The 144,179-nt window shown below is 38.8% G+C and overlaps 2 protein-coding genes across 3 annotated transcripts in view; both read left to right on the plus strand.

Moving 5' to 3' along the window:
• Window positions 1-24,109: 24,109 nt before the first annotated feature.
• RXFP2 (relaxin family peptide receptor 2) lies at window positions 24,110-87,265 on the plus strand. Of its 2 annotated transcripts, XM_036457001.1 has the most exons (18): window positions 24,110-24,256; window positions 39,135-39,281; window positions 42,283-42,360; window positions 45,251-45,356; window positions 46,266-46,337; window positions 62,492-62,563; window positions 63,152-63,223; window positions 64,769-64,840; window positions 65,942-66,013; window positions 67,659-67,730; window positions 69,117-69,188; window positions 73,875-73,946; window positions 74,054-74,125; window positions 75,823-75,894; window positions 79,176-79,405; window positions 80,227-80,637; window positions 84,055-84,273; window positions 86,538-87,265. In XM_036457001.1, exons 1-18 carry the CDS (start codon window positions 24,214-24,216, stop codon window positions 86,795-86,797), a joined length of 2,214 nt encoding a protein of 737 aa, XP_036312894.1. In that variant the 5' UTR covers window positions 24,110-24,213; the 3' UTR covers window positions 86,798-87,265. The 2 variants fall into 2 exon arrangements, with proteins under 2 accessions (XP_036312894.1, XP_036312895.1); XM_036457002.2 differs by lacking the exon at window positions 69,117-69,188 and having other exon boundaries at window positions 24,193-24,256; window positions 86,538-86,888.
• Window positions 87,266-130,275: 43,010 nt separating this feature from the next.
• FRY (FRY microtubule binding protein) overlaps window positions 130,276-144,179 on the plus strand; it is a 459,465-nt gene continuing 445,561 nt past the window's right edge. The window contains exon 1 of the mRNA XM_036454766.2: window positions 130,276-130,419. The gene's annotated coding sequence lies outside the window, so the exon portion shown is untranslated. The remainder of the gene's footprint in view (window positions 130,420-144,179) is intronic.

A 144,179-nucleotide genomic window follows, 5' to 3' on the forward strand; every position in this document is an offset into this window, starting at 1 on the left:
CCATTTTTATTCTATACCCGTGTTCCTTCTTCACTTCTTATTTCTTTATTTTTACAGTAGACCCCTTAGCATTTCTTGCATTTCTGGTTTGATGGAGATAAATTCCTTCAGTCTTTTTTTGTCTGTGAAGCTCCTGATTTCCCCTTCAGTTTTGATTGATAGCCTTGCTGGGTACAGTATTCTTGGATTCAGACCGTTCCTTTGCATGACTTTGTATATTTCATCCCATTCCCTTCTGGCCTGATAAGCTTCTGTTGAGAAATCAGTTGCTAGTCTGATGGGGGTTCCTTTGTATGTAACTTTCTGTCTCTCTCTGGCTGCTTTTAAGTTTCTTACTTTGTCGATGTTGTTTGCCAATTTAATTATAATGTGCCATGGAGTCTGTCTTCTGGGATTCATTTTGCTTGGGACTCTGCGAGCATCTTGGATTTGTGTGTTTTTTTTCTTCTGTATTTCAGGAAAGTTTTCTGTCATTATTTCTTGAAATACTTTTTCCATGTCTACCTCAGTTTCCTTTCCTTCTGGAACCCCTATTATTCGAATATTATTTTGTTTTGTATTGTCCCAAAGCTCCCGTAGGCTCTCCTCCTGCTTTTTAATCTTTTTTTCTAGAAGTTGCTCTATTTGGGTATTTTTTTCCATCTTATCTTCTAGCTCAATGATGCGGTCCTCTGCTTCATCTAGTCTACTCTTGATGCTTTCTATTGAGTTCTTCATGGTAGCGATGTCATTTATCATTTCTTCTTGGTTCTTCTTCAGTTCCTCATGGCTTTTCTTCAGTTCCTCATGGTTCTTCCTCATTTCTTCTTGGCTATTATCAAATTTCTCTTCCATTCTTTATAGCCATCCTATGATCATTACTCTGAATTCTTGCTCTGGTAGGCTGCTTGCCTCTGACTCGTTTACTTCCTTTTCTGGTGATGCCTGCTTTTCTTTCACGTGCGGACTATGTTTTTGTCTCCCCATGGCCTCTGTTTTCAGGATGTCTGGTTTTGTGGTGTTCCTTCTCTTTCCGTGGGTGACTGAAGAACTCCCTTGAATCCACGTGTTTGCGCCGATTCGGGCTTCTCAGCTGCTTGATGGACCTCTCCGCTGGGGTTTTCCAGGCCTCAGAGAAGCTACTTCTTTCCTGGTAAGGTGGTGCCACCTTCTCTCCGAGCCGCAGCCCGCAGCTCGCCCTTTTTCCTGAGATGTGATCAGATCCAGACATGGAAGACAGGAAGCCTACAGAGCAGGTTATTGACATATTCCATCCCTTATCATGATACTTGCAGCCCCACGTGGAGGGACAGCCACCAGGATGCCACTTCCATTTCTGCTGACCTGCAGGTCTCTTCAGTTGTCTTAACTCTTCCCTAATACATTATGCAAATAGAACTGGTTTTATTGCTTTATCCATGGAGGCATTTGAAGGCAGCAGTTGTGACCCTAAGTCATCTTCTTTCTAGGTGGCACATTCCCAAATTTGTTAAGCTCTCTTTGTGTGGAGAGCCTTGCCCTTCTGTATCACCCTGAATACTTTTCTGTGAACATAGCCCAGTGTATGTGTGTGTCTTCAGTGTGAAATCTGGACCTGAGTACAGGGCACAGGCGTGGACGTAGGCAGGATATCATTTCTCTCACTCCTGGTGGCATGCTTCTTTAACTGCATTACCTTTTCCAGCTGAGATGTCACATTTTCTACCCAGGTGAAACTACATTTTAGCTAGACTATGCATGTGTTTTTTGTTTTTTTTCACTCAAGTTTCTGTTAAAGCTACAGCATCCTCAATCTTCACCTGTGCAGTTTTGATACATTTTTTGCTGTTCCACTCATCCATTCACTCATTGGTTGATTCTTGCTTGTGTCTTGACTGGGGTGTATGGAGACAACTCTAACCAACTGAGTAACCCAGTCAGGGCAGTTTTGATATTTTTAAAATGCAAGTTCACATCTTACATAGCTACTAAATTTTATCTTGTAACATTTGACTCACTGCTTCAGCCTTTGGAGTTCTCTGTAAATGTCACCCATTGTATTTAAGTTTTATGTTATTGCAGTTTTGAAAAACTAGTCCTCTGGTTCTTCATCTAAACTTCTGATCAAAAGGTTGAGCATGTTACCTTGTTCTTAGACAAGGATCTTCCTCCAAGCTGCCATTCATCAATCTATCTCTTCGTCAGAGTTGGGAATATAATTTGCAACAAATTGTTTTCATGATTGTATTCAGCATTTCTTAATTCAAAGGAAAGCTTAATAAGATTCCTAAAATAAGTCATTTAGTCACTCAAGGCTACATGGAGTTAGTGGATATCTTGGACTCAATATTTGTATCTTCTCCCAAATCCTATGTTTAAGTCCTAACCTACAATGTGGTATTATTAAGAGATGGTGCCTTTGGAGGTATTAGGTTTAGATGAGGCCAAAAGGCTTCCAGATGGGATTACCTACCCGAGGACAAAGCGAAAAGGCAACATCTGAAAGCCAGGAAGAGAGCCCTTGCCAAGGATCAAATCTATTGGAACCTTGAAGTTAGAATTCCCAGCCACCAGAACTGTGAAAAAAAAATGTGTGTTGTTTAAGCCACACCGTCTCTGGTATTTTTTATAGCAGCTGAGCTGACTGCAACAGTGGATTTCCAGCCCATGTCATTCTTATGGTACCTATAGTTCACTATTGTGAAATTTGTGCTGTGTCAAGCCCAAGTTGGGTCACTTTTCCTTATGGCAATGATGTGAGTGATAGCTCTTAAGAAACAAGGAGATCCTTTTGGCTAAATCTTGCAGAGGCCACTGGAGCACGTGCCGTGTTGAGGAGGCAGTCACAAATGGAAATTACATTCCCAGTGATCACATGAATATGCGCTGAATTTCTGCTCTTATATGACACATGGATTTGGATTCTTGTTCATACTTTGTGTTTCTGCCAAGCCAGAGAAGAAAATTTAGCCATATTTTTAAAAGTGTAGAATTTCAGTTTCATCAGGTTTTGTGAGAGAAAAGTATTTGAAATTTACACAAATCACCACAAACTTTTAAGAGAGCTTTCCCCCCACCTCTGGTTAGGGACACCAGATATCAAGTTTTATTTCCCAAATAACATATTCATAAATAAAAAGTTACCTTTTTAAAGGTACTTATTCAACTCAATCAACTTTGTCTTTTAAAATGATAAAACTGTTAGACTTCCATACTTTCTACATTGATACGGTAGAGAACACATTTATGTTCATACATTGAGGGCTTGAAACCTAAGGAGTTTCCAAGTGGAAGTAAGTTATATTAGTGGTAAGTGATGATCTACCTTTTTTATTGGCTTTTAGGAACAATCAGGTAAAAGAAGGAAAAGTGGGCTAAAACCTAAGAGTCTGATAAGAACACATACTGGTGCTAAGTCTTTATGAAACAGTTGAGGTCTTCAGATATCCAGAAATTCATCTCCTGATTGTATCCCAATTCTGGGGCCTCAGGATGGGTGAAAAAAGTGGGTCAGGGACCTAAGAAGTGGAAACAAAATTCTTCAGTCTAGGATTCCCTCCTGACCAACTACGAATCCCAGCCTAAAGTTCACTCATATCCTTCTATGGTCTCCCAATAATAACTGGGTATGGCTGTACTTCACAAACAAGTTAAAAGAATATTTATATTTTTAATTCTTGTTAAACTTTCATTATGTGTCAGGCACACAGACTTACAAATGTGATCACATTTAACACAAACCCTATATTGGTTTTATAACCTTTTTAAAATATATATTTTTATTGATTTCAGAGAAGAAGGGAGGAGAGAGAGATAGAAACATCAATGATGAGAGAGAATCATTGTTTGGCTGCTTCCTACATGCCCCACACTGGGGCGTTGAGCCAGCAACCCAGGCATATGCCTTGACCAGGAATTGAACTGTGACCTCTTGTTTCATAGGTCGATGCTCAGTCACTGAGCTGTGCTGGCTGGGTGGTTAATCAACCTTCTTAAGGTCATACAACTAGAAAAAGATGAGCAAAAATTTTGACCAAAGTCTGCCTGACCCTAAACCCTAGTTCATTTCTCTGAACATGCTGCTTCTACCAGCTCCACGCAGCAGGATTCTTCCATTTCACTTTTGCTATGGAATGTGGAGGTCAGAGCAACCTTAAGAAGCAGACAGACAGATCTGTTTGGTCCTGCTTAGCACTTCTTTCTGACTCATTTAGGCTTGCTTTTAAATCTGCTCACATAATTCAACTAGTTTCAGGTCCGTAAGGTCTGTGCTTTGACCTTGAGCTCACCTGGGGAGTGATCCTGCAAATGGGAAGACTATTTGATCTTACTTCAAGGGAAATAATATCAAATTCTTCCTAGTTAAAATACCATTTGTAGGTATGTATGCCCACCAGCAGGGTCACCAATGTGCTGGTCACAGTTAAGTGGTTCCACTTCCTTAGATAGTGCCAAGACCAAGGGAAACTGGGATCAATGTTTAACATGGGTTGAGTAGAGTCATTTTATATATATATATATATATATATATATATATATATATATATATATATATATATAATATATTTTATTGATTTTGTACAGAGAGGAAGGGAGAGAGATAGAGTTAGAAACATCGATGAGAGAGTCATCAATCAGCTGCCTCTTGCACACCCCGTACTGGGGATATGCCTGCAACCAAGGTACATGCCATTGACCGGAATTGAACCTGGGACCCTTCAGTCCCCAAGTGAGGCATTATATTAAGGCACACATTTTTCATGGCATATCTGTACCTTTTTCTAAAGAACAAGGTTTATTTCTGATAGAACCATACAAGTATGCATTATTATTGCAATGGACTTCAGAAATAAAAATACCAAAACCAAATGATAAAAAAGATAGCAGCTCCAGGAGCCTCAGCAGAGCCAAAGAAGACAAGTTCCTGCCCAGTCCAAAAGCTGCCTTCCTGCTGTGGACCGAGGGGGCCACATGCTAACCTGACAAGCTCAGGGGAGACCTTCATGGCAGTCTTGCAAACTCAGAGACCTAAAGTAACCGCAAAGGATGGTCTGAAATTAAACTTTAACTAAAAGCAGTTATGGTATCTTAGGCTGGTATCTTCACTGATAAGGTCAACCTTTACTTTAACTAAACCTATCTGTCTTTTTGCATCTATAATAATATACCCTTTGAAATGTCTGGGTAACTTGTAATGTCCCTTTTTCTGGACCCCTTGGGGCACAACCTAATGTGCTGGGTGCCAGGACAGATACCACAAATTCCTTCATTATCATATTAATTGTTCCTACACCCACCTAAGTATGTGTCTATCACCATTGGATTGCATGTAACCCACCAAGTTCCTTTCCTTTGATTGCAATGTATAAATACAGATGTAACCCGCCATTCTCTGGAGCATTATCTCAATTCATTGAGGTTCTGCTTTCTGGCATATGTCGACAGTTTGGCTCAAATAAACTCACAAAATTTTTTACAGGTTTCAATGGTTTTTTACGTTAAGATCTTTTTTACGTTAACACTGCCTTACAGAGTCTGCTCTTCCTGCCAAGTTTCCTTTGGCCTAGATATGCATTTTTTATTGTCAAAATCCATTTTAAATATTAACCAATGCAATGGTAGATTCTCATAAACCTCCTTAACAGCTGAGTTCCAGGAGTTCATGAAAAGAGATGTTATTGGTTATATTCAAATGGTTCCAAAATATGAAGTGGGGAATGTGAAAAGAAAATCTAAGATGAGTTTTTAATCTGAATCCTGCAAAGCAGATCTAACACAATAATAAATCAAGTATACAAGATAATTAGGTCACCTTTTCCATATCAACTGAGGGGAGAGGAGATTGTGGTTTTAATTAGGGTGGTCAGAGGGGCCTTATTGAAAAGATGACAGGAAACAATGTAGGCACACCTGTGTTTGAATGGTTAGGGGTCTTTTTGAAGAGAACCAAGGGGGTAATGGTGAAGAAACTGGGAATGTGCAAAAACAAAACCTTTTATTGGCAACCTTCCCCCACCCTCTGTTCTTGACTGCTTCACTTCTTTCTCCTTGGTAGCTCAAAGAAACAAGGAGAACCTTTTGGCTAAACTGCTGCGACTGGCAAACTAGAGCTTGCAGCTCTCACCTGATATAGCAAGGCCATCACTGAGAACAGTTTTCACAGATGAACATTTCCAACCCATGTGGTGTTAAGAAACACTAATTTGGTACCCCAACCAAGCAAAATAATATTCCCAAGAGTTTTATCCCCATTAGTAGGCCTGTATTATACCTGTACTCAATTTTTATTATTATAATTTGAATTTCATCACTAAAAGTTTTGTTTTCCCTGGTGATATATAAGAACCTATATAATGTTCTTGATCTTGCCTCTTACTCCACAAAGACTAACATATTTATAATCTGATCCTTTACAGAAAAACTTTGTCCACCCCCGAATTAAAGCAAGAGGCTGTTCTGTCTGCCACAACTCTAGTTCAATTCATAATACTCCTGATCAATGCAAGAACTGTACTTCGCACTGGTAAGAAGAGTTGAAGTGGAATGAATTCTGTCAGTATTGGTCTATTTATAGTCACCAGCTAATGGGCCCCTGGGAGAAACAAGGAGCCACTGTACTCCAGAAATTCCCCCAAATCAGAATTAGCATATATACTTACACTTGGATTCTTATTTTGATTCCACCTAGTGTTTTGCCAATAATCACCTCCTAGGCAGTCTGCCTATCCATTCAGCATCATGGCTGACTCCCAGGCTTCATGAGATTACTTATCCTCCTGCCTGCATTATTATGTCATGATAACACAGAGAGTGGTTTGGTGTCTCAAGTTACTTTGTTTGGCAGCTGGGCAGTCTTCCCTTAATGAGATGAGGTAAAACTAGTTAGGGTACAAAGATGTTGTATGAAATTCAAATTAATGCTCTAAGGTTGTCATTATGTACAGAGCCACATAATGGAATGCCCTTTATAGCTTCTGTATCTTACACAGCATTTAACTGACCCAATGTTTTTTCACTTTCTATTCTTTTTACCATACTAACATATATTAAGTTAATTTCCCCCTCACTTAAAAAACATTCAAACACTTGGAAGCTAAGAAGCATGTTATTAAACAACGAATGTGTTACCAATGAGATTAATAAAGAAATTGTTGTGCAAGGTAGCAGTTTAGGTGTTTACCTATGCTGTCATCTTGGTTTTATATGTTTTATCAAAAATTTTAAAAATATTTAAAAGATACATTAAGAAAGATAAGAACCAGCTGCCTTTGGAGTATCAGAGAGGGAAGGGAATGCAAGCATGACATACCTTTTCCCCCCAGTGAAAATAAATGATGATGATATTAAAAAAGACCATTATTTTATTAATATCATCATTATTACTTCTAATCAGACTTTGGAGGTTATTTCTTTTAACATTATGATGCTATACATATCATATGCATTTCTTTTTTTCTTTTTTTAAATATATTTTTTATTGATTTTTTACAGAGAGGAAGAGAGAGGGATAGAGAGTTAGAAACATCAATGAGAGAGAATCATCAATCAGCTGCCTCTTGCACACCCCCTGCTGGGGATGTGCCTACAACCAAGGTACATTCCCTTGACCGGAATCTAACCCGGGACCTTTCAGTCCTCAGGCTGACACTCTATCCACTGAGCCGAACCGGTTTCGGCTCATATGCATTTCTTAATGCCATTATGAGAGACCCTAACTGTGTCTAAATTATAGAAAGGATGCAACAAATGGCTGTACATTCTTTACACTAGGGAGCAGGGGCATATATTAATGTTGGAAATCAGAGTTTTTTATGGCCTGCCTCGTGAGTTGTTACTAAAACTGAGTAAGCAACTTACCCATATTAATTAATCCTATCAGCTCCTCTGCTTTTCTATATATGATTACCTCTATTAAATTCTCATTTTTTTAAAAAAATCAATTCAGTCCTCTGCATGTGTTCTAACTCCTTTCTGTCCAGTTGCTCACTACTTCGTCAATGGGGAAAGAAAAATCAATTTAGAGAGGCTGAAAGATGTTCAGCTTTATTTAAAAATGATTGATTGCAATAAATCTTACCTTTGTAATTCTCTTGTTCCGAGAGGCTGAGCACTAAAAAGCTTTGCAGAAAAGAAATAGATGGTAAAGAGAAACATAAGGGAATAGTTTCCTCAGAGGGAGGAGAACAGGAGAGCTTTGTGTATTATTCAAGGGTAAGTTCAGAATGCAACTGGGGGAAATAATCTATGCATGAGCAAAGAGAAAGATTAACGAAGAAGCTGAGGAAAGCAGATTTCTGAGTATTGTTCATGTAACAAGCATATTTCAAAACAGCCTCAATCATCAGTCCCCAACAAAAACAATCACGTTTGTTAAATGGCCTCATAAATGCCTTGTCATCTTAGGAGACAGTTGCCCTGATCATCATGTATATATCTATTATGAAAGGTAGATAATATGGTATCTTGGGGTAGAGAACAGAAACAGTGCATTTGAATTTCTCATAGTTTTTCCTTCTTTCATATATAAAGTACCAAGAAATCTACTTGTTGCCTTTAGCTGACAAATACTTTTATTACAGTTTTATTAACCATGTGATGAAAATGTGTTCCATCTAGATCCTATCTAATAAAAGAATAATATGCAAATTGACCATTACTCCAACACACAAGATGGCTGCCCCATTTGGTCAAAGATGGCTTCCCCCATGTGGACACAAGATGGCCACCACAAGATGGCCATCAGGGGAGGGCAGTTGGGAAAGACCAGGCCTGCAGAGAAGAGAAGTTGGGGGCCATCAATCCTGAAGGGGAGGGCAGGGATGACCAGGCTGGCAGAGGAGGGAAGTTGGGGGTGACCAGGCTGGCAGGGGAGCAGTTATACATCAATCAGGCTGGCAGGCAGAAGCAGTTAGGGACAATCAGGAAGGCAAGCAGGTGAGCAGTTGGGAGCCAGCAGTCCTGGATTGTGAGAGGGATGTCTGACTGCCCATTTAAGCCTGATCCACTAGGTAGGATCAGGCTTAAATGGGCAATCGGACATCCTGTAAGGGGTCCCAGATTAGAGAGGTACAGGCTGGGCTGAGGGACACCCTCATCCCCCTATGCACAAATTTTGCACATCGGGCTTCTAGTTTTGAAATAAAAAGCCTCAGTTTTCAATCCAAAGGGGAACAATAATCTTAGGCAAATACAACAGAGGGTTTCTTTCTGGGAAACTCTCATACGCCAGTCTCTTGTGACACCTGTTTGATTTAAAACCTTCATATGTGGAAAGACAAACTCTCTCTGCACTGCTCAATAGATCGGCCATAATCAGAGAATGCTTGTTTTGTAATGTGGAGTCAGACATCATGTTGTATATTCAGAAATGCACTCTTCTTTCCTGTGCATATTACTAAATCACTCCCAGAAAACTGGACCAGGGGAAATTGTGAGGACTGAGTGTAATTTACCTTTAGATAGCCAGGCTTTACTACTTCTGAGTCCTGTGACAGGTACCAGTTACTGATGCAGATTTTGTTATCAAAGAAAACATGATCATTTTAAGAGAAACATCAAAAGTGCTTTATTCGAAGTAATGTCCATCGCTAGCTACACATTTGCCCCATCTTTCAGGTAATTTGTGGATACCATCCCAATAGAACTTTTCTTGTTTTGAGGCAAACCATTCAGAGACCCAATTTTTCACTTCTTACATTTTGAAGTGCTGCTCAGAAAGTGCGTGTGCCCTCACCCTCCTGTTTTCAGTGTCCATGAGTAGAGGGGTCCCAGATTGGAGAGAGTGCAGGCTGGGCTGAGGGACAACACCAACCCCCACCCCCATGCATGAATTTTGTGCACTGGGCCTCTAGTAGGTTACTAAAATATTAACTTGTTTCTAAGAAATTTGGATTTTGATGCATCAGATTATATATCTGTTGGTCAGAAGGTTTTCATCTTAACAACCAGTGATGAGCATTTTGTCCTTGCTATTCTCACTACTGTGTGTGCTGGCAGGCCATGAATCCAGAATCCACACCGCACTGCGTCAGCACTGATGTCCATTTGTCAGGGTTATTGGGACAGTGTGGTAAATATGCATTTGAGTTGTTACTTTTGGGGGCTAATTTATAATGAGATGGAAAAAGATGGGACAGAAGAAGTGAGAAGTAGAACCTTGCGAACAAGAGGGCTGCATCAGGCAGGGATCTTATGTAAAAACTGCATTTTTGCAGCATAGGAATTACAGTTACTAGAAAAACTGAAGAACAAAACTTGGAAAATGTGTAGGATAAAGGACTCCTGAACCAGACAATAGCTGAAACCCTGCTACAAAGTGACTCTGGTGAGGATACCCTTGTCACTATCACCAAACACTGGCTGCCAAAGTCTGTTCCCTCCCCATTGTCATTGCTACCTGATTGGTGCCATCATACCTCACCCACTGCTCTGCTTCCCGCACCTGCTCCAGAATTGGGCTATATATAGCTCCTCTTTATTGGATTGCAAGCTTCCAATTTGCTATCTTGGAGGTGTTTCTGATGACTGGTGACTGGATCATAAGTCCTCTACTTAGCAGCAGGAGAATCAAGAACATAAACAAAGTACCTGGCACTTCAGCTTCTATAGTGGGAAGCAGGCTTTTCTTCCAGGTAGTGAGAACTTCTAAGTATTTCCCAAATGTGAGAAGAAAGGTCATATGCTAAACCTCCAAAAGAGGTGGATGCTAAATAGACGTGTAATGCTCTCTTTGGATGCACAACGTAATACAGAGGACAGCTGCAGGCCTGGTCCCTCCCAACTACCCTCCCCTGCTAGCCATCTTGTGGTGGCCATCTTGTGTCCACATAGGGGCAGGATCTTTGATCACATGGGGGCAAAAGGAATCAAGAAATGCTTCTTTTTCAATCATGTATCTTTCCCCCATCACTAAAAATGAGTTTTTCTTCATTTCCAAAGTAGGACAAATTAAGGTATAATTAGTTAATTAATTAGCTTATAATATTGGAATTTTGGATGATGTGCATTTCTCCACTAATTCTATCATATTACTATTTCAATAGTTTATAACCTATGGACTAAATTATAGTTAAAACCAGTATACAGTATCATGTCATCTTCAAATAATGAGTTCTACTTCTTCCTTTCTAATTTGAGTTCCTTTTATTTCTTCTTTCTATCTAATGTTATGACTAGAACTTCCAATACTATCTATACTAATAAAAGAGTAACATGCTAATTAGACTGGACAGCTGAACAACCTTCTAGAAGACCTTCCAGAATGACCAGTGGGTGGGGGACAGGGTCAGCAAGTGACAGGTGGCCTCAATATAGGTCTCAATATAGCACTACGGCCCCTTCCACAGAGGTAGCACCAGCAGAGGCTGGATGGGGTGTAACTGATGCTTCAACCTCCCATAACCCCTTCCCCAACTACCTGGCCCCAAATCGCACTTCCCCATGATGGGGTGAGGCCATTACTAAGAAACAGCAAGCCCAGTTTCTGGTTGAGCCACACTCTCACCCCTGCCCCTGCTCAATCAGAAGCTGGGCTCATGGCTGATGAGCACAGTGGAGGTGGCATGAATCTTTCCTGCTTCCACAGCAGGTAGGTGGTAAGGAGTAAGGAACCCTGGACTGTGAGAACCCTGGACTGCGAGAGGAATGTCTGAGTTCCAGCTTAGACCTGATCCCTGCGGGGTCCTGGACTGTGGGAGGGCACAGGCTGGGCTGAGGGCCTCTCCCAGGGCACAAATTTTGTGCACCAGGCCTCTAGTGTTTAAAAATAGTGGTAAAAGTGAATATCCTTATCTTGTTGCTGATTTTAAGAAAAACACTTTTAGTTTTTCCCCATTGGGTATGATATTAGTTGTGGGTGGGTTTGTCATATATGGCTTTTATTATGTTGAGATATGTTCTCTCCATTTCCACTTTACTGAGGGTTTGTGGTTTTTTTTTCCATAAATGGGTAGTAAATTTTATCAAATGCTTTTTCTGTGTCTATTGATATGATTATGTAATTTTTATTCTTCATTTTGTGTATGTATTACATTAATTAATTTGCATATATTGTACCAATCTTGCATCCCTAGAATAAATCCTACTTAATAATGTGTATTTCTGAAAGCAAATTCCAGCTGGGCATAATAAATGCTAGAAGTTCATCAGAATGCTGATGGGCATTTTCAACAGGGTTGAAGACCTGCATTTTATTGTTTGCTGCCAAGACATGATAATCCTTTATTGTTTACCAAGTCTTACCTTTGACATGTATATCTGCTTTGCTATAGGGGAAAATGTGGGAATAAAAAGCTAGGGGTCTGGAGATTCAGTGAGCTTAATCATTAGAACTAAGTATACATCTGGCCCCCCCAAAATGCCTCCCAAATTCATATTTCTTCCCTAGTTTCTTCACTCATTCATGCACAGCCCTTCTCCAGATTCCTGAACCCTAGTAGATGCGGAAAAGACTCCAGCATTTATGGTGCCCAAGACAGGGACCTCTGGAGCAGAAGAATATTTGCCTAAACGAAGAAGGAAAATTCACCTGGGAGAGGTGAAGGATTCACCGGTAAATATGAGGGGTTCACTGGTAAATTCAGTGGGGAGATTAACTGTGCAAAAAGCCTGTGCCAGTTTTGGAAGTCATAATACAGACTGAGGGGGAACATCTCTTTCTAGTCAGACTGGGAAGAATTCCTTTCAAAGGCAAAAATGTCATTGCAAATTTTTAGCTTGTATGCTAAAGGATAAAGAAATTAAAATGTCAAAAAGCTCTTTCTTAAATCAGGCTCAAGGAAAAAGAGTGCCATTGTCATCTTTAACTATTTGGGTTCTTATTCAAAGTGCAAAAATGCCTAATTCATATTGAGGATCAAAAGTCTGTGTGGAAAGACTTGGCAGTTAGAGAGGATGGAGTGTTAATCCTCTCATTGAGGAACTCTCTGATGCATTGTTTAAAAATTAACATAAGACACCTTGGGATGGACAGATTTTAGCTAAAAATACCTTTAAAGGCCAGTTAATTTTGTGGAGATTGGGATAGAAAATATACGGGAAAATAACTTTGATTAATTACTTGTATGTTTTATCTGTCATTTTTGTTTTGTTTGATGCATTTATTGTTAGTTTATTAAGCATGTCTTTAGTTTAATTGGGAAAAGAAACGCAGCCAGATTATTTACTGAATTTCCCCAGAAGAAACACGATGTGGGGGAGGGAGATATGTGGTGATCCTGTAAAATGGATGCCCACTCTGAGAGAGCTATTAAAAAGTCTCATGTTGGCTGAAACCGGTTTGGCTCAATGGATAGAGCGTTGGCTTGCGGACTGAAGGGCCCCGGGTTCGATTCCGGTCAAGGGCATGTACCTTGGTTGAGGGCATATCCCCTGTAGGGGGTGCGCAAGAGGCAGCTGATCGATGACTCTCTCTCATCAATGTTTCTAACTCTCTCTCTCTCTCTCTCCCTTCCTCTCTGTAAAAAATCAATAAAATATATTTAAAAAAAAAAAAAAAAAGAGTCTCATGTTGGACATTACTTTCCAGGAGAGAAGGGCCCAGAGAAGCCCTGATCTTTGGCCAGTGTCACATAGCCAGTAGGTTGTGGAGTCAGGATAGGAACCTGAGCCAGGTGACTCTAGAGAGCTGCTAATTTGTGCTTGGATCTGGTAGTACACTGTCCAGAGGAAAGGGAGACAAAAGTACCAGCAGTTATGATACAGGCTGTGGGGAAAGCAACAGACATTTTCTGAAAGAATAAACTCTTTGGCAATACGAAGAAAGCTGAGTATGATTGTTCCCCTGGGGATTTGTTAAGACTTCCTGGAGGAGGGGGATTGAACATGGCTTCAAAAGGAAAGGCAATCTGCAAGATAATATGTGAGTGAGAGAACAAAAGAAGAGTGTGTGCAGGTATGAGGAGGTCTATTTGTGAGTGAGAGGGACAGCTGTATTTCAAGGGACTGTTGGGAACTGCCCGACAGGGCTCCTCTGACCAGGGAGCATCCACTACTGCTCAAATCTTTCCCAAAACAACCAAAGAAACAGCACTTTCTTGAAGGGGAGAGTGGTTGTGATCAGAAGCCTAGCCTTACCTTCAATTGGGAAGAATCAGATACCCCCTGGGACCCTCCAACCACAACACCCAGGGTCCAGCTACAAACCCACAAACACCAGTTCTCAAACAGAACCAATACATTGACTCAGATGAGCTCTGCACCTTCTCACAGAAAGGTCAGATATCTCCCAGAGAAAGGTGAGGTTTTCAATCCAGATTAAAGGAAGAAATGCGTGCAACAGGATCTAGAGGTTCAGAAGAAGTCTTTGCCCCACAGAATTCATGGACATGGGGCCAGTATAGTCTGTGAATGTGGAAGGCGATCCACAGGGCTGCTGGTAGAAGGGAACTCTAGAAATCAATCCATACCTGGGCTGGGCACAAAAAGGCAGCCTGAAGCTTTACTAATAAACTGATTGTGCTATACCAGGGGGGAAAGACATGCGCAAAGAAGTAAGCAGAGTCACACACAGTGCTGGGGCAAAAAGTCATGAGTTCATGCAATACTCTGGCTCTTTTTTCTCTTTAAATCCATGCTTTTAAATACTAATCCCAGTACATAGAATCATCCAATTAAAAACAGTATCAGAGACTGCAGGGGAGAGTTGTTTTTGTGGAATCTGGGGATAAGAGCTGAAAAAAACTATCAGAAAATCAGCTCTGGGGTAGTCCATACCCCCAAACCAATATTAAGTACAGCAGGGAAAACAAATTCTAAATACTGGGTATAGAGGACATATAGCCCAGGATGTCAATACAGAAACACTGCCACAAACTGTTGAATCACAAACTGACTCTTGTGTAAATACAACCACAGGCTGGCTGAGTAACAAAGAAATACTGCCTCCTTGTAAACAAGTAAATGAAATGGAGGCAAGCAATATGTCAGGGAAAGAATTCAGCAAAATGGTCATTAGGTCACTGAAAATGTTGGAAGACAAATTAACATGAAGAAATGAAGAAGAACCAAGAAGAAATGAAAAATGACATCACTGCAATAAAAAACTCAATAGAAAGTCATAGCAGTAGACTAGAAGAAGCAGAGGACTGCATCAGTAAGCTAGAAGATTAGGTAGGAAAAAATACCCAAGCAGAGCAGTATCTAGGAAAAAAAGGTTAAAAAACAAGAGGACAGCCTAAGGGAACTTTGGGACAACAAGAAACGAAACAATATCCATATAATAGGGTGCCAGAAGGAGAGAAAACTGAAAAAGGAACAGAAAACCTGTTTGAAGAAAGAATTACAGAAAACTTCCCTGATATAGGTAAGAAAAACTTACACAAATTCAAGAAGCTCACAGAGTCCCAAATAAAATGAACCCCAAAAGACTGATGCCAAGGCATATTATAATTAAATTGTCAAAAACCAACAAGAAAGTAAGAATCTTAAAAGGGGCCAGAGAGAGACAGAAAGTTACCTATAAAGGATCCTCCATCAGATTAGCAACTGATTTCTCAACAGAAAGACATCAGGCCAGAAGGGAATGGAATGGAATATACAAAGCCATGGGAAGGAAGGGACTGAATCCAAGAATACTATACCCAGCAAGGATTTCAATAAAAATTGAGGATAAAATCAGGCTTCAAAGAAAAAAGAAAAAAGACCAAAGGTAATTTATCACCACAAAACCAGAAATGCTAAGGGGTCTGCTGTAAAAAGAAGAAATAGGAAGTGAAGAAGGAACACATGCATAAAAAATGAAAATGGTGACAAACAAGTACCTATCAATAATAACAATAAATGTGAATGGATTTAATATCCCAAACAAAAGACATAGGGTAGCTGAGTGAATAAGAAAACATGACCCATTTTTCTGCTATCTGCTGGAAACACACCTCAGAACAAAGGATTCACACAGACTGATGGTGAAGAAATGGAAAAAGACTTTTCATGCAAATGGAGGGAAAAAAAAGTGGGGTAACAATATTTATATCTGACAAATTAGATCTCAAAGTGAAGGACATAAAAGAGATAGGGATGACCACTTCATAATACTAATAGGAGAAATCGAACAAGAAGATATAACTATGGTAAACATATATGCACCCAATACAGGAGCACCCAAATACATAAAAAACAAAACAAAACAAAAAAAGTTCTGGAAGATAACAAAGGAGACATTGACAGCAATACAGTCATAGTAGGGGACTTTAATACCCCACTATCACTATTGGACAAATCCTCTAAACAAAAAACAAAAAACAAAACAAACAAACAAAAAATCAGCAAAGAAATATCAATCCTAAATGACACACTAGATCAGATAGAATTAATTGACATCTTCAGAACATTTCACCCAAAACCATAGAATATACATTCTTCTCAAGTGCACATGGATCACTTTGAAAGATAGACCATATATTGAGACACAAAGTCTGTTAAAATTCAAAATGAGAGAATCATATCAAGCATCTTCTCAGATCACCAGGGCATAAAACTAGAAATCAACTACAATAAAAACAACAAAAAATCAAACACCTGGAGGCTAAATAGCATGTTATTAAACAATGTTTGGGTTACCAGATAGATCAAAGAAGAAATAAAAATCATCATGGCAACCCAGGACAATGGAAACACAGCAATCCAAAACTTATGTGACACAGCGAAAGCAGTCTCAAGAGGGAAGTTCATAGCTCTACAGGCCTACCTCAAAAAACAAGAAACAAGGTGATAAATCATCTGACCCTACAACTCCAAGAGTTAGAAAGAGAACAGCAAGAAAAGCCCAGTGTAAGCAAAAGGAAGGAAATAATAAAGATGAGATTGGAGATAAATGAAATGCAGACAAAAAAAAAAAATACAAAAAAATCAACCAAACAGCTGGTTCTTTGAAAAAAATAAACAAGATTGATGAACTTCTACCCAAGCTCACCTATAAGCACAGAGAGAGGACCCAAATAAACAAAATTAGAAATGAAAGAGTTGAAATAACAACTTATCCCATAGAAATAAAAACAATTATGAAAAAATACTATGAACAACTCTATTCCAAAAAAATATACAACCTAGATGAAATGGACATATTATCAGAAAAATAAAAGCTTCCAAAACTCAACCAAAAAATATTAAAAAAAAAAATCTGAATAAGCTGATAAGTATCCAATGAATTGAAACAGTAATAAAAAATCTTCCAACAAACAAAAGACCTAGTCCAGACAGCTTTACATGGGAGTTCTACCAAGCATTCAAAGAAGAACTAAAAACTATCCTCCAGACTATTCCAAAAAATTCTAGAGGAAGGTTCACTTTCAAGCTCTTTATATGAAGCCAAAAATTCCCTAACCCAAAACAAGATAAAGACTCCACTAAAAAAGAGAACTATAGGCTGATATCCTTGATAAACATAGATCCTAAAATCCTCAACAAAATTTTAGCAAATCAGATCCAGCAGTACATTAGAATGATCATACACCATGACCAAGAGGGATTTATTCCGGGGATGCAAGGATGGTACAATATCTGCAAATCAATAAATGTGATACATCACATAAACAAACTGAGGGTCAAAATTCACATAGTCATATCAATTGACACAGAAAAAGCATTTGACAAAATTCCACACCCTTTCTTGATAAAAACTCTCAGCAAAGTGGGAATAGAGGAATCATACCTCAACATAATAAAAGACCTATGTGACAAACTTATAGCCAACATCATACTCAATGGGAAAAAACTAAATTCATTTCCCCTAAGAACAGAACAAGACAAGGATGCCCACTTTCACCCCTTCCTTTTGACATAGTACTAGAAGTACTAGCCATAGTGATCAGACAAGAAGAATACATAAAAGGCATCCAAAAGGGAAAAGAAAAAGGAAAACTGTCCTTATTTGCAGCTGAATGATACTATACATAGAAAACCCCAAAGACTCCATTAAAACATTATTAGACCTACTAAATAAATTTGGCAATGTAGCAGGATACACAATCAATATTCAGAAATCTAGGGTCTTTTTATACACCAATAATGAACTCATGGAAAGTGAAATGAAAAAAAAATCATTTACCATTGCACCAAAACAATTAAGATAACTAGTAATAAACTTAACTCAGGATGTAAAAGACCTGTACTCAGAAAACTACAGGACATTGAAAAAAGAGATAGAGGAAGACATAAACAATTGAAAGAACATACCATGTCCATGGATTGGTAGAATGAACATCATTAAAATGTCCATACTAATTAAAGCAATCTATAGATTCAATGCAATACCGATTAAAATACCAATGGCATATTTCAAAGACCTAGAACAAACTCTACAAAAATTCATCTGGAATTTAAAAAGACCCTGAATAACCACAGGTTCCTGAGAAACAAGAACAAAGTTGGCGGGATCACAATACCAGACATCAAGCTATATTACGCAGTATTTGGTTCTCAAAACTGCCTGGTACTGGCAGAAGAACAGACATATAGACCAATGGGACAGAATAGAGAACCCAGAGATTGACCAAGCCATTATACTCAATTAATACTTGACAAAGGAGGCAAGAGCATACAATGGAGTCCAAGACAGTGTCTTCAAAAAATGTTGTTGGGAAAATTGGACAGATACATGAAAAAAAAAAATGAAACTAGACCACCTACTTACACCATACACAAGAATAAACTCAAAATGGATAAAAGAGTTAAAAGTAAGATGGTAAACCATAAAAATCTTAGAAGAATCTGTAGGCAGCAAAATATCAGATAAATGTTGTAGCAAAATCTTTGTCAATACAGCTCCAAGAATAATAGAAACTAAGGAGAAAATAAACAAATGGGATTGCATCAAAATAAAAGTTTCTGTATACCAAAAGAAACCATCAACAAGACAATAGAAAAACCCACTGCATGGGAGAGCATGTTTGCCAATGTTCTATCTGGTAAGAGTTTAATCTCCAAAATTTATAGGGAACTTATACATCTTAACAAAAGGAAGATTAACAATCTAATAAAAAAAAAATAGGCAAAGGACCTAAATAGACACTTTTCAAAAGTGGACATACAGAAGGCCAATAGATATATGAAAATGTGCTCAAAGTCACTAATCATTCTAGAGATACATATCAAATGAAAATGAGGTACCGTCTCGCACCTTTCAGAATAGCTATTATCAACAAGGGAACAAATCAACAAACAACAATTGCTGTCAAGGATGTGGAGAAACAGGAACCCTCATACACTGCTGGTGGGAATGCAGACTGGTGAAGCCACTGTGGAAAACACTATAGAGTTTCCTCAATTAAAAGTGGAACTCCCATTTAACCCAGTAGTACCACTTCTAGGAATATATCCCAAGTACTAATCAGAAAGGATATATGCACCCCTATGTTCATAGTAGCACAAATTACAATAGATAATATTTGGAAACAGCCTAAGTGCCCATCAGCCTATGAGTGGATTAAAATCAGGTGGTACACCTATGCAATAGAACATTACACTGCTATAAAAAAGGAAGAACTCTTATCATTTGCAACAGCATGGTTGGACCTGGAGAACATAGATCCAGAGACATAGAAGCATCAAACAGACAATCAAACCTCAGAGGGAAGGCAGGGGTGTTGGGTTGGGGGAAAGGGGTGTAAGAGATCAACCAAAGGACTTGTATACATGCATATAAGCATAACCAATGGACACAGACAGTAGCGGAGGTGAGGGCAAAGGTTGAGAGGTGGAAGTGGTCGGAAGGGGTCAATGGGGGGGAAAGAGCTATATATAATACTTTAAACAGTAAAGAATTAAAACACACACACACACACACACACACACACACACACACACACAAACACAGTCTCTGCTGGAACATGGCACATGCTACGCATTCATTTTGTCCAAATTAGTCGCATGGCCAAGGCAAAAGTATATCCATGACCTGTAAGAGGCACTGGCAATTCACACAACAAGAAGTGGGAGTATATAACCTTTTTGCAGGAAGTGAAATAATTGGGAGCAGTAATTAAATCTACCACCATATCTCCAAGATGCTTGTGAAGTATCTCTCCTGGTTTTGTCTTCATACCACTGTGAGAACAGTTGACATTACTTCTTAATCTCTCAATTCATTCTTCAAGACGGATGGAGCTATTCTTTCTTCCAATGTTCTTCAACTGAAACAGATTGTTCCCTTCCATGAAATGCCATAACTCCTTGCCCACACCTTTTATTTGGGTTCTTCCTTGACGTTTTTGTTTTTTTAATTTTGTATTTGACTTTATATTATACACCATTTAAAATGATAGTTTTCCTGGGTACACAATTTTTAGATGCCAGTTATTTTCTTTGACTGCCAAGTGCATTTGCACTTCCTTTGGCTTCCTCATTCTTGAGAAGTCTGCTAGTATTTCAATTTCCCTTTCTGAGTGATTTTCTTTTTTATCTGGTTCCTTTGAAAGCTTTCTCTGCATATTTGATATTATGCCATTTCAATATAAAAGGCTAGAGTGTGGATTTATTTTTATATGTACAATGTACTGTACATTTCCCCCTAGATATGCTAGTAAATTTTACATTTCATCATTTCTAGAAAATTTAACCTTTATATTTTCAGATATTGTCTCGTCTTCATTCTCATTATTCTGCCCCACCCCAGAACTCTGATTAATTTGCCTTATATATTTGTTTAATATTCTATATCGTCATTCAGCATTTTCTTTTAGTTTTGTCTCATGTGTCTCTTTAGACTTAATTTCCCTCATTTCAAAGACTCCAGAGACACAGTGAAAATTGTTTTATGCGAGCTATCCTTTCCAAGCAAGTGCTTTACTTTTCAAAGTATCTAATCAGTATACTGCCAATGGCAGATGTCTCAGTGATGCTTTGTACTCTGGGTTTATAGCTATACTCCCTATCCTTGAGCTTTCCAAGAATTGAAATTACCAGAGAAATGGAGTATGATTTAAATTATTTTAAATGTAGAACATCAGAGTTAGAACAATTAAGTTAGACTTTCTTGTTTATAATGGACTGGTTTGCTAACTGATTATGCACTATGTTACTGCAACCATGAAATTCAGTTAGTTTTGCTCTGCCTATAGGATGCAAATAAAACTGTTATCACTGCTGAGAAAGTTACTCAAAATATTAATTGTATTTAATGATGAGTTCATGATATAATGTCACATAGAAAGGCTAAGCATTGTAGCATGGCTGAATTACTAACATTTTACAATAACTTCTTTATGGTAGGGAGAACCTTAAGTGAGCATTGCATTGTTAGCCTGCTATCTCTAGTTTGGTATTCTGATATTTATTATTTTATAATTTCTCTTTTTGAGGAGAGCATATATCTATTAATATAATTGGTTCATTGAATAGCATGGTCTTTTCCCCTCAAAACAGAAAGTAATACAAAACAGCTAATGGATCAGGTTTTGATTTAAAAAAAAAAAAGATAGTTTGATTGTAGAAGTGTGAGGTCTTTACAAGTCTGTACTGAAATTAAGCAGAGTGTTGAGTAAATATCCTAACTGCAAACATTAATTTGGAAAGATAGAGAATTGTGTTCCATATGAAAAACACACAATTTTGAAAATGTGTTAAAATTGGGCTTTCTGACCATACTTAAATAAATTATGTTCTGAGTTTTAAAACTTTATAGGTAACAATGGCTTCTAAGGTGAATAAACATTATAGCAGAAGTTAAGAAAATACCCCACCCCAACTTCTGGAGCCAGGTAATTAGTACTTTCAGTTAATAAACTCCCTAGAATTAGCCAGAATTATATTGAATTGTGCCATATAGTAAATATTGTATTGATGTGAGCTTTCTTACAGTTACTAGAGGCCTGTTGCATGAAGAGATTAGTGCAATAGGCCTTCTTCACTTGGCTTCCAGCATTGGTGTTCCTCCAGCACCTGGGACCCTGGCCCTCACTCCTGCCAGAGTCTGCCTTCTTCGTCTTTGCTGCAGACTCAGGCCGGAGTCTGCAGTCTTGTCTTCAGTGCAGCACTCCACCCCTGTAGATCCCTTCACCCTGCCCTCCCTCTCATAGTAGGCATCCTGCCCCACCTGGAATAGCTGGGCAGCAGCCATCCTTGGCCTTCTAATTTGCATACTCACTCTGATTGGCTGTGGGTGTAGCGAAGGTATGATCAATTTACATATTTGTTTATTAGTAGGTAAGATTTTCAAAAGCCTGAGTACTACCCACAGAAGACTAGAAGAAAGAAATGAGTTAGTACAGTCAGGGATAAATAAAATACAATTGCATGAACCTGACATTAATATGCAGAGATGAATCAGTTTGTACAAGTATCCTGCCCAGCTCTGTATGAGGTACTCTTTAGAGCTTACTTTCCCTCAATGTCTCTAAGAAAAAAATAAATGCATTCATCATTATTTAAACACATACATTATATCCATGTATACCTTTCTATCATTTCAACTTAATTTAAAAAGCTGTAGATTCACACTAGAATAATCAAAGGTAAAATATATTAAATAAAACATGTTTCAATCCTTGAACTTTCTGCCTTTAGAAGCCAGTAATGAGACAAGGATGTTCTTAATTATTATTTATAATTATTAAATTCTGAATTTTTGTGTTAATTTTTCAAAATAATTTTGAAAAGCCTGACACAAAGAGATGATGATTCAAACTTTTAGTAATTTAAATCTATTTCTAACACTTAATATTCACACAAAAATATCTAAACTAATTTCTTTGAAATCTTGACATTTATTCTTCTCAAAGATTATGTTTTCAAAGAACATATATTTGAACTTCTAATAAAGTTGTGGCAGGCAGTTCGTGGTATTTAATGACACTTAAAAAAATCATGCTCAAAGTTTTCAGGACCGGAAACTAGCATCTATCATACTGGCAGCAGAACACAAAATGTCAGAAAAACTCACCACTCTAATTTTTTTAAAGCGAAGTGAGGCAGTTTTTATCTAAAAGATTTGAAGGTTAGTTAAGGGGAAAAAAAAAAAAAAAGGTGTTTGAGATGTAAAAAATATCTTGAAATATTTCTTCTCATCTTTATTCTCTTTGTTGCTCTCTCTTTGGGTTTGAAAGATAAGATGAGAACACATTTAAATGTATCTGGAAAGAGTCTTGGAGAATTAACTCACTTCTTAAAAGAGAAAAGAGTTAACTATATTATGTGATAAATAAAATATTTTCTATTTAAAATTCCTTTTGAGTCCTTATTCCATCGAAATTTGAATTGAAAAAAAGCAAAATGAAAACCCTGTCTCTTATGATTTATGATGATAATAGCCCGTTATCACAGGAGAGTTTTCCAACCATGTTGTTACAACACGGCTAATAAAAACATATAAGAGAGTCTGTAACATTCACTTACAAAATTCTCTGTTCAGATTAGAACTACATCCTGTTTTATGTGTTTAAATAGACATTTTACAATTGGTAAAATATGTGCTCGGTAAATGAAATTCTACAGTGTCCTTTTATAGAAGTTTTTATGATAACTAGGACTGACTGAATCCTACAACCACAAGTTCCTTTCTGTGCTTTAACTTGCACTATGCTGTTTCAGAAGCTGCTTTCAGGACTAAAATTAAGATGAAAGTTTTCTAATAGCTGTGCAACACAGAATTGAAAGCCCAGAATGAAGTTTCCCACTTTAAAAAAAGAATATGATTATAGAGAAAGTTCAGGAAGTTTATAATACTGTGGAAATGTCTTACAGTAAAAAAACTATTAAACACAAGTCCATGTATTTTAATTTTTACTATCTTTCTGTGTCATTTTAAAACATTTCAGTGAATTTGAATAGAAGTGTATTTGCCAGGAGTAGCTTTGTGTCAGTTGTTTATTGCATGAAAATATTCTTACAGAGGGTATCACCTATTCATTGTAAATCTATATCCCTTCATATTTTCAGAACCTCTGTTTATGTTTGGATTCAAATAAGAGCAAACTGAACTACATGCTTGAAGGAGGAAAAATTAAAGTGATTTTTAAAAACTAAAATGTTTCTTATCTAAGAATAGCAAACTCTTATCTATGTCCCTCTGTACATACTATTTTGAAATAATGACCAAGAATACAACTGAATATTTAAATTAAAATGAAAAAAATAAAGATAGGCTGCACTGTGACAAAACACAGTCTTCCCTTGTGCCAGTAAAGTGAGCATGCTCAGTTCATTGGGAGGCACCGAAGTTACTCCTCCTGAGGTATAAGGAGGACACGTCTAATAACTCAATTGCTGTGAACCTATTCCTATTATTCTGGTATAAAGCATTTCTTCAACTGCAGATTGATTGCAATGTTCCTTCTACTTTACTTCATCGTTTTGATATATGTCAAAGGTAAGGCTGATGTTTTCTCGCTTACATGAGTGCAATTCCAAAAAATATAACATTTCTATCCAGTTTTATCATATTTGTAATAGATTCATTGCAGTGTTTGATAACAACCCTCCAGTCTGCATTGTCATTTTCATTGTCACTATCTCTATCTGCTTAAAGTCTCATCCTAGCAATTTATAGGTGCAAGAAAATTTTCAGGAAACTTGACTTTTATATTATTAAAATTACAGATATAATATATTTTAAAGCAATGTTAAATATATCAATTATAATGGAGAAAAATTTTAATATGTGAAAACAAATGAATAACAAATTAAAATTGTCTTATAAACTCTCAACCTGTTGTAATGTGTTTATAACATTTATGTAATTGTTAGTTGCTATGTTTTGTTGTAAACGTACTTACATTGAGAATTGCAAAGTCACAGACAAATAAAAAAATCATTATCTTTCCCAAAGAGCAAACCTATCTAAAATAAAATTATTAAAAACATACAAAAGTGTACAGATTTAGATAATTTTCTGTTTTTAACATTTTTATTTCAGCCTAACTGCTAATTTTCAGTGGTATTTTTATAGTAAAACTGAGAAAAAAATAACATTTAATCTTTACCTGGTTTAATAAAGATATATAAACTTATTTTGCTATGAGTAAATACATAATCTATTCATCATACTCAATGCATACTGGATTTATTATTACTATTCCAAAATCTATTTAAGTTTAAAATTTCATTGAGACTTTTTATAAAAAGAATACAAGTTAGAATTTGAAATTATTTTTATTTTCTGAGAAATTTGTTTTAGGTTTTAAAAATATTCAATTTTAATAAATGAATTTAATAGAATATTATAAATCTTGAAATAAAATACAGTATTTATGAGAAATTATTTAAGAACTTCCAACTAATAAAATATTTAAGTTTTAGCTTGAATTTGAAATACTAAAACTTTGTTTCAAATTATTTTAAAGCATTATTTTAATACACTTAGCACAATTTTTGTTTTGTGTTTCATCTCTCTTCCAGGAAAACTTGTGCTATCTAAGGAGAAAAAATTATAAACTAATTTTGTATAAAATACAGATGTAGAAAACTGTCTATTTCTTTGAATTAAGGTCTTCCTTCAGAAGTTCATGTCCTATGCACATTTATAATATTCAATTTTTTATAATTAAAAAATAAGTAAACAGTTAAAAAGTAGCTTCTTGAATTCAATACACTTTGTAGAGGTTATCTGTGCCCTTAAAAAATTCTTTAAAGTACAGGAATGCAACTATAGTTAACCAGGTTTATTATAATGCTGCCTTTACCTCTGGTAAAGTAACTAACTGATTTTGCTTAGGAAAAAGAAAAAGTCTTTATGAGATGAAAACATCTATTACTAAAATAATGTCTTAAGATCTATCACACTGTGTTCTTTACACTAAAAAAAGGAAAATAAATTTTAAACAGATTATATTTTTAATATCTAAGTAAATGTCATATTTGAGATTCATAGTACCAAACTGTTAAGTATTGATTAATTGTAATCCCCTGGAAAATTTTACTTTCTATTTTACGTTACTTTTTATTGCTAATTTAAACCTTTATATTTAAAATTACTTATTTTCAAGGCATGTTAATCAATGCTTTGATATCTCACTCCTCTTTATATAAATACAGTAGTAATTTGATATATAATTAGCAAAACTTTTTACTTTCTCACAATAAAAGTATGGACACAAAGCAGTAAAACTACTTATAGTAAACAAATAAAAGTATTTTAAATTTAAATAAATATTTCTGATAGATATTTAGGTTAGATCTAAACAAAAGGAAAAGGTAGAAGTTATTTGATTTCCCACCACCCCCATCCTTCTGGCCATGATCACCCTTGAGTGATTAAAGAATGAACAATATCAACTCTCTTAAGCTATAGACACTATTCAATAAGTAAAGATAAAATATCGTTTTCTAAAATATACTTTATTGTCAATTTATGCATTGGGTATGCTTGCTAACTAGTCTCAAGCTGCCACCCAAAATAACTTTTTGGTGTGAACTAATTATGGACAATATTACAAATCAAAAACGTGGGCTTATATGGGGAATTAAAGCACAAAGTATGGAGAATGCTACTTGGTAACTACCAATTGTTACTTATTCAAATAATTTGCTAACCTTGAAAAAATGTAGTCATCAAAGAAGTCCTGAGCAGCATTTTTAAGTGAGCAGTATTTGACTGCCCCCTAATGGACTAGTTCAAACCTCCACTCCGGAACTTGAGAAAAGGTTTTCCAACTAAATTTTAATTTCACACAATTGCATTCATGCTGCTGATAGCTGTGAAAATAAGTTATATCACCAACCAGTCACACTGAGAGACTGAAGCAGCAGCACTAATGAAAATGAACTATCCTTTCTGAGGGCTGCATCGAGCTGGCTGTGAGACACCCTAAACACTCAGAAGTTAAAGCCATGAAGATAAGTCCTCCAGTAAGCAGTAACTAACCACATCTTATGACCGATGTTTATTCTTTTGTTCATCTTATTGTGAGTAAATATGATCATATGTAATAGAAGAGTTTAAGGATTCTCCCTTGAAGTGACAAAATTGGTTGTCACCTGAATTTTAGAGATAAAATTGGGATACTTTTCAATATCAGCTTTCAAATAAGCTGATATTGAAATATATTTTTATTCTAAAAAATTGCATCCTGAATAAAATTCAACTAAGACTAGTTTTTGTGTACACAGTTATATAATAACTAGAGGCCCAGGGCACAAAATTTTGTGCACTGGAGGGGGGCTCCCTCAATCCGGCCTGCCTCCTCTCACAGTCTGGGAATCTTCAGGGGATGTCCTACTGACTGCTTAGGCCCACTTCCCTCAGGCCTCAATCTGGCCTCCCTTCAGGGGAGGCAACTCAGCCCATCAGGAGAAGGCACCCTCCCCCATCATCCCAGCACTGCTGCCACTGCTGGCCCTCACAGCCGCCGCAGGTGCTGGCCTTTCCTTGGCCCTCGCAACTCTGCTGCTTTGTCTGAAAGGACATCCAGGAGGAGGTCCAGAAGACGTCCAGTCTATCTTGTCTAATTAGCATATTACCCCTTTATTGTATAGATAAAAGCAATGAGTTTTTAGGCTTACATATATATATACGTACATTTGAGAATCCAAAACAGCTTGGTTTCCTTATTTGTTAAACATGAAGCTAACATTCATCAGACAAAATGAATCTGCTTTTACAGGAGAAATAATAGTGGAGTCAGAGGTACAATTATCTGAAAATAAAATATAACTCTCTCTTCCGTGCTTTACTCACATTCACCCATTTCTCAGCCCTATAATTCCAGTTATTCAGAATGTACAGAAAAATATTAAACCTGCAGTAAACATTTCTCACCAGTTCTGAATGGCTATTTACTTTGCCCAGAAAAGTTCTGTGTAAATAGAATACATGTTTGATAAGGAAAAGATATATTTAACTAATTCATCCTTTCTCTAATTCCAGTTTATTTAATTTAATCTATAAAGATTAATTTTTTTTTCATTCCCATAATTTCAACAGAATTTAAAGTTGATCTGGTTTTATAAGCTTCCATTCTTACTTAATGATGTTCTTCCTTCTATTATTTCTTTGAGAATTTAACCATCCAGATTTTTAACTGCTTTTGAAAGCACTGTCATCTCCTGGTTCCCCAAGGATCAATTAGCTCTTCAGTAGAGCGCTGGAAACGTTCATGAAGTTGGAGGGATTTTTCTCCCACACGTCTCTATGTGAATGATCTCTTAATTGCCTCAACGAAGTCTATTGGAGTATTCAGATCTGAGCCTTTAGTTTATAATAGCATCTCAGGGATTTTACACTGTGGTGATTCAGTTCCAAAGCTCATGCCCAATCTACAGTCCTGCTGGCCATGGGCAAATCTCAGTCTTGGTGTCAGGCAGAGCTCCTTCATCCCCACTCACTGTCAGGGGTAATTCCCTGCACATAGCTTCCTTTCTGTCCCAGCCTCTGCAGTGGGGCTGCATGCAGGCCCTTTCTCAAATAGCTCCAATAGCTCTCTATGCTTATCCATTGACAGCTTTCTGCCAACAAATGGGTTAGCTCCTCTCACAACAGTGGCTTTTCCTGTATTGGTGTTCTGTGGAAAGTTCTCCCATCTGTGAGCTGGATGTTTTAATGGAAACACATGTTAATCTTTCCTGTATCTATGGAGCAGATATGTTGTGGGGAACATATTTAGGATTTGTTCACAATAGATCATCTTGACCCAAAAGCTCAGAAAAGAAGGTAGATTTTATTCTTCAGCTTTCACTTGATCTGAGATTGAACGTGAGAGACCACACACATCAGAGATCTGGAACTGTGGGGTGAAGAGCTGTGCAAGTATAAGGAGTTAGAATAGGAGAGGCAGTGGAGTGGCAAGAAGGTTCCATTTAGGGGCTAGCAGACATATGTTCAAGCCACAGCCCTGATCCTTACCAGCCTTTGGCCTTCGGTGTAACAAATAACCTCTCAACCTCAGCCAGCATATTTGTGCAATTCTTGAGTTTCTGAAAACCACTGTGGTGATGTTAAAAAAACAAATTCTAGGACTTCAACCCCCAAGGTGAGCAGTGGGATTCTGCACCCCAGGTGACCTGATGAACCTGTCCCATGATCACACCACTACAGATACTGGTATTGGTAGAGTATAGGTAGGCTTCTTTACTATAAGAAATGCTAGTTCCTTGTTGAACTCTTTATGTGTACCTGGATTGTTAATTAAGTTCACCTGGATCATTTAACACATTAATTCTACCTGAAAACTTTCTTTCTTTTTTTTTTAAATTTAGAGACATATTAATTTAGCAAGGAAATTGCTGAAGCTACATTGTCTAGTAATCAGTATACAGCCACTTGATAGAGAATATAATTATAGCTTAACTATAAAGTAGACTTGATATTAATTACTACTTCCTCCTTAAGAAATAAGAAAAATTGCCGAAGCCGGTTTGGCTCAGTGGTAGAGCGTCGGTCTGCAGACTGAAAGGTCCCAGGTTCGATTCCGGTCAAGGGCATGTACATTGGTTGCGGGCACATCCCCGGTAGGGGGTGTGCAAGAGGCAGCTGTCTGATGTTTCTCTCTCATCGACGTTTCTAGCTCTCTATCTCTCTCCCTTCCTCTCTGTTAAAAATAAATAAAATATAATAAAATTAAAAAAAGAAATAAGAAAAATTTAGTAAACCTATGACACATGGCTGAATAAGAGTCTCTTGGATTTGGAGCAAGATATTCTTTCTCATTTATCACCTGGTTTTCATTGTCCACTATTTTGTCCAAATATGGTCCAGCCAGTCGACACTGGACTAGTCATTTACCTATAGCAAGATAAGAGTGATAATTCAGGATTCTCTCTCTCTCCCCACACTTTTTCTGTCTCTTTCTTATTCACCTGAGATTTTCTCTCCTAACTACATAGGCAAACATAATATGCCTATTATTATAAATATTTCTACTCTTGACTTCCTTGTATGTAAATTCACAAAATACAAGAAGTTAATAAAATATTGATCCTCTTTCATTCTGCCTTTGAAGTCCACTGCAAAATTGTTCTTTCAAACCCCTCAAATTCTGTCAGAAGGTGAGATAAGTTAGTCTTTATGTAAACTTGCTCATAGACAGGAAAAGAATAATAATACAGGCTGAATGTTACTAAGAAACTCTGTTCCCTTATTCCAAAGCAATTTCTTTATGATTTTCTTTATAAAAAATATTTTTTTCATTTTTTAAATATATTTTTACTGATTTCAGAGAAGAATGGAAAGGGAGAGAGAGATAGAAATATTAATGATGAGACATTAATGATAGATTGGCTGCCTCCTGCACACCCCCTACTGGGGATCAAGTCCAAAACCTGCACATGTGGCCTGACCAGGAACTGAACTGTGACCTCCTGGTTCATAGATGGGTGCTCTACCATTGAACCACACCATCAGAGTATCATTTTAATTTTTTAAATACAATTGACATATAGTATTATATTGGTTTCAGGTGTACAACCAAATGATTAGACATGTAATTTATTAAGTGATTATTCAATTAATCTTGTACCCATCTGACACAATAATTAGTTATGAGAATATTGTTGATTATATCCCCTATGCTGTACTTTATTCCCATGATTATTCTGTTAACTACCAATTTGTACTTCTTAATCACTTCATCTTTTCCACCCAACTACTCATCCTCCCCTCCCATCTGGTAACCATTAAAATTTTCTCTGTATCTATGAGTGTGTTTCTGTTCTGCTTGTTCATTTATTTATTTATTTTTATTAAAATTATTGATAGGTATGTATCTATTGCCATTTTATTATTCATATTATTTTTCTTCTTCTTCTTCTTCTTCTTCTTCTTCTTCTTCTTCTTCTTCTGCTTCTTAAAAAAGGCGATTTAAATTTTATGTAATATCAGTTTAGTGGTGAACTTCTTTAGATTTTTGCTATCTGGGAAGCCCTTTATCTGTCTAATTCTAAATGATAGCTTTTCTGGGTAGAACAATCTTGATGTTAGGTCCTTGATTTTCATCACTTTGAATGTTTCTTGCCATCTCTTCTGGCCTGAAATGTATCTGTTGAGAAATCAGCTGACAGGTCATCTACTCTTCCCCTAAATTTATTAAGCATCCTTATAACCAGTGTTTTGAACTCTGCTCACTTGTAGGTAACTAACTGCTTTTTTCTTGCTGCTTTTAAGATTATCTCTTGCCAAAATGGGTTTGGCTCAGTGGATAGAGCATCAGCCTGCAGACTGAAAAGGTCCCAGGTTCAATTCCAGTCAGGGCATGTACCTTGGTTGTGGACACATACCCAGCGGGAGGTGTGCAAGAGTTAGCTGATCAATGATTCTCTCTCATTGATATTTCTAACTCTCTGTCGCTCTCTTCCTCTTTGTAAAAAAATCAATAAAATATATATTTTTTAAAAAATAAGTTTTTAAAAAAAGATTCTCTCTTTGTCTTTAGTTTTTAGATTTTAATTATGATGTGTTTTGGTGTGTGCCTCTTTGGATTCATCTTGTTTAGAACTTTATACTTCATGGATTTCATGTTTATTTCCTTCCCCAAGTTAGGGAAGTTTTCCATCATTATTTTTTCTTTCTGGAGTTTTGATGTGTGGGGCTGATACCCCTTGCTCATCAGGGGAACTCCACAACTGAGATATCCCTCCTGATTTTTATCTACCACATATGCGTTTTTGGACCATCTGGGCTGTGTCTCCACCTATCCTACCAGTCTCAATGGGCTTCTTCCTTAGTTTTAGGATTTTTTGTTGTTGTTCAGCTAGATATCAGGTAGTTCTGAATGATGGTTCTGTAGTTTAGTGGAATGTGATTTAGTTGTGGGAAGATGCAAGTACCACATTTACCTAGACTGTCATCTTGTCCAGAAGCTGTTTTCTGTTTCCCACTTAAAAATGACACTCTTACTGCAATAAATAAAGCTAAAAGTTATCTACTAAGAGATATAAGCTGCCCTCTATAAGAGCACAGAATTATGTGGATGCTATGGTATTTATGCATTGTTTGTGTGAATTGCAAGAGTTTTGCAAAGAGTAATACAAGAGAAAATTACTTGTAGAGATAGAGAAAACAGTATGATAAGCCAACGTGGGTCACCTTACCCCAACCTACATGGAGTCCATGTGGATTTTAGAAGAAGCTTTCTCCAATGGTAGACAGCTTTAAGCAAAAATGTCAACATAAGCCCTAGCTGGTTTGGCTCAGTGCATAGAGTGTTGACCTGTGGACTGAAGGGGTGTGTACCTTAGTTACAGGCTCAATCCCCAGCCCTGGTCAAAGCTTATTATTTTGGATTTTTATGTCACAATCATATAATTCATGAACATTTATAGTTTGATTTCTTCTCTTCCAATATTTATACAATTGATTGACTTGTCTTGCCTTACTATGTTTGCAAAGTTCTCCAAGAAGAATGTTGAACACGTGCGATAATAGTGGCATTGCTGTTCTGTTCCTTATCTCAAAGGGAAAGCCTTAAAAAATTCACATCAAGTGCATTATATGCTACTAGAGGCCTATGCTACTATGGTGGGGTCTGGCTGGCCTACCCCAATTGGGGCCATTAGGTCAGGCTGGTGGGGCAGAGGGGCCATGAGTGGTTGGCCAGCCCCTGATTGGGGTGTTGGGGGCTGATCAGGGGCTGGGCCAGCTGGAAGAAAGGGTCTGATCAGGGCTGAATCAGGCTAGTTGGCTGCCAGAGTGCATATCATAGCCACCAACCATTCTGGTTATTCGGTCATTTCAGTTGCTGGAGATATATATATATATATATATATATATATATATATATATATGGTTTTATAAATATTGTTAATTAAATCAAGTAAATTACCTGCTATTTTTAGTTTGCATGGTTATTTTAAAGTAAGGGTCTGATGGTTTCCTCTCTGGAGTCCCTGTCATAAACAAAGTTAAAGACAAGTGACAAAGTGGGAAAAAATATTTGTGAGTTACAGAACGGAGGACCAACCTCCCTAAGGAATTCTGGTGACATTGCCAGGTCCAATTTTCTTGCACAGTTCCAAACACTGTATTCTAGGTCATAGGCTGTCAAGAAGAAAAATTTCACCAGCCCATGAACATAAATAAGTGAATTTTTCATAGAGATAACTGTATTCTTTCAAAGGATTGTGTTTTCTTCTGTGGATATGCTCTCTCTAATTTTTAACAAGTAAAGACTCTTTTTTTCTAATGAAGCATTATTATAATACATGGCAATTTAAAATTTATAATGTTCTTATTTGATAGTCTAAAATATTAGTGACTTTTTGCAGGTCCCTCTAAATTCTTTACTTGATTTGATTGATCTAAGAAACTTCTGACCTAGTGTATATGGATTACATTCAGGGTAATGACAGAGAAAAATAAACCAGTGCACTAAAGAGTTAAGCAGAAGAGGGACCTTTAGAAAATATGGAGAAGGAGGAAGTAAACCAGAGCAGTGAGATTTCACAAAGCCAAGGAACAAATTGGTTTCAACCTGGCGACTGGTTAATTCAAATGCTGCAAAGAACTAAGTAAAACAGAGACTTTAAAATGCCTATGCATCTAGTAACAAAGAGAATATTAGTGACTCTAGTTAAAGAATTTTAGTGGCTCAGCAAGGCCAAGGATGAATGTTGTGAATTTAAAAAAAGAAAGGGTGATGAGGAACTGAGACATTTAATTGTATGATTTTTTTTTCCGATAAATTTAATTTTGAAGGGAAGTATGTTTTAGCTTTTGTGTGGATACAGGATTTAGATTGATATGCTGCTTGGTTTGTTTGTTTGTTTGTTTGTTTGTTTTGAAGATGGAAGCTGATTGAATAAGATTACTGTTAATTAAAAAAAATCAGTGGAAGGACAAGGATTTTGAAGCTATAGGAGATAAAGGAAATGATTAATAGAGAGAGATTCTGGGAAGATGAGATTAAATGGAATTCTATAGAATACAAATGGAAGGCTTCTCTGCAAGCAGGAAAGGTGACCTTCATCCTTTATGCATCACAAAAGAAGGGTGCAGGGCCTCAGCCTGGGACTGTGTGGCTCCTGCACAGCTCTTCACCAGTAGTCTCAATGAGTGGTGCCTACACTTGTGGTACATCCTTCCCAGTTCACATGCAGGCAGGTTAATTTGGAAGTCAATGGGACTAGAATTTGCAAGAACTACAATCAAGAAGAAGAATAGCCAGGGAAAGTCTCTTGAGACAGATCAGTTAATGAATCAGAGAGGAATTAGGAGAGAGAGGGAAACAAAGGGAAAAAAGTACCACCTTCTCTCCTCTCTACATTTCCTGTGCCAGAGTTCCATTAGGCTTCACCCTTTCTAAGTTATCCTTCTTTCATCCATCAGAGCATTCATTCTCTGAGCTCACTGTGCCCAGGAAGATTTTAGGAAGAAGACAGTCTCTCAAACTCATGCAGAGCAAGAGAGTTATTTAAGATTTTAATCTAAAAGAACACATCTCTAAAGATGAAGTTAATCAGTTTACTCATCATACAAGAAATCTTTTTGGAAGAGAAGATTTTATTGTGCCTTTATATATACTTAGAACCCATCAAAAGGACCATGGCATTTAGTTTGTGACCTAGGTAACAACACCCAATCAAGGGGAACATGGAGCTGAAATCCATCCCTTGTGAGGGTGATATTGACAATTTGAAATTCGATTTCCTTCCTATTGATAATTTAAATCAACATATATTAGGTCTATACTCTGTACCACAAAATTAGACATCATTTCCCCAAATCTGACTGTTCAAACATCAGGCAGCCATCTGAGGAGGGAGATGGGGTAATCCTTTCTGCAGTAAATCTGGGAGTAAGATCCTGGGGTGGTCACTGTTTCAGAAGAACATGACAGAAAGAGGGGCTTAGAGAAATTCAGTCAAGGCAGGAGTCTTTGAAATGAGAGGAGGAGGAGGAAATATGGGTTTGGAATTGAATCTGAATCCTACACATTTGGGTTGATAAGGCCACACAACCTGTCAGGGCAGGGAGGACCAAACAAAAGCAGAAAAGCATAAGATTTCTAAGTTTAAAAACAACTGATGGGACAATTTCTCTCCCCTCACCTTAACATAAAAGCTTCTTTTTTTGTTGTTGTTTTGTTTTTCCTATAACTATACTTAATTTTATTTCTCAGACAAGAGAGCATTTGTTTTTGGATTGATTTAGGAATCAGTCCCAGGCACTCCCACCTCACCCACAGTGTGAGTCTCTTCAGTCTCCTCAGGTCCTCGGTTCCAGCAGGTCCAGGATGGGGAAGGCTGTATCTATCTCCCTGGCCTTCAGTGCAGTTCTTCCCCTGAGCTCTGGCAGTGGATACAAGCAGTTGGGCTAGGGCAGTGGTGGCAGCACAGTAGCAGTGGTGGTGAATAAGTGTATAGCAGGAGTGATAGCCCTGCCATGTCAGTGGCAATCGTGAAGAGGTCCCACCAGTGTCTACTCAGGCGCATAGTCCTGGTTTGTGTCCTTGGCAGGTGCTTGGCCCCGGGGCAGGATGCACGTGGGTTTGGGCCCAGGCTGCAGTGAGTATGGGTTGTGGTAACTCTGGGTGTCTAGGTGATGTTTCTCCCTGCAGCCTCCTCCAAAAGAGGACCTTATAAACTCTTCAAGATGGCAGTCTTCAAGCAAGAGCCATGCCCGGGGAGAGGCTGTGGAGGTAGCAGCCTCTCCTTGTCCAGGAGAGCACACATCATCAGACTGTCCCTAACACACACACACACACACACACACACACACATGTCCACATACTCTCTCTCTCACTCCAGGCCTGCCGGCCCATGTTGGAATCAACATAAAAGCTTCTAAGGAACACTTTACTAGTTTCTTTCAAATAAACATTAAATTGTAGATACCTACAAAGGCCAGCTTTTAGTGACACTAATAATCTTCCCCAAAGTAAGAATGCTTCTGGCAGGTGGACTCAGCAAACGAGCTGGATTCACCTTGGTGTCATATCAGAGCTATTCTGAGTGGTGCTGCTGCTCCTCTCAGAGATCCTAGACCCTGAGCTCCAACTTTGGGAAGTTTACATCTTAAAAGGAGCTTTCTTCAATTTCTTGTTTATTCCCAACCAACCCATTCATTTACTCATTCACTTATCCATTAAAATCATTACTGAGCATAAAGTAAGTACCAGGCACTAAATAGAACAAGAGGGATTTAGGATACAAAGAGCAGTGAGTAGGAAATAGATTGGATTTCTTTATTTTCCTAGCACATAAAATTCATACCTTGAGATGCTTTCAGGAAGACATTTTCAAATGAAAGAAGGGGAATTAAGAGAAATACAATCAACCATTTCTGTTTGCATATAGTAAGCCCTTCCCCTCCTCTTCCCTCACCCATACTAGCTACATGAGACCCAATATTTTCTAGGGAGAAGAAAATAATCTCTATTCCTCCTGTCTGTGATAGCCAATTGCTTGGCTCCCTTTAAGGGAGTCTGCATCTGTGAAGTAGATATTTAGTTGGGTCCAGCCTTCAAAGGACTCCAGGTTATTTCCATGGTAACCCTATAAGATTAAAGAGCTTAGGTAGCTTGCTCAAATTTACACAGCTAGTAAGTGGCTGAGAGAAGGCTCATTCAGACCATTCCATTGCGATCAATATTTTCATTTATTTTAATTTTATTAAATTTATTGGAATGAAATTTGTTAATATGAATATATGTATCAAGTATACAATTGTATAATACATCATCTGTATATTGCATGATGTGTTCAGTTCCCAAAGTCTACCCTCCTTTCATCACCATATATTTGAACTGTTTATCCTCTTCCATCTTCTCCCTATGCCCTTCTGATAACCACCATATTTTTGTCTGTTTCCATGCATTTGTTTTGTTTATTCTGTTTTATACCTCACATATGAGTGAAATCATAAATATTGGGTAACATCTTATTAGTGGATGTGGATGGATCATAAGATCCATTTAGAAGCTTGCAATTCCTTTTTAAGGGAATAAGATAGAGTACATCCCACAAAGTACATCCCACAAAGTAAAAACAATTAATATTTCAAGAAATTTTATTTACAGTCCTTGTATAAATTTGTATGTGATACAAAATTTATTTCTAACTGTGAATTACTATCTTAAAAAATGTCAAAGCTGCTACACTAAAATATATTGACCCTCATTCACACACATTCCAAACATAGGAGGACTACTAGTTTTCATAAATCTGCTTTCTACAGAAATCTTTATAAGAAAGAAGTTAAGAAATTAAAAAATCCATGACTCAGTATACATGTCCCCGTGGGAAGCAACTTCCAAGCCAACCCCGACGCAGAACAAGTTTTCCTAAAATAGTCAGATTTGACTGGTCCTAGGCCTATTTGCTGATAGTAAATCATTCATCCACCACTGTAGCAATAGTGGAGAAAATAGATTTTTCTTTTGTAAGAACAAAAGTCCAGAGCCTTCAGGAAAGCATTTGAGAACCATGCTCTCCACTCTGGGAAGACCCATAGCTTCTGGGGAAAGTGTACACTGTTACATTTGGCCACTCCCAAAAGTGGGCCAGGTTCTCCTCTTCTATGCCTTTGATGCCTAGAGGACTAAAATTCAAGTGATCCAATAGTCCACTCATTATCTAACAAAATCACTAAAAGGTTAACATTAACTTGTAACTCACACATAGTTTTATTACTGAAAATCAAATTCCTGCCCTAAAACGAAGGCATTATTTCTTAAACAATAAGGTCCAGTAGGCTTCACATACTTTAGGAAAACTTGTGATCATTCTGCTGGGACAGTGGTCGGCAAACTCATTAGTCAACAGATCCAAATATCAACAGCACAACGATTGAAATTTTTTTGAGAGCCAAATTTTTTAAACTTAAACTTCTTCTAACGCCACTTCTTCAAAATAGACTCGCCCAGGTCATGGTATTTTGTGGAAGAGCCACACTCAAGGGGCCAAAGAGCTGCATGTGGCTCGTGAGCCGCAGTTTGCCAACAACGGTGGTGGGAGAACACCTTGCTACAAGCAGCATGTCTTAGAGGGCCCAGTTCTCACAAGAGCATTTTCCTAAGAGTCGACATGTTTTCATGTTGTCAGTCTCCATTTCTTCATCCTTACATAAAGATATTAACACCAATCACACCAAGTTGTTATTAAGTGAAATAATTAGGAAACACCCAGCACAAAGATGATGCTCCACAAAGGTTTGTTCTCTGTCCTTCTATCATATTAAAAACATTGTCACACCAATCCAAGGAAATTCCTGGCCACAATGCCAACCTTCAGTGTTGTGGCTAGGGACACTTTGCCAACACCCCTCTCTCCTTCCCATTAGTCATACTGAACTGAAGCCATGCCTGAGTCTACACTCATCTAAATCAATTTCTGTGAAGTTTCATGCTGCACTCCTTTTTAAAAATACATGATTTCCAACATTCTACTAGAATATCTACAAAGAACACATCTCTTTACTTCCTGGAAAAGTACTCTTTCAAAATTACAAGAATGTCTCTTACATCTAAGTTTCTGGAATTTCTTGGTCATCATATGGCCAGAAATAGTAATTCTGTAAATGATGTGTTTCCTTTTCTGGGATCCTTCATTTAACGTAGCAGTTGCTCAACGTTCATTCGTCTTCTCTTATGTTCCCTGTCCAAAAGATAATTTTCAGTTCATCCTCTTTGGGTACTTATGCTTCTTGAAATGTAGGTTCCTTATTCAATTGATATTCTCATAGCAGTGATTAAGATGGGCCTGTGGAGACAGGGGGATGACTCAAATCTGTCCTTTGTGACTTCCCAGATGAATGACAGTATTTACCTCTCAAACATACATATATTTATCTCAAGAATAACTTAGATAAACCACTGTGCCAACCACCTAGTAAATAGTGAACTCAAAGAGATATTGTTACTTCCCATTATCTCTTTATTCAAATGTGTTTCTAGATTTCTAATTTATTCTTACACCGTCCTTTGAATATGTATTTTTTTATTACAAGTCACTTCAAATCCGTCTTATAAAAGATTAATGAGTAAATAAATCCAGCAATTTGATCCTGTGAGCTCACAGTCTAGCCTTTCTGTTTCTAGGAATGAACAAGCCTTTGATTTTCTACAAAAGTAGGACAATTGCTTCGGTATTGCTTATTTAGACTTCCTAAAGTAACTTAAGAAAAAACCTTGATTTCATTCTTGGTGTAGCTGATGTTAGGTCTGACTGCAATTGTTCATAGAAATTGTGCATTATGAATAACATCAGACAAACTCAACTCATAGGGTTTTGTGAAAATTAAATGGGACAACATGAAAAGAGTTAGGGCATATTAATGTTTTCTTTCTATTCATAAGATTTGTGTCCTCTCTTTCCCACAGATTTTGCACTGACTGAAGATAGTGTAATCACTCCTTTGTGCCAAAAAGGATATTTTCCCTGTGGGAATCTGACCAAGTGCTTGCCACGTTCTTTTCATTGCGATGGTGTGAACGATTGTGGGAATGGTGCTGATGAGGAAAACTGTGGTGAGGACTCCCACTCAGCTCCATATATGTACCCCATTTTGTGAACCTCCAAACTGTGGGTGAATCAGATAATAATTATAATGAAGTAGAAAATATGGTTTGTTATTCTATAGGGAAACCCTTTGTAACACAAATAATCCTCCCCAATTTATTTATGACTAGAAGCCCGGTGCACAAATCCGTGCATGTGTGGAGTCCCTCTAGGTGTCCTCCAGGGATCAGGCCAAAACCCACAGTCCAACGCCACCTGCAGCTCCTACCTGCTGCTCCTGCTCATCCAGCCCAACTGTGCCTGCTGCAGGCTCATGCCCAATCAGTCAGATTGGGAGAGATTTATGCAGCCACAGCAGCACTTACCAGCCATGAGCCCTGCATCTGGCATCCTTCCAAGGGGAGTGGACTGCAGGGTCAGGCTAAAACCAGCTCTCCAACATCCCCTGAGAAGTCCCAGATTGCAAGAGGATCCAGGCCAGGCAGACGAGCCCCACCAGTGCAAGATCAGGTCAGGGAGGGACTACAGGAGGTTGGTCAGCCAGGGAGGAACCATAGGAGGGCTCCAGGACATATTTGGCCTATCTCACTCAGTCCCAATAAGCCGGAGCCCAGCAGCAAGCTAACCTACTGGTCAGAGCATCTGACCCTTGGTGGTCAGTGCATGTCATAGTGAGTGGTTGAGCCTAAGCATATCATTAGCATATTATACTTTGATTGGTTTTTTGGTTGTTCTGCCGTTTTTGCATATTACCCTTTTATTATATAGAACTAGAGGCCCAGTGCATGAATTTGTGCATGGGTGGAGTCTGGCTGACCAGGCTCCAATTGGGCTTGTTGGGAGGAGGAGATGGCAGGAGGTTGGCTGGCTCAGGGGAGGGGCCATGGGCAATTGGCCAGTGGGACCCACCCTCAATTGGGATAAGGGGTTCTATTAGGGGCAGGGATGGCCATGGGGAGGAGCTGTGGGCAGTGGGTCAGCCAGCCCCACCCCGAATGGGGTGGGGAGGCCGATCATGGGTGAAGCTGGCTGGGGGGAGGAGCTTCAGGAGGTTGGTCATCCCCAACTGCTCCACCAGGGGCCTGGTCTATAGGGAAATCCTTTGTGACAATTGGGGGCAGGGCTGGCCTGGGGGGAAGGGCCAAAAAATGTTGGCCAGCCAGCCCCACACCCTAATCAGGCTGGTTTGCTGGCCGTAGTGGGCATCATAGTGACCAGGTGTTCTGGTAGTTATGGCATTCCAGTCTCTGTCTTTTTATATAATAGATAATTATCTGAACTTTCATATACAGAGGTTGTTTAAAATAGAAATACAGTGTTATAAAGCATTATCCTAATATATAAAAAGCGAGGGGCCATCATGACCAAAAGAACTGGATAGACAACAGAACAGAGGCTGCATGGGGCGACAGAGATGGCAGGGGGTTTAGTGAGGGATGACCAAATAACTGAACAACATGTTGTGTGGAGCAACCAGGCTGGCAGGGGGAGCAGTTGGGAATGTCCAGGCAAGTGGGAGAGGAGGGCAGTTGGGAGTGATGAGGCCCACAGAGGGGGAAGTTGGGGTGACCAGATCAGCATGGGGGAAGTAGGGAGTAACAAGGCTGGTGGCAGGAGAGTTGGGGGTGACCAAACCGGTACAGGGGCAGTTGGGGGCAATCAGGCCTGCAGGGGGGCAGTAAGGGAAACCAGGTCAGCAGGGGAAGGGGGTTGTTGGGGGCAACCAGGCTGGTGGGGGTGCAGTAAGGGGTGAGCAGGCCTGCAGGCAGAGGAGGTTTGGGGTGATCAGGCTGGCAGGCAGGTGAGCAGTTAGGAGCCAGTAGTCCCGGATTGTGAGGATTTGAACCTAAACTGGCAGTCAGACATCCCCTGAAGGGTCCTGGATTGGAGAGGGTGCAAGCTGGACTGAAGGGACCCATCCCTGTGATCAAATTTCATGCACTGGACCTCTAGTATTTGATAAAAATTAAAATTATATTTTTAATTCTACTTGAATAGACATATTTTAATTTTAAATGACTTTCTATAACTACCTTGTTATGACTTGGTAATTGGTTCAATATGAATGGGCCTGCTTAGAGAATTTATTTAACAGGCCCATGTTGAGTGCCCACTACGTCTCAAGTGCTCTCAAAATCACTGGGACCCAGCAGGTTTAAGGGAGACAATGATCTTGCTTTTGCAAAGTTCAAATTTACCATGTGAACAAGGAGAAGGATACATAAATAAATAATTTATGAATGATAGTGCCAGGAAGTATATAAACAGAATAATGGGATAGAAAGTGACTTGGAGGGAGGGCCACTTCAAAGACATACCAGTAAAACCTCTCTGAGATGATGACATTTGAGTTGAGAATGAATGAAGAGGGAAACCACGTCATATTTTGGAGGAACAAAGTTCCAGACAAAGGAATAAGCAAGTGCAAGGGTTTTGAAGTTGCATGAAATAAGACAATGTGTTTATGTTACAAAAAAGCCAGTATGGCTTGAACAGAGTGAACAAGAATATAGAGGGTAAAGAATTAAGCAGAGACCAGATCATGAAGGGTCTTTCAGGCTATTTTAAACTTGTATATTGAGACTGTATATAGTATATTGTCTAATGTAACCTGTGCATTTTCTTCTCAAAGAGACTGTTTCAAGAGAGGCTGATATGCCTGGTTAGTCACAGAGTATTCTAAATCTGAAAGAATTCAATGTGTTTTATACTACACAAAGCTGCCACTTGTTGGCACTGCCCAGCTAGCAATCAAAGGGATACAGCAAAGTCCAGGATGCTGAGCTGATAACTCAATTTTGAAAAAGAAATGTATTTTAATAAACACTGCTTTTATAATTATTCAAAGTGTGTATATTTGTAATTTCAAAAAAGAAAAACTCTAGATGTTATCATTCTATCCTTTAAACCAATTTTAACTGATTTCACTAAAAAATGATTAGACTTTTGTTTTGCACTTTGACATTTGATTTACAGCATAACTGACACATATTCATCGCCATTTTGCAGGGGATACTAGTGGATGGGCAACTATATTTGGCACAATCCATGGAAATGCTGATAAAGTGGCATTCGCCCAGGAGTGCTGTAAGTGGCATTGCTTCAATGACTCTGGATGTTTTGAGGTGTGTAGGTTTATGTGAGGAGGGTGATCAATTCCCTTTATATTTCCATTTCAGTGCAATGTGTTTCAGGATCACACTATATCTACTGTATGCCCAGGGACTTAAAAAAGTAGAGAAAAGTACAAAATACTCTATTCATACTCATTATTGTATTAGTGTCTGATTGCAAGAATGTACAGATGTGAACTAATTATGATAAGTAATAAAAAACTTATTCCTTTCAATTACTTTCTTCACACCAACTACTTTCCCACCATTATGGTAGGAATTGGGGGTCCAATACTAAGACGTGGCCCTAGCTCACACACGTCTAATATCGTAACAGGAAAATAAGTCCCTATAGAAGCAGGAATGATGCAGTATTAGTGCAAAACTTGGGGAATGGTGTTTGCATAAGGGAACATGGAAATCCCTTGGAAGAAATAATGGCTCTTCCATGGATGGGAAAAGACCCAGAGAGAAGGTGACATTGAGATTAACTAAGAAAGTCTTTGGATGGAGGGAAGGGTAAGAGGTAACAGAGTGAGCAGGAGAGAAAGATCAGCAAAATCCTGAAGTGAGATGGTACAGAGCATGCTTCTCAATGCCTTTCACAAGGTGCTGAATGTGTGGTGGGGAAGAGCAGGAGCTGAACCTGGAACTGTAGGGCCTGCCCATAAAGCATTTGGGCTGCATGTTTTGGAGTTTGGCTTCTATGTTATAGACAGAATTGTGTCTATGTATACACATGTATTATGTATATGTACAATAATATAATATATGATGTTATATATAATGTACATGCTATAGGTACACACATAAACATAATTATGTAGGTGTATGAACAATAAAATATTACCCTAATAGTATTTATACACTTTGTAATACCAGGTTATAACTACCTTTTATCATATACTTTATTATACACAAATATATTATATATAAAAGTTAGAAATTAAAAAGAGTAAATTAAAAGATTAGAAATGAATATAACTGAAAATTTTTATAGTTTCTCTCTGCACCACAATGGGTCATCTTGTAAGCACCCCTTTGTGGCGATCACTTCTGTACATGTGGGCAACCACCAAAGTTTTGAGCCTAATTTTTTTTCATGAAGAGGAAAAGGCTCACAATAAGAAGTATATGTGATAATGATGCTCCCATCAGAATTGTAGAGACTGGATTAGAATGGTGATTCTCAACCTGGGAAACTTCCCTTCCCCCATCCTTCCTCCCCACCCTCCCCAGAACATTTGACAATGCTTGAAGACATTTTGGGTTGTCACAGCTGGAGGGAGGTGGGTTACTACTGGCATCTAGTGGCAAAGGCCACAGATGCTGCTGAACACCCTAAAGTGCACAGAACTGTCCCCAACAACAGGCAGTCATCTGATCCAAATGTCAATCTTGCCTGAGGAGAAAGAATGTTGACAGAGGTACTGGTTATTATGTTTCTAGCAATGCTCCAGACTAATAGTAAGAATCTGAACCCAGAAAATACCATTGGGAAGAGAGAGGTAGAGAGATGCAAGAGGCATTTCAGAAGACGCCACATAGCTTGGGATGAGGTTGGCTTGCAGGTGAGGAAGTTCTGCTCACAGTCTGGTTTAGGCAACAGGACCAGTGTGGGCTATACGGAATTCTTTTATTGGTGAACAAGAGTGTCCAACCACAGGTTTTCAATGTAAATAACACTATTCTCAATATCAATAAACATTTAAGTAAACATTCTGAAGTAAGTATTTAGGAAGTTGAGCTAATTAGCACAAACTTATAAATGATATAGAATGTTTTCCAAAACTTTATACATTAGAAGGCATCTTGTGAATTAAGCAGGTACTCAACACAAGTTTCTTAAATGGACAAAAAGTCAGTGAAATTTATTTTTAAATTTGAGTTTGGATAAAAGTAGTCTAAAATAAGCCAAGCAATTACAAATAATTTATACTCAGATTTAAATAAATAATAATGAAGCTTAAATTTTGAAAATAACTTTCTTAGCTCCAACAAAACAAATATCCATGGGATTGGAAGCAAAATCAATTGATTCATAAATGGGTGTTCTACCTCAGACCACCCTCTCCCCACCATCACATACATGTGATTGTCCCATGGCCAGCTTGGTCTGGTTTCACCATATATTTCTCACTCCTTTATGTCATTGTCTTAATAATTATGAAGACTCCTTTAAGGCAAGTTCTGAAGCCTGTTTTTTCCTTCTAAATGCTTCCCAAAAATGACCCTTCGGTTTTCTCAGCTTTGTAGTTGCTCTACACCCTTTACCTTCCACCTTAACTTCAAAGCAATAAACACATAAAAAATCTGATTAGTTGATTTTAGTAAGCATGATGGTGGTTACTGTAGAACCTGCATCTAACTCTTCTCTAGGAGGAGTTTAAAAAGGGGAAAGGAATTTAATTTAATTTGAGCCAACAAGTGTTTATTGAGCAGCCTCTTTGTGCCATTTGATTAAATTGAATTGACTCAATTATACTCATCAAAGATTTACTCAAACATATTATGTTCATTGAGAAGAACATAATCTTGTTTCCTTATACATTTTTTGTTGTTGTTGTTGTTTATTTGTTTGGGTTTTTGGTTTGTTTGCAGTTTAAAATTTTCTATGGTTTCTTTCTAATCACTTGTTAAGTGACTATGAAAAGATCACTGGGAGCTTGAACTGAGATGAATGCCACATTAATCAGTATTTGACTACAAGAGAATTTTTATTTTCTTTTATTATGGGACTGAATTATTTCATCATCAACATATAAATGTTATACATTCAAAGAAAAGAGAACAATGTTGAATATCAGAAATAAAATCATAATTAAAATATTTGCCTAATGAAATCTTGCTCTTTTGGGCCCTAGTTTTAACCCAGTATCCACCACACTGTGACTGCAAAGAAACAGAATTGGAATGTGTGAATGCTGACTTAAAGTTGGTGCCATCTGTTTCCAGCAATGTAACGCTGCTGTGAGTAGAATTCACATCTTAATGATATTTGCTCCTAAAGTCACTGGAAAAGTGTGGAGCCTGATCTAATCTCTCTTCATTCTGTTTTATATTACTGTTACTTGTATATTAAAAAATAACAGAAGTACCCTTTAAAACCACCAGTCATCTGAGAATTCTGTGTGCTTCTTCTTTGGGGAAATGATGTCTTAAATATTGTATGTTAGATTACTCAGGTTATCCTTTAGCTGGCAAATGCCTGCCATCTGGAGATCTTATTTTCACTTACTTTATGATTTATGTATTGTTGTTAATATGCCATTACTATACAATTAAAAATCAAAATTAGCATCTAGGAGAGTTGGGTAATATGCATCACATTTTTTAATTAAACTGATTATTTTTTCAGACAAAAAAAAAAAGAAAAAGAAAAGAAGAGTGAGTGCATTCACTTATTGTACCTACTTTTAAAAAGTGGTAATTTGTTTGAAGTAGGAAGGTGTAAGAGAGCTACAAAGCTAATTGTGTCATAATCATGCATGTATTTGTGTATTTTGCATAATGTTTTGAGAGTCTCTGGAATTTACTATCATATCACAATTTGGGCATTCATAAGCTGGTTGTTTTTTGGGTCATGTTTATTGTGTTTTATTAAAATATCCAGAGAACAAAAGACAAAATTAAATACCCATAGATGTCCCAGTCTATTATGCTAACTGGCTAATGTGGTCAAATGCTTGCAAGCTGCTTTAATTTTGCGCTATGGACTTTTTGTTATCACATGAGAAAGTCTTCAGTTACAACAGTGCTTTTCAAATGTGTGAAGTGACATGAAGGATTATCAGAAAGGCTCTTCTCAAACACAGAGCTTCCAAGAAGTTTGCTTGGTCATAAAATCCTTACTGAAATCTCCTTTATATGTTATTTTAGGTCTCTTAAGAAAAACAAAATTCACAGTCTTCCAGATAAAGTTTTCATCAAATACACAGAACTTAAAAAGATGTAAGTAGCTGTTAAGGGTGTATTAATGGGAAAATTCATTTGGGGCTTTGCTTATGATGTTTTTTATCTAAAAGTAAAATGAAATATAAAGTTCATTATCTTTATATTAAATTTAGTTATCTAAATGTAATTAATATTAGAGAATCAAGCATTGAAAAGTATATTATCCTTCAATTTAATAATTTAAAGTGAACTGGTTTTATTTAAACATTTTTGGAGTTAAATTGGAGTAAATGTGAAGTTCAGATGAAGCAGCTCAATCAAAAAATACATAATTCTGGGCTTTTACTCCAAGTCATTTGAAAAATTATATTGCAGATTCAGAGGCACTAACTTTACCTTTTACCTAAGAGAAGAGTGTTAGTGCAAAAAGACTGATCAAAACAAAACACACACACACAACATGGGACATCTGTAATACTTTCAACAATAAAGACATATTAAACAAACAGACAGAAAAAACCCTGCAAGAAAGATCAGATAATTTAACACACAGGATGCTGATAGAGTGCAAACTGTCTTTTAGGATTATAGTATAAAATGTGATCTTAGTGAAAGCAGGGTTATTGTATCTGAAAAAATAAAATATGAATCAACGGCACAGTCAGCATTGAATAAATGCTAGTCAGTGAGAAGCTGAGTGCCAGGATACTTCCAGTATTGTTCAAGAAAGAAATCTAGGGTCTGGGACATGTGATCCCTAAGATCATTTCTACTGGAGGACAGAGATGAGTTGTCCAACTCTACCTCAACTATCTTTTGATTGCACCCACATCCATATACAAATGGCTTTTACTTTGCTTCCCTGCTCACTAAGCAACCTTATGATAATTATATTAACTTCCCAAATTACTCATTCTAAAGTATTTTGGAATTTACCTTGAATAGACACCAAAAGCACTGCTATTAGTGAAATGGGGTACTATCTGTTTAAATAAAGACATTGAGAATATTCAGCATTTGAGAGTTTGGTAGCTATGTATTAGTCCCTCTGAGTCTGGTCACTCTGTTATAATGAAGAGATCAAATTCTACATTTGACAGGATGATCTTTAGACTAGATCTTAAAATTAGCAAGGTAATACTGTAGGGCCCCTCGGCAGTGCCACCTTATTGTTTGGTTCTTAACATTAGATATGGAGAAGAACATTTCTAGAACTGTGAAATCTGTTAAAATCCAGGAATACAAACAATCTGATCCTTGCTGCTACTGGAAAGATGCACTTGGTTTGAAATATCGTCAACAGTTCTGTGTTGTTTGTGAATTGGGAACAGACTTCCTCATCCAAGAAAGGAAGTCACCGAGGGAAGACAGGACCTTGTGTGGGTGTAGGTAACCTTGCTGAGGTTTATTACAGCCTCTGTAATCCCATCTGCTGTAGGAATCTGCAGCCTCATCCTGGAGCATGCGGTCATATTGTCCCTGTCCCACAGGAATAACTATGCCTTAGCTCTGGGTTTCCAGACTCCTCTAGAGAAAGGTTTTAACTATACTACTTCTGGTCTTACTGGAAATTCATAGAATCACCACTTGTTCATTATAGGGATCAGTATTGTCCCTGTGATGCCTGAATAATGCTCAAGGGAGGAAAAATAAAGTAGCACTGGCAATTTTAGAGTAGCTATTTTAATTTTGTTATCTAGAGTTAGAGAACGTTTTATGAATGTCTAATTAAATCTTACTAATCATAAGGTAACTTATGACAATCTTCAATGGTTAAATAACTTACCTAGATCTAGAACTAGTTAGTGGAAAACCAGAATTAGAATCCATATCTTCTGGGTCTTTTTTGTTTGTTTTTTAAAATATATTTTATTGATTTTTTCAGAGAGTAAGAGAGAGGAATAGAGAGCTAGAAACATCAGTTGGGGGAGAAACAGCAATCAGCTTCCTCCTACACACCCCCTACTGGGGATGTGCCCACAACCAAGGCACATGCCCTTGACTGAATTGAATCTGGGACCTTTCAGTACACAGGCTGATGCTCTACCCACTGAGCCAAACCAGTTTCAGATAGAGTCCATATCTTCTGATGCTCAATGCTATGTTTATTTTATTTTAAAGTATATTTTTATTGATTTCAGAGAGGAAGAGAGAGGTGGAGATAAATAGAAATATCAGTGATGAGAGAGAATAGTTGATCAGCTGCCCCTTGGCAGGCCAAACACTGGGGATTGAGCTTGAAACTCAGGCATGTGCCCCTACCAGGAATCCAACCATGACCTCCTAGTTCATAGGTTGATATTCAATGCTGAGCCATGTTAGTGAGGCCACTGTGTTTAATCCTATCTAGTAAAAGAGAAATATGCAAATTGACCATCACTCTAAGACACAAGATGGCCACCCCCATTTGGTCAAAGATATCTGCCCCCGTGTGGACACAAGATGGCCACCACAAGATGGCTGGCATGGGAGAGAAGTTTTGGGCAGTTGGGATGACCAGGCCAGCAGAAAAGTGTAGGTGAGGGAGACCAGGCCAGCAAGAGAGGGCAGTTGGGGGGAAATCCAGGCCTGCAGGGGAGAGCAGTTGGAGGGACCAGACCTGCAGAGGAGGACAGTTGTGGGGGACCCAAGCCTTCAGGGGAGGGCAGTTGTGGGCAATCAGGCCAGCAGGGAGGGCAGTTAAGGGTGATTGGGTCAGCAGAGGATGGCAGTTGAGGGGAACAGGACTGCAGGGGAGGGTAGTTGGGGGGGGAAGGCCTGCAGGGGAGGGCAGTTGGGGGGAACCAGGCTTGAAGGGGAGGGCAGATGGGGGGGCAGAACAGGACTGCAGGGGAGGGCAGTTGTGTGCAATCAGACCAGCAGGGAGGGCAGTTAAGGGTGACCAGGCTTGCAAAGGAGGGCAGTTGGGGGAGACCAGACCAGCAGGGGAGGGCAGTTGGAGGCAACCAGGCCTGAAGGGGAGACAGTTTAGGGGAACTATGTGTGCAGGGGAGGACAGTTAGGGGGACCCCAGCCTGCGGGGAGGGCAATTGCTGGGAGACCAGGCCAGCAGGGGAGGGCAGTTGGGGGGACCAGGCCTGCAGGGAGGGCAGTTGGGGGAGAACCAGGCCTGAAGGGGAGGGCAGTTCAGGGGGGATAAGACCTGCAGAGGAAGATAGTTAGGGCCAATTGGGTGGGCCAGGGAGCAGTTAGGCATCAATCAGGCTGTCAGTGGAGTGGTTAGGGGGTGATCAGGCTGGCAAGCAGAAGTGGTTAGGGGCAATCAGGCAGAGGCAGGCAAGCAGTTGGGACTCAGAAGTCCTGGATTGTGAGAGGGATGTCCCAGATTGGAGAGGTTGCAGGCTGGGCTGAGAGAACCTTCCCCCGCCCCCAATACATAAATTTCATGCCCCAAGTCTCTAGTTTATAATAACCAGAAACTTCAAGATATAAAAAATTTGTTCTTAGCATCTAATTGAATCTTCTACCAACATATCCTGTCCTGCCCCATGCAGAACTCCCTTCTATACCTTTTGGCTCGTAATTGGAGGAAGGCTGACTTCTGGGAAGGCAGGGAGATCACTAAAGGATCAAGAAGAGAGAATTACAATTAGACTTCTTAGGCCAAGTTCTTTCCTGGACCACTGAGCCATAGCTTTGTTCTAGGTTAATACTCATCTCACATGTTATCTGCTAGCTCATTGAAAAGAAGAATATGGAAGAACTAGCTTAGATAACTCAGACTCCATTTTTGTTTATTTTTGGTGGGAAAAAAAAAAGTAGGAATTAATGTTAATTGCTAGATCAGCTGGAAACTTTACCAAGTAAATGTTTAACTCTGCTTTGTCTGAGAAAAACAGGGGTTCTCTTGATGCAAGTTATTTGATGTTTTCTAAGCAATTGGATTGCCTCTCCCCCTCCTGAGACTCAGAGAAAATAAATTATAAAACTCCCATCAATAAACATTCACTAAGTGTCTATTATATGTAAGGGGATGAAATACAATTCCTTATGTTTATATATCTTTTTTTTTTAATTTAGAAAGAATTCCAATATTTGGGATTCTCATTTGGAATTTGGCCCTCAAAGTCTGTCATCTAGGGAAGATATCATTAAATTTATTTCAGAAATATGGAAATCCACCCTTGAAGAAGAGAGGCCATTTGTCCTAAGTCAACCAGTTGACAAATATTGAAGCTTGGCCTCAAAGCCAAACCTCTAACTATGGTCTTTTGGTCCAATCTCAAAACATTGCTATTATCAATGAAAACATCCAGTTACCAAACTTTGATTTTAAAATAACTCAGATCTTTTACAAAAATTATTCAGGTATCCTAGAGCATCTCATAAGCTCAGCAACCCTTCCTTAAAATCTCTCTTCCAACCCCCTTTCCTCATATCCCTCAGCTCCTCCTTCCACTTTATCCTAAACTGCCATAAAAATATTGCCCCACATCAGGCAAGCCCTTGTCCCTCCTGTCCTTCTACTCTTTCATTTTTCTTCCTAATTCTGCATTACTATAGCCCAAATTATCAAAGTACAAAATCCAAACCATCCCCAGGAAAAGAAGACAGCAGATGGGCAACCCAGAACTCTTGGATAACAGAGAGCAGGATTGTAAAAGATGCCCCAAACCCCATATTCATTCATTCTTTCAACAAATATTTATTCATATCAATGAAGTGCCAGACTCTAAATATAAAGCAGAAAACACCTATGAAGAGCCCTCTTTGCACAGAACTTAACCTCTCATGGAGGAAGATAAATAATAAAATAGTGTGTTAGTGATTAGGGTGATGGAGAAAAATAAACCAGAAAGTTTATTTTAGGAATTAAAGGTTGCTGAGGGAAAGGAATTTTAAATATCAATATGCTAATAAACTGTGTCCTGTCACATAACTCTGCTACTTCCCCAAGTTTCTCTAAGGCTCCCCCATTCACTTCGTGAGACTGATTGAAGCATACCCAATCAGTCTTCTATGTGACTTCAGCTATTTAACACTGATCATTACCTTGTAGCCCACCACAAATCCTTTCTCTAAGCAGCCTCAGAATCTTCAATTCTTCCCTAAGAGGCTGGTTTCAAATCTGTCATCATCTGCTGACACTACTCTGCCCTATGTATCTAGAATAATATGATCACTGTGATTCCGCCATAGAACTCCCTTTCTAAACCTCACAAGTGCTAAAGTTACATTTGCTCTTTTAATAGCTACTTCATACCCTTAACTCCCAGCCTTCTTGCCTCTAAAGTTCCCAATCCTGGGTAAAATGTATCACTGCTAAGTGATAGCTTCTTCATCTTGTAGTTGTCCCTTATCATTTGAGAGCTAGCTGTAGTTCCTTAAATGTACCCTTATCCAGTCTCATCCTGGTGGATTCAGCTTTTCTTACCAGAGTATAAATATCTTTTTGGATCATCCAACATAATTCACTCCCAGTATTCTGTCATCTGAAAATAAGATGATCCATTTTTACTCAAGTCATAGAGTGAAATATTGAAGAGGACAATCATCTTCCAAGACCCCTTCACCAATTGCCTTTTGAAAATGCATATCTTTATGTTTGTCCATAAAAAAATCATAAAACCAGTATGTTGATACCTGGTAAACACATAAGCAATGTTGGCTACACATTTTTGTCTGATTACTTTTTCAAAAACAATCAAGTTGATCTGCCTGTCCTATTTCTCATGTACTACCTTATCCCTTTTCCCTCTGAGGTGCTTACAAAGCAGCATTGCAATAGCTTTTTCTTCAATCTCTCCTAGAACCAATGAAACTTTAAAGTCCACTTTTTCCCTTTTTGAAAAATTAAAATTGTGTTTGCTATCTTTAATTTTACAACTGCTCTTCCTTTGTCTGGATTCTTCAGTAATTGGAAATGACTTGGTCATTTCTGTGTTTTTCAGTTTCTAGGAGACATCTTCCAAACCATAGGACTTTGACTCATTTTGATTAACATGTTCTACCATCTTGGGCTTTCACATCTCCTGTCCTATATCCTTTCTATTTTCTTCAGTCTGAGATCATCTTTAATGGCTGAGAAGACAGAAACTATGTATGAGTTGAGAATTTATTTTGTATAATATTCCATAATATTACTAAAGGCCTGGTACACGAAATTCATGCATGGGGTGTGTGTCCCTCACCTCAGACTGCACTCTTTCCAATCTGGGACCCCTCAAGGGATGTCCAACTGCCTGTTTAGGCCCAATCCAGGTAGGATCAGACATCCCTCTCATAATCCAGGACTGCTGGACCCCAACTGCTTGCCTGCCTGCCTGCCTGATTACCCCTGGCATCTGTCTACCAGCCTGATCACCCCCTAACCACTCCACTGCCAGCCTGATTGATGCCTAATTGCTCCCCTGCCAACCTGTTTGCCCCTAACTTCCCTCCCCTGCTGGCCTGGTCACCCCTAGCTGCCCTCCCCTGCAGGCTTGGTCCTCCCCAACTGCTCTCCCCTGCAAGCCTGAATCCCCCCCCCCCCCCACTGCCCTTCCCTGCAGGTCCAGTTGCCACCAACTTCCCTCCTCTGCCAGCCTGGTTACCCCTAACTGCCCTCCCTTGAAGGCTTAATCACCCCCAACTGACCTCCCCTGCTAGCCTGATCACTCACAACTGCCCTCCCTTGCAGATCTGGTCCCTCCCCACTGCTCTCCCCTGCTAGCCATCTTGTGGCAGCCATCTTGTGTCCACATGGGGACAGTCATCTTTGACCACATGGGGGCAGCCATTTTGTGTGTTGGATAGATAGAAGCCTGGTGCACAGGTAGGGGCCAGCTGGTTTGCCCTGAAGAGTGTCCCAGATCAGGGTGGGGGTTCCCTTGGGCCTGAGGCAGCCTGGGTGAGGGGTCTGTGGTAGTTTGATTCACAACTGATCTAAATCCTAGATCCCAGGACCCTGTGAACCAAGCAGAAGCCCTGGTATCTGGGATTTATTTATCTTATATAATTGAAACTTTGTAGCCTTAAGTGGAGGCCAAGGCAGGCCAGGGCTGTGGAAGCTTGGCTTCCTCCATCACCTGGGGCAACTCAAGCCTCCTGCTCTCTCCAGCTCTGTGGCTGCCACCATTTTTGTTGGGATTTATTTATCTTCTATAATTGAAACTTTGTAGTCTTGAGCAGAGACCAAGGCAGGCCAGGACAGATGGAAAGTTTGGCTTCATCCATTGCTGGAAAAACCCAAGCCTCCTGTACTCTCTGTGGCCACAGACATCTTGGTCGGGTTAATTTGCATATTCCCTCCTAATTGGCTGGTGGGCATGTCTTATGGGTGTAGTGGAGGTATGGTCAATTTGCATATTACTCTTTTATTAAATAGGGTAAAACAGAACCCATACAATAGGCTTAGACTTTTTATTAAATTGTCTCATTTCTAAAATATAATAGAAATACATTGATATTGCCCATACAATTATTCATGGTCTGAGTTATGACAAACTATTTTTCAACTTTGATTCTATTTTTGTGAACCACTCACATTTGTCCTTGAATGTTTAAGAAACTACTTACTAAACATCATACCTTCCCTCTAAGTGGAATGATTCTTCTGGTTCTCTCATGTATTAGGTACCACTGTCACCATTACCCCTCATTGTTGCATATGTTGAAACATAGCTGAAGATCAATGAGTATTTGTTGGAGGAATGATATGCAAGACTAAAAAGATTATAGGGAATAAGCAGGGAGAAATAAACTAATAGAAGCAGAAACACTCAAAGCATAGCGGGAAGAGACTGACCAGGGCAGGCTGTCTTAAAAAAAAATATGTCTACAGGAAATGATGGTGCAAATGCTAAAGAATTCTGTCTAACCAAGGAAAAGACATGTATAAATTTGTGTTTTAGATGGTTTGGAGCTAATAATGTTAATATGCATTCTTAAGTTGTTTTGGAATATGTCTTAAGAAATACCAAATTTAACATTAAGTGATTCTCTCTGGTCTGAAATGCTGTAAATATTCGCAATGAAGTTGAGGTCAGTTAGGTGCCCAGAAGAATAAATTACTAATTCAAAATGAAATTTTTATTGCCAGGTGAATAAATGTTGCTCAATTATCTGAAAGCTTTGTTATTGATTAGTTGATTGACTTTAATAATCTTTAAAAATATCAAGTCTTTCTAATTTGGGGGAGAAGCAGTTCAAGATAATCTTCCAGAGAAATAAAGTATAATTTATAAAACTGACTATAATACTTTCTCACTGTTACCATGGAAACTACCAGCCATTCTCCTCCTCATTGTAACATAAACCTTATATAATTTAGAAATTCCATGTTAGACTTGTTCTTGTTCAAGGCAATCATTGGCAACAAAATGTAATTCAATGAGTCACCTGGCTCATGAATATACCATGTTGGGTTTAAAAATAGCCCATAAACATGCATGTCATTAAAACATATATTTGCTTTAGTTTTAGATACATAAATTCTTGATGTTTCTGCTTGAAAATTCCTGATGCTGAAACAGCAGGAATTCATTAACCAGTAAGTTATTATTAGAAAAACTATTAAATGTAAAGTATATTAAATGGACTCCTATCTCCACTCTGAATAAGAAGAGAACATCATTTGCCCAATTGTCAGTTTTCCAAATTTCCCTTAATATATTCACCAAACTAGTATTCTCCAAATAATAAAGGGGATACTAGAGACTAGAGTAAAAATTTGTCACCTGAGACAGGGCACTTAAGACTCCAGTTCTTTCTTGGGTGCCAACAAGCTAACTAAATAGACTAGAAACTCTTTGTTATTTAAGAAGATGGTGTCTTAACTTGTGTCAGTGAAGGCAGTTAGGCTGTACACTTCAGGTGAGTCATGCAGCTCTGGCTAGGTGGCTCAGTTGATTGGAGCAATGTCCTATACACCAAAAGGCTGTGGGCTCGATTCCCAGTCAAGGCACATAACAAGGTGCCAATTTGATTCCCAGTCAGGATTGCGTAAAAGAAAAGCAACAGATTGATGTTTCTCATATCAATGTTTCTCTCTCTCTCTCTTTTTCTCTCTCCCTACCTCTCCCTCCTTCCAACTCTCTCTAAAAATCAATAGGAAAAAATGTCCTTGTGTGAGGATTAACAACAACAACAACAATAATAAAAATAAATAAATAAATAAATAAAAGCACAAGGTTGAATTCACAATTCATCTCTTCAAGATTGACAATATGTGGGTAAAATGTGTATTGCATTTTGAATTAATTATCTTGAAAAAAATGTAAATAGTACTAATTAGGCAGTAAAATTTATATTTTAAAGGAACTTCAATATACCCATACTGTAGTATTATATTCTTTTTCTATTTATATTTGCTATTATAATTCAACTTTCAATACATCACTTCACTGGCTCAGAAAATGTTACAACAAAAATTGATCTGTATGGGCTCATTGTATTCATAGAAGAATTTTATTTTTTAATATGCTTTTATTGATTTTAGATAGAGAAGGAGAAAGAGAGAGAAACATCAATCAGCTGCCTCCTTTATGTCCCCTGCTTGGTATCAAGCCTGCCACCAGAGTATGTGACCTGACCAGGAATCAAATCAGCATCTCTCAGTTCATGGGATGATGCTCAACCAATTGAGCCACACCAGCCAGGGCCCATAGAGGAAGTTTAAACCAAAAACAGAATTTATGCTGTAATGTGATAGGTCTCTTCACATACATGGTACAAGGGGAGGAGGTTGTAATGACAACTGGACTCACTGGGTTTCATGTTTACTCTGTAGGACTGAAATTGATGTTTTTTTGTATCACTATGAATGTAAAGCATATGCTCTATAGTACAACCTTTCCCACATGGTGGTACACAGGTAAAATGACAATATATGTTCAACATTTGGGTTAAAAGTTCAGTTTTATTTGTAGCTGGAAGCTGATCTTGACTTTACCTAACTACCCAGAGAGAGGATTGAACGATCAATATCCTAACACACCTATAACACATTCATGATTCATAGGCTTTTTTAAGTAATAATTATGATATAAGCAAATTCAGAGTACAGTCGGGTGCCCAGTGAATACATGTCCTATCAATAGTTTTGCAGTGTAGTATCATAACAACTAAGAAAGTGTTGTATAATATTTTAGAAACCAAAATAAATCCAAATAAGAGCTAGGGGAGCCATTTAATAGACTATGTAGTCATTAGTTACTATTATTTCTGTGGATATTTCCTGCTTCTAATGGCCTTTGGTAAATATGTATTCAGGGTTAACTCTCATTGTATAATGAGCACAGGAAAAGGAAATTATTTACTTAGATACTCCTGATAGTGTTCTTGTTGAATCCATACTAGACTGCTAAATTGCTTTGAAGGTTAGTAAATCATGATTGGGGAAAGACAGCAGTGAGAGAGCGAAAGGGGAGTGTGTGAACGTGTGCAGTTTATGTGTGTGTATGTGAGCACAAGGGACAGTTAGATCCTGCAGAATTTTCCGGGGCTGATGGACTGGGCTCTCTTAGAGGAGAGCCCCTGTTACCACTGCAAGCACTCCAGGGTGGCCAGTGCTGGCAAAGAAACGATGAAAACTTGAAGGTGAGAGCTGCTGTGACTAGGAGCCTAACCTCATCACCACCCAGGCTTGCCTTAGACAACATCTGGGACCCTACAGCTACTCTGACCAGAGACATGCTATCTCAGCTTCAGACCCACAGACACTGGGACACCAGCCTCCCAGGCCACAGACTCCTGGGAGCCCCAGAGTGTGTAACCCTACTGCCAGTCTGCCACTGTGGCCACACACTTCCCTCTGCCTGGCCCTCCAGTGACCCTCTGGGTACGTGAGCCTCTTGCTGACCCATCTCTGCTGCCATAGGCATTGCTTGGCCACAGTGAGCAAAAGGAAGAAAATAATAAAGACCAAAGCAGAAATAAATGACATAGAGACCCAAATAAATTTTAAAAATACAAAAGATCAATAAAACCAAAAGCTGGTTCTTTGAAAGGATAAACAAGCTGGATGAATCTCTAGCCAGACTCACCAAGAAGCAAAAAGATATGAGCCAAATAAACAAAATAAAAAAAGAAAGAGGCAAAATAATAACAGATACCTCAGAAATACAAAAGATTGTAAAAACAAACAAACAAAAAACTATGAACAACTAGTCAATATAGAAGAAATGGATATGTTCCTAGAAAAACACGATTTTCCAAAACTCAATCAGGAAGAATCAAAAAATCTGAATAGGCCCATAACTATGGAAGAAATTGAAACAGTAGTCAAGAAACTTACAGCAAACAAAAGCTCTGGGCCAGATGACTTTACAGGGGAGTTTTAACAAACATTCTAAGAAGAACTAAAACCTACCCTCCTCAGCCTATCCCAAAAAAATCAAGAAGAAATACTTCCATGCTCTTTCTATGATGCTAGCATTACCCTAATTCCAAAACCAGAAAAGACACTACAAAGAAAGAGAATTACAGACCAATATATCTGATGAACATAGATGCTAAAATCCTCAACAAAATTCTAGCAAATCGTATCTAGCATTACATTAGAAAGATCATGCACCATAGCTAAGTGGGATTTATTCTGGGGTTGCAAGGATGGTATAACATCCACAAATAAATAAACATGATGCCTCACATAAACAAATTGATAGATAAAAATTACATAATCATATCAGTTGATGCAGTAAAAGCATTTGACAAAATCCAACATCCTTTCTAATAAAAACTCTGGGAATAATGTATCATACCTCAACATAATAAAAGCTTTATATGACAAACCTACAGCCAACATCATACTCAATGGGCAAAAACTAAAACCAATTCCCCTAAGAACAGAAATAAAACAGTGATACCCCCTCTCACCATTCTTGTTTGGCATAGTACTGAAAGTGCTAGCCATAGCAATCAGACAAGAAGAAATAAAAGGCATCCAAATTGGAAAAGAAGTAAAACTGTCATTATTAGCAGATGACATGGTATTGTACATAGAGAATCCTAAAGATTCCATCAAAAAAACTAATAGATTTAATAAATAAATTTGAAAATGTAGCAGGATACAAAATTAACACCCAGAAATCTATGGCTTTTTTATACACCAATAATGAACTCACAGAAAGAGAAACAAACAAACAAAAACAATCCCACTTACCATTGCACACAAAAAAATTAAAGATACCTAGGAATAAATTTAATTAAGAAGGTAAAAGTCCTTACTCAGAAAACTATAGGACATTCCAAAAAAAGATAGAGGAAGACATATACAAATGGAAGAATATACCATGTTCATGGATTGGTAGATTCAACATCATTAAAATGTTCAAACTACCCAAAGCAATCTATAGATTTAATGCAATCTCCATTAAAATACCAAAGGCATATTTCACAGACCTAGAACAAAGTCTCCAAAAATTCACATGGAATAAAAAAAAATATCTTGAATAGCTAAAGCAATCTTGAGAAAGAAGACCAAAGTTGGAGGGATCACATTACTAGGTATCAAGCTATGTTACAAAGCCACTATTCTCAAAACTGCCTGGTACTGGCACAAGAACAGACATATAGGCCAATGGAACAGAACAGATGCTGAAAGCCAATTCCAGCATGTCATAATTGAAAGATTGATGAAACTTGGGGACTCAACAAGAGCTGAGTCACAAATGTTATCTCCTATTGGGAATAGCTAAAAGCATTTCCCCAAACCTGAAAAGGACACATAAATTGATTGTTTATTGCCAGACAGCTCAGGGCCTCTCAATCTATATGTTATTGCCTTCTGTTGGCCAAACACCTGAACAGCCATAGGCAAATTCTTCCAATTGACAATGGATTCTGTACCTAACCCTACCCTTTGATGTGTATATCTCCACCTTACCTTAGAACAAATTGTGTTAATAAAAAGCAAGGGGTCCTGAGACAAGGAGAACTTAGTTTTCTTTAGCCAAGCTCCTCTACTCCCCACAAATGCCTTTCAAAATTATGTTTCATCTCTGGACTCTTATTTAATTTACACACAGCCCTTTTCCAGATTGCTGGACCCTTCTAGATGCCAGATCAAGATCCAGCATTAAACAGAGAAATTGACCCAAGCCATTATGCTCAATTAATATTTGGCAAAGGAGACAAGAGCATACAATGAAGTCAAATAAGTTTCTTCAATAAATGGTGGTGGAAAATTGGACAGATACATGCAAAAAATATGAAACTAGACCACCAATTTACACCATACACAAAAATAAATTGAAAATGATAAAGGACTTATATGTAAGATGGGAAACCATAAGTATATTAGAAGAATTCATAGGCAGCATAATATCAGACATATGTCATAGCAATATCTTTACCCATTTAGCTACAAGGACAGTGGAAACTAAGAAGAAAATAAACAAATAGGACTACATCAAAATAAAAAGCTTTTGTACAGCAAAAAGGAGTCATCAACAAAACAACAAGAAAGCCCACTGCATGGGAGAACATATTTGTCAATGTTATACCCAATAAGGGATTAAACTCCAAAAATTATAGGGAACCCATACATCTTAACAGAGGAAGAGAAACAATTCAATTTTAAAAAATGGGCAAAAGTGGACATACAGAAAGCCAAGCAACATATGAAAACATGCTCATAGTCACTAATCATCTGAGAGATGCAAATCAAACTACAATGAGGTAACATCTCACACCTGTCAGAATGGTTATCATCAACAAATGGCAATTGCTGTCGAGGATGTGGAGAAAAAGGAACCTTTGTGCACTGCTGGTGAGAAGGCAGACTGGTGGAAAACAACATGGTGTTTTCTCAAAAAAATCTAAAAATGGAACTCCTATTTGACCCAGTAATCTCATTTTTAGGAATATATTTCAAGAAACTAGAAACACCAATCAGAAATAATATATGCACCCCTATGTTCACAGCAGCACCATTTATAATAACTAAGATTTGGAAACAGCTTAAGGGCCAATCAGAAAATGAGTGGATTAGAAAACTGTGGAATACTATGCTGCTGTAAAAAATAAGGAGCCCTAAATGGTTTGGCTCAGTGGATAGAGCGTCAGCCTGCAGACTGAAAGGTCCCAAGTTCGATTCCAGTCAAGGGCATGTACCTTGGTTGCAGGCAAATCCCCAGTGGGAGGTGTGCAGGAGGCAGATGATTGATGTTTCTCTTTCATTGATGTTTCTAACTCTCTATTCCTCTTCCTTCCTCTCTGTAAAAAATCAATAATATATATATATATATATATATATATATATATATATATATATATATATATATTTTTTATTTTTTTTTTATTTTAAAGAAGGAACTCCTACCATTTGCAACAGCATGGATGGAGCTGGAGAGCATTTTGCTAAGTGAAATAAGTCAGACAGAGAAAGATAAATATCACGTGATGTCACTCATTTGAGAATTATAATGAACAACATAAACTGATGAACAAAAACAGATTCAGAAACAGAGAAGCATTGATTAGATGGTCAAACCTCAGAGACAAGGTAGGGGAGGGTGGGGGTAAGGGAGAGAGATCAACCAAAAGACTTTATGCATGCATATAAGCATAACTAATGGACAAAGACAGTAGAGGGGGTGAGGGCATGTATGAGAGTGGGGTGGGGAGGGTATGGGGGATATGGACACATATGTAATACCTTAATTAATTTTTAAAAAAATCAATTAAAAATATTGGGGAAAAAACAAGGCAAAATAAAACACTGGGCATTCAAAAAGAAATGAAACTCCCATTTGACCCAGTAATCCCACTTCTAGGAATATATCCCAAGAAATCAGAAACACCAATTAGAAAGGACAGGTGTTCATATGTTCATAGCAGCACACATGCACCATCAGCAGATAAATGGATTAAAAACCTGTGGTACATCTACATAATGAAATACTACACTGCTATAAAAAAAAAAAAGAATTCTTACCATTCGCAGCAGCATGGATGAACACAGAGAGCATTATGCTAAGTGAAATTAAAAATAGTGCACATCCCTGGCTTTCGTGCTCAGTGGTTAGAGTGACAGCATGTGCACCAAAAGACCACAGTTCAGTTCCTGGTCAAGATCACATACTTGGTTGCAGGTTCAATCCCAGGCCCAGTCAGATTACATGGGGGAGGCAAATAATCAATGAGTCTCTCACATAGATTTCTCTCTCTCCCTCTCCCTCTCCCCCTCCCTCTCCCTCTCCCTCTCCCTCTCCCTCTCCCTCTCCTTCTCCTTCTTCCTGTCAGAGAACAACATAAACTGATGAACAAAAATAGATCAAGCCTTAACTGGTTTGGCTCAGTGGATAGAGTGTCCACCTACAGATTGAAGGGTCCCAGGTTCAATTCTAGTTAAGGGCATGTATATTGGTTTCAGGCACGTCCCCAGTAGGGGGTATACAGGAGGCAGCTGATTGATGTTTCTCTCACATCGACGTTTTTATCTCTCTATCACTCTCCTTCTTCTCTGTAAAAAAATCAATAAAATTATATATGTATTTAAATAGATCCATAGACAGAGAATAATCCAATTCACCATCAAACTTGAGAGGGAAGGCAGGAGGCAAGGGGTAAGAGATCAACCAAAGGACTTATATGCATGTATATAAGCATAACTAATGGACACAGACACTAGGAGGGTGAAGGCATGTGTGGGGGTTGGAAGTGGCCAAGGAGAGATCAATGGGGTTAAAAGGAGAAATATATAAGACTATAAATAATACTTTAAACAAAGAAATTTTTAAAAAGTATTAATAAATCATGATTTGGCAAGTTGAAATTGGTGAACCAGCTCCAGTTCAACCTCTGGTGTCTTTTTGGACCTCAAGCATTTTGCCAACTCTCCTTGTTCTCACTCTGCATCTCAATATAGAAAAGAATAAAACTTGCCCTCTTATTTTTTTTTATTTTTAGTTTTGTGGAAATAGAACAAAGAGAAATGAGGAGTTTGCAGTAGAACTTGGCTGTGAGAGACTGGTTGGTTTCTCATGGTGAGCACTCCTGCAGGTCAGAGCAGAAAGACTGACGTAGTTCCCATTTGCAGAAGCAGAACCACCATTAGTTTCCTCTTCATGTCACACCAAAGTTCAGTGGTACATACCAGAGATGCCCGGTCTCACTGTATGGGTTCTACAGGGTCATCAGGTATCAGCTGGGTTCTCAGCCATCTGTCCTTAGAAATGTCTTCACAAGTTCACAAATGTCTTTAGGGAAAGAAAGTGGATCACACATTCAACAACCTGATAAAGCACACAAACCATGATTACGTGATTCTTTTATCTTATTCCCACCAGATTTCTTCAGCATAATTGCATCAGACACATATCCAGTAAAGCATTTTTTGGATTACATAATCTGCAAATATTGTGAGTAATCCCTTTATAATTATAATATAGTATAATTTTAAGTAAGGATTAAAAGGGTAGAATAGTACTTTAGAATGGTGTGACTTAGTTGTAGAGAAATGGGAAGATTACATTATTACAAAGGGTTAAAATTAGCTACTACATTGAAAGAAAGATTTTGACGCTCTCCTTAACCTTGTCTACTCAAATTTGGGGCATTTCCACAATATTTTGGCTCTTATTTTTTCTATCGCATGCTACCTTACCTAATACACTTTCTTAAAAATGCTAGTCTACTAAGGATGTGACCAAAAAGGACAAAAGCAAAGGCCATACATGCCCATATTATTCTACCCTTATTCTGAAACATAATATACCAACATGCTATTTTGGGCCACTTTCCTGGTTCTGACTGTGATGTTGCACACAGTAGGCTTGTGACTATCTGTGTCTCCTGGTGTCCCTTGGTTTCTCCCCTCCCCCTTAGTAAAATGCTTTTAGAAACAGATGCCCATGCTTCATGGTCATCAGCAATGGCTCATATTCTAATTCATGTGACTAAAATGGAGTTATGAGTTTATCTAATTCACTCATTCATGCTATTTGTAGATATCTCAACCACAACTGCATTACAGTCCTCAGACCTGGAGTGTTCAAGGACCTGCATCAACTAACTTGGCTGTAAGTATTCTAGCTTTTTTTTGTCCCAATGTTAATGATATTTATCAGTGTTCACAGTTTCTATCTATTTGTGTATCTTGTTTACTATACTTATTTTCTAGTTGTCACATAATCTGGAGCACTTGACCCAACAATTTGAGTAGTAGTTGTGTGAAAGTAACAGGTGCCATGCCCTTGCAGGTTGGCCTCTGAGCCCAGAACTGGGCTTCCTGGGTCTCTATCACCCAGTGTTTACCTATGGCCACATTTCTCACCTCAGCTCTATTGGCATGTAGTCCCAGATAATTCTTTGATTGGGGTATGACGTAATGTCCTTGTGCATTTTAGGATGTTTAGCAGCTTCTGTGGCCTCTACATCTACCTTTTTAGATGCCAGTAGTACTAACTGCCTGAGTGTTTCAACCACAAATGTGTGTAGACACTCTCAAATATCCCTTGGGAGAGAAATTGCCCTCTGTGGAAAACCATTGATCTAGAAAGTAAGCAAGTTTAGAATGTTTTGGGTTCCCAGAGCCTTCATAGAAAAGTCTCAATGTATAGTGGCTTTTGGTGTGTCACCACTTTCTAGGCTGAGCCATCAAGCTCACCCCAAGGGGTCTCACCTCAGATGTCTGTGTTTTCATCAGGGAAATGAACAAAGGACAATGGGAAGGCACTCTGTGTCTGCTTGCCTATTTTCCATAGTTCAGCCTAGTCTAATGGAAAAAAATCAGGGCCTCAACTTTATCTAGACTCTGTATAAACTGTTGTCCCAGGCTTAATATTGCAGGTACCTTTCTTAATCTTCCTAGGCCTCTTTTCTCATCTGTTGACTGAAATCATAATTCTTTTTTAGAGTGATGTTATGAGGATTGGCTTGCATGACATATGTAAAGTGCCATATGCATTGTGCCTGCCATATAGTAGGTTCTCAATGTCACTCCCTTCTCTAGATCCTCAAGAACCTCTGGCAATAAGAGGAAATGGTACTTGGCTTCGAAAGCCACAAAATAAAAGAAGGCATATTTCCCCTTAGTCTATTTTTTCTAGGAAATGCCATATAGACTTAAAAACAGTAATTTGAACATGTAAATATTTTCACTTTTTCACCCTCTAAGCTTCTAATAAATTTATTTCTGTCAACACCATTAAATACATCATTTAAATACTGTGAGACCATTGAATCATTTGTGATTTTCTAAATATTTTTTTCAATTCATTCTTATTTAGTCAATTAGTGGATCAAAGCATTTAGGGGTTCTAAGTTCAGCCATTGAGTAAATAGCTTGTGTGGGACCCACGTGTCCAGAGGTGAAGGGTAAAATTTGGGTCTGAAAGTCCATCACTATGGACTTGCTCGATTCTAATCTGAACTTTTGGAGGAAAGAGTTGCCTTGCCACAGGTGAAGAGAAGGCTCTCATGGAGAAGAGTAAGCCTAGTGTGAAGGAACAGGAAGGGGAACAGCAGGTGTTGGACAGAGGCAGGACTGTCACAGGCCTTTAATTTTTCCTGGTTTTACTTAAAAAATATCTCTGACATTGGAAGTGTTTGTGATCTGTTGTCAGGATTCTAGATGACAATCCAATAACCAGAATTTCACAGCAGCTATTCACTGGATTAAATTCCTTGTTTTTTCTGTAAGTATTCACTTCCCTTTCAATATATCTATCTGTACATTGCAATGACATCTAGCACCAGCTTAAAAAAAAAACTTTAGAAAAATCAAGACCACTATGATTTTTATTAGTCAAAATATCTCCTGTATTTCCAGTCACAATTACTGTTGCTACTTTCTGACCATGGCTCATGTATATTTTAAGCCAGTTGATTTTTTTAATTTAATCTCCTTTCCTTTCTTTTAGTCCTAAGGCATGTTTACATTTTCAGTGGTTGATCAAAGACAATGTTCATTATTATTTCCTAACTACATATAAATTGGGTGGAATCTCCTAAAAGATTAGTCCCAACTACATTTTTAACAGAGGAAAATGTGCCCTTGCAGATCAAGCGTCACTGAAATGCCAAAATGTTTGCCCTACCAACAAAGTTACTCTCATAATTAGATTGTCAGTTTATTAATAGGCTAGAATGATCCATCAGCAGGGGTCTATATGACCCTTTGCAAGTTAATCACATAAAATCATTATTTCTCTATTCATCAGGAGAGACCACAATATCAGAAATTAGTTGTGCAGCTTAACGTGCTCATGAGTTGTTTTCTTTGCCCAAATGTCTCCTACATCACTTCTTAGATTTAATGCCAGTTCCAGTGTGGCTTTTGAATATTGTAAATTATGAATGTTTCTCTTAAGAAGAAACTTTGGATGAGCAATGCTGGAAGTGATTTCAAATTTGGAGTTTACAAGAAAAATTATCACCTAAGATATATTTTGTTTCATCTCATAAAATTAAACTGTATAACATTTATTCTCAGGTTATATGGCATACTGATGCATTCATAGCTTCTTTGATATCTGTTTCCTTTTCCATGCCACACACATATCTAGATAGCATTTTGAACAGGAAGTTATGTTGATAGTCTTCATCCTAACAAATCAATTTTAGCATGCAAGTTTCCATGTTATAAGAATAATAAAAAATATTGCTCTTATAATGGCATATCATTGCTTCTTTTTAAAAGTTTTATTTTGTTAATGTAAGTATAGTTAATATACAATTCTATGTTGGTTATACTAGTTCCAAATATACAACATTAATTAACATCTTTTTGTGTAAAGGTCTATGGTTAATAACTACTTAGAAGCCCTTCCCAACCAGATGTGTGCCCAAATGCCTCAACTTAACTGGATGTGAGTATGAATGTTGGTGTTAGTTTGTTATTGGCACAGTGTGAGGAAGCTAGCCCTGAAGTTAATTTATAGTTACATAAAAATTCATCTATGTTCTTTCCAAAACTAAAATCTGATACTGTTACTTTTTTGTTTAAATATCTTTTGAGAATTCCAATGGGTGTAAGGGTAAAGTTCATACTTCCCCCTTGAGCACTTTGGAAACATCATTTCTCTCCTTCACCTTATATGGTCTCTTTCTCTGCTCCTCAGCCTCACGCCTTCCTTACACATGCACCTACTGTCACTTCCCTCAGCACACATGGTTGACCTGAAAAGTCTTGCTCCTTTATTCTTTTGGTCATCTCTGGTTCCCTTTAAAAGGTCCCTTGATCATCACTTCCTGGAAGATATCCTTGACACATTTACTGATTTCAGTGGCTGCCTCTGTGCTCCCTTATGCCAAGAACAGGCTTCCACTATGCCACCCAGTTTCTACCCTGCACACCTACTTCAAAGTACTAGAACCACTGATTTACTGTGTGTCCTCTACCCTTTTAGAAATTTCATGAGGGCAGAAACCCACCTATGATTAGTACAATGATTGGCACATAATAGGAGCTCAACAAAACTCAGTTAAATGAAAGTGTTAAACTATTTCAATTCTTTGTTGGCTTTTAATCAATACTTATTTAATCATTCATTTAAATTCCTTCATGGCTTCATTATCCCTATCCACAATTCTTTGTCACATTTATCCTCATGGTTCCCTGAGATAGGCAGTGTGGTCACAGGTAGCCATTTCCTACACTGGGAAAGTCCACTATAACTTTTCTCACATCAAACCAGGGGACTTAAAGCCCACAAAATGGTAAAATTTAGTACCTAAGTTATTGATTCTCTCTAAACTGGCCTCAGAATTACTATAATACTAGTAGGTGGTTTTGTGTATACTTACTGTATATTTACTTATATGCATGTTATCAAAAGGCTTTTATGGCATAAAGAGCTCACTGAGGCATAGTAGAAAGAGTGGCCACTCTCCATCCTGCAAATCAGGATATATATATATCCTGACTCTGGCATTTAGGAATTGGAAGACAACTTAGGTCTGAGTTTTTCCTTCAGCAAAATAAAGACAATATTGACAGAATATAATGTGTAAGTATATATTACACAATGGTTAAATGTCAAGGCTTTACAGTAAGACAGATAAGGATTAGAAGGGCAGTTCTACCACTTACTAGCTGTTTAACCAGAAGAAAAGTGAATTTATGAGAAACTCAAATTATTCACAGGTGACATGGGGTGATAATATTAACTTATGTACTCAAAACAGTACCTGACAACATAAAAATCCAATAAATGGCAGCTACTGCTATTATAGGGGTAATATTAGGATAATTAACAGCATGGTAACCAGCATAAACAAATACTCACTAAATGTTGGGCTGCCCTTTCTCTCAATTTTATTAAGTTCTAACATCAATTGAAAGGAAAAAAGAAGCATAATATGAATTATACTAACTGCAGTAAATAGGAGGGAAGCATAAAAAATTGAAACAAAGTAAAAATAAATAAAAGAACAATCATATCAACAAAAAGTGCCTCTATACATGCAATTTGCACAAAAATATTAAAAACATATTTCCTCCATGACTTTTAGGGATTTGGAAGGCAACGGAATAAAGATTCTTACAAATTCTACCTTTCTGTCATGCGATGCACTCACTGTTCTGTAAGTATCCAATGAACTTTGGTAAATGAGAGGCTACCCAATATATTTGAAAAAAATATATTGACAAGGAATTTAACAATTTTAGTCTGAAACTGGAGTATTATAAAATGCCCATGTAACTAGATTTATTTGAAAGGGGTCTAAGCCTTACCTAGAGCGGCCATCATGTAGGTCTTCAGCTGTACTTCTTGTTTTTGAGGACAGTCACTATTTCTGTGCATCCACTCAGCTGAACTCATAACTAAGCCTATGTTCTCAGAAATGAGATAATGTATATGAAAGTGGTTAGTTACCCAGTGATTCTTACTGCCAATGGCATTTGTCACATGATCTATCTCTCTCAAAAAAAATTTTTTTAATTCTAAAGAGAAAGACATCTAATGTGTTCTGATAGGCCAAAGAATCTGATTAGTGATACTAATTGCCAAAAATGTGTATGTGTTTTTTATGGGGACTGGAAGGCAGATGAATTAATTATTACACATTTGCACTGGAAAACTTAAAATTATTTTGTTTTTATTTTAATGATAGTTCTTTACTTAGAGTAAACAATTAGTAATGTTGGTTGGTTGGTTGGTTTGATGGGTGATTGGAAAAGTTGGAGTCCAAACATTTATAGTAGCCTAACCATTATTCTCTACCAAAGTAAGAGCTAAGGCTATTTCCAAGCTGTACATTTATCCATCAGATTGCAGATAAGCATGTTTAATAAGAAAAGAGATGATCCCACTCAGGGAATACAAAGAGTTTATTACTTTTCTCATGGATAATGAGAGTGAATACTAGAAAACTTAACAAAATACATCTATGTCTTCTATTGTTTAGCTTCACTCAGCTTTTAAATCATTTTCATGCTCATTATCTCTCATTCAGCACTGCTGTAAGGCAGATGGCGGCTGACCCCCACTTTCTGCCATTTCTCTTAGAGGATTCCATTTACACACAAAGTAAAACAAATGTAAAATTTGTTTGTGGCTCCAGAAACTACTTTAAGGTTGGATAAGCTTTGCTCTTTCTGGCTTTCTCCTAAGGAACATGCCTTACAAAAAAATTCTCTCAAAGCCTTCTACAGAATTATTAACAGGTTTCAAATCTGATATCACTTATGTGTATTTGAGAAAGAAACACTTTCTAAAATGATGAGGATTTAAACAAAATGTAGCTTTATAGATCACACTCAGCACCTCAAACTACTTATGACAGCATTTCCTAGAGAGGACATGTGGATATCCTCAGTGAGAAACTCCAGCCTTATTTCCACACCAGAACCTACCTCACTTTGTGACTTCAAAGGAGGCTTGGGACAGATCACTGGCCTGTCCCAAGGATAACTGGTTACTGCAGCAGACACAAACCAACAGTGCTGACTCTCACCATGTCTTACAGGTTTCTGCCTAGAAATCAAATTGATTTTGTTCCAGAGAAGACATTTTCTTCATTAAAAAATTTAGGAGAACTGTAAGTAGCATTGTCTACTAGGAAAATATGATTGCTTTTTCCAAGATGATAAATTTAATTGACTAGTGAGACTGCTTTTCCACTAGTAGCAATCAAAATCCTGTAGACTACTGGAGATTCAAAATCCATTAAGAAAACCAACATTATCCTAAAGTCAAAAGCAAATTAAAATTAGACATGAGCTTAATATGGATTTGACCTACTTTAATTTCCCTGCCTGTTTTCTTTGAGTAATTTCATGTATATGTGTGCTTAGGAATAAATGAATTTTCATAGCTCCTTAAACCCAGTAATTATCATCTCTAATGACTAAAGTGTAGTTAATTCTCAATAAATGCTTGCTAAATGAATAACTGACTAACTGAAATACTATTAATTAATTATAAAGAAAGGAACAAATGTGCTTATATTTCTTGAGAAATTATGACTTCAAGAGCAGATGAAGCAAACACTGACGTTAGGAATGAGACTTAGGCTCATTGAAAGTGATTCAGAGAGCTCATGGACCTTTTTCTGTTCAAATATATGTTTTGTAGATATAAGCCTTGATAAAAAAAAAAAATCTGTATTGCTATTAATTCATTATCCCTCACATAGCTGTGTTTCATTGGAAGTTAAAATTATATTATACTAGAGGCTTCGTGCATGAAAATTGTACATGGAGTTGGGGGTTATCCCTCAACCCAGCCTATACCCTCTCCAATCTGGGACCCCTCAGAGGATGTCCGACTACCCGTTTAGACCCGATCCCAGTGAAATCCACTGGGGTTGGGCCTAAACGGGCAGTCGGACATCCCTCTCACAATCCAGGACTGCTGGCTTCCAACTGCTCACCTGCCTGCCTTTCTGATTGCCCCTAACCATTTGTGCCTGGCAGCCTGATCACCCCTAACCACTCCCCTGCCAGCCTGATTGATGCCTAAGTGCTCCCCTGCCAGCCTGTTTGCCCCCAACTTCCTTCTTCTGCCTGGTAACCCCTAACTGCCCTCCCTTGCAGGCTTGGTCCCTCCCAATCCTCCCTTGCAGGCCTGGTCCCCCCAACTGCTCTCTCCTGCTGGCCATCTTGTGGTGGCCATCTTGTGTCCACATGGGGGCAGGATCTTTGACCACATGGGACAGCCAACTTGTGTGTTGGAATGATGGTCAATCTGAATATTATTCTTTTATTAGATAGGATAGAGGCCTAGTGCATGGGTGGGGGCCAGCTGTTTGCCCTGAAGGGTGTCCCAGATCAGGTTGGGGGTTCCCTTGGGGCATGGAGCAGCCTAGGTGAGAGGGCTGTAGTGGTTTGAAGGCCTGCCATGCCCCCTGGTGACCCAAGTGGAGGCCCTAGTGTCTTCTACAATTGAAACTTTGTAGCTGGAGTGGAGCCAAGCCTCCTGCTCACTCAGTGGTGGCAGCCATTTCTGTTGGAATTCATTTATCTTCTATAATTGAAACTTTATAGCTTTAAGCTGAGACCAAGGCAGGCCTGGGTGTGTGGAAAGCTTGGCTTCTTCCATAACTGGGGGCAACCCTAGCCTCCTGCTCTTCCAGCTCCGTGGCTGTGGTCATTTCTGTTGGAATTTATTTACCTTCTATACTTGAAACTTTGTAGCATTGAGTGGAGGCCTAGGCCAGCAAGGGCAGGTGGAAAGCTTGGCTTCCCCCATTGCTGAGGGAAACAAAGCCTCCCTCCTGCTGGCTCAGTGGTTGCAGCCATTTTGGTTGGGGTTAATTTGCATACTTGTTCCTGATTGGCGTGGCTGGAGGGCATGGCTTGTGGGTGTAGCAGAGTGATGGTTAATTTGCATATTACACTCTTATTAGATAGGATTACAAATGGTGGAATTAGGGAAGAAAGCTCTTCCTTCTGATTTGAGGTCTAAAAACAGAAATTAATTTATTAATTAACCTCTTCTCCATTTTTTATACCTTATTTTGACATTCAGAAAAGACTGGGGGAAATAACTCAATCAGAGTAATTTGAAAGCTGTGACCAGTTGGTTAGAGCATAATCCCATACACTGAAAGGTGGCGGGTTCAATTCCCAGGGAGCACACCTGGGTTGTGGGTTCAATTCTCAGATGGGACACATATGGGAGGCAACCGATCAATGTTTCTCTTTCATATCAATGTTTCTTTCTCTCCCTCTCCCTAACACACACACACACACACACACACACACACACACACACACACAAAACACAATTTGAAAAATAATTCATGAAATTCATAAACAATTAAGATACTTCAATTTAATTCATTAGTATCATTAGCCAAATCCATAAATATTTGTTAAGTGCCTAGTGTGTACAAGGCACTGCATTAGAATTAAAAATATCATATGGCAAAAAAATTAAGGGCAGCTCACTCATAAGAGCTTGCTCATTTCTCAAAGGGATTGTCCTGATCAGATCTTGGGGATGGGGATGGATTTGGGCTGTGGGTTGGAGAGGAGGAGCAGGTCAGAGCAAATACATGTGGGTTTTATATACAAACTTCAGAAAACAGTGGTAAGGAGTCCACATTTTGAAAAATTCCTAATCTCCCTCTTATCCTATACTTAGAGCCACTCCTGCTACAAATAAAAGAGCCTAATTGCCTCTTTAAGACTGCCAACAATAATGTTTCAACCACATAATATCAGTAAGATGAAAGAAATTTAGAAGATAAAAGAAATAACTTGAACAAGGCATATATATTTCTTGAGTTTACAAAAAAGTTAGGTCATTTTACTGTGCCTTCATGACACCAATCTCTCCTGGAGAGGAATAGCCACTGAAGTTCTTTCTCCCCCAAGACTGCCCTTTCTTTTTCAGTGTAGCACTTTGCTGGACGTGTTCTAGGTGTACAAGATCATTGTCACCTTACTCAGTTGTCGGACTCCCTTATCCTTGCACACTTGTGGCTTTCCTTCTGTGCCAGGACCCACATGTGCTCCTCCACTAAAGCCAGGTCAGAATTCCCAACTGGCACAACCTCTACAATTGAATGTCATCACAATCACTCAAGAACAATCTGTTAAAACAATTCTTAAGCCACTGCCTATTCCTTCCCCTAGACTTATTATTTTAGTGCCATCAGCACCCTCCTGGCAGCCAGGCTCAAAGACGGCTCCCTTTCCTTCTAGCTCTCTTACACTTCATGTCCTTACAGACCATAAGCCCTGCCAGTGCCCTTCCTTAAACTCTCTTCAGCTGGTCCAGGGTCAAAGTCTCCTGCCAGGTTCCCTCCTCTGACTCTGGCTTCTCAGTGTATCTTCCATGATTCTGTCAGACTTATATCATTTCACAACCCATAGCATATTATGCCATTATCCTACTTAATATCCTACCTCCTTGTTGCATGCTATTTAGCAAAGTCCTTGACACAGTTCTCAGATGTTAATGTTCAAAAAAATCACAGCTCTGGCTTTAAATGCATGGCTCCTCCTCCCTCCACCCCTGGCACTTCCAATGTGATAGTTACAGATAGGCACTATGAATGTGTTCTTTTTATGACCATCCTCCTTGATTCTGATGCCTGGCTTCTACTCTGGCAAACACTGACTCAGAAAGTATTCATGGCCCTTCCATTCTGTCTGTATGTGCTTTTTCAGACCCCCATCCTCTCCAACTCGTGCCTTCTATCCTCCAACACATTGGATCACTTGCTAAATCCTGATGAGTTGACTTCTGAGCATCTGTTTCTGTGATCCTGCTTAATTTAACCCTCCACTGAAAAGCTGCTCCCCTTTTGTTCCATTAATTAAAATCATCCAGTTTTGTTCAGACACTTCTTAATTTCACAGGCCAAGTATGAAGACTTCTTCCTTTGTTTCTTATATGTACTTCTATAATAGCACTTGTTTCATTCATTCCTTGATTCATAATAGAGCTGTTTGTTCTAATTGTAATATTCTTTAGAGAAAGAGCTAAGTCTTAGTTATTTGTAGCTCCAACACATTGACCAGCAGTTCCAAAACATCAAAAATAGATAAGATCTTTTGTTTTATTCTTAGGCAATTTCACATGTTTTGCTTTAACATCTTCTCTGCCTCAAAAGGATATTTTGGAGTCTTAAAAATTTCTGATTTCTTCTGATCATGACAAATCTCTTTTCCCCATTCTTTAGAAAAATTTCTTTCTGATACTTTCTGGATCAAACTGTCCTATTATATTTAGTTCTAAATTCTCAATTTCTTATTAAAAAATACTACTATATAAAAGAGATGAAAAATTTTTGAACTTACCCATTCAAGATTATCTGGACAAATATAGTGTACACAGTAATGCTATCTTAGTAGGAATATAAAATAAATAGAAGGCATGGGTTTAACCTCAGAAAGCTTATAGTTGAATAAACATGCTGTCACATATATGAACCAAATAGGATTATAAAACAATGAATTGTCAAAGTGTACTCTTCATACTAAAACAGAAGAAATTAATCAAAGTAGATATCGAAGCCAGGTTGGGAATGTGTTGGAAAAGGGCTGAGAGAAAATTCCAGACAGGAACTGGTTGAGTGAAATGTCACATGTCTGAAAGTGATGGAAAACATAATTTGGCTAACACAGACTGGTTGTATAACAAGTTATCAGGTTGGTTAAAAATGGAATCATGTTCTCTATTATGTCAAGTGAGATGATGAAACTTGTGAGGAGTAATAATAAAGTTATCTATTTCCAATATAATTGCTTTGGATTTTCACTGTCACCAATAGGGACCTGTCTAGCAATGTGATAACGGAGCTACCAACCCATATTTTTACAGACCTGAAACTTCTACAAAAACTGTAAGTTTTTCTTGCCACCACCATCAGATTTAAAGGGCAGCATCTTAAGCTTCCAAAATAATAACATCCTGATGCTTCCTTCCTTCTTCCCTCTAATGGAACATAAGGAACCTGTCATCCAACCCTCTCTTGTATCTCCACAAGAACCAGTTTGAAAGTCTTAAACAACTTCAGTCTCTGTAAGTGAAATATGACAGTGCTGATTATATTTTAGTGGATTTACTTCACTTAGAAACATATCTAATTCATAAGGGAAATCTCATCCTACAGTTTTCATAGAGATTTAAATGTGTAATTGTTTTGTTATTAAACCTTTGGTGGAGAACAAATTGTGGAAGACTTACTGTTGCTTCTCAATCCCCTTTCCAATAGCAATCAACATTCTATCAGCCTACAGAGCATGCTTTTTACTTTTAATCAATGCAGGGGGGAAAATGTGCCACAAAGATGAACATTCAGACAATTAATTTTGTTTAGTATTTTAAATTTTCAAACATATTAAGCTGCAAGTAGTGTCAATCACCCTATGTTTTTACACACAACGTATACCATGTTATCCAATCTCAGCCTAAAGCCTTTCTTCATATAATTCCAAAGACCAATACTTACTATCGCTTTTTATTCTTGCTAAATTGCTTTCTATTGAAAATGAAAGAAAGATTTAGATTCTCTCTCGGGTGTTAATGAGCATCCACTGATTTAAAGGAGTTGGTTGTTGCTTTCCAGAAGCCAGAATATTTAAAACCAAAAAATATATAAATAATGCATTAAGAACAGACAGAATATGCACAAAATGACTCTTCCTCTCACTCACCACATACTGAATTCTGTTGGTTTTTTAAAATTTTTCTTTATTGGTTAAATTATTACATATGTGTCCTTATCCCCCCATTACTAAATTCTGAAAGGCAAAACACCAAGTTATCACACCATGCCTTTCTGAAAAGTCAAGTTGTAACTTTTCTTTTTATATTTCTTTGCTTTCTTTATTGTCCCATTAATTTTATTATAATGATTTATTTGCATATTTATTTCACATTTATTGGCCACCAACTTATTTATAGCACTTGTTGTCTTAAGGACCAGGATATAGTGGCTTCTGCTCATTTGGAAACTATAGGTTATTATTCAAATAATCACACAATCCATGCAAAGTTAAAACTGTGATAAATCCAGGAGAAAGCTAGAGACCAAAAGAAAAAAGAGGAGAAAAATCCATTTAAAGGACTCGAGTGTTTCCTGTAGGAGGGGCCCTGTGAGGACTCAGTAACACTGTTACTCCTCTAAGCCTTGTTTCTGATGACCAAAGGGCAAGATAGTTCCATTGTGAAGGATTCAATGGGCAAAGAAAAACTCAGGGCCATGTTGAGAAATCCTTATTCAGATTAATCAAAAAGAAATAGAATGAGAATCAAACACCTTTCACAATAAACTTTAAAAGTGAAAGGTTTCTCTCATTTTATTTATTTATTTATTTATTTTTAATTTTTTTATTAAATTATTATCTTTGTACACGGTTTCTCTCATTTTAGACTGTCCTCTCTCCAACTACTATTCCTGAGAAAAGGAACATTCCCTTAATTCCTGCCACCTCAAAAAGGTCATAATCGCACCAATCCCCACTGTCGTTGTTAAGCCAAAGAAATAAATGACAGTGTTGTATTCAAATGTAATTCTGCATAGGTAGTGACAAAGTAAACTGTGTACAGGAGGCATAAGAAGAAGTGACAATTTTCTAAGATAGCTTACTGTGAAATGCTCATCCTACTTTGAATTGGTAACATAAGCTTTTGAAAGGTAATCTTAAGGAAGGACAAATAATGCAATTACTAAAAAGGGAAACCCTAAAACTGAAACCTGTGTGCCTGTTTTCCAGAGACCTGGAAAGGATAGAGATTCCAAATATAAACACACGCATGTTTCAGCCCATGAGGAATCTTTCTCACATGTATGTATGTATGAAAGAACGGAGAAGACCGCATGGTGGAATGTCGCAGATGTTCTAGTGCAAACTGTCTCGTGTGTCACTGCAATGTGTTTTTGGTGCAAGAAAAGTCTTTTTTATTGAGAACTTTTTAATTTTGTCACCTTTGGTCCCTGTTCAAATAGAATTCAATATTATGATGTGCCGACATGAATGACACTTCTCTCTGGAAACATGCTGTTTATCCAATTGAGGCACAATAAGAGATCAGGGTTCCAGAGTGCCACACATTACACAAGATGAACTCAATGGCTCAATGGTACTCAGGAGACCTGGGAACATTAACTCACCTCTCATGAGTGAGCAGTCGGCTGCTCTAAGATTTGAGCCCTTAGGAAGAAAGGTGCCTATATAAATTCCAGGTGTTGTTACTGTTACTAAGTGCACTTCAAAATGGAGGTAATTAATCTTTAAAGTAGTTTTTGATAACTCACTTGAATATATTTGACTAAAGTGCACTGTGTACGTTGTGTTAATATATGTGTTTATGACATGATTATTTCTTTATCTACTGTGTAATCTCTGTGTTCATGATTTCAAAAATTAACCATTGTTATTCACAACAATAGGGAGAATTCGAAGTAAGCTTACAAGTTGGGTGCAGCAAGTGGCTGAAATGGTTGGTGTGAAGGTGCTTTTTTGAGAAAACATTTTGTTTGTGTCCGTGCCATAGGTGTAATTACTAAAGGACAATTGTCTGATGCATACTCGCATGATTTTCACAATTTCTATTTCTGTGGCACCAGTAGATATTTAAGGAGGCTCTCATTTTCTTGTTGCAGGCAGAATGTGAGGTATTAGAATAGAGAAATTCAATCATTTAAGAACTTGATAGATAACCTTAGGTTAAGGTCAAGAGGACTCAACAACTAACAGAAAATATGTTAACTTAGGTCCCTATTAAGTGGCCTAGTTCTTTTGTCTTCCTTGTCCACATTTATTGAAACACCTTCACCCCGTAACCCCATCCCTTCCACTTGTCATTCAGTGCCAAAATCACAGTGGGAAGAGAGGCTGAACTACTGAGATACCCTAGCTCGCTCTATCTGAAGACAGTGGACATAATTCCTGAAAGAACCAAGGTTTCAATGCATGCCAGGGATTCCAGGGAAGAAGGGAAAAACAAGAGTTATACATCAGTTATACATCTACTAGAGGCTTGGTGCATGAAATTCGTGCACGGGGGTGAGTGGGTGGGGAGGTAGTGTGTGTGTGTGTGTGTGTGTGTGTGTGTGTGTGTGTGTATGTGTGTGTTCCTCAGCCCAGCTTACACCTTCTCCAATCTGGAACATCCCTCTCACAATCCAGGACTGCTGGCTCCCAACCACTCACCTGCCTGCCTGCCTGATTGCTCCTAACTGCTTCTGCCTGCCAGTCTGATGACCCCCTAACCACTCCCCTGCCAGCCTGTTTGCTCCTAACTGCTCCCCTGCTGGCCCAATCATCCCCAACTTCCCTTCCCTGCAGGCCTGGTTGCTCCCAACTGCCCTCCCCCGCCTCCCTGGTAGACCCTAACTGCCCTCCCCTGCTGGCCTGGTCACCCCTAACTGCCCTCCCCTGCTGGCCTGGTCACCCCTAAGTGTCCTCTCCTGCAGGCCTGGTCACTCATAACTGCCCTCCCCTGAAGGCCTGATTACCCACAACTGCCCTCCCCTGCCAGCCATCTTGTGGTGGCCATCTTGTGTCCACATTGGGGCGGCTATCTTGTGTGTTGGAATGATGGTCAATTTGCATATTACCTCTTTATTATATAGGACAATTGGGTAGATGATATGGGGAAGCTAAACTATAAGCTGCTCAGGGGTAGGTATTGCATCCAATTTTTCTACATAACATCCCAGCACTAAATTATGCATCATTCATTAGCTCATCTAAGAAGTGTTTGCTAAGTACTTCCCATGTGCCAGGCGCTGTTCTAGAGCTGAGCATTCAGGATGACCAGGAGAAACAAGTGTCTGTCTCTGCCCTGTGGAGTTTTTAGAACCAGAACATAAACATGTAAACAAACAAATCTGTAATGTTAAAAGCATAATATGCTAATTAAAACAAACAGCCGAACCTTCTGGACATCCTCCAGACGTCCTTTCATATGACCTTCCAGACGAAGCCAGGCTGCGACAGCTGAACCTCTCGCACAAATTTTGTGCATCGGCCTCTAATAGTTAATAAATGCTATGAAGACAAGTACAACAAGATGAAGGGATAGAGAGAGGATGGTGATAGTCCACAGATAAGTCAAAGAATGTGATAGTTTAGTGGACCTTAATGGAGGGAGGGAGCAGCCCAGAACATCAGGGGAAGAGGGAAAAATCTTCCAGGCAGAGAGAAAAGCAAAAGCATCATACTGAGAAGGGGGTAAGATGGCTTGTCTGAGGATGAGAAGGCCAGTGTGTCTGGGTGGAATGAGACAGGAAGTCAAGGAGGTAAGAAGGACCTGGCTAACCAGGGGTTCCATCACGGAGGCCTTGGAGCTGTGGCAAAGTCAAGCTTTGTCTACCAAATGGATGGGGAAGGAAATGACAAGATTTAGAAGAAAAGAGATGAACTAAAAGAGGTGGTAATAACACAAAAATAGAATGAGCTTTATGGGCAAAAATCCTGAACACCCAGGTTTCAGAAATGGCAATAAGCCAGACAACCTCCCCAATTCAAATGCTTAATCCACACACATGGATCATAAATAGATTGGTCACAAACAAATCTATATTTTCCTCTAGAAATTAAGTCTTTCTAATCCATAGAAAGAAACCTGTGTTTCAGGCAGCTGCTTTTCCTCCTAGCTCCAGTGGGAATGAGTTTTCTGAGACCCTCCCTTCCTGCCAAGGATAAGGAGGCTAGTTTACATGAGTATACTTAAAACTAAGTACAACGCAGGAATCCTTTTATGAGCTACTGTAGGTCCTTTGCATTCCAAACCCAAGCCCCTGAATTTTTGCTCAAAATCAACTTGACAAACTACTTTTTATAACACCCTAGATAATAATACAACGTGATGGAGACTTCACATTCTCATGTCCTCCCCTGACTCACCTCAGACAAGCCACAGAATTTCTATTTTTGTAGGTTCATTTTTAAAAGAAGCACCCTGTCTAGAGAAACATATATTCCATGAAGAACTCTTAAATTACATGATCTCTATTGAACAAAAACAAGCAGACCTAGGGAAGTTGCATATCTGATGGGACTGCAACTGTGGTTTCTGTGTCATTGCTGTAAAGTGACTCTGTTTTTTTCTTTGACTTTAGTTATTTCAAAAACTTTCGATACTGCTCCTATGCTCCCCATGTCCGAATATGTATGCCCTTGACTGACGGCATTTCTTCATTTGAGGACCTCTTGGCTAACAATATCCTCAGAATATGTGTCTGGGTTATAGCTTTCCTAACTTGCTTTGGAAATCTTTTTGTCATTGGCATGAGATCTTTCATTAAAGCTGAAAACACGACTCACGCTATGTCCATCAAAATCCTTTGTTGTAAGTATGTTTCCTCTCACATAGATCTGTGTGCTGTAAGTTAGATATATACTGGCCTTCAACTAACGGCATTTGATTTAAATTATACCTGTCGGGCAATTTTTTAAAAGTATAATGGTGCTATTATCTTTGGATGCTCTGTTCTTATATGAGTTTTCAGGAAGCTAGTACCTATTCCTGGGAGTTATGTCTTAGAAATAGGGTAATGGAGAGCTGAAGAGTCAAGGGATGAATTCTGGAGGACAGGTTGTGAGTTAGAAAACTAAATTTTGCCGAAACCGGTTTGGCTCAGGGGATAGAGCGTTGGCCTGTGGACTGAAAGGTCCAGGGTTCGATTCTGGTCAAGGGCATGTACCTTGGTTGTGGGCATATCCCCAGTAGGGGGTGTGCAAGAAGCAGCTGATCAATGATTCTCTCTCATCAATGTTTCTAACTCTCTATCCCTCTCTCTTCCTCTCTATAAAAAATCAATGAAATATATATTTTTTAAATTAAATTTTATTTAACCCTCAATTATTACAATAACACCCATTCTATTCAAGCCCAGAAAATTATTCTTTTATTAACTATGTAAGTAATATTTGTTTATTGTTTAAAAACTAGCCTCCCCACTTCCCCCGCCACCTTTTTAAAAAATTATAAAACTAAGACATAGCATGGTACTTAGAAATAATATACCTTTTGAAGTCCAGGCTTGTAGGTATTGTTGTAGGTGTTTATATTAGTTCATTTAACAGAGGATGAAAGAAGTAGACCTAATTAGAAAACTAAAACAAAAATGCTGGGAACTACCAACGTATTCTTTATCCATTCCTTAACAGGTGCAGACTGCCTGATGGGTGTTTATTTGTTCTTTGTTGGCTTTTCTGACCTAAAATACCGTGGGCAGTACCAGAAGTACGCATTGCTGTGGATGGAGAGTTTACAGTGCCGCCTCATGGGTGTCCTGGCCATGCTGTCCACTGAAGTCTCTGTCCTATTGCTGACATATCTGACTTTGGAGAAGTTCCTGGCCGTTGTCTTTCCCTTCAGTAACATTCATCCTGGAAAACGGCACACTTCACTCATCCTCATTGGCATCTGGATTGTGGGATTCTTAATAGCTGTGATTCCATTTTGGAATGATGATTATTTTGGAAACTTTTATGGAAAAAATGGAGTATGTTTCCCACTTTATGATGATCAAACTGAAGATAATGGAGGCAAAGGGTATTCTCTTGGAATTTTCCTAGGTAAATTATATTGTTCATTTTTTTAACAAATGTAATCTTGGTAGAAATACCACAAAGTTTAGCAAAGTTCAGCATATTTACTCATTTCAGAAAGCAAATGATTATAGACAAGACTCTGTCCCTTTTTAAAAATAAAGTTCTTACTGTATATTTACAGAAATTTAATTACAATTTTTTATTATAGAGATTTAGCATGAAAATCCATACTGTCAGGATCTCTAGGCGGCTTTTTTATTATCTGCCAGACGTTTGAGCTGAAGGAATTTTAGGTCACTTAGTTGTCCTCTCACCCAACCAAGTTACTTGAACTCATTTTGGTTTACAGTTTACATATGAGTAAAATAATAATATCTCACAGGAGATTATCTGAGTGGCAATTCCAGAAAGGTTTGTTGCCTTTAGGAAATACCATTCAAACATTAACAACATGATACTTCATAAAACTCTTCTTTTTTCAGTTTTTTCAGTCTTTCTCCCCCCCCCCCCTTTTTTTTTTAAAGAAGACCACATATTCTCTGTTAAAAATGAAAGAGAAGCTTGGTCCTATAAGGTTAAAAACCTTTTTATCATTTAATATATATCTCAATTGCTTAAAATTAAAGTCATTCCCAAGTCCTCTCTTTAGCGGAGTATTATAATTTCCATTTCCTCTTCTCATCTTTTCCTCCCATACAGTTGGTCAATAAGCTCTATTGTCCTCACATTTTCACAAATATTTTTAATCAAAATATGCCTCTGCTTTCCTTTCTTCCAGTCCCTCAATCCACTGCTACCACCTTCCTTTAAAAACCTTGTCACCTGAATCCTGAATTACATTAGCCCTTCCTAGTCTTTTGTACTCTGGGCCCTTTTTTCCTAGTCATGTGGCAAATACCATTGTTCCCCTCCCTGAGGACGGAGGGGACTGTATGTGCCTCTGCTCAGATATTTTCAATGAAATCTTATTACTACCAAGGTCAAGTTTAAATTAGAACTTAAAGCCCACCACAGAGTGACCCTAGCCACTATTTCCAGGTCTTCTCCACCTATTCCTTGTTTTCTTCCTCTGAAAAGTAAAACACCTTATTTGCACCATTTTAATAATACTCCTCACATACTACCTTGTTTTGTAGCTATTTTTCATGGCTATGTTCCTCCTAGGGTATTGTAAGATGTTCCTAGCATAGGTGCACTTTATAATCACACACACACACACACACACACACACACACACACACACACACTGTTATGTTACTTTGAGTTATATTATGTTACATTCATTGATCCAACATGAATTTATGAAGCAGTTTGGGTACTGGAGATACAACAAATTGGTCCTCACAGGCCTGCATCCAGAAAGGAGAATGAAGACAAGTAAACACATCCTACGTCACAGGCTGACAAATGCTTGAAGGAGGAATACAGCATGTTCTAGGAGCCCCAGATCTGGGTACCAGGGAAGGATTCCCAGTGGAAATGAATCCAAACTGGGGCCCACTGAAGAAGGAAGTATTAGCTAAGTGAAAGCAGAGATTGTGTTCAGGAAAAGACAGAGGCCTCAGAGCCCTAAAGCCACGGAATAGGCTCTGATGAAGGTTGAAAGACGTTCAGATTTTATAGTTAAGGTGTGGGTCAACTAAAAGGATTTTAGTACTTGTGATATATTCTGTATTGATAAAAAGATAGCCTCTCTCTCTCTCTCTCTCTCTCTCTCTCTCTCTCTCTCTCTCTCTCTCTCGAACATTTCTCCCTAAAGAATATAAGAACATACAATTTTAAAAATTAATCTTACATTTTAGAATAACTTACATTTGGAGGAAAAGAGTTGCAAAGATAGGCCAGTTTCTCCTGCTGTTAATATCTCACTTTCTTTTAGTGCCTTCAGAACATAGTTAGATCCTTTCTGTAAGCCTATTTTCAAAAAAAGACATCGTTTTGTTTTTTAATTTATCTTTATTGTTGAAAGTATTGATGACCCCTCCCTCCCATTGGGAGGATCTTCTTTAACAGTTTTGTTTTGTTTTTTCAACTTTCTGGCAAAAGGCTTAAGATAAATCAATCTTTAAAAATTATCTTGTATGGCTTCATAATGAGATCCCATTAAAAATGAAGTTTTGAACAAAACTAACAGAAGATTTTGAATGTATAGTGGTTTCCCCTAGATTCACCAGTCTTAGTTACAATCTAAGTCAGATGAACATTTTTAACAATTTTGATATTATGTGCAAAATTTATGTTTACCATAAGGTATAAGATGACCACTCCTAGGTTTTTTTAATTAAAAATTTTTCCTTTTTTGCTGGGACCGGTTTTGCTCAGTGGATAGAGCGTCGGCCTGCGGACTGAAAAGTCCCGGGTTCGATTCCGGTTGAGGGCATGTACCTTGGTTGCGGGCATATCCCCAGTAGGGGGTGTGCAGGAGGCAGCTGATCGATGATTCTCTCTCATCGATGTTTCTAACTCTCTATCCCTCTCTCTTGCTCTCTGTGAAAAATCAATAAAATATATATTTTTTTAAAAATAAAAAAATTTCCTTTTAAAAAATATATGTTTTTACTTATTTCAGAGAGGAAGGGAGAGAAAGAGAGAGATAGAAATATCAATAATGAGAGATAATCATTGATTGGCTGCCTCCTGAATACCCCAAACTGGGGATCGAGCCCGCCACCCAGACATGTACCCTGACCAGGAATCGAACCGTGACCTCCTATAGCAAGAACATAACAAAGTGACTACAAAGTCAGGCTTACATGATAATCTTCTAAACATATTTAACTCTAAAAGAGTAATTTACATAGCTGAATTTTTAATTTTTTCTTATTTCTTTTTTTCCTAAAAAATAAATCTATAAGGTTTTGAATTTTAGTTTAATGATTATAAACAATCTGAAGAAAAATAAACAAAAATGGCATTTTTGTTCCATGTATTATTTTTAGTTAATGCCCCCCCCAAAAAAAACCATGAGAAATAATGTTTCTGAAGCTAATATCTTCTTGATATTTCAAGTTTATCTTTTTCGTATTTATAAAGTAAAAGAATCTAATCATACTTATTTTTTGAGATGCATGTAATTACAGTAATTACAGTAATCCCTTAAGGCTTTGAATTTGCAGAGAACTAGACACAAAAATAGTTATTTTCTGCTTTACAAAACTAAAATTGACCTCATGATATCCAAATCTGAATTTCAGAAGTCTACAATTCTTCATAAATGGTTTATGTGTTTGAAATATATTTCTGATCTGGCAAACCTGATTCTTTTTGTTTATTCTAGCTTATAACCTTGAACTCAGGGTTTCAGGCCAGTACCACTGAGCTGATACAAGAGTGCTTCTTGTAGATTCAGGGAAAGAGGCACTGTATCCGACATCTCAGTAGCACAGCATTTCATTGCTGACAGCACTCCTGAGATATTAAGAGCTGTGCTTTTCCCAACAGGTGTGAACTTGCTGGCTTTTCTCATCATTGTCTTTTCCTATGGTATTATGTTCTGTTCCATTCATAAAACGACCTTGCAGACTTCGGAAGTGAGGAGTCACATTGGAAGAGAGGTGGCTGTTGCAAACCGTTTCTTCTTTATAGTGTTCTCTGATGCCATCTGCTGGATTCCTGTGTTTGTAATTAAAATTCTTTCCCTCTTCCGAGTGGAAATACCAGGTCAGTCCCTCTTCTTATTCCCAAGTACACTTTGCCTTCTTATGCCCTTTGTTTGATGAGACCAGAATACAGTGCTTTACAATTCTCCATAAATACCTATAACTTTAATACAAATAGTCATTATTTCCCTCAGTGCTTTATACTCAGTATTATACAAGAAAAAGTGGGCAGTGGTAGAAGAAAGAAAGAGGGGGGGAGGAAGAGAGAGAGAGAGAGAGAGAGAGAGAGAGAGAGAGAGAGAGAGAGAGAGAGAGAGAGAGAGAGAGGGAGAGAGAGAGAGAAACTCTGTAGTGGTGTAATCTAAACAAGTATAATAAAAATCAGGAGAGAGAAAAACAGTCTTAGTATCTTGCTTCTACCTGAATGGAATAATATTTCTTAACCAAGGGTACATGTGAAAAATCAAAATATCTATGCCCAGGTTCTTCCCTGGGCTTCTGAATTCAGTCCACATGGGCTAAGGCCTTTATATGGGTGTTTTGGAAAAGGGCCTCTGTGATTCTGAGGCACACATCCAATTAAGAACCACAAGTCTATGTCATGGTCCTGGCCAAACAGTCATCACACTGGGCTCCCTGTAGCCTTAGGTGTTCCATGGAAGATGCCTCATCCAGGAGGCCAGGTTTCCTTCTCACTGTCCTACTCACAGGAGGAAATGGCCTCCTCATTAGTTAGGGATATATTTGAAGCTTGTTCTGGGACCTAGAAATCATATCCAACTAGGTGCCACCCAGGGCTTTAACCTGACTTTCTGAAACAGCTTTGGGATTATATTCAACTCACTGTTTCAGCCTTTTGCAAATCTACATGGGGAGTTTATCCAGGACAGGAATTATATCTTAATTATCTTGGCACACCAGTGCTAAACATGGGGTTGACATGTCAGAAGCTCTTGTAAAAGAGTGATGACTATTCAAGTAACAATTTATGTCCCTCTGGCTTGTGCAAAAAGTCCTGAGAGACCTTGTCAAATGCAAAAAAAAAAAAAAAAAAAAAAAAAAGACACATGGCATCCACAGAATTCCCTCAACCAATAGTTTAGTCTCCCAGTAAGACTCTAGCCACAGAACATGTAGAAGTGAAGATAGGACTGATTACTTGGGAACCCTTGCTGTGTGGCAAGAGCAAAAGCCATAAGAATATGTGTTTAATTAGGAGTCAGTTGTACATAGGAAGCAGAGCTAACTATTTACTGGTGACAGGTGTGGACTTCAATGAACAGTCTCCGTATACTACAACTTCCCAAACCTTTCAATTGTTATGTCCTAACATTCGAATTCAATAGAACTGAAATGTCCTTTGGCCTCCATTGCTCATGGAATAAAGTCCCAATGATGGGATTAGCATGAAAACTTTTCTTTCTCCTGACCCATCTTTCTATATTCTGTGACCCATGTTCATTAAAACTAGTGGACATTTTTTCTGAATTTTTATGTCTTGCCTTTGTTAAAGCTGTTCCTTCCATCTGGATCATACTTTCAACTATAGCCTATGAAACATCCTTCTTATCCTTCAAGGTTTAAGCCAAGCACTCTCTCTTCCATTGCACCATTCCAGACCTCTCCCAACCCACTGGCATCCAACTCCACTGCTGAACTATTCATTCAATTTTGTTTGCAATTAATTTATTAGCCTCAGACTAAGTGTCTCATATCTGCATTATTTTTAATATATCCATGAGTAGGGACCATGTCTTACTTATCTTAACACAATATTTCCACTATATTAAAATATAATATTTTTAACTAATGCTCCTTCAACTAAAAATGCTCAGCTACTTCCAAGTTTCTCCTCACAAAGAACTTTTGGTGGAATTTTTCCCTAGTATAGTGTAAGGCTTCACACAAGAGGAATTCGTTAAGTTTAGATATGTACTGGTTTTTGTTCTTCAAATTGTCAGACTCCTTCTGAATAGGATAGCCAGAATATAAGTGCAATAAAGCCTCCAGAACTGAGGTTAAGACCAAAATCCAGGGACCAGAAGTTTCTTGAACACTAAGAATTATTCTCGCTTTCTTATTTTTCTATAAAGAAAGACAATAAAAGAAAGAAAAATGTTATGTATGAACTGATAGTTTATGAAGTATTTTTACATGGTAGATCCTCCATTTTATGGCTCCTACCCCCTTCCAATAAAGAGATTTTCAGTATAGTGAGAGAAAACTTAACTGAATGAGGTAGCTTGCTCAAAAATAGCAAGGTATACAAAATTTTATGAACACACTATGAAAAACTTGTTTCTCACACTTTGTTTCCTTATCCAGGCACAATCACTTCCTGGGTAGTCATTTTTTTCCTGCCAGTGAACAGTGCTTTGAACCCAATCCTTTACACACTCACAACCAGCTTCTTCAAGGACAAGTTGAAACAGCTGCTACACAGGCATCGGAGAAAATCGATTTTTCAAACTAAAAATAAAAGTTTGTCTACATCCATTGTATGGACAGATGACTCCTCTTCCCTTAAACTTGGGGTCTTGAACAAAATAACTTTTGGGGACAATATAACAAAACCAATGTCCTAGTAATGGTTGGGGACCACTGGACTTCCAATGGACTACCTATTAAAAAGTGCTGCGTTTGGAAGATGACTCTGCAATGCTTTTCATCTTTACCAACAGCAAACCTTCCTCCATGGAGAATACAGCAGAACGACTTCTGGTGCAGTGGTCCAATGGCAGCCTTACTATTTACCGGCTGTGGTAAGAATTGTACCTAAGGTTTTCATTCACCCTTACACTCCTGAAGTAAGACAGGAATCCATATACAAAAGATTGATATGCAATTGATCTCCACCTAGTTAATACTACCAAGCTACCAGTTAATGCCCACATGTTAGCACTGCATGGTCTGCTTTTAAATTGAGTTGCACTATCCATAAAATAAAGACATTGACACATCTAATTCCAGTGTGGACAGAATAACATACCGTAAGTCTAACATCTCTTTCATTGCTTCTTCAGTGAAATCATCAGCATCCCACTAAATTGATAGGAAAGGATTTCTGAGATGGTCACTCACCTCACGTTCTGCCCTATGCAGGTCAGTGGAGTAACATCTTTGAAAAAAACACCTTCATACAAAGTTACCATGTGGAACTTTGACCAGAGAGGCACACCAACAAAGCTTAGCAACTTTCACTATCTTGGCTTTTATTTCATGTCAGAAGTGCTGAGATCTCAAACAAGGCATTTTTCTTAATGGAAAATTGAATGCTCCAACCACCCAAAACTACATTTTAATATTGTTTAAGTATACTTTCTTGACAGAACTATCTCCTATGATAGCAAGTTCTGACTTCATAGAATACAGGTATAGCAATATTAAAGGAGATTTGAGAATAATGGTTTGCTAGGACCATTTGCTCATTCAGGTAAATCCCCATAATTTTTAATAAAAAGGCCAATAATTTTGGATTTGTCTTTTGAAAATGAAAAGTACTTGCGAAGGCCTAAGTATGTTTTTATACTGAAAGTTTGTATGTGAAAAAAATCAGGTAAATAAAATTATATTTCTTATTTGTCTATGTATTATTTTAAATTTAACAAAGACCATAGAGATTACCCATGTTTCTCTTGATAGAGAATAGAGTTATGAGACAGCACTACAGAAATAAGACACACAACATTTTTCTTTCTCTTCCTCCTTTTTACAAAGCATGTGGCAACAACTTAATTTCTTCACTGTTCAATTCATTCTGAGTTCCTTTCATGAGATGAAATGTAAATAGCTGACTGAGAACACTAGTATTTTAGGTTAAACAAGAGGCCCAGTGCATGAATTCATGCACCAGTGGGGTTCCTAAGCCTGGCCTGCAGGATTGGGCCAAACTGCTCTCCAACATCCCCCAAGGGGTCCCAGATTGGGAGAGGTTGCAGACCAGGCCAAGGGACCCCAATGGTGCATTATCAGGCCCAGGAGGGACCATATGAGGGAGGACTCCAGTGTATGTCCAGCCCATCTAGCTCAGTCCAGATCAGCTGGACCCCAACAACAAGTTACCTAATAATTGTAACATCTGCCTCCTGGTGGTCAGTGCATGTCATAGCAACTTGGAACATCTGCCCCCTGGTGGTCAGTGCATGTCATAGCAACTGGTCAAATGGTCAACTGTCTGCCCCCTGGTGGTCAGTGCACATGATAGCAAGCAGTTGAGCAGTCTCATCATATCATTAGCATATTATGCTTTGATTGGTTTAATGGATGACTGGACACTTAGCATATTAGGCTTTTATTATATAGGACTAGTGGCTCGTGCACAAAATTCATGCATGGGGGTAGGTACCTTAGCCTGGCCTGCACCTTCTCCAATCTGGGATCCCTCTCAGAATCCAGAACCACTTGCTCCTAAGCACTCACCTGCCTGCCTGATGCCTCTAACTGCTCTCCTGCCTTCCTGATGCCCCTAACTTCTTTCTCCTCCTGGCCTGATCCCCCTAACTGCCTAACTGCTCTTCTTGCTGGCCAGATCCCACTAATTGCCAATCTGCTCTCCCCTCCTGGCCTAAAGCCCCTAACTGCCTAGGTATTCTCCCTTCCTCTCCGTGCCTCCAGACCCTAGTGCAGGAGGGCTGAGAGCTCTCCACCTCGGCCTCGCCCCTGTCCTGACTCCCTCCTCTGTCATGTGTGGTGCTGTGGGCCTGCACATGGTTCCACCAGAGGGGCCACCTGTGGCAGCCTCATGTCCCAGTGGCACAAGTCCCTGCCCCCATCCCTTTCTACCATCTCCTGTATGCATGCAGCCTGGTTGTGACACCATTAGAACCAGTAAAAATTAGCGTATTACTTCTCTATTATATAGACTAAAGGCCCAGTGCACAAAATTCGTGCATGGGAGGGAGGGGTCCTTCAGCCCAGCCTGCACCCTCTCTAAACCAGGACCACTTGCTCCTAACTGCTCACCTGCCTGCCTGCCTGATTGCCTCTAACTATACTCCCCTGCTGGCCTGGTTGCCCCTTACCACTGCTGCCTTGGTCCCCACCACCTTAGCTTTGTGTGGAAGGCCATCCCTCTAGATGCTGTCCAGTTAATTAGCATATTACCCTTTTATTAGTAAAGATTATACAACATAAGCTTTAAGGTATAATAGATTTGCATTGATAGAAATGAAGAGACATTTCATTAAAAAATGTATATTGGTTTGACTCAAATCCACTTGTTCATGATAAAAATCAAGTCTTTAAGAATAGGATTGCTTACCCTAGCTGGTTTGGCTCAGTGGCTAGAGCTTCTGCCTGAGGACTGACGGGTTCCAGGTTCAATTCTCGTCAAGGGATCATGCCTGGGTTGTGGGCTCAATCCCCAGTAGGGCAAGTGTAGGAGGCAGCCGATCAATGATTCTCTATCATTGATGTTTCTATCTCTCCTCCTCTCCCTTCCTCTCTGAAATCAATAAAAATATATTTTAAAAAATAAAAGAATAAGATTTCTTTGCCATCAAAGCCGAGTAAGGCATGTCATTTGTTGTCCTTGATGAAGTCTGAGCAGCTCAGTTGCTAAGCAACTTCGCTGGGTTCTTATCAAATAAAATCCATGGAGAAGCAACTAAGCCCACCATGCATTTAGGCTATAAAGACCAAACGTTTGGAAGGACAGAATATCTCTGGGGTAGGAGACAGTGGGGGTCAGTGGCTGGGAGGCAGGGAAGATGAAGGAATGCCCAGTGCCTGGGAAGTACCAAAAGGTCTGGGATATGCAAATCTGCTGGGGTGGGGTCAGACCCTGCTCTCTGAGAGGTCATGTCCAGAGAGAGGGCAGGGGTGCAGTTCCAGGGAGTCCCTTCCTGCGAGGCTCCTCCTCCTCTCCTTAACCCCTAGCCTGTCCATTTGGATGAAGTGGGTGGGAAGCAGGTATGCAATGCCTGGGCAGATGTCCCTCAGTCCCAGATCTCTCCGGGGTGGGGGAGGGGTTGCTTGTATTGGTTTATTTGATTTTCTTACACATTGAAGGGGGTGGCAGGGGAGTGTCTACCAGACACGGTTTCCTTCTGCTTGCTCGCCAGAGCTGTCCCGAATGATGCCTTTTCCCTTTCTTTCCTGCTGTCCCAAGCTAACGTGCATGAGATTGATAGGGATGAAAACGGGCCCCCATTGTATTGCGTGGAGATTGCACTCCACAGGAACCTGCCAGAGCCAGGCCAGAGGCTTCTCAGCACTGGCTCTGCTCAGTCAGCTGCTGAATTTACTTAAAGGATGAAGAATAATTTGTAAATGATACTAAAGTGTGTACAATTAGGTCGAAGCATTATGCAATTGTTTCCTATTAATTTGTATGGTTGAGTGTTTGAGGATGTCAGCTCTCACAGAGCATAGTGATTTTAACTATTGAATTTAACCAAAGTCTCCAGTGAATCTTTCGACCAGGTGGCCACTGTGCTGGGCAGCACTGCAGGCCAGTCTGACCAGTTGTGACTATTAAGCGCCTGACTTAATAAGGGCTAATTAGCATATCCCTCTTTTATTATATTGGACTAGATGCCCCTTGCAAGAAGATTCCTGCAATAGGGCTTCCTGCAGTGGTCTCTACTGTCCCGCCTGCTTTCCTTCCTTCTCCCTGCCCACCTGCTGCCCTTCCTTTTCTGCTGCCCTGCTTGCTTGATTCTCCGCAGCTTCGTTCCCTTCTGCAGGCTTGGCTTCAGTCTTCACTCTGGCCTCAATATGCAAATTAACCACCATCTTGGTTGCGTTGATTTGCATACTCACCCTGATTGGCTGGTGGGCTTGTGGGTGTAGTGAAGGTATGGTCAATTTGCATGTTTCTCTTATTAGAGAGAATGGGATGCCTTTCCTTCAGTAGCATAAAGGAAACGAGTTATGTCACAGCTGTCCTGGTAATTTACTTGTTACTACTTAATATTGCCTAAACACATCATGTGAATTCCATTTTGATCAAGTGAGATATTTCTTATGACACTGAGATCTTCTCCTTAGGAGTCTACAAATAATGTTACCTCCTGTTGACTAAATTTCCCTATGGTTTTAAACTTAATGTGTCCATGATCTCTTCTCATTAAAAAACAATGTCTAGGATTAGTCACTTCCCAATGTGTTTTCTCTGTTCACAGACACTTTATTAAATGCTCTTTGCCAATCCTTGATAATCATAAGATTTATTTCCTAATACATATCCCCCAAAACAGGGTGCACAAATAAGAAATAGACTCCAGACATGGACTATTTCAATCTTAGAACAAATGAGTGTCTCCATTCTTGAAGAGTACCAAGCATATGAACCAAGACTTAGACACAATGTCTGAGCTCTCACTGTGGAGCAGAGGACATGAGGAGAAGTACAAGGTCTCATGTGTCAGGGAAATGGGCAGCATGTGTCACAGAAAAATGGAAGCTATATGCTAGTCAGCAGCATGTCAAGAAATGGGATAAGACTGAATTCTAATAGCTTAGTGATTTTCAATCAGTTTATGAAAGATAAAAGATGAATATTTAATAATGATAATATTTATTTTTGCACCAGGGAAATGAAATTAGACTATTATCCTTTTAAATTGATTTTGAGTAAGAAATCTTGAAATCCTCTAGAAATACTTTCAAAAGTCCTGGAATCTGATTGAGATCTGTTACTCAAAGGTAATTTTTCCACCTGTCAATATTAGAGAAATAAATTATAAATGAAGAAATAGAAAACAAGGTCAAGTGACAGCATTACAGATATCTGAGAATAGGGATCTCCTGCTGTTTGAACAGCTTAGCTGTGACAAATGGCGATACCTCTTACTGCTAGTAGTAGAGAAAACTCATAACTATTTTGAGTTATAAACTTATAACTTTTCCTCTCTACTTTTCTTCTTTCAAACTTTTTGCTAACATTTCTTGCCCCTTTTCTTTTGATCTGTACACACACACACTCTAAATCTGCTTCTTGGCTTCCTCATTTCTGTCCTCTATCTTGCTGTTGTGTGTTCTCCCTCTGTCTCTTTGTCCCTCTGAATTTCTCTCTGTCTCTTTCTCTCTGTCTTTGTCTTGTATCTCCCTGTATAGTCAGTGTTTGGAAAGTAGTTGTAAGACCACAGATTGAGGCCAAGATGGATTCTTCTGCTCAGTACATCAGGAAGCAGACTGATTGATTACGTTTTATCTTATGCTCTCAGCTGACTGTGAGTGGCCTAAATCGATAAGGGTCTAACTGTCTGACTAACTCATATAACAACAGAATAATAATAGAAACACCTTACATCTGAATAGTGCTTTACAGTCTGCCAAAGGCTTTCACAAAGCTTTTATTTTGCTGGAGGTCAAGCATTATTTTTTCACACATAAATACCTCACAATGTTAGAATTAATATATTTGGAAGCCTCACCTATATAGGTCATTACTAAGTTAAAAAAATAAACAATATTTTTAAAGACCTTTAAGGGACTAAAACAAAACATTGTCACTGATTCATAAATTAGAGCTCAGAAGTGGAATGGTATATATAAGAAAACATATATGAAAGCACATAAGAAAGCACAGAGAATCTCATATATGTCATTCATTCACAAATATTTTATTGTGTTAGACAATATTCTGGTATGCCAGATTCAATAAAAAAAAATTAGTATTAAACACGTGGACAAAAAAAACCTTGTGCCTAACTTAATGGAACTTAGATTCTTGGTGGGTGGGGTGTATGGGGGTGGGGGAGAGAAACAATCAAGGAAATGAGCAAACCTATACTGTACTACAGGGTGAGAAGTTGTATGAAAAAGAAATAAATTAGGAAGTGGGTGAGTTATTACCTGAGCAGGGGCAGTATCAATGGACATCCTCAATAAGAGGTGACATTTGAGTAAAATATTCTGATGCCATTTCTCCTTCATTTACTTATCTTTAAAATGAAAAAATAATAGCCACCTTACAAAATTACTGAAAGCTTTAATTGAACAAATATATATATTTCAAAACAGACTGACATTAATTAATTACTCAACAAACAGTAGATATATATTTTAATCTCATAAATTTCACTAATCACAAAAACCTTTATATATTCAGAACCCATTTTCCTATAATTCACATATAATTTTAGCAAGATTTGTTTTCTTATTTTTAAACTTGGAGATGGTAAAAAGTATGAGTGTGTATTAATATGTGTATGTAGCTTGGAAATCCACATGTTACTTGAATCCTCCCATCACCACATAAAAGTTACACTAAAATGCAGAACAACCATCATTCAGAACTGCCTGAAATCTGGCTGAATGGACCTACTACTAGAGAATTAAAAAAGAAAGTACAGTGAGACTGGTAAGAGTGGTGAAGGCTTGGAAACACCCACCTCCACCACCGCTTCCACTGCCACTGTCAGGTACCATATCTGAGTCTCTATCAACTTGTCCTTCACTGTGAGATCCACCCTGGTGATTCCTTGTGACCCTACCCCACTCAATTTCAAGCCTCACCCAAGTTATTTGCAATGGCTTTTCCATAGGAATGGCCTGTCCTGGCTCAGGCTTTTCTAAAATCCCTCAAATAAGTACAGCTATACTCAGCATGCTCCAATACCTCTGGTCCCTGGCCTGGCACTAACAGCAGCCTTCCCTGTTCACAGTTTGGCCTCTCCTGCACACCTCTAAATCCAACACAAGAAGCAGCCAACTGCAGATTGCTCTGTAGCTTGTTCTGGGTGGCCCTAGGCAGTGGCACAGGCAGTGTCTGAATTTGCACCACCTGGGAGGTCCCAGAGCCAGTGCACCTGATAGACAGCTTCAGGCCATGCCAGATTACAACTGTACATATCCATGAGTGACACACCCATGGGGCAGACTCTGTGAGCACCAAAGCCCCACTGTAGCAAGTCTTGCCCTAGAGGGTTATCTCCTGCACAGCAGATCTTTCACTGTAGTCACAGCTGGACCTCACAGCCAGTTGGCCTGGGGTTAATTCCTCCCACTGATGCCAACAGCAATCAAGGCTCAATTACAAGACAATGAACACAGCCCACACAAGGGTGTACCTAGAGTACCCAGCTCAGGTAATTGGGAAGCTGAGCCACTGGGTACTACAGGACACCTACTACAAAAGGCCACTCTCCCAATTCCAGGAGATAAAGCAGCTGTACCCAATACATAGAAACAAACACAGGAAAGCAGCCAAAATGCGGAGAAAAAGAAAGATGTCACAAATGAAAGAACAAAAAAAATCTCCAGAGGGGAACTAAATGAAATGGAAGCAAGAAAACTACTAGATCCCAAGTTTAAAACAATAGTTGTAAGGATGCTCAAAGAACTTGAGATCTTCAAGAAACTTAGTGAGAATTTCAAGGATTTTAGTGAGAATGTCAAAGACATAAAAAGGGATCACTTAGCAATGAAGGATACACAAACTAAAATGAAGAATAATTTACAGAAAATCAGTAGAATAGAGGATGTCAAGAATCAAATCAGTGATTTGGAAAAAGAGGAAGCAAAAAACACCCAATCAGAAGAGTAAAAGGAAAAAAAATACTCAAAATGGATAAAGGACTTAAACATAAGACAGGAAACCATAAAAATACTAGAGGAATCCACTGGTAGCAAAATCTCAGACATATGCCGAAGCATTTTCTTCACTGATACTGCTCCTAGGGCAGTGGTCAGCAAACTCATTAGTCAACAGAGAGAAATATCAACAGTACAATGATTGAAATTTCTTTTGAGAACCAAATTTTTAAAACTTAAACTTCTTCTAATGCCACGTCTTCAAAATAGACTTGCCCAGGCCATGGTATTTTGTGGAAGAGGCATTCTCAAAGGGCCAAAGAGCCACATGTGGCTCATGAGCTGCAGTTTGCAGACCACAGTCCTGGGGCAATGGAAACTAAATAAAAAGTAAACAAATGGGACTACATCAAAATAAAACACTTTTTCACAGCAAAAGAAACCATCAACAAAACAACAAAAAAGCCCACTGCATGGGAGAACATATTTGCCAATGTTATCACCGATAAGGGCTTCAACATTTACAGGGAACTCATACAACTTAACAAAAGGAAGAAAAACAACCCAATCAAAAAATGGGCAATGGACCTAAATAGATACTTTTCGAAAGAATACATAAGGAAGGCCAAGATGCATATGAAAACATATTCAATGTCACTAATCATCCAAGAGATGCAAATCAAAATGACAATGAGGTACCATCTCACACCTGTCAGAATGGCTATCAACAAACCACAAGTGCTGGCCAGGATGCAGAAAGAAAGGAACCCTCGTGCACTCCTGCTGGGAATGCAGACTGGTGCAGCCACTGTGGAGAACAGAATGGAGTTTCCTCAAAAAACTAAAAATGGAACTCCCTTTTGACTTAGTGATCCTACTTCTAGGACTATATCCCAAGAAACTAAAAACACCAATTAGAAAAGATATTTGTACCCTTATGTTCATAGTAGCACAATTTACAATAGCCAAAATTTGGAAATAGCCTAAGTGCCCATCAGCAAATGAGTGAATTAAAAAAAAAAAAACAACATGTGAGACATCTACACAATGGAATACTATGCTGCAGTAAAAAAAGAAGGAGCTCTTGTCAAAATTGGTTTGGCTCAGTGGATAGAGCGTCAGCCTGCAGACTGAAAGGTCCTAGGTTCAATTCCGGTCAAGGGCATATATTGTACCTTGGTTGCAGGCACATCCCCAGTAGGGGGTGTGCAGGAGGCAGCTGATTGATGATTCTCTCTCATCAATGTTTCTAACTCTATATCCCTCTCTCTTCCTCTCTGTGAAAAATCAATGAGTTAGAGAATCTTTATATATATATATATATATATATATATATATATATATATGCATATATATGCATATATATATATATACATATATATGCATATATATATATACATATATATATATATACATATATATATAATAAGGAGCTCTTACCATTTGCAACAACATGGATGGAACTGGAGAGCTTATGCTAAGTGAAATAAGCCAGTCAGAGAAAGATAAATATCACATAATATCACTCATTTATGGAATATAATGAACAACATAAACTGATGAACAAAAATATATCCAGAGACAGAGAAACATTGATCAGACCTCAGAGAGAAGATAGGGGAGGGTGGGGGAAGGGGGCGAGATCAACCAAAGGACTTGTATGCATGCATATAAGCCTAACCAATGGACACAGACAACAAGGGGGGTAAGGGTATGAGTGGGAAGGGGTAGGGGAGGTAATGGGGGAATAAAGACACATATGTAACACCTTAATCAATAAAGAAATTTTAAAAAATGTTTTAAAGATGAGTAAAAAGGAAAAAAGAATAAAAAAATATGAAGCTAGTGTTAGGAGTCTCTAGTATAACTTCAAGTGTACTAATATTTGCATCATAGAGGTGCCAGAAGAAGAGAAAGAACAAGATATTGAAAATCTATTTGATGAAATAATGACAGAAAACTTCCTCTACCTGGTAAAAGAAATAGGTTTACAAGTCTAAAGATCACAAAAAGTCCCAAACAAGAAGAACTCTAAGAGGCACACACCAAAACACATAATAATTAAATGCCAAGTGTTAAAGACAGAGAATCATAAAAGCAGCAAGAGAAAAGCATTAAGTTACTTACAAGTGAGTGCCCTGATTTCTCAGCAGAAACTTTGAAGACCAGAAGGGAATGGAAAGAAATATTGAAAGTAATGAATAGCAAGAACCTACAACCAAGATTACTCTACCCAGAAAAGCTATAATTTATAACTGAAGGTCAGATAAAGAGCTTCACAGACAATATAAAGCTAAAGGAATTCATCACCACCAAACCAGTATCCTATATAATAAAAGGCTAATATGCAAACCTACTGAACGGCAGAATAACTGGTCACTATGATGTGCACTGACCACCAGGGGGCAGATGCTCAATGCAGGAACTGCCTCCTGCTGGTCAGTGTGCTCCCACAGGGGGAGTGCTGCTCAGCCAGAAGCCCTGAGTCACCAGTCAGCTGGTGAGTGCAGCGGTAGTGGCAGGAGCCTTTTCTGTCTCCACGGAACAGGCCTAAGGCTTAGCATCAGCCGAGAATTTTATACAAATGCAAGATCTCAGGCCACACCTTAGACCTAATGAGGAAGAACTTGCATTTTCACAATTTCCCACTTGATTGAAACACACACACTAGGTCTGCAAAGCACTGCTCAAGGGCACACTGATAGGATCAGGGTTCATGCCCTTGGCAGTGGACTTAGGATGAACACAAAATCTTTCTTTATGACTCCTCTTTAATATCTGTGTCAGTCTTAGCCATTTCTTATGGAATATAGAAAAGCAAAGTTAAGACTATGCTGGTGAGATTTGCAGAATGTGGACAAGAGTTTTCTATTAACATTTGGCCAATATTAGCCATCATTTTCTAAAACTTCTACAAACTTTTTTTTTTTTTTAAGCTAAGCAGAATGAGTCACAACCCCACCTCCTACTTATTCTCTGTGGTGGCTACAGACAGATGTGTCACCTACCCATAAGACTCTTAGAGAGGACTTGTTGGCCTAGCTCTGTGAGTATTCAGCAGCCTGCAGCTGTTAGCCCCTTCAAAGATCATCTCATTTCTAGAGCCACTAGACCAAGTTGGCTGGCATCCAGTAACTGGTTGAAATTCGGGTCTAGCCATTTCAGTCCAGTGCAGATCAATGTACAACATCTCTGACCCAGACTTCCTCGTGGTATCAGCCCAAGCTGCTGATCCTGCATTCCAGCTTACTTCTCCCTGTACTGTACTTAATCTGCTTCTTCCCTCTCCCTTCCAAGGATGTTCATCCCAAGGGTTCTCTCTAATAAACTTCCTGAATACTAAACTCTATCTCAGAGTTGTTTTCCTGGAGATACTGACCTATTACATACCACGAAGGAAATATGAGGTTGCTAGACCATTAGGTAGAAATGGAACGTAAATCACACACTGATCATCAGGAGATATTGTTCAAGGTCAGATCAGCCACAAAGAGGCTGTATGATCTTAAATAAGTCTCCTACTATCTTTAAATTTCAAATGTTTTAAGACAAAAATAATTCCCACTCACCTGTCTCAAAGGGTTATTATCATGAATACTTAATGAGATAACATGTGCCTCAGGAAAACAAACTACAGGGTATCATCAGATAATTTATTATTAGTCAATAGATTTTGGAGTTGTTTTTCCTTTGCCTATTGCTAAGGTCCATCTTATTCAGCATTAAACTATTTAGGTAACTCTAGAAAAAATTTTCTCTGGGTTATTCTCACACATGGCTGAACCAACTCTTTAAAACTTATGAAGAGATGCCAAATATCAATGCCTCTGAGAAAATGTCAAAACACTGCACATTTTATAGCAAAGATTTCTAATTAAATAATTTGAGTACACACCCAGGCCCTAGGCTACATGAAAATCTGTAGTTGGGGCATAAGTGAACTAAGACATAGTATTTCAAGGTAAATACTTAGGGATGGATCTAAAGGAGAGATGTGGAATGTATAGGAATTCATAGTTTTTATGAGTCTATAAAACCATAGTTTCCATGATTTTATGGGAAGGGTGGTATATGGCTAACGTTTCAGCGCATCTTGCTATAGAATTTTGTAAGTTACTCTTTATTTTTCTTTTTGCTTATGAAGTTTCTTCATAATAATGAGAAGTCTCATCTGAAAGTTAGTAGATGAATTGAAAATCAGAAGCATGATGGACATTATGACTTTCAATGGAAGGAAAGACAATTCAGAGGTTGGACAAAGTGAAATGGCAGCAACTCTTCAGTGAAAAGTGTCAGTGGAAGACTCTCTTACCAAGAAGTAATGCCTACTGCCTCTGACCCACGTAATGACAAAGGCACCCAGTGAACTGGGTCCAAGACTGGGTTGTCTCATTGTAAACATTTCATCTATCTATTATCTATCTATCTATCTATCTATCTATCTATCTATCTATCTATCTGTCTATCTATCTGCACCATCCCCTGGTGGTCAGAGAACGTCAGAGCTATATCTAGCTCTCTTTTCTTATAAGCAAATTGCTATAAAATAAAAATTTGGGGAAAGAATGAGGGCTTTAGCTTTTCTACCAATCTTCAGAGAGTTTTCAGTTTCTCATTTTGATTCACTAAAAAACAAATTATTCATTAAAAATTAAACTTCTTTCCCTTTGTGAAAGGCAGTGGTCTTTCTTTTAGGCCCTTTCAGCATTAATAGGAACAAAACATGTTCTATTCACAAATCCATTGCTGAAAATCCGGCAACAATGGTGAACAAATTACCCTTTATTTTCCTCCAAAATACTAATAAATGATTAATAGAGAAGGCGAGAGAAAGTTTGACAGTAAATACAATAAGGCTTAGGCTAAACTTAAAGGAAAAATTAAAAAGCAAAGTTGGTTTGAGTATCTCTTCTCTTCCCCTCTCTGATTATCTGGGGGGTTTTGTCCTTAGGATCCACCAACCTTTGTAAATGTGTTGTTTTCCCTTTGCAGTCCCTTGGCCACTCAAATTCCTCATCTTAACTTGGTCATCCTTGACTCAATATCTTTATTTTATCTCATAAAGCATGTACTCCTCCCCCATTCACTACCCCAAGAGTAGGTGGATTCTCGTGCCTTAAGTTTTTAAGAACTAACTAACAACTCTAGATGGATGTGGATGAGCTCCTCCCAAATGACATGTAATATATGTATGTTAATAATATAACCCCCTAAAGACAAATGATCCATGGGAACCATTATTACCTCTGGTAATTCTACTGGTGGAGATTTCAGATTTGACAGCTAAAAAAGGCCAGACTGCAGCTGGCTAGGGAACTGTACATAATTGTATCCAAAATAACCACCTTCACCCCAATCTGAGGAGATGCTTCTCAACCCCAATTTTTTTTAATGTAGATACTCTCTACTTGTTTCTTTACTTTGAAGTTCAGGGAACTTTGATACTATCTTACCCAAAACCTTATTTATTTCTTTAATTTCCTTTAGTCTGGCAGTAGCTTAGACTTTAGAACAAAGAATTTTAGTGTCTGTGAATCATCATGTCCTCTTATCTGGTAGTTCTGAAGGATAAACAGGTCCAAATGAGAAAATTAAAGGAATCATACTCTATGCCAGGGAACAATTATGTATTAAAGTATTGAGTACCACCAAAAAGTTGAGTAGTAAGTGTAAGCTCCCAAATACACTCACAGTATTTTAAAATCTTATGAAGCTTTAAATATATATATATATACATACATATACTATATATATTGCATATACTATATATTTCCTATATAATAAAAGGAAAATATGCAAATTGTTCCCTCAGGAGTTTGACTGACTGGGAGTTGGACTGCTCACTCTGACATTCCCTGACCACCAGGGGATGGTGCAGAACCAAGGAAGGCCCCGACCGGCAGCTGGCAGCCAGGGAAAAGAAGGTCCCAATTGGCCCTGGTTGCCAGCCAGGCCTATATATACACTACAGGCCCAGTGCATGAAATTTGTGCACTCGAGAGTGGAGTCCCTCAGCCTGTATTACAGGAGGGCATAGGCCAGGCCGAGGGTCCCTACTGGTGCACGATCAGGGCCAGGGAGGGACATGGGAGGGCTCCAGGGCATATCCATGTCTTGCTCAGTCCCAATCAGTAGAATCCCAGAACTAAGCAAACCTACCAGTTGGAGCATCTGTTCCCTGGTGGTCAATGCATGTCATAGCGAAAGGTTGAGCGGCCTTAGCATAACATTAGCATATTACCCTTTGATTGGTTTAGTGTCCAGGCTTTTATTATATAAGATTTCAGAGAGGAAGGGAGAGGATGAGAGATAAGAAACATCAGTGATTAGAAAGAATCATTGATTGGCTGTCTCCTGCACACTCCACACTGGGGGTCGAGCCCACAACCTGCATGTGCCCTGACCAGGAATGAAACTGTGACCTCCTGCTTCATAGGTAGATGCTCAATCACTGAGCCACACTGCCTGGGTGAAAATATCATGAAGGTTTTAAATGTCCTCAATTTATGCAAGAGAATAATTCTGCATTTCCTAAGGTAGAAGCTATGTGAAAAGAGCCGTGTTGGCAAGGGCATTTGAAAGGTTGTCTGCAGTGACATTATGAAGCCCTCTCCTGTGAGAAGCACAACTCCCATTAAGAGAGTAGGGGAAGAGCAGAAACCTAGTAAAGAAAACTCAAGAGAGGAGATAACAGTCTGGGAATTGAAGAAGGACATATGGAGAAGTCACAGTGGTAAGCAGGAAAACACCAATGAGGAGTTCAACAAATACAACTACAAATAAAACATACTCAGGTCTTATCTCGGGTGTCTTTTGGCATAGGCAAACTGAGAGCTTTTGATCTCAGGGCTTCTAAAGCACAAAAACCAACATAGACAAGTTATTTTGTTCTTGAAATGTTCCGACTATCCAAATTGATTAAAAATGAGAGTTATGCATTCATTCATGAAATTAATAAAGTGGAAAATGGGAAGATGGAAACAGATTTCAACTTCCACCTATTCCAGAATGATATTTCTATCTGCTTTCTACTTGTATGGAGTGCATGAATGTAGTTAAGATATTTTTTGTTCTCCTATTAACATTTGTAAGTAGCTATGCTTCACATGATTAATATACAAATGTGTGTTTAAAATCTGGTCAATATATTCCTTCTTCTTTAAAGTTTTTATCAACCTCTTCCTATCTCCTCACCACTGTACCCCAAACCTTGGCAACCACTTTTCTACTATTTCTATGAGTTTGACCTTTTTATTTTAAGATTCTATATATAAGCAATAACATTCAGTATTTGTCTTTCTGTGTTTGATGTATTTCACTTAGCATAATGCCTTCAAGGTTCATCCATGGTATACAATTTTGTTGTATACACATACAACATTTTTCATATCCATTCATCATTGATTTACATTCCTACCAACAGTGCACATGGTTTGTTTACATTTTTTTCTCCACATCCTCTGCAACATTTATTTCTTATCTTTTTTATGATGATCATTCTAACAGGTGTGAGATTAGATTTTCTTTGTAATTTTGATTTGCATTTCTCTTATGATTAGTGATGTTGAGTACCTTCTCATGTACCTATTGGCCATTTGTATGTCTCCTTTGGGAAAACATCTATCTGACCCTCTGCCCATTTTTTTACTTGAAATATTTGTGTGTGTGTGTGTGTGTGTGTTGGGTTTTTTTTGTTTGTTTGTTTTGTTTTGTGTGTGTGTGTGTGTGTGTGTGTGTGTTTTTCATCCATTTGATTGTTTATTTGCTACAGAGCTATATGAGTTCTTTATATATTTTGGATATTAACCCCTTATCAGATATATAATTTGCAAATATGTTCCCTTTTTATTTTTTAAAATAAATCTTTATTGTTCATATTATTACAAAAGTTCCTCATTTTTTCCCCTCCATTGCTCCCCTCCACCAGGTTCCCACCCCACCCTCTGCCCTTTCCCCACCCCCCATTGTCGTCATCCATAGGCACACAGTTTATGTTCAGTCTTTTCCCACACCTGCCACTCCCCTTTTCCCAGAGAATTGTCAGTTCACTCCCCTTCCATACCTCTGATTCTACTACATTATATTCACCAGTTAATATTGTTTATTAGATTTTTTAATGCCCTTGGTTTTTAGATTCACTTGTTGACAGTTATGTATTTGTTGTTCATCATTTTTATCTTTATTTTCTTCCTCTTTCTAAAGAACCCCCTTCAGCAATTCATATAATTCTGGTTTGGTGGTGATGAACTCCTTTAGCTTTTTTTTAATTTGTGAAGCTCTTTATCTGGCCTTTGATTCTGAGTGATAGCTTTGCTGGGTAGAGTATTTTTGGCTGTAAGTTCTTGCTATTCATCACCTTGAATATTTCTTACCATTCCTGTCTGGCCTGCATGGTTTCTGTTGAGAAATCAGCTGACAATCGTATGGGTGCTCCTTTATAGGTAACTACCTGCTTTTCTCTTGCTGCTTTTAATATTCTTTCTTTGTATTTTGCTCTTGGGATTTTAATTATGATGTGTCTTGGTGTGGTCCTCTTTAGATTTCTTTTGTTTGGGGTTCTGTGCACTTCCTGGACTTGTAAGTCTAATTCTTTCACCAGGTGGGGGAAGTTTTCTGTCACTATTTCTTTCAGTATGTTTTCAATATCTTGCCCTCTCTCTTCTGGGACCCCCATAATTCTGATGTTGGTTCACTTGAAGTTGTCCCAGAGGTTTCTTACATTATCTTCAACTTTCTGGATTCTCTTGTCTTCTTGCTTGTATGGAGGAATGTCTTCTGGCTCTTTATGTTCCAAATCCTTGACTTGATTCTAGCGATCTTCCATTCTGTTTTTAGGACTCTGTATAATATTTTTTATTTCAGACAATGTATTCTTTATTTCTACTTGATCCCTTTTTATTTCTAGTTAGTCCCTTTTCATATCATCATAGGTCTCATTTATTTTATCAGCCTTTTCTAGGAAATTCTTGAAAAACCTTATAACCGTGGTTTTGAATTCTATATCCAATTGCTTGTTGTCCTCCATTTCTTTTGCTTGTGATCTGTTTCCTTGTCTCGGCATTTTCACTGCTTCCCTGAGTTAGTAGGGTGGCTTTGTGTGCTAAGGTGTCCTATATGGTTCAGTGGGTCAGCCTCCCAGTTACCTGAGGTGGACACTCTTGGTGCACCCCTTTGTGGACTGTGTGTACAGCCTTTTGTAGTTAAGTTTTGATTGTTGTTGGTATCACTGGGAGGAACTGACCTCCAGGCTAATTGGCTGTGAGGATCAGCTGTGTCTATTCTGGGAGACAGCTTTATTTGACTAGACTTGGAAAATTGCAAAAGCCTCTGTGCTCAGCTTGGATTGGACGGAGTTTCAGGGTGGAGCCTATAGACTTGGCTTCCGTCAGTCCCGCCCTTTGAGGTTCCTGTGTCTCAGTGTTCCTCAGTGTCATTCAATACGTGCTGCAAGCACCTCTGAGAGAAAGGTGCCCTCGAGTTTCGCCCACAACTAAACAGTCTAGGCTCTCCCCCAATGAGCTCAGAACTGGGGTTCAGTGCAGTTGGAAGTGGGGTTGGAAGTGAGGTTCAGTGCAGTCCAGAGCTTTTGTCTCCTTCCCACTAGGGCAATCCAGCAGCCCAGTCAACAGTCCATCCTCTGCACGAAATGTGCGAGCCTCTGGGACTCTGCCTTTCATCGCTCCCCTGAGTTTCCACCTTACAGCCCAGACTCCCTCTGTATGAGCCTGGGTCCCCAGGGTCTGGCCTAGAACTTGGGTTCAGTGCAGTTGGAACTGGGGCTCAGCACAGTCAGGAGCTTTTGTCTCCTTCCTGCTAGGGCAATCCAGCGGCACAGTCAACAGTTTGTCTTCTGCTTGCAAAGTGGGGACCTCTGGGACTCTGCCTTTTGCCGCTCATCTAAGTTTCCACCTTACAGCCTAGAATCCCTCTGTCCCCGGGGTCTCGCCCAGAACTTGGGTTCAGTTCAATCAGAACTGAGGTTCAGCACAGTCCGGGGCTTTTATCTCCTTCCCGCTAGGGAACACCAGCCAGGCACTCAGCTGCCCCTCCTCTCCAGCTCAGTCCTCTCCTCACACACACACCATGTCTCTGTACCTTAGGCTTTTACAGCTCCTCTGATTTTCCTTCTGGTTTTTCTCTTTCCTTCTAGTTGTAGAAATTCCAGTCAGTCAACTTTCCTGTAGTTCCGGATAAAGTCCATTTTGTATTTTAGTTGTATTTTTTTTGAAATTGTTGTGCAAGGCTGTTACCTATGCTGCCATCTTGGTTTCCCCCCCTTTTCATTTTGTTGATGATTTACTTTGCTTTTCAGAAATTTGTAGTTTGATTTAGTCCTACTTATTTATTTTTGCTTTTGCATCCAAAAAAATAATTGCCAAGACATATGTAAGGGAACTTATCCAATATGTTTTCTTCTAGATCAATTAATTCTGTCAGTTTTGGTCAGTTTTGCTGTAATTAAACTTCATTCCTCAAGAACTTGTTCATTGAGTTGTCATGGTATAGTAAAGAAAATAGCATTGAAATGTAAGATTTAGAAAAACGAAAAATTGAGTTTCTATAAGATCCCAGTGCTATTCTCTTCCTTTGTATCATATTCTCAAAATTAATCAACTTCAAGGAAAATTTAATTTTTCATAGTCTTCAGTAAAAATTCAATTTTTATAAGTTGGAGAATAAATTGTATGATTTTTAATAACCTTTTACCCTCAACATCTGAGTAATTTTTTGCCAATTAAGAAGTAAAATTTTCAAGAAAAAATCAACTATTTCCAACACCTAGTGGATACTATAAAATAAAGCCAGATAGCTGATTTGGTCTCTCCTAATAACTGACAAAAAAGAAAAGTTTAATTTCCTAGAACATAAAATAGGAATATTTCCATATATTTATTTTTAATAAAATATTTTAAATCTAAACATAAAATGTGCATATACAGTATATCTGACATTAAATTATTTTAAAATTAATTACAGCCCTGGCTTGGTGTTCAGTTGGTTGGAGGAGGTTCAATTCCTGGTCAATACCAAGATTGGGGATTCTATCACCAGTTGAGGCATGTATGGGAGATAACCAATCAATGTTTCTCTTTCTCTCTTTCTCTTTCTCTCTAAAATCAATAAATATATTCTCAGGTGAGGATTAGAATAAATAAATGAAATAATAAATAAAATGAATTACATTATTTCCCTGACCCAACAACTATTACTGATTTTGCAGAGATGTCTATTATTGTGTTGTAAGCACAACTATAATGGTTTCTAAAATGTGATTTAAAAATCAACAGCTAGAGGTACTTTAAATGCATACTTTGGCATTTCATCCTACTGGCATATACATCTTATTTCTTGAGGTCAAAGACATAGTCTGTTTAAATAAAAACTGTATTTTAATTATATCTGTATGATTTGATTATGCAGGAATAATACTTAGATTTAAACAAATTAGAGGATGAAGTAAATAATGAAAAAACATTAAACTTTTGTAGCTTAGCCCTAGATTTTCTAGAATTCTGTGTCTTTGTAACATATAACTACCAGAAGATGTTGACTAGCAAAAAAATAATAATAAAGTAAAAATTAACTATACATTTCTTATATCATAATATTTCTGAAAAAAGTAAAAAAATATAGCAGTTATATTATCCATGAATTCAATATTATTTTCTCCTAATAACATAATTCATTTTCCCTAAGGCATCTTTGAAAAAACAAGACAACTTAAAATTGTATGAATTACAGCAATGCAGAGCAATCTACACTAATAAAAGAGAAACATGCAAATTAACCATCACTCCAATATACCAAGCCATGCCCACCAGCCAATCAGAAGCAAGTATGCAAATTAACATAACCAAGGTGGCCACCAGCCATGGAACTGGAGCAAGCAGGAGGCTTGGGTTGCCCCCGATGATAGAGGAAGCCAAGCTTCTCACCCACCCTGGCCAGCCCTGGCCTCTGCTCAAGGCTACAAAGTTTCAATTATAGAAGATAAATAAATCCTAGATACCTGCTTCCAGCCACCCCTGGCCTTCGCTCAAGGAGGAGCTGAAAAAAAAGGAGGGCTTGGGAGCTTGAGTCACCACGGGGTGTGGCCAGCCTGCCAGCAATCATTAGCCTCTTACCCAGGCTGGCCACATCTGCATTGGTAAGGGTCCCCACTGGGGGGCTTGGCCAACCTACAAATGGCCATCAGCCCTTTACCCAGACTGGCCACACCCTCATGGCATGATCCCTGTAAACGGGCAGTCAAACATCCCTCAAGGGGTCCCAGATTGGAGAGGGTACAGGCTGGGCTGAGGGACAACCCCTCACACACACCTGCACAAATTTTGTGGACAGGGCCTCTAGTAACTAAATAATAAACCAACAAAATTCATAACAAATATAATTGGTATCAGGGGTTTAAAATCCCGAGGAATTTTTGCATATTAAAGGAGTACACAGATATAAATATATTTTGCTTTAGATTAATTTTGCAATTATTCATTTCATGATTATTTTTAGAAAAATTAAGACATCTTTTGCTGGGGGAAAAATTTTTACTCTATAATTAGATATTACTCCAAGAATTTAAAATCTATGCTATGGCATGTACATAAACTATAATCAATTTAATAAATGCATTAATCTGGTTCTGGTTCATAACAATCAAGCAAGCTATAGTTGATTCACCACTCATTATAGTTTTGTTTTGTTTTTAATTCTTTTCCAAGAATATGTTTTTATTGATTTTTAGAAAGAGAGAAGCATTGGATGTGAGATTTGTTGCCTCCCATAAATGCCCTAACTAGGGATCAAACCAGAAACCTAGGTATGTGTCCTGACCAAGAATTAAACCCACAACCTTTTCGTGTACAAGATGATGTTCCAACCAACTGAGCCACCCTGCCAGGGCTCATTACAGTTTTTACTTCTGAGAATTTCATTTTTATTTATAATAATTGTTCAATACTTCCAAACTCACCAATATCATACATTTTGTTGATTCTTTGGCACTTCAAATTCTATAATTTGGATATATTTTCAGCACATGCCTGAAATTATATGCTTGCAATTTATTGTGGTTTTAGTAGGCATTTAATTATGACCTTAAATTGGAAGTTTTAACTATAAAATGCTTTGAGCCTTTTACTACACAATTTGCTTGGTTTTGATTTGAAAAGACAATTATAGAAGTACATCAATTAGAAATATAGTCTAGGAAAAAAATTAATTAAATGTATAAATATATCATAAGAAACGCACAAGGATTTATATCTGTAGGCAAACCTGGTGATGTCACAACCCCTGGCCTGCTGGGCAGCAAAAGAGGGACTGTGTGCAAGAACAAAGCTAAGAACAATTCTGCCAGATGGTGCTAACAGAACTTGGACTTATGTATCTATAAACTTTCAACATCTAAATCCTAACCAAGATGGGAATTCTCCCTCCCCTTCTCTATTTACATCCCTCAAGCTGAATATTCCCCATCCTTCTTCAAGGTGGTTGTGGGTTTTATTTAACCTGATTTTATTTCATTATTTTTTAAGATAGGTGCATACTGTGGGGTCTTTTTACACTGCACACACTGTATAGAGATGGCACTGCCCTGAACTTCACCTCTCCAGGCCAATCTCCACATGAGGCTGCCTAGTCAACAAGGATGTAGCTAATTAAATCAGTAGAGCTCCCAGTTTGATCTGCCTATTTTAAATTTAATTTTAATAAGAATTAATTTCTGTCAGCTCTTATAATTCATTGAGCCCTGCTTCTAAGTCATGCTTAGGGCTGGAGATGCAGAGCATAGGCTTCAATAACCTATCAAAGCTGAAAACACTGCAGTTGCTTTTTATAATATTGTAGAATAGAACATATACATGATTCTTCCAGCAGTCACATGTATTCTAACTATTAATAGATAAAAGCTAGCTGGAAATAAGAACTGAATCTGTAAAACTAGCCAAGAGGACTGAAATTTGCTGGACAACACTGTACCCTGACACCAAACCTGTTCTGTGACCGTACTGCATTTATTGTGTTTATCATTAAAGTTGGAGCTCCTCTAGTTTTATTTCATCACTAAAATAACATCCTTTGAAAGAAGCAAAAAAATTACTATATTATGTGGTTCAAGACAACCTGGCAATAGTAGGTATTTTTGGCAATAGTAGTTTTCTTAAAGGCAAAACTATGGCAGAAATTCTAGTGTTCAGTTTGTCTTTGACCCCCTATATTCTTCTTATATTATTTCCTATTCACCTGCCCCCCATCCCCACCACCCATCAGTTCTCATATTCTCTGTCACTGGTCCTGTTTTTATTTCATGGCAAATATACTAATGGTTGTTTTACAAACTAAAATCCAATGAAGATCAAATAAAACAGTAATAGAAAAATGTGGCCAATTCTATATGTTTTCAAAGCACCATTCTGGCCCGTATATCTTATCAAAAACAATCATTTATTCGTTCTTTTCTTTTTCACATATTGAAAGGGGGAATAAGGTATGCTTTCTTTTTTAAGGTATTGAACATTTATGAAAGTATCGTTTAAATTGATCTCTTTTGCACTTCAGTGATAACTGAAGACCCTTCCTAAGAAAAGAAACACATCCATACAACACTGAGAATACAAAATTTTAGGGAGATGATAACCACCTCCAGCCTATTTATAAAACCCATGTGATGAAATGAATGTTTTTCTCCAAAATAAATGTTGAAGCAAATCCCGCCCCTCTGCCACTACCACCACCATCACCACCACCACCACCACCACCCCCCCCCACCCCCCCACCCCACCCCACCCCACCCCCGCCGTGTCCTATAATAGTATTTGGCAATGGGGCTTTTGGGAAGCAATAGAAGTTAGACTAGATTATGATAGCAGAGCCCTCATGATGGGATTAGTGCCTTTGTCAATGTAAGAAACATTCAAACTGTAGAGAATTTATACTAGTTCATTTGAGCCAAACTGACAATTGCCAGGAAGACAAACCTCAATGGTTTGAGAAAATAATCTGGGAAATGGCAGTTTTGCACCTTAGCAAGATGTAAGTGAGTAACATAAAATCCATGGTGACAGCTTAAGGAGGTGGGAGGAGGCAATTGGGAAAACCTCTGGGACTGAATAAAAAGTAAAATGATGGTCTCTTGCTGCTTTTATGTAGGTGGATACAGTATAGTAAACAGCCAACAATTAACATGATAACAATAACAATGAGGGGATTTGTGATCTCCAACTCTGATTCAGTGCCTGTGTTTTGAGGGATCTGAGAAAAAGGGAAATTTCTTTGTTATTTCAAAGACATTTATGAGGTATTGTTTTAGATGCAAAAAGACAACACACAGGTTTAATTAAGATGAAAATTGACCTTTGTTAGGGTAAAATACTGCTTTAAGACATGAACCTCTTTTAGTTAAAAATGTTTAAAGTCCTGCCCGGACCGGTTTGGCTCAAGGGCGTCTGCTTGGGGACTGAAGGGTCCCGGGTTCGATTCCGGTCAAGGGCATGTACCTTGGTTGCGGGCATATCCCCAGTGTGCAAGAGGCAGCTGATCGATGACTCTCATCGATGTTTCTAACTCTCTATCTCTCTCCCTTTCTCTCTGTATAAAAATCAATAAAATGTATTTAAAAAATAAATAAATAAATAAATAAATAAATAAAGTCCTATGTGATTAGGTCTCTAAGTTTGCAAGGCCATCACATAGGCCTCAACTGAGCTTGTCATATTTAGTTTTTGGTCCTTTTTCATCTGCACCTTATAAGAAAAAGAAGAGAGATCTCCTCCTAGCCCCTACATGCACATACTCCATGATAGGTAGCTGTCTGCAAGCCATGGATAGAATCTTCATCAGGAACCAAAGTGGTTGGTACCTTGATCTTGGACTTTCAGCCTCTAGAACTGTGAGCACTAAGTTTCTATTGTTTAAGGCACCCAGTGTATGAAGTGGGGAAGAGAAACAATGCCAGAAAATAAAATAAAGTTATTAATTTGCAACACTTTAAAGAATTAATAAAAGAGTTTTACGAAGTTAAAAAGTATCCTGAACTATATCTCCTTCAACAATTCAGAAAAATAAATTTCACATAAAAATGAGCATCAGAGAAATGTTAGAATAAAATTCCATATAAACTAATTACAGGAAAAATAAAAGAAAAAGGAATAAATGAACTTCTCTATAGACATGAGTGCATTGTTATCACCATAGTTAGCTAGTTTAATATTAGTTACAGGAAAAAAAGCAAAAGGAAGATGAGTACATGTGCAGTGAAGTCAGGTGAGGTAGGGAAGGTGCTAGACCACACATGTCAAACACAAGGCCCGCGGGCCAAATCCGGCCCGCCAGGCCTTGCAATGTGGCCCGCACTGCGCTGTCATCACTGCACTCCGCTGCATTCCATCACAATGACGTGCGGTGACATAAGAGGCTTGTGATCTCGCCGGCTGCCTCGCTGACCCCCGTACTTGCTATCTATTACACATGCGCATAGATAACAAGTCACACGAGATTCAGGAGGCGTGACCTATAGTCCGGCATCCGATGTGGTTGTGCGGGTGGCAGAGCAGAGGAGAGAGTGAGTGTGCGGGCATAAAAAATACACAGCAGAAGCTGCCAGTTCCTGGCATAAAGTGCAGGCATAAAAATCGCAACAAAATCTGCTATCTGTACCCAGCCAGGCATTTATTGACTGACTTTTTTTTTCTCCACTCCATCTGCCAAATCAAGCTATCCCTGTGCAGTTTTCAACTTTTTCCTTCTAACGCAGATTTCCAATAAACTACATCTTTTACTGCCAATATTGATCCCAAAATGTCCAGGAAAAGAAAAGTTGATGGTGAAGGCAGACAATTTAATGACAAATGGGAAAATGAAAACATGTTTGTTCTTAGAGAGGGCAAACCAGTGTATATATTGTGTTATGAGACAGTGTTGGTGATGAAAGAGTACAATATACGTCGTCATTTTGACACCAAACATAATGTTAAGTATGGCAAATACACTTTGGAAGAAAAGCATAAAATTGTTAAAGAACTAAAAGGCAAACTACAATCACAGCAGCAAATGTTTACAAAGGCTACAGCGAAAAATGATGCTGCAGTGAAAGCAAGCTTTATAGTGGCTGAAGAAATTGCCCGTACTTCAAGGTGTTTTTCAGAGGGTGCCTTTTTGAAGCAATGCATGCTAAAAGTGTGTGAGCAAGTATGCCCAGACCAGATACAGAGTTTTCAAAATGTCAGTTTGTCAAGAAACACCATTGCAGATAGAGTTCAAGAACTCTCAGGAAATCTATCATCACAGCTGGCTGAACAGGCATGCAGTTATCTCGCTTTTTCACTTGCTATCGATGAAAGCACAGACAACACTGATACAGCGCAGCTGTCCATCTTTATACATGCTACGAAGACCGACCTCTCTGTCACTGAGGAACTTTTGGATGTAGCTGCCATGCATGGGACGACGACTGGTAGAGATATATTTGAGGCTGTGGAGAAATCTATAAATAATTTTAAATTACCCTGGGAAAAGTTGGTGGGGCTAACTACCGATGGCGCACCTTCAATGTGCGGAGAAAAGAAAGGCTTGGTTGGACTAATGAAGGAAAGAATGCAAAAAAGTCACTGCCACACACCCTTGACTACTTATCATTGCATTATCCACCAAGAGGCTATGTGTGGAAAAGTTCTGGACATGAATGACATAATGACCACAGTCATTAAAACTATTAACTTTATACGGGCACGTGGCCTGAATCATCGCCAGTTCCAGCAGTTTTTACAGGAGGTGGGTGCAGAGCATGGAGACGTGCCATAACACACAGAAGTAAGATGGCTGAGCAAGAGCGCAGTCCTCAAAAGATTTTTTGAGCTCAGAGAACAAATTGCTCTTTTCATGGAAAGTAAAGGAAAGCCCTTGCCTGAACTGTCGGATCCCGCCTGGCTATGTGATTTTGCTATGATGTGTGACATATGCGAGCATCTCGCCCAACTGAATCTGAAGCTGCAGGGACGCAAACAAGTCATCACGAAGATGTCTGACATGATCACAGCATTCCAGCGTAAACTTCAACTATGGAAGTCCCAACTGGAACAGGACAATCTTGCCCACTTTCCCGTTTGTTTGAGTCTCTCAACCACTATTTCTGGTACTTTTCCTTGCAGTCGGCTGGCTACCAAAGTTAGCCGTTTACTAAGTGAATTTGAGTGGCGCTTCTCTGACTTTAGAACACAGCACTCAGGCTTTGACATCTTTGCCAATCCTTTTACAGTTGATGTCAACAATGTGCCCCATCACCTTCAGATGGAGATAATCGAGCTTCAGTCTGACAGTGGCCTGAAATCAAGGTTTCAGGATGTTGAAATTGAGGACTTCTACCCTCTACTGCCCCCTGACTCAATGCCAGAGCTCCGACTTCATGCTGCCCGTATTCTATCCATGTTCGGGAGCATCTATCTTTGTGAACAGATGTTTTCAATAATGAATCTGAACAAAAACAAGCACAGATCACGCATTACCGATGACAACCTCCAAGCTGTTTTGCGCGTTGCTACAGCCCAAGAAATAAAACCGAACATTGACTCATTGATCCAGGGAAAACGGTGTCAGACATCTAGCCAGAAAACAAAACAATGAGCATTTTAGGTACATTCCAATATTACTGTTTTGCTTGATACCAATATTACTGTTTTGCTTGATAGCATGTGAGTTGGTTAACAGCACTGTTAAGGAAAAGATTGTTCCACTCATTTTAAATTCACATTTCTGGTTAACATTGTCAGTTTATGACTGTTCAGTAAACCATTCGGTCAGCGATTTAGGCTGGATTTTAGATTTTGGCCCCTTCTCTGATTGAGTTCGACACCCCTGAGCTAGACTGTCTGTCTAGCCTGGGGAACTAAGATCATTGGCTAAGAGGATAGAGCCACTACAACAGCATGAAACCTTGAAGAGTCAATTGGTTAAGCTCCTGGTTAATACTAAAACAAAGTTCTCTTTTTTGCTTCACTCCTGCCCTCTTGCTCCATGGCCAGAACTCATCTGCCATGTGGCCTTAAGTAGCCTAATGGCCCATGTCCATGTGGACCCCCCAAAAAATGGACTGCTGCTGGGAACACAAGCTAAGCTAGCCAGATGCTGAACTGGACTGGACTTTAATATGGAATGAAGACTCTGAGCGGTAGCCTTAATTCTTGCCTTGCTGAAGACAAGATTGAACTTTTTCCATGGTAGGACAGAGGGAGATGTGACACTAGAAACCCATGAGTTTAATTTCATGGAAATAAATATTACTCATTCTCTCAAGTGAGTCTCTGGAAATTCCTTTCCTTTTGATATTACAAGAATTCCACTTCCCCTGGCAACAGGTGGGGACATAGAAGGCACTTCTCTGATAACAGCATGAGAAACATATATGCCTCCAAAACAACCACAAACAACTTGTAACCTACCATTTCTAGACAAGCTAAAAATACAAAGATAATAATGTATTCAATAAAAATAAAAACTTATAGAAATTCAGTAATAAGTGACAAAACTGAGGAAGGAATTATCAATGTTTAAAAGGTAATTTCAGAAATAAAATGTCCCGACCTGCGGGACAACAACGGGGGGCACGCAGGAACCACCTAAGAGAATGAAACAAACAAGGAACAGGAAAGAATGAAGGCAAGACAAGGTTCTGATCAAGCCTCAGTTTTATTCTCTGAAATGGCTGTATTTATACAGCAGAGACAAAGGGGGGCAGGGCCGCCCATGCAGAGGGGTCCCTGGCAGTGTCCATGGGGGAGGATCAGGAAGGGGAAGTTGCAAAGATGTTAACATTCCAAGGTGCAACATTCCAAGGCTGGGCTATCTAGGGGGGGAGGATCAGGAAGGGGAAGAGGCAGGAAGACAGGAGATGCTAAGCCCCAGGTTAATCTTATCTTCTGGCCAAGCCCTCAGGGCACCACATAACTTCTGCTAGAAGGAACTTAATTCTATTTTCTTAAGACTGAGTTGCTTGCCTCAACTCTGCTGGCTCCCAACAATAAAAACTAAACAAGAAGTAACTGAAGAACAAATAAGCATACTGATAACAGATAATGCCTAAAATGAAGTAATTTGGAAACCAAAATGAAATGAAGAGATGAAGAGATTTTTTAAAAAGGATTCCAGAGATAATGACAAACATTGAAGATAGGCAAAGAAGAAACAACATACAGGTAATAGGCAGAGATAAGATGAGGCAAAATACAAAAAGAGGACAAAAGAACAAAACAAACTCAGGACTATTATTTGAGCAAATTTTCCAGAAATTAGTTTTAAAAAGATTTGAAACTCTTTATTGAAAGAGCACACTGTGTGCCTGAAATTATTAACTAACAAGGACCAACATTGAGATCCATTCTAGTAAAATTACTAGACTTTAAAAAGAAAGACAAAATTTATTTGTACTTTTAGATAGAAAGAACTAGTGACTTATTTGCAAGGGAATAAAATATAGATTACATTAAACTTTTCAAGAGCTCTGCTTTATGCCAGAAAAAAAATGAAGTGACATATTAAGATACTCAAGAAAAAAAAGATTTGAACTAAATATTTTAGACCCAGCAAAACTGATACTTAGCTAAAAAGGGCACAGGAAAATATTAGCAACATGTATGGTATTGGGGAATATTGTTCTTGAGCCCTTGCTAAAGAATATGTTAGTTAACATAATTAATATAACTAAAACTATTTGAAAGGCATTGTCAAATGACTGACTGTGAACATTAAATTTGTAAGTTTCTATGGAACAAAGACTAAATGGTGCCTAAATGAGAAAGAGTAGAGTATTTAAAGATTATAAACTACATCAATATAAATGCATTACCATTAAGAGGGTTAATTTGAAACACAGGCAGATAGGGCAGGGTCCAGTGGGAAAAAAAGGCAGGTGGAACATAGGCAGGAGCAGACACAGCAGTTTGAGCAAGCCTAATCACAGGAACCAACCAAGAAGAAATAGTAAAATGTTTGTGGACTCAAAGTGGAGGCATGGGAAACCATGGAAAGGTCTGCAGCAACAAGGTGTATGAACACATAGAAACAGAGTAAGTTTAGGTCCGTTGCTGGGCAAGAACAATTGAGGGGATCAATCAGGTGACAACATGGATAGATATGGAAGCAGGACATGGATAGATATGGAAGCAGGCTTATAGCAAATATATATCCTGGACTACAAGGCTTGAGGGGGCAGCCATTATTGGGTCCCCTGTCCCCATGAGGGGAGTCTGAATCTGCTAGTAATAAATTTTTCATGCTTTTGTTTAAATCTTCTGGCCACAGAACTCATTCCCCTGCATCATGAGACATGACCCCAGGGAAAAAACCCCTGCTGACCATTCCAGTTATCACCATAAACAATCTGTGGGGAAACTCGAGAGAGCATATGGGACAACATTCTAACTGCTTTCAGTAATCATATTGGGCAATGGTATTAGTGTTATTATTTTGTTGTGTGTGTGTTTATAAATAAAATATGTCAATAATTAGGGGATATAAGAATTCTAATGTCCCATGTGTTTGTTTTTGAGAACCAGAATTCTCAAAGTATATGTATTTGCAATAAGAAAAAATTTAAGTAAAAGCCTGGTACTAATGTCCTTCAATTGCAAATATCAGTATGATACTCAGAAGATATTGATCTACATAATGATATATACTTTGTAGAATATATATTATTCTAACTATGTCCACTTAAAATATCTAGAAATAATAACCAATACCATAGCAAAGAACATTTCTAGCATATAACTACGGTTTTGAAATGTTTGTTCTAGAAGAAGGCAGATAAGCTTGGAGCATGCAATCATAAAAAATAGCAAGCAACTTTCCCATGATCAATAAATCTTCTTCTAATGACTCAGGAACCAATCTGAAGAGGTCTCCTTGGTCACAGATGGCATAATTCTGGCTTTAATATCAATAATTTAAATTAGGGGTGTCGAACTCAATCAGAGAAGGGGCCAAAATCTAAAATCCAGCCTAAATCGAGGGCCGAATGGTTTACTGAACAGTCATAAACTGTCATTGGGATGGAAACGCAGCGGAGTGCAGTGATGACAGCGCGGTGCGGGCCACATTGCAAGGCCTGGCTGGACGGATTTGGCCCGTGGGCCTTGTGTTTGACACATGTGATTTAAATGGATTGAAACATATCAGTTAGTAAAAAATTAATCTTACCCAAGGATAGATTCCATCTTTGCCCTCTGCCCTTGGAAGGTCATATTTATGTCCTTGGGTTGTCCAGCCTGATTAAATGTTTTTGCTTATCTGGGGACCTTGGGCTGCATTAGCGAGTCTAATAATATGACTTATGGTTGAGGCTTTGGTTTATGTAATGTCAGCTCGACCTCTGGAGGGGCTGGAGGGTAAGGCCAGCTTTGTGGGCGGTCAATGTGAACAGTCCCAACAAAATCTCCAGACACCAAGGCTTAGGTGAGCTTCTCCAATTGACAAAGCACACATTGCTGTTGGGAGAAGTTAGTTTTGTCCAGGACTCCACTACTCCACTGGGAGAGAACATATGGAAGATCTATGCATGGAGGTATCCTAGACTCTGACACATGTGCTTCTTCTCCTAGCTGATTTTAATGGGTCTTCTTTCAAGATAATACACCATAATTATAACAGCTTCCAGTGAGTTCAATTTGAGTAAGGTTATACTTCTAGTTACAATTCAAATAATTGTCTTATACACATGCTCTCTCTTTGTCTAGATAGAAGTATATCACAAAGTTAAGCAAATTTATTATTAAAGTATATATATTTCAGTAATTATGATATAACCTAAGGTGCTATAACATGGAGACTCAAAAATTCCTTCTAGTGAATTATCAAACTTAAGGGAGATTTTAGGGTCCCTAGACATGCTATTGATATTGTTTTAGAGACAAACTCTACACTTATTAAAATGTATAATCCTATATAATAAAATCCTAATATGCAAATTGACCGAATGGTGCACTGACCACCAGAGGGCACTGACCACCAGGGCAGATGCTCAATCTCAATGCAGAAGTTGCCCCTGGTGGTCAGAAGCCAGGTTCATGGTTACTGAGTGCAGCAGCAGTGGTGGGAGCCTTTCCTGCCTCCACTGCAGGTGAGTGGTAAGGAGCCAGGAGTCCTAGACAGTGAGAGCCCCAGACTACAAAAGGGATGTCTGACTAAGCAAACAGACATCTCACAAAGGGTCCCTGACTGTGAGGAGGGCACAGGCCTGGCTGAGGCACACATCCCCCAACTCAGTGCACAAATCTCATGCACTGGGCCTCTAGTAAACATTATAAACATGTTTATAATCCTATCTAATAAAGATAGAATATGCAAATTGACCATAACTTCTCAACAAAGATGGCAATGCCCACAGCCAATAAGGAGGGAATATGCAAATTGATATGACAAGGTGAGAGACAGAAGAAAGCTCCAGGCCGGAGTGAAGGAAGTGCCAGCAGCCAGGGAAAGGAAGGCTTATTCTTGCACAAATCTTCATGCATCAGGCCTCTAGTAGTATTAAAAAATTTGGTCACCTTTGAAGGATGTTAGGAAGACAATTATCTTGATAACTGTTTTTTTTTAAAAAAAAAAAAAAAAAAAAAAAAAAAAAAGAAGAAGAGGGGAAACAAGCATTTATTCTGCTTCAATTAGATGAATTGGACCTCTGGATAACCACATAATAGATTAGGGGAAATTTATATTTTCAAAACTAATGCAAGCATAAAATGAAGCAGAAAGGGCTGAAATAGTCTCACCATTTTGCAACCTTAACGAATGAACAGATTTAGGCACTGAGTATCAATAGTACTAAAACCACAAAAAGAGAAACAATTAGATAATACATACTTCCTCAAAGAATCCTACCACCATTTTACCAAAGGAATCAAACCTAAGTCTGATCAACTATCAATTTGAAGGAGATAAGGACAGGAAACTTCAATTACATATTGAGTGCTATGCAGTTAACACAATTCAGAATGTCAGAATTCTCTAAACCAAAGAGATAGAAGAATAATCTTACTCAAATTGAACTCACTGGAAGCTGTTATAGTTAGGGTGTATTTTCTTGAAAGGATGCACATTAAAATAATCCAGGAGAAGAGACACATGGGTCTGAGTCTAGGACACCCCTATGCATAGTTCTGCAAGCAACTATAAAGAAAATAAAGGAATGTCAGAAGGACCTGTAGATTAAAGTAGATCTATTAAATTATAAAATAGGCAAGAAAAATTATATTGCCTAACATTTAGGCAATAAAACTATAAAGAAATACAAGGTAATCTATACTAATAAAAGCTTAGGTGGCCCTCACTCCCTCCCATGACACCCTCATGTCATCACAAGATGGCCACCCCCATATCGTCACAGATGGCTGCCACAAGATGGTCACCACAAGATGGCAGGCAGGGGAGGTTAGTTGGGGGTAATTGGGCTAGCAGGGGAGGGCAATTAGAGGTCATCGGGCTGGCAGGGGAGTGATTAGACATCAATCAGGCTGGCAGGCGAGTGGTTAAGGGCCAGCAGTCCTGGATTGTGAGAGAGATGAATGACTGCAGGATTGGGCCTAAACTGATCATCAGATATCCCCCTGAGGGGTCCCAGATTGGACAGGGTATAGGCTGTGCTGAAGAACCCCCACCCCAGTGCACAAATTTTGTGCACCTGGCCTCTAATAATTACTATAAAAGTCAGGCTAGTGATTACTTACAGTACATGTGAAGGAGTGGTAATTGCAACAGGCACATGGAGGGGCTTGGTGGTTGGAAATGTTCTTTTCATGATTTGCATGATGGCGCACATTTGTTTTGTATATTTTTTTTAATCTTTTGAAGTTGACTCCCCTCACCCTCTTTTTATTGAATTATTGACATGACACTAGTTAACAAAATTATGTAAATGTCAGGTGCACAATTCCACAACACATTATCTGTACAGTATATTATGTGTTCACCAACCCAAGTCAAGTCTCCTTCTATCATCATCTATCCCCCATACCCTCCTCCACCTTCCCCCAACTCCACACCACCAGTAATCACCACACTGTTGACTGTGTCCATAACTTTTTTCTAGCTTGCTTAATCCTGCCACACCTCCATCCATTTTCCCAACCCCACCCTCAGCTGTCAGCCTGCTCTCTATGAGTCTGTGTCTAATTTACTTTTTAGTTCATTTTGTTCATTAGATTTCACACATGAGTGAAATCATTTAGTATTGTATTTTTCTCATTAGCTTATTTAACTTAGCATAATGCTCTCCAGAATCATCCATGCCGTCACTAAAGGTAAAATGTCCTTCTTTTTATGACTTAGTAGTATTCAATTATGAAAATATATCACACCTTTTTTTATCCACTTATCTACTGGCCTGCTTCCAAATCTTGGCTATTGTAAATAGCACTGCAATGAGCATATGGGTACATATATTCTTTCAAATTAGTGTTTCAGATTGGTATATAAGTTGTTCTTAATATTTTCTTACAATCACTTGTATTGTCATTTGTTACTTGTTTTTTATTTCTGATTTTATTTATTTAGGTCTTTTATCTCCTTTTTCTTTTTAATAGGTTTGTCACACATGTTTATCTTTTCAAAGAACCATTTCTTGGTTTCATTGATCTTTTGTATTTTTTCAAAACTCTATTTCATTTATTTTTGCTCTGATCTTTATTTTCTCACTTTTATTCATTTAGACTTTGTTTGTTGTTCTTTTTCAAGTTTCTTTAAGTGTGAAGTTGACTTTTGAATTAAAGCACAACATTTACACGTACCCCTGCTAAATTATATTCATCACATTCCTGTAAAATCTTATTTATTTATTTATTTATTTAATTTGTTCTCTGACTGAGTGATTTTTTTCTTCCCTGTCTTCTAATTCACCGATCCAATCCTCAGCTTCCGGTAATCTGCTGTGAATTCCTTCAAATTATTGTTTTTAATACTGCTATGTTATTCTTTGTTTCCAACTAGTCATTTTTCCTAATTTCTACACATTTTCTCATGTTGGTGAGTATCCTTGTAATCATTATTATTTATTCTATATCTGATAAATTTCTTATCTCCATTTCATTTAGCTCTTCTTTGGGAGGATTTTCTTGCTCTTTCATTTATGACTTATCTTTTTGTTTGTTTTGTTTTGTTTTATCTCCCCAGTTTGGCTGCTTGTTTGTATTAGGTAGACCTGCTATGACTCCCAGTCTTTTTGGAAGGTCTCTGGTGCAGGACAGTGTCAGACTCTGTTTCTGACTGGCCCTGAGTACCCTATTTGGAACAATCTACAACTTGTGGCTCTCTTCTGCTGGGGCTGGGTGCCTTTGGAAAGGACCAAGATATGTACTGTACAAAGTTTTGCTTTTCTTAGCCCAGGGCCCAGAGGTAGATCAGGCAAAGACTCAAAGCCTCCCAAGAATCTCTTCTGCCAGCAGATTGATTGTTATTCTCAGTCTTCTTCCTATTATTATTGTTTTAAGTGTTACAAATAGTAGTACATACATCTCCTTTTACCCCCATCGACCTCCCACAGGGCCTCCCCTATCCCCTGGCACATGCTCTCATCCCCACCCCACTCCCCAGTGTCTGTGTCCATTCGTTATGCTTATATGCATGCATACAAGTCCTTCAGTTGATCTCTTACCCCTACCCCAACCCTCCCCTGCCTTCCTGCTGTAGTTTGACAATCTGTTTGATGCTTCTTTGTCTCTGTATCTATCTTTGTTCCCCAGTTTATGATGTTCTCTATATTAAATGGGGAGATCATGAAATATTTATCTTTCTCTGTCTTATTTTTCTTAGCATGATGTTCTCCAGGTCCATACATGCTGTTGCAAATGGTAAGAATTCCTTCTTTTATATAGCAGCATAGTATTCCATTATATAGATGTACCACAGTTTTCTTATCCACTCATTTGCTGATGAGTATTTAGGCTGTTTCCAAATCTTAGCTATTGTAAATTGTGCTGCTATAAATATAGGGGTGTATATATCCTTTCGGATTGATATTTCTGTTTTCTTGGGATACATTCCCAGAAGTGGTATCACTATGTTCTCAGTCTTTTAATGAACCTCAGGCTGTAGACTACTCCACAGGGTGTGGGGAGAGGTTTTGCATCAAGATGGGGCAATTGCTTCCTCCCCAGGCAAAAAGTATGGTTAAAGGTCTGCCTGAGAAAGATGTTCTGTGCTGTATCTGGGGATGAGTCAGCATAGGAAACTGGGCGACTGCAACTTACTTTGATTAGATCTAACAGCTTATTTGTGTGTGTGTGTGTATGTGTGTGTGTGTGTGTGTGTGTGTGTGTGTTTATCTGTGAAGCCACCTGGTTCCAGGCTTTCTTTTGTTGGGAAAAAAAATTTAAAAAATATATATATTTTTTATTGTTTTTTACAAAGAGGAAGAGAGAGGGATAGAGAGTTAGAAACATGAGAGAGAATCACCGATTAGCTGCCTCTTGCACACCCCCTACTGGGGATGTGCCTGCAACCAAGGTACATGCCCTTGACCGGAATCGAACCTGGGATCTTTCAGTCCCCAGGCTGATGCTCTATCCACTGAGCCAAATCGGATTAGGCTGTTGGAAAATTTTTGATTACTGATTTAAACTCCTTACCAGTAATTAATCTATTTAGACTTTTAGGTTTCTTCATGATGCAGTCTTGATAGTTTTGTATTTCTAAGAATTTTCCTATTTCTTCTAGATAGTCTAGTTTTTTGACATATATAATAGTTTTTCATAATAGCTTCTTGCAATTCTTTTAATATTTTTGGTGTCAGTTGTAATATCTCCTTTTTCATTTATAATTTTGTTGATTTGGGTCCTTTCTCTTTTTTCCATGGTTAGTCTAGCTAAGAATTTGTTGATTTTATTTAACTTTTCAAAGAACCAACTCTTCATTTTGTTAATCTTTTCTACTGCTTTTGTTATCTGTTTCTGACTTACCAGTGTCACTTGGGCAAACGCAGACTGTTAATTTGACATAACTTATTTTTTAATAATTTATACCAAATTTTGGTGGACATTACTTTTTACTAAGTGCTCACATCCAGACTATTAATATTAATAACTTGGTCTAGGCCCTCACTCACAATCATCTTCAAACTCATCAGTGATTTTTACAGAAACAACATCTTTCTGTTTTAAAAATTAGATTTAAATTAGATCTTTTCCTGTCTTTCTGTGCCACTCTCAAAAGATTAACACCTGGTAATTTCCTTCACAGCCATCCCAGTACCAAGGGGAAAAAAGGAAGGAAATAAATGGAACCATTTCAAAGAGTCTAGTAAGAAAAAAAAAAAGTTAATAAAAAAGGATGCTTAAAATTCATTTTTGAGAGTTTAGCTGCTTTGAGTCATTTATTAAAAAGATATAAATTATTTCAGTACTAGAGGCCCAATGCACAAAGATTCTTATAATAATAGGCCTTCCTTCCCCTGGCTGCCAGCACAGGCTTCCCTCCGGTACCCAGGACCCTGGCTGTTTAGCTCCGGCCAACATCATGCACCCAGGACCTGGGCTGCTTCTCTCTGGCCACCACCGTCACCCACTGGAGATATGCTCCTTGGAGCACGCCCCCTCCCCTGGTGTATCCACTGGGGCTGTGGGCGACTCGCAGTCTTCTCCTGCCCATCTACGTGTGCAGATCCTCCTGAGCCAGTAGTGATGCATCCTCCTCCTGAGCCGGTAGTGACGCCTTAGGTGTCCCAGCCAATTTGCATATTACACACACACACACACACACACACACACACACATATATAAAATTCTCTTAATGCACATACATTCATTGGGTTTTGTTTTATTTTATTACATATATATATTACATATATATATATATATATATATATATATATATATATATATATATATCATTCTCCTTCATGTACATACATCCATTGGGTTTTGTCTTATTTTATTATAACTTTAAGATAACTAGAATTGCAAACATTAATTTATATAAATAAGCACCATAAAGCCTTTCAAAAGCAAAGCAAAGGCTATAATGTTAGTCTAAATGTTTGGGTGTCTTTCCAGTTTAATGTCAAAGCAGGAGCTTCCTTTGAGATAACTACTCTTCTTTATTCTATTAAAGAACCTTTTTAAGTATTTATTCTGTATAATTATATATCATGCTTGACTTTTCTTTTACGTAATATGAACATTTTTTAAAACATATTTTATTGATTTTTACAGAGAGGAAGGGAGAGAGATAGTTAGAAACATCGATGAGAGAGAGTCATTGATCAACTGCCTTATGTACACTTCCTACTGGGGATGTGCTTGCAACCAAGGTACATGCCTTTGACCTGAATCAAACCCAAGACCCTTCAGTCCGCAGGCTGACGCTCTATCCACTGAGCCAAACCGGTTTCGGCAATATGAACATTTTTATTTTCTTATTCTCTATGGTAGGGGTGTCGAACTCAATCAGAGAAGGGGCCAAAATCTAAAATTCAGCCTAAATCGCGGGTCGAATGGTTTACTGAACAGTCATAAACTGTCATTGTGATGGAAATGCAGTGGAGTGCAGTGATGACAGCGCGGTGCGGGCCACATTGCAAGGCCTGGTGGGACGGATTTGGCCCGTGGGCCTTGTGTTTGACACATGTGCTCTATGGTAACAGCTAACTTACTTTGAGCCTGTTTCTTTTCTCTCTGCTTGTTATATGTACTTACTTTCCTGGAGGTGGAGGTGGGGAATGTGCAAACATACAAAGGCAGAGAACAGATAAGCATAAATGTGGAGGGGGCACATAAAGAGAACCATGTACCCCCTCCACATTTCATCCTGAGACTGTACACATTTTCATACCATGGCACTTTCCAGGTGCTGTTTACTCAATACATTATGCTCCTTCTTCCCCTCTCTTTCTCAGACTACTGTTGCTTAATCAAGGCTCATTGTTAACTCAAAAACCATCTCCATCTTCATACTTTCCCTGATAGTTCATGCCCTAGCTAGGGAAAAGTCACCACTATTAATTTTTTAGAACATGCAATTATAGCATTACTTTTATTTTTTATAAAACCTCCATAATTTTCACATTTATACTACTTACAAAATTGTTCTTTTTCATCAGGTTACTTATTTTTGAAATCACTATCTGCTGATATCCTTCTGGAAATTCCACCATAAGTTAAGTGTAAGGAATCTTATGGCTGACTGATTAAAAACACTAGTATTTGGCAAATAATCCTTGGGAAGTAAATGGTGGATTGTGGCTCTGTGGTTGAGCATCAACCTATGAAGTAGGAGGTCACCATCAGATTCTCAGTCAGGCACATACCCCAGTTTGTGGGCTTGATTCCCAGTAGGGGGCATGCGGGAGACAGTGGATGGATGATTCTCTCTCATCATTGATGTTTCTATCTCTTTCTTCCTCTCTGAAATCAATAAAAATATATTTAAACAAAAATATCAGGATATGGCAGACAGCTCAGCACGGAAGCATTTTTGGTCTCTTCTCTTGTCCTATCTTTGGTTGGCTACACCCCTGAAAGCAGGGCCCATAAATATCCTTAGGGGTAATAATAGGTCACATCCCATTAATTCTCTGCCTTGTGACCTGGAAAATAGGAATCCTGCTTGAGAAGCTGCAAAGCCCTGGCTGTGGAGCAGAGCTGAGAGCTGATAGGCAACCACGCCCATCAAACAATCCACTATCATTTCCCAAGGATTATTTGCCATATGCCATCATGTGTGGCTCAATTAGGTCAGTGCTTTCCCTCAAATTTACTTTTCTGAATATGCTTAGAAAATTGTCGTGTTTAATTGTTTTTATATTTATTATTAGAAAAATATTTATCTAGGGGCCTATCTGGCTGGTATTGATAATATTTGATAATATTCACAAAGTAGCTTGTTATTATCATTATCTCATTTTTTCCTACACATAATAACTCCCCCAGAAGGGTCAATATCTACTTCTGTAAGAGGATTGGCTACAGCCTCCTCCTTGTTTCTTTCAACACTTTGAACTCCAAGGAGATTAGCACTCCTCTTCCTTTTAGAGTCTATATTTTTGTACAGAAATTTATGAAAAAGGGAATTGTAATGCTCAGGTGTTAATTAAATATCAGAATCCTATGACATATAAAAATGAGCCTAAAAGGAGGAAGTGAGAAAGAAAAATAAACAAATAAGAAAAATTTCGAGAAGAATTTAAAGACCTCTAAAACCACTAGTAAATTATCTCTTCAGCTCCAAAAAGAATATGTAATAAATATTAAAATTATTATTCTCTCAAGGGCTACCTTTTTACTGTTAAAATGTTACTATTATAGTCTCCTGGATAGAGACTTGTAAAGGCATTTAGATTTAGAGTTCAATTCACAGCTTATTATGTGTACAGTGTAATTCTTTAATGTTTTTATACTGAGTTCCAAAGCTCTAGAACATATATTCTAAATGGGAAAATTAATACCCAAATTTCACAATGTATGTCAGCACAATAAACAATTCGTATTTAAAAAACATGATTCCCTTTTTGTTGTTGTTACTCTTCACCCGAGGATATTTTTCCCATGGATTTTTAGAGAGTGGAAGGGAAGGGAAGATACAGAGAGAAACATCGATGTGAGAGAGACACATGAGTTGGTTGCTTCCCACCCTTGCCTCCACCAAGGCCAGGGTTTGAGCCTGCAACCTGCAACTGTGGTACAGGATCTTGACTGGAATCAAACCCAAGATCCTTCACTCCAAGGTTCGACATTCTAATCACCCATCAAAACCAGCTAGGGCATGATTCCTTTTTCGATGATAAAATACCATTGAACACTTAAACATTTGTGAAGGGCCTACTGGGCTCTAGGCTCTGGGGATGGGAAGAGTTTGGAGAAGGGGCTGGGTGAGGCTGGATGAAGATACAAGATGGGGGAAGGGAAGTAAGGAAATTAACAAGGCACAGGGCCTGCTTTCAAAATGTGTTCATGATCTCATGAGGAATGAAAGGAAAGGTGAAAGGAAAGGACAGTGCTACAGGTATGCTGACAATTGCGTACTGATAATATGTGTAGCTTCCAGGTGAGGAGTTAAGGAGATCAGTAGCTGTGTGTGTGTGTGGGGGGGGGGGGGGGGGGGGGGGCGAGCAGCAGGGGACGGAGGAGAGGTTCCTTTAGGGCCTGTAATATTCTTACTTCCCAATCAAAAAGATCAACTCTAAGTGGGAAAACAGGTTTCATTTGCTGCTTCTAAGGAAGCTTCATGACTCAAAAATGGCTGATAATGTCAAGAACATGGAACTCAGAGCCAGAAAATGAGGTCTGTTCCAGCTCCATCACTTAGATGCCACAGGCCTTAAGCGCATTCCCTCAGCTGCTCAGCTTCTGAGGAGAAGAGAATTCAGGAAAGCACTTTGTATAAAGTCAGTTAATGGTACTATTGTGCTTTTACTAGATGAAGAAACTGGGATTAGATTGAGACCATTCAAAACCAAAATCACGCATTATACCAGGGATGGGGAAAAAGCCAGAACAATTTAAATGTTCAAGACTCTTTTAAACTGAGCTCTAACCTACAGTGAATTTTGTCCTGTGAGTAATTGTCCAGCTTTACTTCCTGTCATACCTCTTATAATGGGCCACATCAGCCATTTCTAATAGAGCAAACACTGCACTCCAGTCCCTCATGACTGATGCCACAATTCTTCCTCAGTTATTAGTGATACCATTGTAATTACCTAGTTGTTACCAACTAGTGGCCCAGTGTGCAGCTGCCTGTGGTAGTTGGCAGGAGCCATGCTGCTTCTGCAGGAGTTGGCTGGAGGGAGCCAGGCCGCTTCTATGGGAGACGGGAGCCAGCTGTGGTGCCCTCAGGAGCCTGGAGCGAGCCATGCCACTTCTTCAAGAGGCAGGTGCCTGGGGAATGCTGATGGGTCCTCATGTCTGGTCAGCCTCCCGGTCCCCCCCGGGGGGGCAGGGTCTGGGGTAGGGTGTCCATTCAGGGGGATTGGAAGAGCTCCCCATGGCTGTCTCCTCTTCCTTTTTTTGCAGTCCGGGCTCCTGTCAGGTACTCTCCTCAGACCCCTGGGAACCTGGCTCCCTGCAGCCCCTGCCCCTCTCTGCTCTCCCTGGCTGCCTGCCTGTCAGGAGGCTGCTGGGGTGCTCTGTTGCAAGCAGTGCGGTCTTGGGGCAGGGGGTGAGGCTGTGGGGAGCAGCTCCAGTAAAGTTTAGTAAACCCCAGGTTGTCAGGATTCAGCTGCGAGGCCATGGGGGAGTGTGCCTGGGCAGGACGAAATCTGCTCTAGAGCTGGAGTTGCACCCAGCAGCCAGCAGCCCCACCCACCCTGTGAAAAGTTGTGATGTGATGGTGTCCTGGATAATTTGCATATTCCTCTATTTTATAGATAGATAATAGATAGATGATAGATAGGTAGGTAGGTAGGTAGATAGATAGATAGATAGATAGATAGGAAAGGAGCAAAGGGAAGGCCTAGTATCTGAACATAAACTGAAGGCCTATAATAGCTTCACCAGGAAGCTATTTTGCACACTACAGGGACCCACCAGCCTACTTCCTGCAGATTAGTGTGGGAAAGGACTGCACAAAGGGGAGACAGAGTCATGTGCAGTGAATGGGGGAAGGTACATAGAAAAGGTAATTGCCCGTCAGTTTAACCTGGGAACAGAAACCATTGGCCAGAGTGAGCAGAGCTATTGCAAACCCACAGAAATTTGGGAATACAGAATCCCCTGGCAGAGAAGCCATTCTCTTGGCTCTTGGCACCCTCTGTCTTGGCTCTCTGGTTCCTTTGGCTTTGCTCCTGCCCTGTTCCCTCCATAGCCATGTGGCCCTGTGGACCCCACGCACAGTGCAGCAGGAAACACAAACTAAGCTAGCTCGATGCTAGATTGGACTATGCCCTAACGTGGAGCAAAAATTCTGGACACCAGCTTTGATTCTAGCTCTGTTGAAAACAAACTGGGACTTCTTCCTTAGCAGGACAAAGGTAAAGAGAATGCTGGAAATTCAAAGGTGTAATTCCACAGAAATAAAACTTTCTATAGTATCTTACCCTCCCATGGGGACCTCCAGAAATTCTTATTCCAGCAGGATCCAAAGACTGCACTTCCAACATTAGTAATCTAAACATGGCACTTAGCTCAACTCCCTTGCAGTACCAGACACCTTATTGTATTATAATGCCTGTTCCCTCAATAGTCTGACAACAGATCATATATTATTAATCTTTGTATCCCTTCAGAGTATCTGATAAAGATGAACATGGCTTATGAATGAATGAATGCATGAATGAAGGGGTGTGTGCACATAATTTTCTGACAACAAAGAATAGAATTGTGATTTAGTGCAACTGTGTGTTTAAGTGAGTTTCCCCAAAGCGATCTCACTCGCAATATTTCCGAAAGTGCTTTCAGATACAAGTCACGTACCATAAAGTCACTCAGTTAAAGTGTACAATTCAGTGGCTTTTAGTATATATTGAGTTGTACATCCATCACCACCATCAAATTGCAGAACATTCTCATCACCCCAAAAGGAACCCCTACCCATTAGCAGTCTCTCATAGAAAAGGTAATCACTAACCTACTTCTTGTTTCTTTGGATTTTTAATTAATTTCATTACATGTACACAAAGCATCGAGTATTAGAATCATCTCTCCCATGACTGAAATTAAAAAAATCCGAGATAGATTTGATTTCTTATATTAGCATAGAATCAACCTCCTGACTTGTGATCCTGGATACATGTTGAACTGAATTTACTTACTTCATAAAATAAAGAAGTGTACACTGTGTGTAAGGGAACCTTCAGGTTAGGATACCAATCTAAAGAACAAAATAAATAAACAAACAAAACAGAAACTGGCTCATAGGAAGAGAACAGACTAATAGTTGTCAGATGGGAGGAGGAGTTGGAGGTCTGAGTGAAAAAGGTGAAAAGATTAAGTACAGATTGGTAATCACAAAATAGTCATGCCAATATAAAATACAACAGAAGGACAATTATTGTCAATAATTGTAATAACTGTGTATGATTATACTTATGGGATACTAAACTTATGGGGGGAATCACTTTGTAAATTATATGATTGCCTAACTACTATGCTGTATATGCTGTTTACCTGAAACTAATATAATTTTGAATGCCAACTGTGATTGACAAACTTAAAAAAAAAATAGATCTTCAAAATCAAAATTAATGAGCTCCCTCCCTTTTCTTCTCCCTTCCACCTCTTCCTCTCCTAACAAACAAATAAGGAAAACCAAGCAGCAAAAGCAAAACACCCTGTGGCTACACTTCCAACACCCCACCCTCGTCAACCTTCCCTGGGCTCTCTTAACAAATGTGTCTATAGAATTCAGATTCCAGGGCAGAGCTGCTGCCGCTGAGCTCCCCCAGAGAAGCTGTGTTCTCCGTTTCTGTGCTTCCTCTCCCCTTTTCTTTTCTTTTGGCCCAGGAGTGGGACCGGGCAGAGCTGGGAACCAAGCCTCAGCGCTACGCCCACAGGAAGCGTCACCTAGCTGGGACCCTCCTAGGCGGCGCGCGCATGGGAGCCGGAGGGCGCGGCGCGAGGGCGAGACAACGACGCCGACAGCCAATCCCGGCGCAGAAGAGGCGGGGCTACACTTGACAGTGGAGGTTGCCGGGCAGCCGAGCCCGGGCGCAGGCAGCTGAGTGCAGCGTGGTGAGCGAGAGGCTGAGGCGGCAGCGGCGGCGGCGGCGACCCGGCGATGCTGCGGCACTCCTCGGGCGCGGGAGCCCTGGCCTCTCCCTAAGGTAGTGGCCCCGTTCGCTCCTCGGCCGGGGCACCGGCGCGCCCTCCTCTAGGCTCCGTGCGGCGCGGGGCTTGGAACCGGGAGGGGCTGGCTCCGCGGGTGGCGGTGGGGAGGGCGGGGCCGGGGCGGGGCCGCGCTGCCAGGCGGGTCCCAGTGAGGAAGAGGGAGGGGAGCCCAGGGGGCGGTGCTGTGTTTGGCCGGCAGCTGGTGGCATCCCAATCCTCCATCTGCCTCTGCCTCCAAGTGGTCTGAAAGAGCTTTTGTTTCTGGAGAAAGTTTGATGCTGAGACTCCAGGAGCCAGACTGGCTTCCCCAAGGCCCGCGCCTTTAATAGAGGCAGATCCCGTTCCTGCCGGGTGCCTGTGCCCTGAATGAGGGCATGCAGGAGCCCATGCCGCTTTCCGATCAGAGCAGCATTCCTGACAGGCTATTCTTGAGGAAATTCGTCTGTAGGAACCTCCCTGGGAACCACTATGACTTTTGCTTGAAGTCAGTGCATCAAGTAGTCAAGTTCTCCCCTCCTAGAATGGGCTCTACCAAGGTCTGTACGCTCAGCTTAAAATAAAAAAAAAAATTGTCTATTTACTTTACCTTCTAATTAAAGCACCAAATCACTAGAATGCCCAAGGTGCCAGTGATTACTTTGTCATGCCTTGAATATTTTCTTATTGCCACGACTTGGAACAGGCTTTCCCTGAGCGCTGGCTGCTGTGGAGCACAGGAAAGGGAGGGAAGTTGTGGCCCAGCTCTCAGGGTAACACGTGGAAACAGAGAATGCAGAGCATGTGCATCCACTTGAAGACAGGAGAAAGTTTCAGCCTTCAAAACTAGATGGGTTATAGGTAGTGATCATTTGCTTTACAAAACTTTGTCTAAGGTAGAGAAATAATTAGAGCCAGAAATGAGTTTTACACACGATTATAGGAACATAAAGTAGCGCAAGGTAGTGGTAGTAAAGTGGGTTTTGCATGGACTTGAAATTACCAGTTCTCAACAAATATATGTTGACTACTATCTAATTCTAATCATTCTGATGCTATTCTGATCACATGTGGATTCTCAATTACTTTATTTCTTACCACGATACAGTCATACCGTAAGACTTTCATAATACTAACTTCTGTGCTCTGGAGACCTTGTGTGCCCTGTTGTGAACTTTGCCATGGGCATCAGCATGTTTTGTGGTCCATATGATTTATCCCCACACCCGGTAACATCATATCTGTAAGAACATTTACATCATAAACAGAAGGAAACTTCCTTAGTCAGTAGTGACAGAACAATGTTCTTATATTGAGCACATTCTATGTGCCAGATATACTACTAGGTGTTTTACATATATTATTATTTTAATTCTTACAATCTCTGATGAGGTATTATTAATTCTTCTGTTTTAGAGTTTAAAGAGTTTATGTAATTTTCCTAAGTAAGTGACAATGGTGGGATTTGAACTTGTATGCACTGTTTGCTGTCTCCCAGCCCCTCTTGAGAGATACTAATATGTGTTATTGTAGAAAATCCAAATATGACAACATAGACTGCCTGCTGGCATCCTCAACCAGACCCCTTTATAGAACATCTTCTCTTTCTGGAAACCCATCATTGTATGCCTGTGCCCAGAGGTGTTTTATTCACCAAGAGGTGGCAACTCACCAAGGGACTTCCAGACACTCCTCCATCCTCAGTCCTCAGCATGTAAATCAGATGGACAGCTCCAGACATAAGCTCCTTGCCCTTTCAGGTAAATTTATTCCAAAGACAGGTAAGAGAGTTTTTCCCTCATTAGCAAACATAGAGCAGTCTCTACCCTCACGGTCATCAAATCTATTTGGGTCTGAACGTGTATACCCTCAGTTAGCAGCAATACATCCCCTTCAGCTCATGCTGGTGTACCACTGTCAGAGAATTCCTGACAGAGGCCAGCCTGTTGTCAACACTATTGAAGATATGTGCTCACCATATACAAGCCCTTTCACATGTTCTCTTGTGATGTATGTGACCACACACCTATTTCTGATTTGATTACTTGCTTTTACACTTAGGTAGTTGTCAGTTGGCTGAACAATATAAACAAAACAAAACAAACAAACAAACCAACAGAAAACAACAATGATTTCACAATTATGACACAGTAAGTTTTGAAGCTGTGCTTAAAAGTAATTGTGTCTGCTACTATAATCTACAGCTGTTGTTTTAATATTTCCCTTTCCTAGGTGTGTGTGTATGTGTGTGTGTGTGTTGTCATCCTTGGTACAGTTTATAACTCTCTCTGGTTCCAAAATGGTGGGCAGTAATAAGCCTAAAAAGAATAAATGCATTTTTTGAGCTGTGACCATATGCTGCTTGGAAACATATTCCTGTGGGTGGCATTTCACTAATATTACTCTAGTGCTAAGAATATCAAAGTCCTGTATGTATGCTTTGGGATTTTAAGTGGACTCTCCTATCTAATTATTTCACTCAATCCCCCATAATAGTATTTGGGATTCAGTTTAGAAGGCAGTCCCAGTATCTCCCCTCCAACATCTCTAAACGCCCCCACACTGGAGCAGCACTAATTAAAGCCGGGAGAGTAGAGTGTGAGGTGTGCTCATTGTCACATTCTTACATAAGGGTAAAAAGTGTATTAGAAACATGGTTGGGATAGAGTGAAGTACGTATCTTTAAAATGACTAGTGATTTACAAAACTCTACCAAATTATTGCTATTGCACAGTTTGATTAAGGTTGGGTTCATTCAAATACCTCGTTAACTTAAAACTGTCCTGTATCAACAAACTTCCACTATTATTCTCTTCTATTTATAAAACTTCTAAATTAACTAGCCAACCATCTTTATTTCCATGATCATCAAATCTTAATACCATCAGTTGTAAAACATAGCATTATTTTTATTTTATACAAAAAGAAAGAAAATGTTGCCAGTTATATTAATATTATGACATGGCACTTTAACAGTGGTCTGTGTATTTGATACATACCAGAATTAACTCTTTACTTCAGTAGGTCCCTTTGAAACAGAAACTCAGTGCTTGTAGCCTTGTCTAGATGCACACCTCCAAGAACATTTATATCTACTTAATGGCCTTGCCTTGTAGTCCACTTTTTAACCTTCCCCAAAGCCTATCTTTTATATTTTGACATTTGACAAAGAAAGAAACTTAAAAGATAGAGAAAATTTTGATGGGTAAGCAATTCATATTTCCATCTGTCATTGCCTTTGCTTATTTATTGTTCTCTGGTCAGGCAAAGTCCATTTCTAGGACAAGGGCAGCAAGCCTGGTAAGGATGCCAGCAAAAGGAATGGCAGGGAAGTGTAACATAGCAGTGAGCTCTAAAGCAGTTCTGAGGACTGAAGCAAGTTAGCATTGACCAAATTATTCCACAGCCTATGAACATGATTAGTTGGACCTATAATAACACATCCAGATTCTAGACCAGTAAAATATAGAACCTGTGAAACACACATGTGACAGAGGTCACTGATGGGTTTCTAAGATTCATCTAGTTTGCTGGCTCAGGGGGAGGACGAATGATGTGGGCAGAGGGTTGCTCCTGACTCTCCCTATGTATGGGTGAAGTAGTATGGCAGGGTAGTGGGTGCTGTGAAGGGACTTGGCAGATAGATCAGAGATGGCTTGTTCACACCTTAGGAGAAAACAATGATTAATTAAATCTTTGGGTTTATATGCTAAAGCAATGGTTCTCAATCTTTCTAATGCTGTGACCCTTTAATACAGTTCCTCATGTTGTGGTGACCCCCAACCATAAATTTATTTTCATTGTTGCTTCATAACTATAATTTTGCTACTGTTATGAATCGCAATGTAAATGTCTATGTTTTCCAATGTTCTTAGGCTCTACAGCTGCGGTTTTCAACCTGTGGGCCTAAGACCATCGGAAGACACAGATATTTACATTACGATTCATTAACAGTAGCAAAATTACAGTTATAAAATAGCAACAAAAATAATTTTATGGTTTGGGGGGTCACCACAACATGAGGAATTGTATTAAAGGGTCGCAGCATCAGAAAGGTTGAGAACCACTGCTCCAAAGGAACTTACATATACTTACTTTTATTAAGTATTGTTAACATGGATTAGACAAATGACAAATGAGAAAAAGAAAAGTTAAATTTTTCTTCTAAACACAGAGGATAGAATGAAAGAAAAACAGGATTATCTTAGTTGCTAGTTCTGTGATTATGTGGGGTGATTTGTTTTAATCAGGTATGTTAAGACATTCAGATATAGATATTACTGCCATGAAAGAAGAAATGTATTATACTCACATTCCATGGGAAGCAGGGAAGCAGTGGAGTCAGAGGGAATAAGGAAAATGTGGACAAGAGACTTTATTGGAGGCAAGGTAAACAGGTTTAGAATTGGCTATTTGGAATAATTTCAGAGGTTCTGGGACATAAGGAAGTTCCTAGATGTTTTGTGCCTGGTTGTGAGGTGGTTAGGGCAGGAAGATAGTGGCCCTGAGTGTGAAAACCAGTTAAGGAGGTGATTGGGAGTTTGGACTCAGTATTGGTTGGTTTGCATAGGAAAGGCATACTGGAAGGAAAGATGTTTATCTATAGGAATTTGCTCACCCTGTGAAGAGTAATCCCTCTAGAGTCATCAAGACCCCAAGATGTCAAAACATCAGAATTTAGAAGATAAAAAACATGGTAACATGGGAATTTGTTAAATAGTCACCTAATGAATTAGGCCCATGTACACATGGAGTATTCAGCCAATTGTGCAGAAATGCCTCACTCAGGGTCTGACACATGGTACTCATCCAGTAACCAGTAATTAAATCTGAGCCACGGTGCCAGATGGTCCAGCCAGTGCTCACAGTGAAGCTTTGCTGGAACAGTCAGGTGTTTACTGTTCATCTTCAGAAGAAGAAAAGATAAGAAGCTACATACTCCACAGATGAAAGATGAACCACCCAGGGTGAAAAGAAGACAAAACACTGAAGTCTTTAAAAATATAAATAAGCCCTTAAGCAAATACATCTTTAGCTGTAGAATTTGAAATCTACAAGGTAATTATATCTTGGGGGTAATTCCTTATTCACAGTGGATTTGGAATATCAAAAAAAGTCAGGGAACATGAAAGTTAAAGGCAACTTTTTAAAAGGTTGTTTCTCAGAGTAAAATGGGAGTTGCAAGTGAATTGTGTGTGGCATTTGTTGTGCTCAGGAGTAGATTTCTAAATATGAGTTACTCAAAATAACATGAAACATACTTTTCTTAACTTCATGTCAGTATTGATCAGATGATGAGATGATATACATACACATAAAGAAATGGTACTGGTCAGTGTTATATGAAAGCATTTAACAGTGAGTGTGCTGATGAAAGGTTTAGGCAAAGTATGTTTTAAATGTACCTGTACTAACACATGTTCTTTTTGAGGATGCTGATGGAGGGTGATGATGAGTGGGATAGGCATGGGGTGAGACTCAGGGCATTATTTTTAATGATGAGTGGCAGGAGTGTATGAGACTAGGAGTGTTAGATTCACAACAAAGTAAATGAAATAAAATGTTGCCTTGTAACTTTTCTTTATGTGGTTTGGTAATGATGATGACATCTTTAAAGTCTATGACTTTTCCTTAGAATTTTGACTGTTCACATCAATAATAATGAAAGCATAAGCAGGAGGTCAATCTAATAATCTAAGAAGGTGGGGGTAGAGAGCAACCAAAGGACTTATATGCATGCATATTAGCATAATCAATGGACACAGACACTGGGGTGCCAGGGGTAGAAATGTCTAGGGAGGGAGTCTGTCGGGGGGAAAAAAGGAGAAATATGTAAAACTTTAGACAATAAAAAAAAAAAAATAATCTAAGAAGGTAATTCCTTCACACTGAAAATTCCGAGATTGCCCTTTGCTTACCATTCCTTCTACTCTGACTTTGCACACATCTTTGCATTGTGTAGGAGCTTATCTATGTTGATGAAAATTGTAGGAATGCTTTCACTGGAGCACAGCTGCTCACCCATTGTGTTTCCAAACTGACGTCATAACTCTAATTAGAGCAGCAACACTAGCCTAAATTTGCCAATGAAAGCATTTCTGCCTAGTTTATGTTGCTGACCTAGAGTTCATGTTTGTCATATCAGTCCTTGGGTGATTAGAATATGTTCAGTGAAGCATATTTCTTAACCTAATATATGTTTTACAATCCAGGCTTCTGTGGCCTTTCTTCTTCTTCTCCTCCTCCTCCTCCTCCTCCTCCTCCTCCTCCTCCTCCTCCTCCTCCTCCTTCTTCTTCAAATAATTATTGTTGAGACTATTACATAATGTCCGCTTCCCCCTTCCCCCCTCCCCCCGACACACACATTGTTCCATTCTAGCATACCCACAACCTCCACCCCACGACTTCACCACCCTATTGTCTGTGTCCATGGGTTATTCATATGTGCATAGAAGTTCTTTGGTTGATCTCTTCCCACCTATCCACCCACCCACCCCCACCTTAGATTCAACAGTTTGTTCCATGTTTCTGTATCTCTGAATATATTTTGTTCATAAGTTTATTTTGATCATTAAATTCCACATATAAGTGCAATCATATGATACCTGTCTTTCTCTGATTGGCTTCTTTTACTTAACATACTACTCTCCAGGTCCTTCCATATTGTCTCAAAGAGTAAGAGGTCCTTCTTTTTTCACTGCTGCATAGTATTCCGTGGTGTAAATGTACCACAGCTTTTTTCTCCGCTCATTTACTATGGGCACTTGGGCTGTTTCCAGATCTTAGTTATTGTAAATTGTGCTGTTATGAATATAGGGGCCTTTTAACCTCTGATTCTGTATACAAATTAGGCCCATGTAAAAATTGGTATATGCTGTCAAATGAAATAATATGTGAAAATATCTGAATTATTCAAAATATGTAATGGACATTATATCTACATGAGTCCTTTCTGGTATTTCTCAGTATCAGAAACATTCATGAGTCCTTTGCTTCCTGGAGCCATTATAAGACCCCATAATGGGAGGGAGAGAGTTAAGGGATAGCCTTCCTGGAGCTGCTCTCGGTATTTTCATTCTATTTGAGCTTTAACCTTTATGAATCTGAATTTTACTCTTTTGGAAGTAGAGTGGAGAGAGGTATACCCTTGCTTACATTTTAAGCCCTAGAGCTTAGAAAGGTGCTGGCAAATTGTAGGAGCTTAATAACTCTCTGCTAAATTAAAAATATAATTTGAGTGGAATTCCCACCTTTCTTGGTTCCCACCTTTCCTGGTTTAAAGATTGTTATTAATTATGAATAAAAGTCCTCACAAAATACTTTATAATTTGATAGTTAAATCACCTAGAATGAAGAAGCAAGAAATACAAACTGAAATTTTAACAAATAAAGTCATGGAAGATAAACTTGTCTTAAGAAAATTTTAAAAAATCTATTACAAGTGACCCCATTATTAAAATTTTATGGTATTGGATTAAAAATAATAGTATATAAATTCCAGATTTAGATTATTTAGTGAACTTAATTTAAACATACAAATAAATAATGCAACCTTGAAGAAATGATCAATTACTTAATGCAGCTTGCTAAAACAATAGAATAACAATATGAAGAAAAAACAGTAAAGAAAAGAATAACTTATATTTTGATTATAACCAAATATTGTATTAAACTTCAGATAAGCCACAGTGTTCAATGTTGGAGAACAAAACGAAATACTAGAATGTCCAAACTCAGATATACAACACCAAGAGTGAACCCTAATGTAAACTATGGACTTTGGGTGATGATGACATGTCAGCGTAGGTTCATCAACTGTAACAAATGTACCACTGTGGTGGGGAATGTTGATAGTCAGAGGCTATGCATGTGTGGGTGCAGGAGATGTATGGGAAATCTCTCTCCCTTCCCTTCAACTGCTCTGAAACAGTAGTCTTAATAAAGAATAAAAAAATAAAAAGAAGAAAAAGAAGGGAGAGAGGGAGGGAAACCAAGCAAAGTAATGTATTTATTCCAGGTCTGAAAGCAGTGAGGATTTTTCTGAGTATGTCATTTTATAAAAAGAAAGACAGAATATAGAAAACTGAAATTATTTAATTAATGAAATAAAAATAAAACAATTGTAAAAGAAAAAAATGACAGAATGAGAAAGGAGATGGCTAATGAAAACTTATCTAACATATGTAAGGTGTTGATAGGAATATGGACTGTGTCACATGAGTGCTCAGATTCTACTCCATAGCATTGAGGGATATGAGCAGATATTTGGGGCATTGAAATGCAAATGTTAGATCATTGTGTGATCAGCCCAAAGCATAAAACATACACAATAATAACAGCACTTAATGGGGTGGTTTGTGCTTTGGCAAAAGTCTAAAGTGATTTGCAAAGTTGAAATCCTATGTCCACTTATTTTTCATTTGTTACAAGTAAAATGAAAATAATAACAATCCTGAACCAGCACTAAAGAAGATAATTGTAGGGCTTTTATTCTTTTATTCAGAAACCAGTTGTGACAGAATTCCTCACTGGGATTTTCTTTTACTTGTATGTTTTTCCAGACAATAGAAACAAATTCAACAATAGAATTCAGTTTGGACACTTACAGACATTAATAGCACATTAAACAGCTTCTCTACCTTAGTTTTATTTTCTTGGTTTTTATCATCATAAGCCTGTCTCTATTTCATGATCTGTGCATCTCAGAGCAATCCTGGTGGTTCTGATGTGGAAGTGCGCAGGAGCTTTTTCCACCTTTCATCTCCTGATAGATGACTGTCAGGAGACACAACCTTGCCAACTGGCCTCTTAAAATCAAGGCCATCTGCCAGTCAAAAGCTGACATTCAGAATGCTGCCATTCTCCCCATCATATTTTTATTTCTACAGCTGGCTCTTAAACATTGCTTCCCCTGGGAGCTGAGATGATAGAGAATTAAACTCACAGCTAATAATCAAAATTCATGATAGTTTAAATCACCTCCCCCTCCATCTTCAACTAGAGGTTCTCACAAATAGACTGATTTGAGTTTCTCCTTGTATTTCCCCAATTCATAATCTAATGAGCCACTATGTAGCCAGAATTTGGTTGCTAGAGAGATGAATAGACCTAGCCTGTCTTTATGGTCCTGCATTTTGAGTATCAGTCCCTGAAACCTCCAGTAACTTACTGAGAAGAGTATTAAGAATGGATTTTATACCAGTACAACCAGACACTTACTATGCCTTCTTAAGTTCTTTATCCAGATATTTTACCTAGGCATTTCAGTGCAGATAAACTAACATAGTAATATTAGTTCTACATTTCCAGTTCAATAGTCATTAGTCCAGTAGTCATAATAACTGATTTCTTGTTTCTGAAAACAGATTTTTTGGAAACAAGGTTGCTAAGGGTCTATTTCAAATGTTATTTTGCACCGTTTTAATATTCTAACGTTTGAGACATAATCATGCAGAGCAGTTCATCTGCAAAGTCAGCTCCTGCTCAGTTTTAAAGTGGCTCCATTCCTATTAATGTTAACAGGTGCTTAGCTTTCACTTCTGTAAAATGGAGATTTGAATGTATGCCTCATAGGTATGTTGTGAGTGATAAGCAGAAGCTATGCCTACCATGTAGAAGGCTTTTGTTATAAAAATAAACTCAGAACCTCACAAGTAATGTAGCTCTTTCTTATGAGCACTTTTGTCTTAGCCTGGGATGATGATGAAATATGGACAGTGGAAACCATGGAGCCCTGGCCTAAATATTTTATAAAGGTCTCTGAACTATCATGAATGCTTTAAAAATGCTTTGGGTTGGAATATATATTTTTAATAATTTGTTATTATTGAAGATATTACATATGTCCCATTTCTCCCTCATTGACCCTCTTGGATCCTGCTCCCACCTCCCTCCCCAGGCCCTCACTGCCCCATTGTCTGTGTCCATGGGGTCATGCTTATATGCATACGAGGCCTTTGGTTGATTACCTCTCACCCACCAAGTCTCCCCCGCCTTTCCGCTGAGATTCCACACTCAGTTCCATGCTTCCATGTCTCTGGGTCCACTTTGTTCATCAGTTTATTTTGTTACTTAAATTCCACATAAGAGTGAAATTATGTGATACTTTCTCTGACTACCTTACAATATTTCACTTAGCATGATACTCTCCAGGTCCCTCCATGCTGTTTTAAAGGGTAAGAAATTCTTTTTTTTACTGCTGCACAGTATTCCAAAGTGTAAATGTCCTACATTTACACTCATCTACTGACTGGCATTTGGGCTGTTTCCAGATCTTAGCTATTATAAACTGTGCTGCTATGAACATAGGGGTGCATACATTCTTTCTGATTAGTATTTCGGGTTTCTTAGGATATATTTCTAGAAGTGGGATCACTGGGTCAAATGGGAGTTCCATGTTTAATTTTTTGAGGAAACTCCATACTGTTTTCCATAACAGTTGCACCAGTCTGCATTCCCACCAGCAGAGTACCAGGGTTCCCTTTTCTCCACATCCTTGCCAGCACTTGTCATTTGTTGATGGTAGCCATTCTGACAGGTGTGAGATAAGACCTCATTTTGTTTTAATTTTCACCAAACATGCCCACCAGCCAATCAGAGTGAACATGCAAATTAACCCAACAAAGATGGTGATTAATTTGTATACATGGATGGAGGGAGGAGTGAAGACTGAAGACAGCATAGAAGGAAGAGGGAGGGAAAGTGGAAAGCAAGGTGGCTGTGGGCCAGTGTGTGCAGGGAGCGGTGGAGCCAGGTGAGCAGCAGTGGCTGCACCCTCAACCACAGAGGTGGCGGCATTGGTGGACACAGCGGGTTGGGCATGCGGGGTGAGGCCCACAGCAGTGGTGGAGATGGTGGCAGAGGTGGCCGAGGGCGAGGTGGGATGCTTCAGTGGGAGAGGTGGGGAGATGGAGAGGTGGGGGTGGTGGGAGGAAACTCATCAGGCAGAAGCTTTAAGCTTGGGAAGGGGCCGAGCCTGAAATCTGATGGGCTGGTGTCCCCTTCTCAAGCCTAAAGCCTGGGGCGGAGGCTTTAGACTTGGGAAGGGGCTGAGGCTTTAGACTTGGAATTGGAGGGAAGGGGAAAGCATCAATGGAAAACATATCCTCAGGTAAGGATAAAAAGAGAAAGAAAGAAAGAAGTGTTGTATCTGCCCTAACTAGTTTGGCTCATTGGATAGAGTATCGGCCTGCAGACTCAAGGGTCCCAGATTCGATTTCGGTCAAGGGCATGTACCTTGCTTGCGGGCACATACCCAGTAGGGAGTGTGCAGGAGGCAGCTGATCAATGTTTCTCTCTCATCGATGTTTCTAACTCTCTATCCCTCTCCCTTCCTCTCTGTAAAAGGTCAATGAAATATATTTGAAAAAAAGAAAAAGAAATGTCATATCCTATGAAAGATACATCTAGAAAATGCCTAAAGAAAGTTGTCATTTTTCATGGAGAAGGGACTGGAGTCCGTGTTGATGAAAATACCTTGGCAGCTGCAGTGACTGGCAGTGGCTGCAGCAGTGGGGTGATGGGGCTGGCGCCTTTCCCTGATCAGCCCAGTCACCTTAAGCAAAGGGAAGCCAGACTCTGGCTTAGGTCCACTCCTAATGGTAAGTGGGCTTAAGCCATCCTTAGGACATCCCCTGAGGGCTGAGGTGGCAGGCTGGGCTGAGGGACCCCTCCCCAGTGCATGAATTTCATGCACCAGGCCGTGTGTGTGTGTGTGTGTGTGTGTGTGTGTGTGTGTGTGTGTATGACCCATGGACACAGACAATAGGGTGGTGAAGGCCTGGGGTGGGAGGTAAGGGCAGTTTAGAAGGTGTCAATGGGGGAAAAAGGGGGACATATGTAATGCTTTCAACAATAAAGATTAATACAATTAAAATAAATAAAATAAAACCACAAAAATATAATTTAAAAAATAACAAAGTGAACCCAGTTGTCCTGAAAATTCAAATGAATTAATCTAAGAAATAAGAATCAGTTGTCTATCAGTTGGTCATTTATTGTTTTTTCCCCTTTATTAGACTGCCTACACACTTGTGATCTAGATTCACAAAAACAACTGTCCCATCCCTTCCTGAAAGCCTTCCTGGAATGTCATTGTCTTCATAGGACTTAACAAGAATAGACATATTTTGAATCATCAAAAGCCACAATACCCCAATTCTATACATATTCTACTTATTTTACTCCTGCTAAGCTGTTGCTTGAGATGCTAGAGCTCTCTGTTTACTAGACTCTGTGGGTGTTCCTTCTTTGGAATATAATAGCCAAGGGACTTAAACACTCTCTGCTTAAAGTTGTCTTGTGCGGGGTGGGAAAATTAGATACAGAATTTCAGTTGTAGGGTAGATAAGTTCTGGAGATAATAATGTACAACATGGTGATATACTAGTAGTAAACAATACTGTATTGTATTTAAAAGTTGCTAAGAGAAGATCTTAAAAGCTTTCATCACAAGGAAAAGTGTTTAACTGTGAGGTGAGGGATGATAACTAAACTTGTGGCAATCATTTTGCAATATATACATATATCAAATCATTGTCTTGTACATCTGAAACTTGAACAATGTTATGTCATTTACATCGCAATAAAACTGGGAGGAAATCAAGTCTTACTGTGTAATAGAATATTGTTTGGTAACCTCAGTTATATTTATAAGTATTGAATGAAAATGTGAGGCACAAATTGCCCTCTTTCTACTGCAGGGTCAAGTGCTTTTTCTCTTGTTCAATGCAGTTGGGCAGCAACACACATAATAAACCGAAGAATAGAAACGTTATTTCAGCCTGGCCATTAACCATAGCATTGCACTGACTTAGTTTCACTAGGGAGCTAATATACCCCAAAGAATCATAAAAGTGGACTCTTTTTCTTTTATCGGATCCCAAAGAATGGTGAGGTATTTATTAAGAATGTTGTCAAACCCTTTAGGAAAATACATCTTCAATAATATTGAAAGCAAGGTCAACAAGTGTCACACATGCCTGAACCCTGTGTCCAGAAGGGGCAAATCAATGAGAATGGAGTTAGAGAAAGATGCTAGAAGGCAGGAGTCAGATGACAAGCCTGGAAGGGGGGTGGGGGGAGTCCTGCTAAGTCTTAGACACCAATCTTGGTCAAGTTACATTTGAATTGCTGATGAGCTGCTGCCTAGAAGATGCTGCAGAGATAACAGACAGTTAAGATTCCACAGAAGGACCAGATCAGAGATGGGCCATTGGATTGGGGACTGCAAACACCGGGTGGGGGGTGGTAGGTAGAATTTGGGTACAGGTAACCTACCAAAAGGTTGGGCAAGTAGACCGACAGTGGAATCTATTTTTTAAAAATTAACACAAGCAAGAAAAAGCCAAGTCTTTAAGGCTATGTCTACACTAAACTTGCAAGTGAAGTTGAGGGGTCCAAAACATCTTGTAGTGTTCACTGCCATCCTGCAACCTGGAATTCCCCAAGAAGTTCTTGAAACAGATGCTGCACCTGCACTCCAGGTAGGATGTTTCTGGGTGGATCCTGTGTGCTTTGCCTTTTGATTCTTAAAAGAATATTCACCAGAGTGGATTCTAGTGCCACATTTGATCTTTAGACCTTTGTGTTCCTTTGGGATCTGAAACATGAGCCTTCTAATGAGGGTATGCTTATTTAAGACCTGTTGGAGAGGTTAGCAGGAAACCCTGGGAAGAACAGTATCATTTAAGATGAGGTTAGTCTCCACTAGAAATATCTACCCCTGGGTTGAGAAGGGTAAAGGTGAGTAGAGACAATTAGCACTGTTCCTAAGAAGACA

The sequence above is a fragment of the Pipistrellus kuhlii genome, unplaced genomic scaffold (genome assembly GCF_014108245.1).
Source record: "Pipistrellus kuhlii isolate mPipKuh1 unplaced genomic scaffold, mPipKuh1.p scaffold_m20_p_3, whole genome shotgun sequence".
Taxonomy (NCBI): domain Eukaryota; kingdom Metazoa; phylum Chordata; class Mammalia; order Chiroptera; family Vespertilionidae; genus Pipistrellus; species Pipistrellus kuhlii.

Excerpts from the sequence above, each read along its gene's own strand:
- RXFP2 (XM_036457001.1), top strand. The coding sequence starts at position 24,214 with ATGTTCCTTCTACTTTACTTCATCGTTTTGATATATGTCAAAG. Across the intron at positions 42,361-45,250 it reads GGCATTCGCCCAGGAGTGCT|TTTTAACCCAGTATCCACCA; the intron begins GTAAGTGGCATT and ends TTTGGGCCCTAG. Across the intron at positions 67,731-69,116 it reads TGCGATGCACTCACTGTTCT|GTTTCTGCCTAGAAATCAAA; the intron begins GTAAGTATCCAA and ends CATGTCTTACAG.